Here is a 144179-nt window from a genome sequence, read left to right on the forward strand (position 1 = left end):
AACGTGCCAGGCTGGGGGGAGCTGTTGGTATGCGGAAGGCAAGGCTATGCATGTATGGGGGCAGGGGCAGGTAGGAAATGTCTACACTTTTCTCTTAATTTTGCTGTGGACCTAACACTACTCTTAAAAAGTAAAGGTTGCCCAGGCGAGGTGGCTCATGCCTGTAATCCTAGCACCCTGGGAGGCCAAGGTAGGCGGATTGCCTGAGCTCACAGGTTCGAGACCAGCCTGAGCCAGAGCGAGACCTCATTTCTTAAAAAAAATAGCCAGGTGTTGTGGGCGCCTGTAGTCCCAGCTACTCAGGAGGCTGAGGCAAGAGAATTGCTTAAGCCTAAGAGTTTGAGGTTTCTGTGAGCTGTGACGCCAGGACACTCTACCAAGGGTGATAAAATAAGACTTTGTCTCAAATAAATAAATAAAAAGTAAAGGTCTTTAAAAAAAGTTACAATAAATAAATGTGCTTAAAGTTCTGAGAAAGTGGAAAAAATGATCAAAGCAATAAATAAATTATTGCAATAAAAGTTAAGATTGCAATAAATAATTAAGATAACTAAGGATGTTTAAACTTATAGAAGAAAACACTAAGAAATTATTTGCTCCCTCTTTTCAAATAAATGAAAGTGTTTCAATAAGTAGGACAGTTCTTATGTCCACAAGAAGAAATAAAGTAAATTTAAACAGATGGGTTCTCGGTTTTAGAAGTTATAGTTGTTAACACTATAGAAAATTGCAAGCAATACAATAAAAACCTATAGTCTTACCACCCAGAATTAGCAACCACTACCACTTTGTTTTGTTTCTAACCTTCCTTATAGGGGGGAAAAAAGCAATCATACAGGGAATGATAGAAATATAGAATTCAGAATCATATGGAAGGGTTTATAGTGAAAAATACCACCTCTCTTCCTGGGCCTGTGATCTTTCACCCCAGAGGCAAGCTCTGTCACGGTTTCCTTTCATTTCCTTACAAAGGCAGTCTATGCACATATAAGCACATGTGTAAAGCGAGTTTTCCATTTTCTTTTTCACAAATGCGATGTACAACATCCTGTGCTTGCTTTTTTCATATTTAGGCCTTGGAGACTATTGAGACAGGACAGTTTTGACTCTAACATGAAGAAGTCTTTTTAATTGTCATGACAATAAAATTCTGGAATTAGTCACTGAAACTGACATTATTAGTTCAGCTTTCTCAAGCCACTTCTGGCACTAAAGCACAGGTTGGGGTTCCTGAGAAACAGGCTCCGAGATGGGGTTTATCATGCAGGAATTTTGTTAGGACATTTTCTTGAGATCCACATCTGTGAAAGAAAACTGAGAGTAATTGGGCAGAGGGAAAGTCTGGGCTGCAACACAGTCTCCTGGGGGGTGAGGTGGGGACCCTGCCTGAAAAAGCACTCCAGGCCCTCACACCTGCACAGCATCTGTCCTTGGGTACAGGCAGCTCTTTTAATATTACAATAGAGTATTATCTAGCAAGCCTGCCTTCAAGTCATCTGATTTTCTAGGACAGTGGACCTAACCTTCCTAAAGCCACGAACCTTTAAATATAGTCATGATCTATGTGTATATGATTTAATAAAAGGGGACAAAAATACAGTCCAAAGGGGTCGCGACCCACAGGTTGAGAACTGCTGCTCTAGGAAGTGTAGTTTTGTTAGATTTACCATTTACCGTTGATTAGCGCCTAGACTCTGTGAAGTTAAATATTACCTTGTAGAAAATTAATGATTTTTGTCCAGTTAATAAAATAGCCTCAAGGGTTGTGTTTTTATTGCCCTGTAGGACATTTATCAGTTTTATACTCAATTTTGCCATCTTATCCCAGTTTTAATTTTTTCACCAGTCCTCCATGTAAGCTCTCCAGATCCTCTTTGGATGGACTTCACCATCCTGCTGTTTACTCATTAAGAAGTTAGTTTGACATGGCTCACTGTATATATGTATGAAAATCAGGATTTTAAAATTAGACTTTCACCCCCTCCAGACTGCTATCTTCTTTGTAAAAATGTGTTCCTTTTGCTTATCACCATAAAGTCTAGCCCTGACAAGAATTTACAGACGAGAATGCTTTTGGTGCCAAATCTTCCACCTTGTCATCCACGGGACAGCAGGATTTTCCATGCCTTGCCACTGACAGCCTTCTTCTGGAGACACTTGTATACCTGTATAGAGATTAGAGGATTTACAATTGCAGTAGATCTGCAAAAAATCAGTGAGTCAATAAATTCAGCTGCACAATTAATACATGAAAAGAAAATATCTAAAAATGGCACAAAGCAAATAGCAACATTAGGATGAGTTGTGTGACAGATAAATGATTTCCATGTAGCCGTGAGCAGCAGGCTGGCTGGGCTGGGCTTCATTGCAACCAGTCAGTGCCTGCTGTTAAACATTTTGAGTATCACACTTGAATTAATATGGCTATGATAAGGTTATTATTATTTCTGCCATTTCAAATCTGTATGTTAGAGTTCAGAGATATTATTTCTTTCAAAAAAAAAAAATGAACCTGAGACAAGATGGCTGAAGCCAGCTTTCCACAGAGGCTCCCATCCAGAAAGAGAGTTAAAGGACAGAAATTTAGCAAGTAACCTGGTGGATAGAGCTGCACCAAGAGAGAAGATTGAAGAACGCACATCAACCCCGCTGAGGCAAGCTGCAACCCCAAGGATACAAAATCCATCACAAAGTGGACAGGAGTCCCCTCCCCCATGAGAATGGCTCAAAGTGCCCCACAAACAAATGAGCAGAGTTCAAAGGTTCTCCCACTACACTCCATGGGAGAGACCCTCTAAAAACTGGACCTACTGCCCCTACTAGGGTGCCATGGCATTCTCCTGCCAGGCATAAAACTGTATAAAACTATATATATTCTCTACCTACAATTCTGAGCTCCCAGCACTCCCCTCCACTCTCACTCTGAAGTTTGAAGGCCTGTCCCAAAGGAGTCCAGATTCTTGGGTGATTTCTCAAGGGCTGTGGACAGGGCCTGGACTGCAGCTGGTCTAGTGCTAATTCTTACACACGGGAGTGAGGACAGGACGGTCAGCTGAGAAGCAACCACGCTGGAGCGGGCGGCGCCCTGAGGTGCAGAGCAGCAGCTGTTTTTGGCAACAATAGGGCTCACCCCCGGATATTCCGAAGCCACACCCCCTGTCTCTCTGGGCAACCAGAGGAGGCCAGGCATCTTCTCAGGTGGCAACCACCGCGGAACAGATCTAGGACGGAAATGCAGGCCCTGTGAGTAAAGGGTTTGCCTGAGGCGGTACCAGCCTAGGTGGAGCACAGGGACTAGAAAACGCACCCACAGTGCCGGCTGACTCCCAGGATGGGGTTGACCCAGAGGACTGCTTTACTTAGCCTAAGATACACCCGGCCCTCAGGGGATCATCAGCCTAGACAAAGGAGTGCAGGAGGCTAAAACTGACAGCTAACCGAGCTGCGAACACAAACCTTTGCAGCAGCAAAGACAGGGCCTGAGGCACAGGTTCTGTGAACTCAAAACACCTTCTCTTCTGCAGGGGAATTTAGCCGGGACAGAAACAAATTCTGCAAACTTGTTGTGTTTGGTCAGTAACATCAATCAGGGGCAGGGCTGGAACTGAGTGAACACCCCCAAGCCTCCATCAAGTGCCTGAAGTTGTCAGGCCTCACCTCCCCCTGCTGGATAGAGGCAGAGACCAGTGGCCTGGCTGAGCAGATATAGATTTCCTTGTGATTCAGGCAGGTGCAAACCCCTGGAGTATCTGCTCATTGGAGTCAACTGGGTAGCAACCCTGCGGGGCTATCAGTGACTGGGTGAGACAGAGGTGCAAGGTGGGGAAAGAGCCATCAACCTTCCCAGACTAATCTATTTGCTGGGTGGGTCCTCCTGACTTCACGGAACACCGGAGAAAGTATACTTGAGTTGTCAGCAGATCCCTGCAATCTAGTTGCCAGAGACATTTTAAACTCTCCCACCTAAGACTGGTGCTGACTGAGACAATTGATTTGGACCTTTTGAACTGAGCCAATTGCCCAAGGACTATCCAAATGGTGCCCTGAGTGTGTGGTTGTAGGAAGTCTGATTTGCCTTTTCCAATTGTTACCTGTGGGGGGCGGTGTGACTTAATTGCTGGTATTTCTCCACAGCTGAGACTTCAACCCAGAGTAACTGTTTCACTAGGGTCAGACAGAGACCACCTGAAAACAAGACAGAACCACTTAGCCCCACCACACCAAACAGGTCCCCAGTTTCTCAAGCCATAGCACTGTATGGGTCAACAAAGCTCCAGGGGAAAAGTCAAATGGTATAAAATAATCATGGAGCGTAATCAGCGTAAAAACTCTGGTAACATGAATAACCAGAATAGATCAAACCCCACGCCCCCAAGGAAAGATATGGCACATGTAACTGAAGACCCCATTCATAAACAGCTGGCCAAGATGTCAGAAATCGAATTCAGAATTTGGATTGCAAACAAGATTAATAGAATGGAGAATATTTTGGAATTAGAAATTTGAGGAGCAATTCAAAAGTCGGAATTAGAAATTTGAGGAGAAATTCAAAAGTTGTCTCAAGAATTTAAAGACAAAACCACCGAAGATTTTGACGCACTGAAGCAAGAACTTGCAGCCCTCAAAGATCTGAAAAACACAGTAGAATCCCTCAGTAACAGAGTGGAGCAAGCAGAAGAATGGATTTCTGACATTGAAGACAAAGCTTTCCAATGCTCCAAACTCTCAAAGAGGATGAGAAATGGAAAGCAAAAACAGATCATTCTCTCTGAGAGCTCTGGGATAATTTGAAGAAGGCTAATATCCGCCTCATTGGAATCCCTGAAAGTGATGAAGTGTCCATGAAATTATGAAAGACAATTTTCCAGACATGCCAAGAGATTCTGAAATTCAGATAGCAGACAGTTTCAGAACCCCAGTACGACTCAATCTGAATAAGACATACCCCAGGCATATCATAATTAACTTCACTAAAGTTAATATGAAGGAGAAAATTCTGAAAGCAGCCAGATGTAAGAAATCCATTACCTACACAGGGAAGAATATTAGAATGACTGCAGATCTCTCTGCTGAACTTTTCAAGCCAGAAGAGGGTGGTCAATGACTTTTAATCTCCTAAAGCAAAACCCCGGATCCTGTATCCAGCTAAACTGAGTTTCATTTATGATGGAGAAATTAAATACTTTAATGACATTCACGTGTTGAAGAAACTGCCATAACCAAACCAGCTTTGGGATATTCTCAGACCTATCCTACATAATGACCAGCCCAATCCTCTACCACAAAAGTAAACTCACTCAGAAACTTCTGATCAAACTCCAACTTCCACACTGGCAAAAGGATTAAAAATGTCCACAGGACTTTCGAAAAACTTGACACCCAAAATTTTACCAGACTTATCAATATTCTCCATTAATGTGAATGGCTTAAACTGTCCTCTAAAGAGGCACAGGTTAGCTGACTTGATACAAAAACTCAGGCCAGATATTTGCTGCATACAAGAGTCACATCTTACCTTAAAAGATAAATATAGACTCAAGGTGAAAGGATGGTTGTCCATATTTCAGGCAAATGGTAATCAGAAAAAAGCAGGTGTTGCAATTCTATTTGCAGACACAATAGGCTTTAAATGAACAAAAGTAAGGAAGGATAAGAATGGTCACTTCATAATTGTTAAGGGTAATACTCAGTATGATGAGATTTCAATTATTAATATCGATGCACCCAACCAGAATGCAGCTCAATTTATAAGAGAAACTCTAACAGACATGAGCAACTTGATTTCCTCCAAATCCATAATAGTCAAAGATTTCAACACTCCTTTGGCAATCTTGGATAGATACTCCAATAAGAAGCTGAGCAAAGAAATTTTAGATTTGGGCGGTGCCTGTGGCTCAGTCGGTAGGGCGCTGGCCCCATATACCAAGGGTGGCGAGTTCAAGCCCGGCCCCAGCTGAACTGCAACCAAAAAATAGCTGGGCGTTGTGGCGGGCGCCTGTAGTTCCAGCTACTCGGGAGGCTGAGACAAGAGAATCGCTTCAGCCCAGGAGTTGGAGGTTGCTGTGAGCTGTGTGATGCCACAGCACTCTACCGAGGGCCATAGGGTGAGACTCTGTCTCTACAAAAAAAAAAAAAAAAAGAAATTTCAGATTTAAACCTAACCATCCAACATTTGGATTTAGCAGACATCTACAGAACATTTCATCCCAACAAAACTGAATACACATACTTCTCATCAGCACACGGAACATACTCCAAAATCAATCACATCTTAGGTCACAAGTCTAACCTCAGTAAATTTAAAGGAATAGAAATTATTCCTTGCATCTTCTCGGACCACCATGGAATAAAAGTTGAACTCAGTAACAACAGGAATCTGCATAACTCATACAAAAACATGGAAGTTAACCTTATGCTGAATGATAGCTGGGTCAGAGATGAGATTAAGAAGGAAACTGTCATATTTTTGGAACAAAACGACAATGAAGACATGAATTATCAGAACCTCTGGGATACCGCAAAGGCAGTTCTAAGAGGGAAATTTATAGCACTGCAAGCCTTCCTCAAGAGAACGGAAAGAGAGAAAGTTAACAACTTAATGGGACATCTCAAGCAACTGGAAAAGGAAGAACATTCCAACCCCAAACCCAGTAGAAGAAAAGAACTAATCAAAATTAGAGCAGAATTAAATGAAATTGAAAACAAAAGAATTATACAACAGATCAATAAATCAAAAAGTTGGTTTTTTGAAAAGGTGAATAAAATAGATAAACCTTTGGCCAACCTAATCAGGAAAAAAAGAGTAAAATCTCTAATCTCATCAATCAGAAACGACAAAAACTAAATAACAACAGACTCCTCAGAAATTTAAAAAATTCTTAATGAATATTACAAGAAACTTTATTCTCAGAAATATGAAAATCTGAAGGAAATTGACCAATAGTTGGAAGCATGTCATCTTCCAAGACTTAGCCAGAATCAAGTGGAAATGTTGAACAGGCCCATATCAAGTTCTGAAATAGCATCAACCATACAATTAAGGACTCTATTCCATTCACAGTAGTGCCAAAGAAGATGAAATATTTGGACGTATACCTAACAAAGGATGTGAAAGATCTCTATAAAGAGAAGTATGAAACTCTAAGAAAAGAAGTAGTTGAAAATGTTAACAAATGGAAAAACATACCATGCTCATGGCTGGGAAGAATCAACATTGTTAAATGTCCATACTACCCAAAGCAATATACAATTTTAATGCAATACCTATTAAAGCTCCACTGTCATACTTTAAAAATCTTGAAAAAATAATACTTTGTTTTACAAGGAATCAGAAAAACCTCAAATAGCTAAGACATTACTCAGAAATAAAAACAAAGCAGGGAAGATTGAAACTGGATCCACACCTTTCACCATTAACTAAGATAGACTCTCACTGGATAAAAGATTTAAACTTAAGACACAAAGCTATAAAAATACTTGAAGAATGTACAGGGAAAACTCTTGAAGGAATCGGCCTGGGTGAATATTTTATGAGGAGGACTCCCCAGGCAACTGAAGCAGTATCAAAAATATACTACTGGGACCTGATCAAACTAAAAAGCTTCTGCACAGCCAAGAACATAGTAAGTAAAGCAAGCAGACAGCCCTCAGAATGGGAGAAAATATTTGTAGGTTATACCTCCAGTAAAGGTCTAATAACCAGAATCCACAGAGAACTCAAACTATTAGCAAGAAAAGAACATGTGATCCCATCTCAGGGTGGGCAAGGGACTTGAAGAGAAACTTCTCTAAAGAAGACAGACTCACGATCTACAAACACATGAAAAAAAGCTCATAATCCTTAATCATCAGAGAAATGCAAACCAAAACTACTTTGAGATATCACCTAACCCCAGTAAGAGTAGCCCACATAACAAAATCCCCAAACCAGAGATGTTGGCATGGATGTGGAGATAAGGGCACACTTCTACACTGCTGGTGGGAATGCACAGTAATACGTTCCTTCTGGAAGGATGTTTGGAGAATACTTAAGAGACCTAAAAATAGACCTGCCATTCGATCCTATAATTCCTTTACTAGGCATATACCCAGAAGATCAAAAATCACAACATAACAAAGACATCTGTACCAGAATGTTTATTTCAGCCCAATTCATAATTGCTAAGTCATGCAAGAAGCCCAAGTGCCCATGGACCCACGAATGGACTAGCAAATTGTGGTACATGTATACCATGGAATATTATGCAGCCTTAAAGAAAGATGGAGACTTTACCTCTTTCGTGTTTACACGGATGGAGCTGGAACATATTCTTCTTAGCAAAGTATCTCAGGGTTGGAAGAAAAAGTATCCAATGTACTCAGCCCTACTATGAAGCTAAATTATAGCTTTCATATGAAGGCTATAAGCCAAATGTAGCACAAGACTATGGGGAAAGGGCCAAGGAAGCAGAATGGAGGGTGGAGGAAGGGTAATGGGTGGGGCCACATCTACAGTGCATCTTAGAATGGGTACAGGTGAAACTTACTAAATGCAGAATACAAATGTCTACATACAATAACTAAGAAAATGCCATAAAGGCTACGTTGAACAGTTTGATGAGAATATTTCAGATTGTATATGAAACCAGCACATTGTACACCTTGATTGCACTAATGTACACAGCTATGATTTAACAATAAAAACATAAAAATTAAAAAAATAAACTATTTTAATATTAAAAAAATAAATGAAAGATACTGAAACACTAAAAAAAAAAAAAAAAAAGCAGGAAGACTCACACTACCAGACCTCAGACTACACTATAAATCAATAGTGATCAAAACAGCATGGTACTGGCACAAAAACAGAGACGTAGATATCTGGAACAGAATAGAGAACCAAGAGATGAATCCAGCTACTTACTGTTATTTGATCTTTGACAAGCCAATTAAAAAAAATTGTATAAGTTTGGTGGCGCCTGTGGCTCAGTGAGTAGGGCACCGGCCCCTTATACCAAAGGTGGTGGGTTCAAACCCAGCCCCGGCTGAATAGCAACCAAAAAATAGCCAGGCATTGTGGCAGGCGCCTGTACTCCCAGCTGCTTGGGAGGCTGAGGCAGGAGAATCACGGAAGCCCAAGAGCTAGAAGTTGCTGTGAGTCCTGTGACATCATGGCACTCTACCAAAGGCGGTAAAGTGAGACTCTGTCTCTACAAAATAATAATAATAATAATAAAAATTAAAAAAAAAAACATTCAGTGGGTAAAAGATTCCCTATTTAACAAATGGTGCTGGGTGAACTGGCTGGCAACCTGTAGAAGACTGAAACTGGACCCACACCTTTCACCATTAACTAAGATAGACTCTCACTGGATTAAAGATAATTAAAGATTATCCTCAACAACAACAAAAAAAAAGATAATTAAAGATTTAAACTTAAGACATGAAACTATAAAAATACTAGAAGAGAGTGCAGGGAAAACCCTTGAAGGAATAGGTCTGGGCGAGTATTTTATGAGGAGGACCCTCCCGGCAATTGAAGCAGCTTCAAAAATACACTACTGGGACCTGATCAAACTAAAAAGCTTCGCACAGCCAAGAACACAGTAAGTAAAGCAAGCAGACAGCCCTCTGAATGGGAGAAGATATTTGCAGGTTATGTTTCTGACAAAGGTTTAATAACCAGAATCCACAGAGAACTCAAATGTATAAGCAAGAAAAGAACAAGTGATCCCATTGCAGGCTGGGCAAGGGACTTGAAGAGAAACTTCTCTGAAGAAGACAGGCGCACGGCCTACAGACATATGAAAAAATGTTCAGCATCCTTAATCATCAGAGAAATGCAAATCAAAACTACTTTGAGATATCATCTAATTCCAGTAAGATTAGCCCATATCACAAAATCCCAAGACCAGAAATGTTGGTGTGGATGTGGAGAAAAGGGAACACCTCTACACTTTTGGAAAGATGTTTGGAGAACAATTAGAGATCTAAAAATAGATCTGCCATTCAATCCTATAATTCCTCTACTACCCTGGTTCACCAAAAATAAGACATCCTCCGAAAATAAGACCTACCTACGGGAAAGATAAGACGTCCCGTGAAAATAAGACCTAGCACATCTTTGGGAGCACACCTTAAAATAAGACACTGTCTTATTTTCGGGAAAACAGGGTAGGTATATACCCAGAAGACCAAAAATCACATTATAACAAAGATATTTGTACCAGAATGTTTATTGCAGCCCAATTCATAATTGTTAAGTCATGGAAAAAGCCCAAGTGCCCATCAATCCACGAATGGATAAATAAATTGTGGTATATGTACACCATAGAATATTATGCAGCCTTAAAGAAAGATGGAGACTTTACCTCTTTCATGTTTACATGGATGGAGCTGGAACATATTCTTCTTAGTAAAGTATCTCAAGAATGGAAGAAAAGGTATCCAGTGTACTCAGCCCTACTATGAAAATAATTTATGGCTTTTATATGAAAGCTATAACCCAGTTGTAACCTAAGAATATGGGGAAGGGAGAGAGGGCGGGGAGGGAGGGGAGAGGATGGGCGGAGGGAGAGTGATTGGTGGGATTACACCTGCGGTGCATTTCACAAGGGTACATGTGAAACTTAGTAAATGTAGAATATATATGTCTTAACACAATAACTAAGAAAATGCCAGGAAGACCATGTTAACCAGTGTCATGAAAATGTGTCAGACGGTCTATAAAACCAGTGTATGTTGCCCCATGATCGCATTAATGTACACAGCTATGATTTAATTAAAAAAAAAAATGAACCTATGTGAAATACCTAGAAAAGTCAGTTTCATAGATACAGAAAGTAGAATAGTGGTTGACTAGGGCTGGGGAGACAGGGACTTTCTAGTTAATGGAACAGAGTGTCAGTGGGAGATGCTGAGTCTGCAGAAGAGCAGGGTGATGGTTGCACAGCAATGGGGACATACCTAAAGCCCCTGAACTGTACACTTAAAAATGGTTAAAACAATGAAAGAAGACAGGCTATATATACAGTAATAACAGTGAAAGCTGGATTACGGGTACATTATACTAATTTTTAGTTTTTGGTTGTTTAAAAATTTCTATCATAAAAATTATAACAATAAAAAAATGGTTAAAATGGTAAATTTTATGTTATGTGTGTTTTTCCACAAAAAACAGCCAATTAAAAAAAATAGAATGAGGGAGGCGGAGCAAGATGGCAGCCGAGTAACAGCTTCCTTGCATCTGGGCACCGTGAGTCTGGGGAGATAGGACTCCAGGCATCTCTGGCTGGTGGGATCTGCCTATCATCACCCCTGAGAGGATACAGGGAGTCAGCGAGAGACTTCTGGACCCCAAGAGGAGGACTAAAACAGTGGAAAACCAGAAAGTGGTCGCATGTGTTCAATCCGTCTAAACCCGCCCGCAACTGTAAGTTCAGTAGCAGCGAGACTGCAAACAGAAAGGCCTTACCTGTGAACTGTTTTGGTGTCTTTGGACTTGGCACTCAGCTGAACTGCCTTGGGGAGAGCCTGAGCGGGAGTGCGGAGAACTTTGGCCTTTGTCTAGGGACCCAGTCTGAGCCGCTGAGCCAGACGGAGCTAATAGTGTTTGGCTCTGGGTCACAGGCAGCCATTGTGAGCGATCTGCCCCGGCAAGCTCCGCCCTCAGGGTCGCAGAGCTAGAATTGGGTGGGAGCTGGTAACCCAGTGACCAAGTAGCCTAAGGGTGGGGTCTGAGCCGCTTTGCAGCCCTAACCCTCGGGGGCAGAGGGAGACCAGTTTTGACACACAGGGTAAGTGGATAGCCACTTCAACAGTGATTCCAGCGACAAGCACTTCCCTGGGAAAGCTTCTGCTCAGCAAGTGAACAAGCTCAAAGTGCCTTTTAAGTGGGCTACTTAAAAGAGAGATTTATGGTGTCTACCTGCTGGGGTTTGAGAAACTAGCAGCCTCCAGTTGTATCAGAACTGTGATTAACATCTCATACCCCAGAAGACCGCGTGTTGCCCAGACAATATTCAATAACATATACATACTGCTTTGTTTTTGGTTGTGGTTTTTTTTTTTTTTTTTTGGTTTGGTTGGTTTTTTTTTTTGTTAATTTTGATGTTGTTGATGTTGTTTTGTTTTTTAAGTTCAACCTTTTCCATACAGATCCTTTTTCTTTCTCAATTTTTCTAGTTTAATTATAATTTCCCATTGCTGCCTATTTCAATAATTAGAACTTCATTTTTGTTAGTATTTCTACCGCTATTATTTGGTTTTCAACCCAATTTTATCCCGTAAAGTTTTCTGTTTGCTTCTTTTGGTTTGATTTATAGCATTTTTGTCTTTCCTCTCTACTTGGTGGAGGTGGGGTACTGTGTCTGATCAGGTTAGCAAAGAGCTGCTGACCTCAAGGGAACCACCCAACTGGGCACCCCCAGAAGGTGGGTTTTTTTTTTTAAGGTTTTATCAAAGTACCCTACTGTAAACCTACATTGCTCTGTCTCCCTCTTTCTGTGCCTCTCTTCTTTTTGTCAATATTCCTTTTACCCACCCCCTCTCCTTTCTCTATTTTTCTTTTTTTTTTTTCTTAACACTCGGTCCTCCTTTCTTTCATCCCTTTTTTGCTCTTCAACCTTCTCATCCTTCTGGTCCTGTAACCCTTAGTCCACAGGCACGAGAACTTAAAGGGCAAGAGGAAGTGAAAGGAAAATTAGGGCAAGGAAACAGATAAAAGAAATCACTCATGAGGAAGAATCAGCAGAAAACTCCAGGCAACATGAAGAACCAGTCCAGAACAACGCCACCAAGGGACCATGAGGTAGCTACTGCAGAGGATTCCACCTATACAGAAATGTTAGGAATGACAGAAAGGGAATTTAGAATACACATGTTGAAAACAATGAAAGAAATTATGGAAACAATGAAGGAAACTGCTAATAAAGTGGAAAATAACCAAAAGGAAATCCAAAAACAGAATCAAATAAGAGATGAACGATATGAAGAATATAAAAAGGATATAGCAGAGCTGAAGGAAATGAAACAGTCAATTAGGGAACTTAAAGATGCAATGGAAAGTATCAGCAACAGGTTAGACCATGCAGAAGAAAGAATTTCAGAGGTAGAACACAAATTTCTTGAGATAACTCAGATAGTAAAAGAGGCAGAAAAGAAGAGAGAGAAAGCAGAACGTTCACTATCAGAATTATGGGACTTTATGAAGCGTTCCAACATACGAGTTATAGGAATTCCAGAAGGGGAAGAAGAATGCCCCAGAGGAATGGAAGCCATACTAGAGAATATTATAAAAGAAAATTTCCCCAATATCACCAAAGATTCTGACACACTGCTTTCAGAGGGATATCGGACCCCAGGTCGCCTCAACTCTAACCGTACTTCTCCAAGACACATTGTGATGAACCTGTCCAAAGTCAAGACAAAAGAAAACATTCTGCAAGCTGCCAGGAGTAAGCGCCAGTTGACCTACAGGGGCAAATCTATCAGAGTGACCGCACACTTCTCTAATGAAATTTTCCAAGCAAGAAGACAATGGTCATCTACCTTTAATCTACTTAAACAGAACAATTTCCAGCCCAGAATTCTGTACCCTGTTAAGCTAAGCTTCAAAATTGGCGGAGAAATCAAATCATTTACGGATATACAAACATTAAGGAAATTCGCCACAACAAGACCAGCTCTACAGGACATACTTCAACCTGTTCTGCACACTGACCACCACAATGGATCAGCAGGAAAGTAAGAACTCAGAAATTAAAGGACAGAACCTAACCTCCACACCGATGCAAAAGATAAAACTAAGTAATGGACTCTCACGAAATAAGACGAATAGAATACTACCACACTTATCAATTATCTCAATAAATGTTAATGCCTTGAATTCCCCACTGAAGAGACATAGATTGGTTGACTGGATTAAAAAACACAAGCCATCCATTTGCTGTCTGCAAGAAACACACCCAGCTTCAAAAGACAAATTAAAGCTCCGAGTCAAGGGTTGGAAGACAATTTTTCAGGCAAATGGAATTCAGAAGAAAAGAGGAGTTGCAATCTTATTTTCAGATACATGTGGATTTAAAGCAACTAAAGTCAAAAAAGACAAAGATGGTCACTTTATATTGGTCAAGGGAAAAATACAACAAGAAGACATTTCAATTCTAAATATCTATGCACCCAATTTAAATGCTCCCAGATTCTTGAAGCAGACCTTACTCAGTCTGAGCAATATGATATCTGATAATACCATAATAACAGGGGACCTTAACACTCCTCTTACAGAGCTGGACAGATGCTCTAAACAGAAATTAAACAAGGATATAAGAGATTTAAATGAGACCCTAGAACAATTGTGCTTGATAGACGCATATAGAACACTCCATCCCAAAGATAAAGAATATACATTCTTCTCATCACCCCATGGAATTCTCCAAAATTCATCATATCCTGGGACACAAAAAAAATATCAACAGAATCAAAAGAATTGAAATTTTACCTTGTATCTTCTCAGACCATAAGGCACTAAAGGTGGAACTCAACTCTAACAAAAATGCTCGACCCCACCCAAAGGCATGGAAATTAAACAATCTTCTGTTGAATAACAGATGGGTGCAGGAAGAAATAAAACAGGAAATCATTAACTACCTTGAGCATAACAACAATGAAGACACTAGCTACCAAAACCTGTGGGATACTGCAAAAGCAGTTTTGAGAGGAAAATTCATCGCTTTAGATGCCTACATTCGAAAAACAGAAAGAGAGGGCATCAACAATCTCACAAGAGATCTTATGGAATTGGAAAAAGAAGAACAATCTAAGCCTAAACCCAGTAGAAGAAAAGAAATATCCAAAATCAAATCAGAGATCAATGAAATTGAAAACAAAAGAATCATTCAGAAAATTAATGAAACAAGGAGTTGGTTTTTTGAAAAACTAAATAAAATAGATAACCATTGGCCAGACTAACGAGGAATAGAAAAGTAAAATCTCTAGTAACCTCAATCAGAAATGATAAAGGGGAAATAACAACTGATCCCACAGAGATACAAGAGATCATCTCTGAATACTACCAGAAACTCTATGCCCAGAAATTCGACAATGTGAAAGAAATGGATCAATATTTGGAATCACACCTTCTCCCTAGACTCAGCCAGGAAGAAATAGAGCTCCTGAACAGACCAATTTCAAGCACTGAGATCAAAGAAACAATAAAAAATCTTCCAACCAAAAAATGCCCTGGCCCAGATGGCTTCACTCCAGAATTCTATCAAACCTTCAAGGAAGAGCTTATTCCTGTACTGCAGAAATTATTTGAAAAAATTGAGGAAGAAGGAATCTTCCCCAACACATTCTATGAAGCAAACATCACCCTGATACCAAAACCAAGAAAAGACCCAAACAAAAAGGAGAATTTCAGACCAATCTCACTCATGAATATAGATGGAAAGATTCTCAACAAAATCCTAGCCAATAGATTACAGCTTATCATCAAAAAAGTCATTCATCATGATCAAGTAGGCTTCATCCCAGGGATGCAAGGCTGGTTTAACATACGCAAGTCTATAAACGTTATCCACCATATTAACAGAGGCAAAAATAAAGATCACATGATCCTGTCAATAGATGCAGAAAAAGCATTTGATAAAATCCAGCATCCTTTTCTAATTAGAACACTGAAGAGTATAGGCATAGGTGGCACATTTCTAAAACTGATTGAAGCTATCTATGACAAACCCACAGCCAATATTTTACTGAATGGAGAAAAACTCAAAGCTTTTCCTCTTAGAACTGGAACCAGACAAGGTTGTCCTCTGTCACCTTTACTATTCAACATAGTGCTGGAAGTTCTAGCCAATACAATTAGGCAAGACAAGGAAATAAAGGGAATCCAAATGGGAGCAGAGGAGGTCAAACTCTCCCTCTTTGCTGACGACATGATCTTATACTTAGAGAACCCCAAAGACTCAACCACAAGACTCCTAGAAGTCATCAAAAAATACAGTAATGTTTCAGGATATAAAATCAATGTCCACAAGTCAGTAGCCTTTGTGTACACCAATAACAGTCAAGATGAGAAGCTAATTAAGGACACAACTCCCTTCACCATAGTTTCAAAGAAAATGAAATACCTAGGAATATACCTAACGAAGGAGGTGAAGGACCTCTATAAAAAAAACTATGAAATCCTCAGAAAGGAAATAGCAGAGGATATTAACAAATGGAAGAACATACCATGCTCATGGATGGGAAGAATCAACATAGTTAAAATGTCTATACTTCCCAAAGCAATCTACCTATTCAATGCCATTCCTATCAAAATACCAACATCGTACTTTCAAGATTTGGAAAAAATGATTCTGCGTTTTGTATGGAACCGGAAAAAACCCTGTATAGATAAGGCAGTTCTCTGTAACAAAAATAAAGCTGGGGGCATCAGCATACCAGATTTTAGTCTGTACTACAAAGCCATAGTGCTCAAGACAGCATGGTACTGGCACAAAAACAGAGACATAGACACTTGGAATCAAATTGAAAACCAAGAAATGAAACTAACATTTTACAATCACCTAATCTTTGATAAACCAAACAAGAACATACCTTGGGGGAAAGACTCCCTATTCAATAAATGGTGTTGGGAGAACTGGATGTCTACATGTAAAAGACTGAAACTGGACCCACACCTTTCCCCACTCACAAAAATTGATTCAAGATGGATAAAGGACTTGAATTTAAGGCATGAAACAATAAAAATCCTCCAAGAAAGCATAGGGAAAACACTGGAAGATATTGGCCTGGGGAAAGATTTCATGAAGAAGACTGCCATGGCAATTGCAACAACAACAAAAATAAACAAATGGGACTTCATTAAACTGAAAAGCTTCTGTACAGCTAAGGAGACAATAACCAAAGCAAAGAGACAACCTACGCAATGGGAAAGGATATTTGCATATTTTCAATCAGACAAAAGCTTGATAACTAGGATCTATAGAGAACTCAAATTAATCCACATGAAAAAAGCCAACAATCCCATATATCAATGGGCAAGAGACATGAATAGAACTTTCTCTAAAGACGACAGACGAATGGCTAACAAACACATGAAAAAATGTTCATCATCTCTATATATTAGAGAAATGCAAATCAAAACAACCCTGAGATATCATCTAACCCCAGTGAGAATGGCCCACATCACAAAATCTCAAAACTGCAGATGCTGGCACGCATGTGGAGAGAAGGGAACACTTTTACACTGCTGGTGGGACTGCAAACTAGTACAACCTTTCTGGAAGGAAGTATGGAGAAACCTCAAAGCACTCAAGCTAGATCCTGCAATCCCATTACTGGGCATCTACCCAGAAGGAAAAAAATCCTTTTATCATAAGGACACTTGTACTAGACTGTTTATTGCAGCTCAATTTACAATCGCCAAAATGTGGAAACAGCCTAAATGCCCACCAACCCAGGAATGGATTAACAAGCTGTGGTATATGTATACCATGGAATACTATTCAGCCATTAAAAAAAATGGAGACTTTACATCCTTCATATTAACCTGGATGGATGTGGAAGACATTATTCTTAGTAAAGCATCACAAGAATGGAGAAGCATGAATCCTAGGTACTCAATTTTGATATGAGGACAATTAATGACAATTATGGTTATGGGGGGGAAGCAGAAAGAGGGAAGGAGGGAGGGGGGTGGGGCCTTGGTGTGTGTCACACTTTATGGGGGCAAGACATGATTGCAAGAGTGTAATCATTTGTTTACCTAACAATTGCAATCAGTGTAACCTGGCTTATTGTACCCTCAATGAATGCCCAACAATACAAAAAAAACATAAAAATAAAAAAATTATTATGTGTGCAAATACCAAGCATTGTATGTGGGAGGTGAAAAACTGACTTGAGTGATTATCTTGAGTATTTGTACTTAACTGTATTCACGGTGCAGTTAAATTCACCAAAGAGATTATAATACGTTCTTCTATATTTAATTACTATTTCATCATTATACTCTAAAATTCATGACTATAAGCATTAACCAATTAAATCAGAAGTTACTGGTTTCTTCACTCTCAAAAAAAAAAAAAATAGAATGAGACCTCAAGTAGAAAATGAGTTCATATAGAAAATAAAAGGATAGAAGAAAATGACATGTGTTCAGAAAAGCAAAGAAACAAATGGTTTGGAGTATTAATTTCTTTGAAGAGGCTAAAGGAATAGACAGCCTATTGGGGAATTGTTGGTATTCTAATACCCTATTTGAAAATTTTAACTTTTCACAGAGCGGGAATATTCAATCTCCAGGAGAACAAGATGAAATTTAAAAATTTGAGTTGATTACTGGAAACACTCTCAGGTCTGGGAGATAAATATTAAATTATGAAATGGCCTCCTTGGGGAAATTGTGAAAGTCGTCATCCAAAATATTAAAAATTAAATCAGATAAAACATTTGATGGGCCTAATGTAGGAAATGATCTTGCTCTGGTTTGGGGGAGACAGACTGGAAGACTTATTGGGGCTTTTCTATTATTTATTTTAAACATTCTGCCAAGAAGCAAAACTAATACAGCACAAATTCTGAAATGACTATTCAGAGTTATGAAAACAACAAGGTAAATTTCTGGTCCTGTTCTGAGTGTGTTAAACCAGAGGCCCAGAAATGGCCTGATGCTGCACTGCCAAGCAGTCCTCAAACTTAGTGGCTCTGAGCACAAGAAAAGAAAGAGCAGACCCACAGTAAAGTAAGTTCTCCATCAACACCTGAGCAAGGCTTGATGCTCCCACAAAGAGGCAAGGGCCCTCTACTGGACTGAAATCTCTTAGGTGAGATTTCATTTCTTTTCCCAGAGAGGAGGGGCCTGAGTGTCTAGAAGCTGCATGGAACAACAGAAAGGTGTCAAGCCTGCCATAAGTATAGAACACTTACCACAAAAAAACATGCTGTATAAAGGCACTAACTTTAAGTACAGCTGCCCATTAGTAAAACCATCCCAGCTAATAATCTGGGCTCTAAACAAGAACATCATCAACCCCTCTGTTGAATGCAGGCAACACAAACGGACAAGGATTAAAGGTGTGGGGAGAAGGGAGAGTGCCTTCTCTCCCTTTCTCTCCCTCTCACACACACACACAAAAAGCATATTTATGAGGGCTGACTAAATCTCAGAAATGCTAAATTATTTAATATGTATTCACGTGTTCACCTCCCTCACAAACGATAAGGCCAATGGAAGCCTACAATTAAAAGCTTTGATAGGCTTTGAGAATAGACGTCAAAAGAATATTGTGGCTTGAAATGCAAAGTCCTATTACAAAAGGAGACTTTTCTATAGTTAGGATATGAAGATGACGGTTTGGTTGGAAAGTAGATACTTTAAAGATAAACTCAGACAAAATTAAGAGACAATTGTATGTGGTATTATGTGGAGAATGCCATTGTCCTAAATACAAAATGAAAAAAAAAAAAAGAACTTTATAAAAGAAAAGGGGTAAAAGCTGGAAAAAAATGCAGAAGAAGATATACACAAGTTGAAATGTGGAGGGCAGGAAGATGATGAAAACTTGAGCATTTCTCAAATAACCTTGGAGCACCATCCATTTATTCAGTCATTCAACAAGCATTTATTGGGCGCCTATTTTTGTACCATACACAGATAAGTGTTGAGGATAAAACAAGTGTGTGCAGTGGGGGAGTGGGTGGGAGACACTGTTCCTTCAAGGTGGGGGTGACATACATTCACTTGAGCATCATGCAAGCATCTAATTCCCAACTGTAAACATGCTTCAAGGCAAAGTATGAGGGTGTCGCTGAGTGAATCCATCTAGTCTGGGGGAGGAAAGGCTCCCACTACATGGGGTATTATTTGCACTGTGAGTCTTAATTTGGGTTTCTCCAAAAGCAGACCCTAGATAAAACAAGCATGTGGGCACAGTGACTTATTTAAGAGGCAACCCAGAAAGCTTCACAAGGAGTCGGGAAGGGAGACAAGGAAGGCAGGAAAACCAGAAAGGGGTCCTTTTATGAGCAAATTACCCCGAGTAAGTGGAGACCCATTCCTATGAGAAACGGTGAGTGGCTCTGGAACAGCCCTGAGAATACCTCACTAAGTAGCATGAGGCTGGTACGTTTTTTAATCCACAAACTCCCATCCCTTATTCGGCAAGGGTCACCCCAAAGGCATGGAACCCGCGGCACTTGCAGCCCCCTGTCAGGCAGAGACCAGCCAGCTCATGGGACACTACAGGCCAGGAGCAGAAAGCCAAGCAGAGTCGCTCAAACGCAGATTCCAGGAGTTTCTGATCCAGTGGGTCTGGTGCTGTTGGGGAATCTGCGCTGCTAACAAGTTTCCAGGTGATGTTGATGCCGCTGGCTCAGCAGCTACACTTTGGGGACTGTTCTTTAGGCCAGGGATGGGCAGAGCATCGGCAGAACCTGCCATGTACGTGTTTCTAAGACACAACAGTCATCAAGTAGAGAGAGGATCAGAGGGAAGCTTGAGCTGTGTAGGTGGAGGAAACTTCCTACAAAGAACCCGAGGCCGGAGGGTATCTGAGGATACAGCACCCGAGGGAAGATGCCCGAGAGCGCGGGCAGAACCAGGCCAGGTTGGCCAAGTGTGAGCGCTCAGAGCTGTGGGGCCGTGGGGCCGTGTTGAGTGACGATGGGGCTCCCTGAGAGAGAGGCGAAGGCACTGAATGGTCATGACCAGGGGGTGACCTGATCACAGCTGCAGAGGACAGAGGACCAATACCTGCTTGTAAGCACCTCAGAGACAGAGGAACCGCACGGCCGGGTACACGTGTGAGCCTGAGAAGCACGTCAGTACGCCTGCGTGACGCTCAGACTGCCGACTACGTGCGTGAACCTGAGACACACGTCAGTACGCCTGCGTGACGCTCAGACTGCCCACTAGGCGTGTGAGCCTGAGAAGCACGTCAGTACGCCTGCGTGACGCTCAGACTGCCCACTACGCGTATGAGCCTGAGAAGCACGTCAGTACGCCTGCGTGACGCTCAGACTGCCCACTACGCGTGTGAGCCTGAGAAGCACGTCAGTACGCCTGCGTGATGCTCAGACTGCCGACTACGTGCGTGAACCTGAGGCCTACGTCAGTATGCCCGCGTGTCGCTCAGACTGCCCACTAGGCGCGTGAGCCTGAGAGACACGTCAGTACGCCTGCGTGACGCTCAGACTGCCGACTACGTGCGTGAACCTGAGGCTCACGTCAGTACGCCCGCGTGTCGCTCAGACTGCCCACTAGGCGCATGAGCCTGAGAAGCACGTCAGTATGCCTGCGTGACGCTCAGACTGCCGACTATGTGCGTGAGCCTGAGACACACGTCAGTACGCCTGCGTGTCGCTCAGACTGCCGACTACGTGCGTGAGCCTGAGACATACGTCAGTACGGCTGCGTGATGCTCAGACTGCCCACTAGGCGCGTGAGCCTGAGAAGCACGTCAGTACGCCTGCGTGATGCTCAGACTCCGGCTCTAACAGGGCCCTACAGCTGGCTCCATCCGAGGCGTAGATCCCACGTGTGTCCTCCCATTCCTTCCTTCTTTCCACAAGCCCGGTGTTTCTCAACCGCTGCTCACTGTGCTGGGTGTTTGGGGAAAGTCGCTATGAGCAAAGCAGGGAGCCACAGGGACCTTCATTCGCGACCTTGACGCTGGTGTGCCCGCGGAGCCGGAATGGTGGGTGGCACTGGGAGGTCTCGCCCTTCCAAAGAGCTCCCAGAATGGTGGAAGGAAGGCTGAGTGGGATGCAGACAAATATGTGACGATTGCAAATTTTTGATAAGGTGTAGGAGAAAAAAAAAAGCAGGTGAAGAAATAGAAAGTAGCTGGGGGCAGGGGGTAGGAGAGCAAGGGTTACTGTGTAAATGGCGTGGCAAGGAAAAGCCTTTCTGAGGGAGCCACCGGGAAGCCAGGGAAGAGGCTGCAGGCAGAGGGAGAGGAGCGCTAGGATGGAAGAATCAGGAGACCGGGTGCTGGATTCGGTGAGCGGGAGCGCAGGGAGCTAGGTCGGGCCTTCTGCCCCACGTAAGGTGTCTGGATCCTACTCTAAGTGTAATGGACAGCTACTGATATGTCTAAGGAAAGAGCCAATGCTGTGATTTACAGATGGAGAGGATTGCTCTGGCTACGGTGTAGAAAATGGCCTGGGTGGGTTGGGGGGGGGGATCAGAGCGCCCACTCAGAAGGCTGCTAAATAAACAATCCCGGGGGAAGACAGGCGCTAAGCTCCGCTAGGTTAGGCCTGACGGTGGACGTGGGGAGAGGTGCATCTACCAAGGATCTATTTTAGAAACAAAGGATCAGGGCTTAGTGTTAAATAAGCCTTTGAAGGAGGTTCGATCAAGGACAGGGAAAAATCTGATACCTAGTTTTTAGGCTGAGCAATTGGGTGAATAGTGATATTATATGCAAGATGAAAAATGCTGGATCAGGAACAGATACTGGAGGGAAGGTTCAGAGTCTGGCATTGAGCATGTGATTTTGAAACATCTACTGTAAATGGATTTGTAAGGCTGGAGCCCCAAGCATAGGTCTTTACTAGAGACTTAGGACTCATCAGCATAGAGACAGGATTTTAGACCTCCAGGTAAGAGGACATCAGCTAGAGAGAGAATGTACATAGAGAAGAAAAGACAGAGTTCTGAAGTATGCTCCCCTAGAGAAGGAGCTAGCAAGGAAGACGCAACAAGAGCACAGATAGGTGAAAGTAAAACAATAAGCAATTTCCAGAGTCTAGACAATTGTTTAAGAGAAGTTGAAGAAGAGAGTGGAAAAGGTAGCATTTGTTCTGCAACATGGGGTCATTGGTGATATTAGAAAATAGGGAGGAGAAACCTCATAGTTCTGAGGTGGGACACCTGTGATAAAAGACAGATTAACAAGAGAAAAACAAGTTTATTAACATGTACGGCATAGAACCTGGCTTAGAACTCTAGCTCTTGTAACATCTTCAGCGAAGAACCATAAAGCTGTCGAGAAAGGACAAAGGAAAGCATTTTTTGGCTCCGAAGGGCAAAAAGTGTGGAATGTTTAAGGGAAAAAACAATGGAGGAAGGTTTGTATGCAGACTCCTCTGGTACCCTATCTGGGCTGATAACAGTCTAGAGTGGTCTCCAGTAATGCAGAATTTGTATCCTGTCCGTAGGAAGGAAAGGGATTAGATAGAGCTTTTCCTCCATTTGCTGCTGCTTAACTACCTGCAGCTCAAAAATAATTCTTACATCCAAAAGGCATAATTTGGTTGAGCTGCTGTGCAAGTCTGAAAAAAAAAAAGAAGAGGCATAATTTGGAGCAACATATTCTTGTTTTCTGCAGATGCCAATTTGGAGGTGAGTTTAAAAGTAATTGAGATTTTTTTCAGGATTTCTTTTTCACTATGGTATCTTATTATGTATTTGTTTAAAAAATTGTTTTCAATTTCATATGTATTTGGGAGTACATACATTAGGTCACATAGTTTGCTTTTTTTTTTTTTATTAAATCATAGCTGTGTACATTAATGCGATTATGGGGCACCAGACACTGGTTTTATATACAATTTGACATATTTTCATCACACTGGTTAACATAGCCTTCCTGGTATTTTCTTAGTTATTGTGTTAAGACATTTATATTCTACATTTAGTAAGTTTCACATGTACCCTTGTAAGATGCACTGTAAGAGTGGTCCCACCGATCACCCTCCCTCCACCTGTTCTCCCCCCTCCCTTCCCCTTTCCCCATACTCTTAGGTTATAATTGGGTTATAGCTTTCATATGAAAGCTATATAGTTTCATAGTAGGGCTGAGTACATTGGATACTTTATCTTCCATTCCAACTTTGCTAAACATAGTTTGCTTTTGTAAGGTTAAAGTCAAGGTTGTAGTTGTGCCTTTCACTCAGGAAGTGTGCAATGTACCTGTTGTGTGGGAATTTACTCACCCCTTCCCCCCACCTTGAATTTAATTGACTTCTTCTCTCATGTGGCCATATAGTTGTTAAATACTGTTTCTAATTTAGTACTGAGTACATGCAATGCTTGATTTTCCATTCTTGGGATACTTAGGAGAATGTTATCCAAATCCATCCAGGTTGTTACAAAAGATACAAAAATCTCCATTTTTATGGCTGAATAGTATTCCATGATACACATATACCATAGCTTATTAATCTATTCATGTGTAGAAGTGCACTGGGGCTGTTTACACATCTTTGCAATTGTAAATTGTGCTGTTATAAACATTAAGTGCAAATGTTCATGTGACAAAATATCATTATTTTCTTTTGGGTAGAAACCTAATGGAGGACAGGATCAAAGGGTAGCTTTACTTTTAGTTCTTAGAGGAAATCTCCATACTTCTGTCCGTAGAGGCTATACAAGTTTGCAGTCCCACTCACAGCACATGAGTGTTCCTTTCTCTCCACACCCTCACCATTGTCTGTTGTTTTGGAACCTTATGAATTTGGCCTTTCTTACAGGGGTTAGGTGATATCTCAGATCAGTTTTGATTTGCATTTCTCTGATAATTAGGGACAACAAGCATTTTTTCATGTGTTTGTTGGCCATTCATCTGTTCTCATGAGAAAAGTTTCTATTCATGTCTCTTGCTTGTTTTTTTTTTTTTTTGTGGTTTTTGGCTGGGGCTGGGTTTGAACCCAGCACCTCCGGCATATGGGGCCGGCGCCCTACTCCTTTGAGCCACAGGCGCCGCCCCCTTGCTTGGTTTTTAATGGAGTTATTTGACCTTTTCTTACTGATTTGCTTGAGTTCTTTGTAGATTATGGTAATTAGCACTTTGTTGGATTCATAGCATGCAGATATCTTCTCCCATTCTGCAGGCTGTCTCTTTGCTTTGTTGATTGTGTCCTTAACTGGGCAGAAGCTTCTTTACTCACTCAAGTCCTATTTATTTCTTTTTGTTGTGGTTGTGATTGCCAGCAGGGTCTTCTTCATAAACTCTTTCCCTGGGCTGGTAAGATTAAGAGTTTTTCCCACACTTTCTTGTAGGGTTTTTATACTTTCATGTCTTAAATTTAAATATTTTATCCATTGTGAGTTAATTTTTGTAAGTGGTGAGAGGTGCAGATCCAGTTTCAGTCTTTTATATGAGGCTAACCGGTTCTCCCAGCACAATTTATTGAATAGGGATTCTTTTCGCCAGCATATGATTTTATTTGCTTTGTCAAAGATCAGATGGCAAAATGAGGCTAGGTTCATCTCTAGATTCTCTGTTCTGCTCCATGTATCTATGTCTCTATTTCTATGGCAATGCCATGCTGTTTTGATCCTTGTAGACTTACAGTATAACCTGAAGTCTGGTAAAGTAATGTCTCCAGATTTGTTCCTATTTCATTGAAATGTGATGGCTATTTGAGGTTTTTTTTCTGGTTCCATACAAAATGTAGAATTATTTTTTTCAAGATATTCAAAGTATGATGTTGGTGTTCTAATGGGAATTACATTAAATCTGTGGATTACTTTGGGTAGTACAAACATTTTAATGTTGATTCTTTCAAGCCATGAGCATACGTTCTTTTTTTTTTTTTTTTTGAGACAGAGTCTCACTTTGTTGCCCTTGGTAGAGTGCTGTGGTGTCACAGCTCACAGCAACCTCCAGCTCTTGGGCTTAGGTGATTCTCTTGCCTCAGCCTCCCAAATAGGACTATAGGGTCCTGCCACAATGCCTGGCTATTTTTGTTGTTGTTGCAGTTTGGCTGGGGCTGGGCTCAAACCCACCACCCTTAGTATATGGGGCCAGCGCCCTACCCACTAAGCCACAGGTGCCGCCCCAAGCATGATATGTTCTTACATCTGTTAACATCCTCTATAATTTCTTTTCTCAGTGTTTCATAGTTCCCTCTATAGAGATCCTTCATATACTCTGTTAAATATATACTGAGGGAGCTTCATTTTTTTTGATGCTACTACAAAGGGTATTGTGTCTCTGATTTGATTCTCTAACTGACTTTTTGGTATATAAGAAGGCAACTGATTTGTGTATATTGCTTTTTTTGGAGACAGAATCCCACTATGTCGCCCTCAGTAGAGTGCTATGGAGTCACAGCTCACAGCAACCTCAAACTCTTGGGCTTAAGCTATTCTTTTCCCTCAGCCTCCCAAGTAGCTGGGATAGGTGCCCACCACAATGCCTGGCTATTTTTTGTTACAATTGTTGTCATTTTTTTAGCTGGCCCAGGCTGGGTTCAAACCCGCCAACTTCATTGTATGTGGCTGGCGCTGTAACCACTGTGCTACGGGTGCCCAGCCTGTATATTGATTTTTTAACCTGAGACATTGCTGTATTTCTTTATCAATTCCAGGAGTCTTATGGTTGAGTCCTTGGGGTTTTCTTTGTATAAAATCATATAATCCACAAAGAGCAATAGTTTGACTTCCTCTGTCCCCCATTTGGAAACCCTTGCTGTCCTTCTCTTGTGTGACTGCATTGGCTAGGACTTACAGCACTATGTTGAATATTCCACTTTCAGTGGGAGTGTTTTCAGATTTTCTCTGTTCTACATGATGTTGGCTGTGGGTTTGTCATAGATGCCTTCTGTCAGTTTAAGGAATGTCCTATCTATACCACTTTCTGAAGTGTTCTCATCACAAAAGAATGCTAAGTTTTGTCCAATGCTTTTTCTGCATCTACTGAGAGGCTCAGCTGGTCTTTGTTTTTTACTTCTGTTTATGTGGTGAATTATGTTTATAGATTTGCGTATGTTGAACCAGCCTTGCATCCCTGGGAAGAAGCTCATTTGGTCATGATGAATTATTTTTATGATGTGTAGCTGAATCCTGTTTGATAAGATTTTATTGAATATTTTGCATCAACATTCATTCATGAAATTGGTCTATAGTTTTCTTTTTTGTTGTGTTCTTTTCTGGTTTTGTTATCAGGGTGATATTTGCTTGGTAGAAGGAGTTAGGGGAGGGTTCCTTCCTTGCCAGTGTTTTGGAATAGATTCTGCAATGTGGGTATAAGCTCTTCTTTGAAGGTTTCATAGGATTCCAGTATGAAACCATCTTATCTGAGACGTTTTTTTGTTATTATTTCAGTTTTGGTGCTTGATAATTGATTTCTTCAAGAGTTCTGTTTCTTTCTGTTTGAGTGTAGAAAGTAAGTGTGATTCCAGGAATTTGTTCATTTCTTCCACATTTTCAAATTTTGGAGCATAGAAGTTTTTGAAGTATTCAGTGATGAGTGATGATATTTTGTATTTCTATGGAATCTATTGTCATCCCCCCTTTTTTGTTTCTGATTGAGCTTATTAGAGATCTTACTTTTCTGTTTCTAGTTAATCTGGCCAAGGTTTTATACATAAGTAACCAACTTGCTGTTTCATTAATCCTCTGAATCGTTCTTTTGTTGTTGATTTCTTTTCGTTCTGATCTAGGTTTTCAGGTTAGTTATTTAGTTATTCTGCTGGGTTTGGGATTGGATTGCTCTTCCTTTGCAGTTCCTCGAGATGATTCATTAGAGTGTTGATTTGTGCTCTTTTTGATTTCTGGATGTAGACATTTAATGTGATGAATTTCCCTCTTAGAACTGCTTTTAGTATCCCACAGGATTTGATGGCTTGTGGCCCCATGATCATTTTTTTCAAGTAATCTAATGATTTTCTCCTTTATCTCCTCCTTGACCCAGCTATTGTTGAGCAATAACTTAGTTTCCATGATTTCGTTTGAGTGATTCTGTTGGAATTGAGTTCTATTTTAATTCCATTGTGATCTATAAAGATACAAGTTATAATTTCTATTTTTAAAAATTTATTGAGGCTTGATTTGTGACCTAGGATATAATAGATCTTGGAGAATTATCAATGAGCTGATAAAAAGAGTATATATTCAGTAGTAGTGGGGTAAAATGTTCTTTATATGTCTGTTAAACCCAGCTGTTCTAGAGTTGTATTTAAATCCATCATTTCTTTGTTTAGTTTCTGCCTGTAGGATCTGTCCAGTTCTGTCAGTGGGGTATTGAAGTCCTTGGTCATGGTGTTATTTATCATATTGTTTAGATCAGTTAGCGTTTCTTTACAAACCTGGGTGCTTTTAAGTTAGGTGTATACATACTTAGGATTGAAATGTCTTCTTGTTGGAGTGTTCCCTCGACAAGTATATGGTGTCCATCTTTGTCTTTCTTCACTTTTATTGCTTTAAAGCCAGTTGTATCTGCAATAAGAATCGCAACTCCCATATTCTTTAGTTTCCATTTGCATGTGATAATGTTTTCCAACCCTTTACTCTGAGTTTTGATTTGTCCTTGGGATTTAGATGTGTGTCCTGATAACAACATATATTTGGCTTATTTTTTTATTTTTTATTTTTATCTAGTCAGCCAGCCAGCATCTATCTCTTCAGTGGGGAATTCAAGCTATTCCCCATTTATTGAGAGATTGAGAAGTAGGGTGGAGCTCTTTTTGTCTTGTTGTGTAGAGCTCTGTTGCCTTGTATTATCACATGCACTACTGTGATAACTAGGCTTTGTCCTTTAGTTTCCAGGTGTCTTTATTTAGCTGGGGGCCCATTGTGTTGGTCTGTGTATAGCACGGAACTTCCTGTAGAGCAGGTGTTGTAGTGGCAAATTTCCTCAAGGTTTGCTTGTTAGTAAAAGATTCGATTTCTCTGTCAAATATGAAACTTTGTTTTGCAGGATACAGAATCCTAGCCTGGAAGTTTTGTGTGAGAAGGTTAAAGGTGACAGCAGACTCTCTTCTGGCTTGTAAAGTTCCCACAGAAAAGTTAGGTGTTAACTTGATGGTTTTGCCCTTAGAGGTAAGCTGCTGCTTATACCTGGCTGTTTGCAGATTGTCTTTCATTTTGACTTTGGCCAGGTTAATTACAGTGTGTCTAGGAGACGCTCTATTTGAACTGAGTTGACCCAGGGTTTGACATCTTTGGCAATGCTTAGGAAATTTTGAGGTATAATATCATCCATGCTTCCATGCTTTGGGGACTTTCTTCCTCTCCTTCAAGGATACCTATGATTTGTATGTTAGTCCCATAACTGTTTAAGACAGTGGTTCTCAACCTTCCTAATGCCAATGTATTTTCATTGTTAAAAAGGGGTCGCCACTGGGTGGTGCCTGTAGCTCAGCCGGCCCCATGTACCGAGGGTGGCGGGTTCAAACCTGGCGCTGGCTAAACTGCAACAAAAAAATAGCTGGGCGTTGTGGCAGGCAGTTGTAGTCCCAGCCACTCAGAAGGCGGAGACAAGAGAATCACCTAAGCCCAGGAGTTGGAGGTTGCAGTGAGCTGTGATGCTACAGCACTCTACCGAGGGCCATAAAGTGAGACTCTGTCTCTACAAAAAAACAAGGGGGGGGGAGGGTCGCAACCCACAGGTTGAGAGCCACTGGTCTAAGAGATTGCTCTGCTTTTACTAACTTTTCTGCCTTAAGTTACCTTTAAATGACCAGGTTAACTTGAGAGCCTGAGATTCATTCTTCTCCCTGGTTAAATCTGTTGTTGAAACTTTCTACTATATTTTGAAATTATATGAATTCTCCTTCAGTTCTTTAAGCTCAGCTATAGCCTTTCTAATTTTGTCCAGATCCTTGGAGACTTTACCTTTAATTTTGTTAATTTCTTGGGACTTTTTTGGAAGTCTTTCTTTTTGCTGGCTTTCCACTTTCCCTTCATTTCCCTGCATTGTATTTGCCATTCCTAATCTGAAGTCCATTTCTGCCATTTCCACAATTGCTTTATGGTTGGAATCTCTGGTAGTAGCTCCGCTGTGATCTCTTGGGTGGGGGTATAGATCTGCTCTGGTTCTTCATGTTGCCAGAGGTTTTTGCTCGTTTCTCCTCATGTGTTTTTTTTTTTTTCTTTTTTCTTTTCTTCCCCTACTTTCTTTTCTCTTTTCCTCCTTCTCTTTGTTCTTCTTTAAGTCTAGGCTTTGGGAGGTGTGAGATTCAGGGGTATGAGGCTGGGCTGCTTGGTCTTTTGGCAGAGTCAGTTTGCTGCCATCTCCCCAAGTTCCAGGGCTCCAGTGGTGGCAGGCTGGGCAATTCTCATACATATAGACATTTCATTTGAGTTAGGGAAGCATAACCACAAATGGGTAGTGGAGGGGTATATGTGATCAGGACAGAATTTTTTCTTTCTTTCTTTAAATGGGAGATAGTAGAGTCTATTTATATGGTGATGAGAATATCTGGAAGGAAGGAGAGAATTAAATAAAGCAGGAAACACTGATGATGTGGGTTTAGTTACTTCTAAGAGATGTACCTCTTAATGAGAAGATAGGATCCAAAAATGAAGAGTTTAATCCCTTTTCTGATTTTTATTATGGTAAAATACATAAAACTTGCTGCTGTGTTAAACATTTTTAAGTGACCAGTTCAGTGGTATTTAAATACATTCATAATATTGTGCAACCATCACCACCATCTATCTCCACAACTCTTGTAAAACTGAAACTCTATACCCATTAAACAATAACTCCACATTGCTCTTTCCCCTCAGTCCCTGGCAACCATCATTCTATTTTCTGTCTCTATGATTTTGACTACTCTAAGTACCTAATACAAGTGAAATCATACAGCGTGTATTTTTTTGGTACTGCCTTATTTCACTTAGCATAATACCCTTAAGGGTCACCCATATTGTAGAATATTACTCAATTTCCATAAGGAGTATATCTTTTAATAGGTGCAGGGATACTTTTTCCACTTGCTTATAAAATTAATGAATTATTTGCTGAATTTAGATGAAGGAAAGGAAAAGGTTACACCTCCCAAGCACCAGATGGCAATGTTCAGCTGCTGGTCTGTCTCTGTCACCTGAGAGCACCTTCCCCAAAGCTAGTACATAAAAAAACTTTTGTCCTTCCAAGTTGGACTGAGTTGGCCAGAGGGCATTTGGGATTCTAGATGACTTTCTGGCTTGGCTCTTCGAGTGGAACTGCAACTCTTGGTTTGGGAAGAATAGAGGGTTTATTCATTTAAAGAGGACATTCTGAAGCAAAGGACAAAGGATAGAGAACATTTCTCAGAATGGGCTTTGGGAGTCAGCTGTTTACCTGCCATTCAAAACTGGGAGGAACCTGCCAGACAAAACAACATTGAAAGCAGGGTGGAGCAGAGTGATGAGGTCGGCGTCTCTGTTGTGTTGCAGGATGAAGGCAGTTACAGGGACTGGCCACTCAGCCTGTGTCCTTCCAGTGTAACTCACATGCAGTGGCAGCACCTCCAGGCCAGGCAAATTAGCATCTGTGTCATTGCCACTGGTGTTTCCTTCTGGGCCTCTGAAGCTCTGCCCTGGTTGTACTGAAATAATCTCTCAAATCACATCCTTCCTTCCTTACATCCTGGCCCAGATCTGACCTGGGAAGGTGTCCATCTGAGCGGCACAGTAACTCAATCAGCCCTACCCTCTCACTAAGTAACACTGACAGTGTTCACTGGAATATGTTTGTGACTGATTACTCTATCTTGGTGTGCCTTTCCACTTCTATACAATGGTCAGAGCTTTCCAATAACCCAATCCTATCCTTGCAAATTGATGAATATTTCTTCTGGCTTGGCAAGGGCTTCTCCTATTTCTTCCTGAATCTTTGGAATTATCTTGGTAAGGGATCTTGGTTTTGATGTTAAGCCAATATTTCTCCCTTACATTTTCCATAGTCTCTACTCATGCTTAGGTGTCCCGTGTTTTGAAAAAGTATCTTTGCTTCCACTGCACCCCCAAACTACCATCTTATTCCTGATTTTCTTTCTCTGACAAACTTCCCTTTCTCCTCTTTTACTCTCTGAAATCTGTTTTTAGTCAGCTCTAGAACTGTCCTCTGCAAGGTTAACAGTAACTTCCGCCAGTCACTATTCTCCTGAACTTTTCTGTCACTTGATAGTGCTGACTGCCCTTTCTCTTGCTTGACATAATTTCTTTCTTCCTCTCCTCTCTTCTTCTCTTGCTTAATACTGGACTAACCTGATTTCTTAACTCTGATCCTTACTTCTCTGTCACCTTGGTTGACTCTCTTCCTGCTTCTTCCTCTGGGGAGCAGTTCCCCAAGGGTAAGCTGCATTTCGGGGAGCCGAGCAATTCCTTAAGGCAGGATTTCTCAGTGGGATCTGATCGGTTTCACAAGACTGCCAGACTCATTCATCTACGTGCCGCTAAACCTGTCCAATGGATATGATGCTTGCATCCCGAGTTCGATATTTCTTTTTATAAACTCTTCATCTTCCCTTGCTCCTTGAAATCAGCTACTCTCAATTTCGGTTTCCTAGTTCAACAGCTCAACTGTTGCTCCAGTCACCTAAATGTAAAAACTTTAAAGCACATGAGACCACCCTTTTTTCAAACCTAAGTTTTAATCAAAGTTCTACATACCAGCAGTGCAGCGTAAGACAAGTTCTGTGACCAGATAACCAATGTAGCTGTCAGTTAACTCACACGAAATAAGGGTAGTAATAAAAACTTGGGATAATTGTGAGGAACATTTAAAGCACCCCACATTGCATCTGGAACATCAAAAATACTCTGAAGCTTTTGAGTACTAAGTTTTTTTAAATGCCCTGCACCTTCTGCCCTTAATTGATTACCTTATCTGCCAAATAGATGTTGTTTTCTACTTTAGAGGTACACTTCAAGCCCAAATCAACCTTCCGGATTACAGACTCTTTCAATCCATCCTGCACATTTTTAACCACATCAATCTAGTTGCACACTGCTGTCGTGAAAATACTACCATACCAACAACTTTATTTATTTATTTGAGACAGTCTCACTCTCTTACCCTGGGTAGAGTGCAGTGGCATCATAGCTTACAGCAAACTCAAACACCTGGGTTCATCCGATCCTCTCATCTCAGCCTCCTGAGTAGCTGGGTCTACAGGCACCTGCAATGACACCCAGCTAGTTTTCTTTTGTCTTTTTTTGAGTAGAAACAAGGTCTTTCATTCTTGCTCAGGCTGGTCTCAGAACTCCTGAGCTCATGTGATCCATGCTCCTTGGCCTCCCAGAGTGCTGGGATTGCAGGTGTGAGCTACGGCGCCTGCCCTCAGCATCTCCCTGGCATTTCTTCTTCTCTTCTCCTGGCTGGTGAACATGCCATACTTACTGTCTTGTGACTTTTCCAAACTACTTCTCTTGATGGGCCTGACTCTGTCTGCTCCTTGAGGTCTGTTTAGCTTTATCTTCTTCATAAAATGTTCCATGACTTTGTCAATCACCTTTCTGAGCCTAGACTGTCACTGTCCTCAAAATGGATCTGTACTTCACAATTTAGCTTTGTGCTTTCCTTCCTCCCTTCTGATCTTTTTATGAATCATTTTCTTAAAATCACAGCTTTATTGAGATATAATTCAGATGCCATGAAGGTGAGATATAATTCAGATGCCATGCCATTTATTCTCTTCAAGGGCACAATTCATTGGTTTATAGCATATTGAAAGACTTGCACAACCATCACCTCTAATTTCAGAGCACGTTTTTTTTTTTTTTTGGCCGGGGCTGGGTGTGAACCATGAACCTGCCACCTCTGGCATATGAGGCCGGTGCTCTACCCACTTGACCACAGGAGCCACCCTCAGAGCACTTTTAACACCCCCAAAATAAACATCGCACCCATTAGTCACACTTCCCACTCTCTTTTCCCCCCTCCCCAGCTCCTAACAATCACTAATTTACTTTCTGTCTCTGTCGTTTTGCCTATTCTGGATGTTTCACAGAAATGGAACCAGGTAATACTTGATTTTTTATGTCTGGCTTCATTCACTTGATTTCAGGATTTCAGCATCATTTCAAAGTATATCCGTTTTGTAGCATATATCAATACTTCATTCTTTTCTTAGTCTAACTAATATTTCATTGTGTGGATACACTACATTTTGTTCATTCATTACCTGAAAGCCAATTGGGTTATTTCCATTTTTATTAGACATTATGAACACTTACATATGTTTCAAGTTTCTGTACAGACATATGTTTTCAATTCTCTTGGGGATATAACTAGGAGTAGAATTGCTGGGTTATGTAGTATCATAATTACTTTGTGCTGCTATAACAAAATATTATAAATTGTGTATCTTATAAACAACAGAAATTTGTTTCTCACAGTTCTGAAAACTAGGCAGTCCAAGATCAAGACACTAACAGATTTGCGCCTGGTGAGGGCTGCTTTCTAGTTCATAGATGGTGCCTTCTACTGTATCCTGCAGTGAGAGGGGAAAATGAGCTCCCTTTAGTCTCTTTTCCAAGGGCACTAATCCCCTCAGAAAAGGATTCATGATCTAATCAAAGAGAGCCTCACAATCTATAATCAAAGGTCCTACCACTTAATACCTTCCTGGGGGGTCAGGATTTCAACATAGGAATTTGGGTGGGGGATGGATACAGATATTCACATAATATATGGTTAACTCTATGTTGAATTTTTTCAGGAACTGCCAAACTGTTTTTCGAGACAACTGACCACTTGTATTCCCACCAGCAATGTATGACGGTTGTAGTTTCTTCACATCCCAACCAACACTTGTTATTGTTATCTTTTTTATTATGTGTATAATGAGTGCTATGGGCAAGAAATGTTACCTCATTGTGGTTTTGATTTGTATTTGCCTAATGATGAATGATGTTGAACATCTTTTTTTTTTTTTTTGTAGAGACAGAGTCTCACTTTACCATCCTCGGTAGAGTGCCATGACGTCACAGGACTCACAGCAACCTCCAGCTCTTTCGCGATTCTCCTGCCTCAGCGAACATCTTTTTTCTGTGCTTATTTGCTGTATAATCTTTGGAGAACTATCTTTTCATAGCCTTTGCCCATTTTATACTTTCTTTGACACAGAGTCTGACTGTTGCCCAGGCTAGAATGCTGTAGCATCCGCCTAGCTCACAGCAACTTCAATCTCCTGCCTCAATCTGAGTAGCCTGGACTACAGATGCCCACCACAACACCCAACTAAGTTTTTATTATTTTTAGTAGAAACAAAGAGTCTCACTCTTGCACAGGCTGGTTTCTAACTCCTGGGCTCAAGCAATCCTCCTGCTTCGGTCTCCTAGAGTGCTGGGATTACAGGCCTGAGCCACCGTGCCTGCCCTCTTTGCCCATTTTTAATTGGGTTATTTTGGGGTTATAATAACTCTTTATATATTTTAGACACAAGTCCCTTAAAAGATATAATTTGCAAATATTTTTCCCAATCCATAGGTGCTTTTTTCACATTTTGTTGCTGTCCTTCGAAAAATGACTACTTTAAATTTTGATAAAATTCTTTTTTTTTTTTTTGGAGAGTTTCACTTTGTCACCCTGGTAGAGTGCTGTGACATCATAGCTCACAGCAACCTCAAACTCCTGGGCTCAAGTGATCCTCTTGCCTTACCCTCCTAAGTAGTTGGGACTACAGGTGCCCACTACCACACCCAGCTAGTTTTTCTATTTTTAGTAGAGATAGGGTTTTGCTCTTGTTCAGGCTGGTCTGGAGCTCTTGAGCTCAGTTAATCCACCTGCTTCAGCCTCCCAGAGTGCTAGGATTATAGGCGTGAGCCACCACGCCCAGGCTAAATTTTGATAAAATTCAATTTAACTATCCTTTTGTGTTTATGCTTTAAGGTCTGCAAGCCATTGTCTCACGTCAAGTTGCAAAGTTTTAGGCCCATGTTGTCTTCTAAGAATTCTATAATTTTAGACCCTATGTTTAAGTCTATAATCCATCTTTAGTTAATATTTGTGTACAGTGTGAGGTACGGGTTTGATTTCATTCTTTTGTATGTGGTTATCCTTTCTGACCTGTTATATATTCTGTCTTGATGCCTTACCCTATGCTAAGCATACAATGAACTAATGCGTTTGTGTGTGTGTGTGAGTGTGCATGTATGTGTGAACGTTTCAGAGTTTTGTTCAGATTCAAACATTTCACAAGATCTCCTGGTATTCAAACTTACATCAAAGACAAAAAAAAGAATTTCCCAGCATGGTTTTCTGCAAAAAACCAGAGCAGTAAATACGAGCAGTGCATTTCTTTCCCCTTGAATTAAAGATTTCTTTATTTTATTTTTTATTTTTTTTTTGAGGTAGAGTCTTACTTTTGTCGTCCTCGGTAGAGTGCCATGGCATCTTAGCTCAGAGCAACCTCAAATTCTTGGGCTCAAGCAGTTCTCCTGCCTCAGCCTCCAAGAAGCTAGGACTATGGGTGCCCACCACAACTGGTTATTTTTAGAGACAGGGTCTCCCTCTTGCTCAGGCTGTTCTTAAACTCCTAAACTCAGGCAATCCATCCACCTCGACCTCCCAGAGTGCTAGGATTACAGGCATGAGCCACCGTGCCTGGCCCAGAATTAGAAATTTCATTGTTATCTTAGGGCCCTTCTTTCAGTACATGTGAAAATAGCCCAATTCCTACCAAATCTTCCCTCTTTCTTGGTTTGTCAGTGCTTTCCTTACTGTTTACAGTGACTGCCCAGTTCTATCCAAAAGTGGCTTCTGTACCTTCCTTGCCCTTCTTAGAGCACATCCCAGCCCCTGATCTCTACCTCCTTAGTAGCTTTACTGGCACGTTCCATTTTTGGCAATCTCTGAGACAAGGAGAGAATTTGGCTCACCTGGTATCTGACAGGACTAATACATTATATTTCACCTTGCCAGCCTCATGTTGCATTTCTTAAGGCACTTTCCCCCACATACTCAACACTCATACAAGCCCTCTCTCATGTTCTCCTACCCCCAGCCTCTCTCATTTCAACCCGTGGTTCTATTTTATTAACCTGTTAGAAATACAAAGTGCAGTGTAAATAAGCTCAGAGAAAAAGCTCAAGTCAACCTGAGGATTACTAAGCCCAGGGCTGTATTTGACTTCAGATCTGTGAGGTGTCCTTCAGTCTGAATCTAAGTTCAGTGCTTGGTACCTTATTTGGATATCGCTGCTTCAAGGCTTGAGCTGTTCTTCCAAACACTGGAGTTCTCGGCTACTTTTCAGTATGATGTAAGTACCACAAGTATTGCACTGTCTAGTGGTTCTAGTGGGGGATTTCAGATAAGATTCCTCATTTGAATCCACTAGAAAACCTTATGTGGAAGTAAACATTTAAGAAACACACTTGAAGGCCTCATTTGATAAACTAGAAAATTTTTTCTAGTTTCAGAGATTCGAGTTTGACTCCTCTTTAATCTTCAGAGTAAGCCACAGCTTGAAATATTCGAAGAGGGTCTGAAGATTCCAGCTGCACTCATTTAATCTAATTTTTCCTCCAGTGGTATTTAACCAAGGGTGGCTGAATTTCCTGGGCACTATGTTGTGTAAATGTAACAGCTTTCTAAAACTAGTGAAGTCTCTTACAAAGCTATAGTTAAGCTATTTCAAATGTTAAGAAATGGGGCAGTTATTAACAATATTAACCCCCCCCTTACTAAATACAAGGACCATTCATAGATGTGGATTAAGGATAGCACAGTAGTCAGAGTAAGCGGCACTGTGGTTGTCAGAAGGTTACTCTTGAGTAACTGAGGGTTCTGGAGAGTGGGAAAAGAGCTCAGTACAGATGCTCCTCAACTTACCACAGGGTTATGTTCCAGTAAACCCATCACAAATTGAGAATATCATGAGTTGAAAATGCATTTAATACACTTAACCTCCCAAACAGTATGCACTTGGCTTAGCCTAGCATACCTGGAACATGCTCAGAACACCTACTTTAGCTGGGCAAACTCATCTAATGCAAAGCCCATGTTATAATATGCAATTAATCTCACATAGAATTTATTGAATACTGCACTAAAAGTAGAAAACAGAATGGTTGCATGGGTACAGTTTCTACTGAAAACATGGTTTTCACACCATCATAGTCAAAAAATCGTGCAGTCGGGGACCATCTATATTAAAAGGGTTTCTGAGTCACGACAGCTCCAACAATCTTTTTCCGAATAAAGAGAATATTCTGGAGGGACAAGTATATTTTTGGTTCTATAAACGCATGTTTGAGAAGCTGTAGTTACTCAGAGCTCAGTGGAGCATGAGCAGAGGTCACTAAGGTACAATCCTTAGCTCTGTCCCAGCTGTATTTTAAATCTGCCCCTGCCCACCCAGACGCTTTGAACTCCCCATCCCCCACCTTCCTTTTTTTCCTGTACCACTTATTACGTCTGCTATCTCAAGTTTATGCATCATCATACAGTCCCATAAATCTTGGAATAAGGTGATGAAATAAAATTTTATTTTATTTATTTTTCTGAGACAGCGTCTCACTATGTCACCCTGGGTAGAGTGCTGTTGCATCACAGCTCACGGCAACCTCCAACTCTTGGGCGATTCTCTTGCCTCTGCCTTCCAGGTAGCTGGACCACAAGGCGCCCGCCACAGCGCCCGGCTGTTTTTTTATTGCAGTTGTCTTTGTTGCTCAGCAGGCCCGGCCGGGTTTGGACCCTCCAGCCTCGGTGTCTGTGGCTGGTGCCCTACTCACTGAGCTACGGGCGCCGCCCCAAAAAGTAAATTTTAAAAGGGGGAATTTTCTCAACAATGAGATTTCTTCATGGAACATGCGTTGATTTGATACCAGCCTGGTTTACATTTTCTTTGTGCCAAGCTCTCGAGGAACCCAAGTTTCATTTGGGAATATTAAAAACCACCACAGAAAACCTCTGCAAGTTCTGCCCAAGAGTTCAGTTGGTAGCTGCCCTATCCAGTGTGTCTATCAGCGTGCGAGTGAAGGCAGGCACAGGAAAACTGATAGGCTGAATGCGATTCTGGGTGGGGATAGAAAAGTCGTTTGCAGTTTCTGAGTTTGTAGAAAATAAAGAGTAAAAATAAAACACCTCCCATGTTCTCAACACCCAGACAACTTAACATTTTGCATTTCCTTCCAGTCTTTTTTCTCTAAATATTTAAAAATAAGTTTGTGATTTTACAGCTGCCATGTCCACTTTTGCAGTTTTGTACCCTAGCAAGCAATTTCCCATTTTATTAAAAACATTTTCCTTTATCCCTTCAACACCATAATTTACATGAACATTCCCTCTTTTTTGGACATTCATACTGCAAGTGAGTAAAAATAATTTGAGTAGAGAGACTGAGGGCATCAATTTCTCCATGATGACTAGATAAAAGCACTGTAGTGGTTTTCCCTATTTTTTTTTGGTGCCAAACTTCTGGCGTCTGACTAAATATTGCTTCTCTCCTGTAAGGATCCCATCGCTTTCTCGAGGCTTCTAATCTTGTTTCCCGGTTGTGGGTGGCCTCCCTTTCGAGTGTTAAGGACAATTTGAGAGACGAAGAGACTTTTAAAACGGGGCTGTTAGAATTAAGAGGTAGTTTATCTGAGTAGCCGTGCGTTTGCCAGCGGGGCAGTTACCCCTGGCTCGTGTGTCCCCTACAGCAGCACACGGGGGTGGGGGGTGGCAGAAGAGCAGGCAGCAGCAGGGCCGTCCTCCAGCACCCTCCGGTGCTCCCTGTACCTGCGGGCGCCGTCCAGAGGGACCGAAATTCTTCAAGGTGTGGCCGAGGGCGCGTGGAGGATGTTACCCCGGGTATATCGTCCCTCTCCTAACAGGGCGCGATTGGTTCTACACTGCCTGTGAAAACACGCAAATGCGGAGAGGCTGGGAAGCAGTTTCTAGCAAAATTCGTGGCATGGAATTGGGGACCCCGTAAAGCACATCTCACCCCGGCGGGAGCACTCCGGCCAAGCCCGAGAGCGCCGACGTTGCCGGCAAAGCCGTGTTTTTTGCCCTTCTCCTTCCTCTGGGTTTTCTCATTCTTCTGGGGGATGTTCATGGAGCCGGCTTGGGCATTTACTTCCCAAAGTTCCCACATCCCAAATTCTTCCCTCCAGCTCCCGGGGTGCGGTCCGTCTCCGAGCCCTGAGACTTCTGGACCCGCTCCAGGCGTGGGGAGTGGGCGGGAGGACTTTGTTCTCCGAAGACGACCTCGCTCTGGGAACGTCCCGCGGTCGTTTCTCCCGCGCCAGGCCCCCTCCGGCCGGGCGCACGGGCACCCCCGCCGCCAGCCCCCCGCGACGCCGCAGGCCCGCGCGGGAAGGCGCCCCCCGCGCCCGCGCGCCCGGCTCCCCCCGCTCCCCTCCTCCGGGCCCGCGGCCTAGAGCCCGGATGTTGGATTCAATCCCTGCGCCGGGTCCTTCATTTCCATAAAAGGGCAGCGCTCCGCAGGGCTGAGATTGCCGCGGCCCCCCGGGACCCCCCTCCCCGCCGCCCCGCCCCGAGTCCGCGCAGCCCCCTCACCGGAGCGCGGCGCGGGCGGGGCGGGGCGGGGGGACCCGCGCGGGCCGCGGTGCGGGGCGGGGGAGGAGGGAGCCGGCGCGCAAAGCCCCGGCCGGACTCGGGCCGAGGGGGCGGGGAGAGAGGGGTGGAGCGCGGCTGCCATTAGTTTCTGCGGCCGGAGCAGCGCTGCGCCGGTCCAGGAGCGGGACGCGGACGCCGTCGCCGCCCCACGCCCGCCGCCGCGCGGGCCCAAGGCCGGGAGTGCGAGGAGCGCGCGGTAGGGGCCGGGCCCCGGCGAGGGGCTCGGGGGGCGCGGGCGGCCAGGAGGGACGCGGAGCCCGGGCGCGGCCGGCCGGCAGGTGAAGCCCGCCGCGGTCCGCTAGGCGGGGACGGAGCGGTCGGGCGGCGCCGGGCGGCCGGGGCTCCGAGGACCGGCGCGGGCTGAGCGGGGCGCACAGCGCTGCCCGCGGCCCGGCCCCCGCCCCCACCGCCCGCGCTGTTTGCGCGGAAACCCCCGGGTCCCCGGCTTTCTCCCACCCCGCGGCCGACGCGGCGCCTTCGGTGGGATTTGCCTTCCTCTGGAGGAGTGACGCTGACGAGAGCCATTTCCTCCGCTCTCGCAGGAAGGAGCCATGGCTCTGGACGGGATAAGGATGCCAGATGGCTGCTACGCGGACGGGACGTGGGAACTGAGCGTCCATGTGACGGACCTGAACCGCGATGTCACGCTGCGAGTGACCGGGGAGGTGCACATCGGAGGAGTGATGCTGAAGTTGGTGGAGAAACTCGGTGAGTAGCATCCCGGCCGCGTCGAGGCGCGACTTCCCAGAACGAGGGGGGGAGAGGAAAGACAGGCGGGGGGAGGGGCGGGTTTTGGAAATCTGGGCATCCCGTAAATGGTCTTTTTTTTTTTTAATGTGAAATTTTGTAATATTGAAGGAAATAGACCTGACCCGCTTTGCATCTTGTTTTGTTACTCTTCGAATCACGGTGATTCGAACCACCCAATTACAAACTTAATTGCGTAGCTGCGGGGCGGGGAGGCCCTGAACTGTTAACGTCGACCTACTTCTGGTGTAAGAAACCGGGGAGTGTGCCCGTGCGTGTTGGGAGGGTGATACGGAGGGGCTGTGGCCATCTCTTACCTTCAGTGTAGCTGAATATTGGTGACATTTGGTGTTGAGGATGATGCAAAATCAGAAATAACCTCAAAAGAACCCGTACTGGTCAGCGTGAACTGCTGGCCTCTATGTGCAGTTTTTGTAGCTGTTTGTTGCGCGGTGAGTGTCCCCTCCCGAGGGGTGCGGCAGTGTTCGGCAAACTCGGTGTCTGCCTAGCCCGTGCTTGAAGTAAACTATTTCGAGCGTTCAATTTTATATTAATAACATGCTAGTGAAATGATTTTGTGTTAAAGGCAGCCTTTATTAGTAATAAGTTGAGTGTGAATGTATGCAGCCTTGATTCTGATTCAGTTTTAAATAATAGGGTATCTTACCAGGTGAAGTATAACAACATTTTTCATTACACGCTTTGTCATGAATGAAACCATTTTTAGCTGGAACAGTTAACTGAATTAGATGATTTCATCATAAAAGAAAGGCTCAGAGGACTTCTTGATCTTCAGAAAGTGTCTTTTGTATGTAATGCAGCTGTGATAAGGTGGTATGTGTGGCGTTGTCTCTTTAAGGCTGGAGGTTTTTGTTTGGGGGTTTTTTGAGGGCTTTTCCTTCTTTGGTCTTTTTTTTAATTTATTTTTATTTTTTTTGTAGAGACAGAGTTTCACTTTATCAGCAACCTCCAACTCCTGGGCTTAGGCGATTCTCTTGCCTCAGCCTCCCAAGTAGCTGGGACTACAGGCGCCCGCCACAACGCCCGGCTATTTCTTTGTTGCAGTTTGGCCGGGGCCGGGTTTGAACCCGCCACCCTCGGTATATGGGGCCGGCGCCCTGCTCACTGAGCCACAGGCGCCGCCCCTCTTTGGTCTTTCTTTAAAACCCAACATTTTTCAAGCCACACTGGAAGAGTTCAGAAGTGGTTATTTTATCAGGAAATCTATTTCTTATCAGTGGAGTGTTGTATGTCTGTCATATAAACGTACAGAAATAGCACTCTGATACAGTATGCAAAATAAGGCAGAATTCTTTTAGGTGGGCCTGCCTTCTACCCCTGCAGGAGGATCAAAGAGAAGCTCCTTACAAGGTAGCCTCCTCCTAAGATTGCATTTTTTGGCTCCCTGAGACAGCCTAGGAAAGAGCCTGGGTAGGTAGCCTTATTGAAATTAAGTTGTGCTTAACCAATTAATTGACAGCTAACTGTTTTTATCTGATTTGAATAAGTAAATCACTGCAAAAGTTTTGTAAACCTTTTTTGTCTAGTACTGGTGTGGAGTTATTTAGAGATGGAAATACCAAATATAATGTTTATATTTCCTTTGCTTTTAAAGGAAACAAGCATTTGTATTAGAGATTATCTAATATATGATAAATGGTTATTCACATTTTGGTCTCAATGATATTTATATTGGAAAAAAGGGGCTGATGAAGGTGATGAGACAACTTATAGTGTTTGAAAGCCAGACTCTAGCTAATGAATAAATAATGATTTCCATATTTAGTTTGCATTGATTAGACTGTTTATTACAAAATCACAATCATAGACAGAAATATGGAGAATAAACTGTATGCGGACTGAATCGATGTTAATTTTAAGTGACTTTTTAATGCTGATACATTTTTAATTTTTTATGCAGAGAAAATAAGCCTAACAAGGTAGGAAATGCTGCGCATATGAGAACTTTTGTGTTTTTCTTGAATTAAGCAAATAAGATTCCTCTTGTGCTTGAGTTCCAAATAGAAAGTACTTTTCAGCATAATCTGAGTTTCCTATGTGGTAAAAGTAGAGTTAGACGATTTGCTCCTGGCTTTTAAGTGTAGACACTTTGAAAGGTAAACCTATTTTGTTACCTGTTGCCAACTAAATAGAAGAGAAATTCAGTAGGGCAGCGTTTAAAACATCCACACAGCAGAGTGGCGCCTGTGGCTCAGTGAGTAGGGCGCTGGCCCCATATACCAAGGGTGGCGGGTTCAAACCCAGCCCTGGCCAAACTGCAACAAAAAATAGCCCGCGTTGTAGCGGGCACCTGTAGTCCCAGCTGCTTGGGAGGCTGAGGCAAGAGAATCGCGTAAGCCCAAGAGTTAGGGGTTGCTGTGAGTGAGCCGTGTGACGCCACGGCACTCTACCGAGGGCGGTACAGTGAGACTCTGTCTCTATGAAAAAAACAACATCCACACAGCAGGCTGGTCAAATGAGAACTTTGCAGTTTTTTGGAGTTTCTTGAAACTGGAACACTGTGCTGTTTGAAGCTAAAGGTTTACTGCTTGCCTGCAGTGGCAAAGGCAGATCAAAGCTGCTTGCACTCTAAATAAGAGGTGCAGATCGTGATAGGGCTGGGATAGCACTGGGTCTGGTGTCTCAGAGCAGTGACGGCAGTTAGCAGAATCAGGCTACGGAGGCCTTGACACAACTGTGACAGAAGTTGAGCAGCATCTACCTACTGCTGAAGATAGACACCCTTCCTAATCTCATAGGAGGGTGGTGTATGAATACCAGCTGCGTTCAGGTTGGCTCCCTGTACGATGTGCTGTGGCAGCGATTATTACCCTGGAGTTAATAGATCCCAGGATGATCCCTCTCCTCAACATTGTATTAAGGGGTGTATGTGTGTGTTTGTGTGGGCGCGCCCGTGCAAGAGGCTTCTTTGCTTTCATTGGTTTCTCAAGGAGACCTGTGATCAAACACTTCTATGGTTTCCCTTGCATCAGTCTTGTTGGGAAATCACACTGTTCATGTCAGACTGAGGCATTTTAATTAAGACAAAAACGTAAATCATGCTTCCTTCGTATGTGTCAGCAGTATCTTTGTATTTAGAGAAATTTTTTTTTCTCCTCGTGTGTCAACTTGAATTAATTGGAATTTTATGAAGAACTTTTACACTTCAGTTATGGTTATAAAAACATGGTTCTTAGATTTATTATGACTTCAGAGATCCACAAGGTCTCTTTAAAAATCTTACTATAAAACCCATTTGTCATTCTGCATTAATCTTTATTTTTTTTTAGGTTAATGTGCAGGTACAAACAACTAGGTTACAATATTTGCATTTGTTAGGTAGGTCCCTGTTGTAGTTGTGTCCTGCACCCAAGTGGTGCGCCTTATACCCTTGCATTGTGCCCTTTTATAAAAACAAGACCTCAGGGAATAAAACTGTAAAATAATTATATTTACAAATGAGTTTTGTAAAGAAAAAAAACAATTTTATGGGATTCCTCAGGAGGTCACTGGGAAATATTAAAGAAAAACTTTGTACTCAGTGGGCTTCAAAGTTTAGTCCACATTGAGGATTCTGAATACCAAAGAGGTGGTTAGCTTTAGTGCTTGATGGATGTGTCCAGAGAGTTTTACTATCATTTTATAACACAAATTAAATTTCTACTTTCCTATAAAAATTCATTTTAGTTGGAGAGTAAGGAACTTATAATATGTAGCTCAGTGAATGGAAGTGTCCAACCACCAACTGTATAGTTGCTAAATTTTTTCTAGTTCTGATTCTGTGAGTATGAGGAATATAGAAGTTGGGTTAGATCAGATCAAATAATAGTCTAGAGGAGAAAAATGCAAGTGGGGAAACTTGGGAGTAAATTAAAAGAAATGTATAGAGCCTCAGGAAATTTAAGGATTATGTTTCTGAATGGGCCTTTAGAAAGAAGTAGTCCCTGCTTTCAAGGGTGTCATGTTCTTGACATATAATAATAGATGCAGGTTAGACTGTAAAGTCTGCACACATCACCAAAAGAAGAAATAGATCTTAGTAAAATTATGCTAAACATCTTTCAAGGTGATCATTAAGTATGGCATTCAAAGTCCCGCAGAAGTAGAAGATAGTTTTTCCTCTAGGAACTCCAAAAATAAGTCTGTTTAGTTGAATGCCATAACTTGGCTTGCATGAGGGGCTTTGTTACACAGAAAAAAATACTTTGAACACTAGGATGGGAGCTTGGCAAGATGCACTCAGAGGGATGGGTGTCTAACTGGACAGCTCCCTTCCCAAGCTCATGCTTAGTGCCCCCTGGGGAAGGCAGATGCTTTTATAGTGAAACGGTGTCAATACTGTTGAAATCCTCAGTTTTTCACTCCGAGGGCTTGTGGTTGAATTCATGGAAATTAAGTGACTATCCGGCGTCCTCAAACTTTTTAAACAGGGGGCCAGTTCACTGTCCCTCAGACTGTTGGAGAGCTGGACTATAGTTTAAAAAAAAAAAAAACTGAACAAATTCCTATGCACACTGCACATATCTTATTTTGAAGTAAAAAAACAAAACGGGAACAAATACAATCATACCGCCTCATGTCGCCCAGGGGCCGCAGTTTGAGGACCCCTAGATACAAACTCATCACATTTATAGTGAAATATATTAAGATTTTAAGAAATTTTTTAAAATCTTTGGAGTTCAGGTGGGTGAATCACTTAATGGTGAATAAAATGTTAAAGTGAATTGAGTCTTAGTTAAATCTGATAGCAAATTTACTCATTATTTAGAAAACTGTTAATGATTCATAGGAATTGCATGTTGAATTTTATCTGTTTCTTAGCAAATTAGAAAAACAAAGGACAATATGTAAATTTCACTGCAATTCTATGGCACTGAAAAGTTTGAGCTATTCCTTGCATATGTTTATGTTGTATTATCTGTCATGTGTTTTTTTCCTTCTTTTTGTTGGGTTTTTTTTTTTTGTTTGTTTGTTTTTGGCTGCTATGTATTAATACCCAGTTTTTAAAGATAAAAGCTGCTTCTAACTAGAGTTACTTAGAGAGATACTAAAAAAGAATATATTTGTTTATTCATTTACGCTTACAAGAGATCTTGTTGGAAATGTTTAGCTATTGAAGAAAGTCAAAAGAAAATATTTAAAGTTTTACTTTTTATCTTTGAGTCCAAATTTTAAAAAATTTTAAACTTCTTAGCAGTGATTCAGTGAACACTCTATACTCCTTATCTAGATCATTCGATAACATTTTGCCATTTGAATTTTACATATGCACAAACACATTTTCTGGAGCCATTTGAGTTCAATACTGTCATATAACAAGAGTTTGGAAAGAATAAGGGAGTTAAAATGTAATCTAGAATACTTAACGTTAGTCAGTTCCAGCTTTACTGGTGGGGAATTTGCTCCTCAGGAGGAGCTTAGTTTGGGATTGCTTTGTGTTCTCTTGCCCTAAAGAATAAAAAACACACACAGAAAAAAAACTATTCTCGCCCACTTCCAGATACACACCTTTGTGTAAAATTTGTATAATGTCTCAGAGAGCTATTTAAGTACTGTTTTCATGAGATTTCTGAAGTGCACTGGACTAGTAAGTGGATGATGGTATTCCAGGGATTTGAAAAATTTATATCCATGAAAGCATCAGTAGTAAATTAATTCTCTTCTTAATACATTATATAAGAGCACTGATTTTTATTCATTTATAACAAAGGAATGATATAAAATTATTTCTTGGCACATGAAAACTATTTAGAAACTAATGAAAGTGGTTTCAGAAAATAGCTACTGTATGCTGTTTAAGTTTAAAATAATCAAATAGTTTATCCATTTAATAATTGAAGGACATTTGGGTTGTTTGCAGTTTTTGGAGATTATGAATAAGATTACTGTGAACATTTATGTATCTATTTTCAGTTTGGTGAATAATGACCCAGGAGTGGAATTGCTGAGTGGTATCCTAAGTATGTGCTTAATGTTATTAAGAAATCAGCAGACTTTTGCCAGAGTGGCCACATCATTTTGCCTTCAGCATTATAGGAAAGTTCCAGTTACCCTGAGTCCTCCTCAACACTTGGTTTTGTCAGGGCTCGTGTTAATTTTAGCCGTTAATAAATAGTAGTGGTATCTGTAATTTTAGTTTGCATTTTCCTAATCACTAACCTACTGGCTAGGTAAATTTTTTAATTTTCAGAATCTCAGCATAGATAACTATACAGTTAGCCTTCATTTAAGTTTGTTCTCCTCCCTTTGTAATGTGTAATATATTGGGATTTTCTGGAGATGGTTCTTCAAATAATGGTAACTCTAGACTATGCATAAACAGTATCTAAAGATACCTAAGGCTCTTTAAATAAAGATGCATACAACAACACTCCTGTGGATAAAGAGGTCACTATCCAACTCCAGTCTGTTTTCCTTCTTTGAGAATATTATTTATCCATAGTGGCTCACCTAGAGTTACCTAGTAAAGTGTTTTGGAGATTAATTGAAAAAAATTAATTGAAAATGTCTTCTGATATTTTTTTCTCAACTTTAGTAATTCTTCTAAGTGAATTAGTTTATCTGAGAGAAAAAAGGAGACAAGCAGTAAGTGATTAAAATGTGAGATTTACACTGGATTTTTTTCATGATTTGGGTTTCAGACTTGATTACTACCTAGATAGACAAGGATGAGTCAGCACGGGTGGATCCTTGGGATAACCTTTACATTTACCTTTCAAGGTTATCAAGCTGATAACCTCCAACCCACGGGAAGTGATATCTATTTTAGAATCTGTAGTCTTTTCTCAAGTACTTACCAGTCTTATTTTTATGTCATGCTGTAACTAAGAAAATACATGATGTATTTTAAAGATAAGTTGTAATTTCACAGCATTAGTGTAATGATGTTTTTGATCTTTTTCTTAATGGAACACTTAGGGTTATGAATAAAACACCAATAAAGTGCTAGCATTATTGATTATAGATGAAGTTTGTGGGGTAAGTGCCTCCCAGCTTAATGTTCCTTAATGTGGTTCCTGGGTTCAGATTTAAGAATTTTAAAACCTTTGAAATTAAAAATAACTTGAAAAAGCATATGTTTGTTGTATCAGCTTTTAAAAAGCTTTATGGAAGGTAGTTATGAATTCTGCAATGAACTGCTGAGGTAGAATGCCCTGGTTGTAGGTGTGGACTGTGAGACCCAGCACGCCTGTGTCAGAAGCCTGACTCCCCCACGTGCTCACTCTATGACCTTGGGCCGTGGGACCTGCTTCCTTATCTGTGCCTCTGGTTTATCATCTGGAAAATGGGGATAGTTAATATTCTTATCATGGGATTATTGTATGGATGAATTTATTTAATACCGTGAAGTGTTAGAATAGCCTTTGTAAATGTAGCTATGATGTTAATGATTATAGCCCAGACTATTTTACTAAACCATATGCTGAGATAGAGAAATAATAGTATTTCATAGGGGATTGAGAATGTGTCATTTATAAAGGAAGCCAAAAAGTGCTTTTTCTCTACCATATTAGGAACATATTTTGAATTTATTGTGCTATTTTGTGTTACTATCTATAATATTATGAAGAATTAAAAATATGAAGATGTTTTAGAAGCAACAGATTTTATGCTTTCTTCTGGTAAAGCAAAAGCATTCTTTAAAAGGTGAACTTTGTTAGTGGTTAGAACTTAGTCTAGAGGTGACTAAGTTGGTAGTTACATATGACCTTGGGCAAGTTATTTTAGCTTTTTCCAACTATTTAATCTCAATTAACCTTAGTTTACTTACTTATTTTTAGGAGTTAATATATTAACTAAATATGGTGTTAAAAGGATTACCAGAATCCCTGGTGGTTAGTGGAATGACTATATAAGAGCTTAGTAAAATGTCATCCACAGTTATCCTTCACTATGTAAATGTAAAACATAAATTTGAACTGTGGTTTTAAATATTCTATCTTGTTTTCATTTTATTTCTACAGAAACCCCTCCCAAATTTCTTCTTGAAAATGTTTTAGATTTTCTTGCTTTTGTAGATTCTGTTGAAGGATTGTGAAGTCTCTGAATATACTCCTGGGTTTGAACACTGCCTTCACTATGTATATGTAAGCTCTGTGATCTGTGCCATAGTCACTTAACATCTCTGTGACTTAGTTGCCTTACAGTAAAATGGGGGTAACAGTCTACTTACCCCCTAAGGTTATGGTGAGGATTAAATACATACATGTGTGTAAAGCACTTAGAATGGTTCTCGGCACATAGTATTAGTTATAATAATTACAGTAGAACCTCTATAGTCAGCCATCGCCCTACACCAGCCTCGGCCCCAAGTATAGTCAGTCATCTCCCTACACCAACCTCTGCCCCAAGTATAGTCAGCCATTTCCCTACACCAACCTCTGCCCCAAGTATAGTCAAGCCATCTCCCTACATCAACCTCTGCCCCAAGTATAGTCAGCCATCTCCCTGCACCAACCTCTGTCCCAAGTATAGTCAGCCATCTCCCTACACCAACCTCTGTCCCAAGTATAGTAAGCCATCTCCCTACACCAACCTCTGCCCCAAGTATAGTCAGCCATCTCCCTACACCAGCCTCGGCCCCAAGTATAGTCAACCATCTCCCTACATCAACCTCGGCCCCAAGTATAGTAAGCCATCTCCCTACATCAACCTCGGCCCCAAGTATAGTCAGCCATCTCCCTACACCATCCTCAGCCCCAAGTATAGTCAGCCATCTCCCTACACCAACCTCCGCCCCAAGTATAGTCAGCCATCTCCCTACACCAACCTCTGCCCCAAGTATAGTCAGCCATCTCCCTACATCAACCTCTGCCCCAAGTATAGTCAGCCATCTCCCTACACCAACCTCTGCCCCAAGTATAGTCAGCCATCTCCCTACACCAACCTTGGCCCCAAGTATAGTCAGCCATCTCCCTACATCAACCTCTGCCCCAAGTATAGTCAGCCATGTCCCTACACCAACCTCGGCCCCAAGTTGACCTAATTTTCATAGACTGGACATGTGTGAGCAGTTTGCTACTAACAAAGTGAAAATAGAAGATTGCTTTGGGTTGATGGCCTGGTTGAGAAGTGCCAAATAAATGGCATTTGGGTGCAGGTAGATGATAGAGATTTAGAAGCATGGGTAATGACTGTCTTTATTAGACGAGGGGCAGGATCAAAAGTTAAAAAGAACGTCATCCAGGCTGGGGTCGCAGTGTCCGTGCTGTATTGTAGACCAGCTTGGAGAAGTTAAAGATAAGCTCATGAAGCAGAAAGATACAGTTACATAAATATGAAATGTTCTTTTATTTCATTTATTTCTTCACTCAACCACTCAAGATTTTAAAATAAGAACCTATTAAATGCCTATACTGCAAACTGGAGTGAACAAGGTTAACTCATTTCTTACCTTCACTCAACTTACAGTCTTAGGATAAAGACAGTCTTTATTTATTTATTTATTTATTATTATTATTATTTTTTTTTTTTTTTGAGACAGAGTCTCACTTTGTCGCCCTCGGTAGTGTACCGTGGCATCATAGCTCATAGCACCTCAAACTCTTGGGCTCAAGCAATTCCCTTGCCTCAGACATCCCAGTAGCTGGGACTATAGGTGTCCACCACAATGCCCAGCTATTTTTAGAGACAAGTCTTGCTCTTGCTCAGGTCTCAAACCTGTGAGCTCAGGCAGTCCACCCACCTCAGCCTCCCAGAGTGCTAGGATTACAGGTGTGAGCCACTGTGCCCGACCAAGACAGCCTTTAAACAGAAATTAATGCAGTGTGACGAATGTTATGGGAATTGAAATAGTTATAGGGGTGTGTATAGGGGAACCTGGCCTCTAGTATACAAGTTCTGACAGTTAAGTATGTGAACTTGCCACCTTGCGCTTAGGTTGGCAGCACTGTGCGCCAGCTGGGTAAGGTTTCAGTGTCTCTCCGCTGTGTTTCTGTGGACATGTGGTGTCTTGCTGAGTGGTGTTCATTATTGCTGCATGCCATGGTGAGACTTGGAGCTTGAGGTAGAACAACAAATAAACATTAAATTTCTTGTTAAACTTGGCAAGAGCAGACGTGAAATCAGGGACGTGTTAGTCTAAGTTGATGGTGATAATGCCATGAAGAAAACAACAGTGTACGAATAAATTGATTAAATATTTTTCAGAGAAAACATCCCTGATGAGGAGACGTCAGGGTGGCCAGTAATGAGCAGAACTGACTAAACATTGCCAAAATTCACCAAATTGTGCATCAAAATCATGGCTGACTCTGAGAACCACAGCAGACCAAGTAAACATCTAACAGAGAAACAGGAAGATCTTGGCATGAGAAAGGTGTGTGGGCCAGGCACTGTGGGAGGCCAAGGTGGGCGGGAATTGCTGAGCTCAGGAGTTCAAGACCAGCCTCAACAAGAGTGAGACCTGTCTCAAAAACTAGCCAGGTGTTGTGGCAGGCGCCTGTAGTCTCAGCTACTCCAGAGGCTGAGGCAAGAGAATCACTTGAGCCTAAGAGTTTGAGGGCTATGACACCATGGCACTTCAACCAAGGTGACAGAGTGAGACTTTGTCTCAAAAAAAAAAAAAAACAGAGAAAGAGAGAAAAATGATCCCAAAAGAGTTTACCAATGAACAAAAACAAAGGAGAGTGGAAGTTTGCAAAGACCTTTTGGAGAGGCCAGATGATGTTTAGGCTGTATTATCACTGATGAAACGTGGTGTACCATTACAGCCCTGAAACAAAGCCTCAGAGTGCACAGCGGAAGTCAGCCCATTCTCCACAACCAAAGAAGTTCTGTCGGTCCAAATCCAGAGTCAAAATGATGTTGCTAACCTTTTTTCAATTTGTACCAAGTGGATAGTTAAGTTTACTGTTTGGAAGTTCTGAAAAGGCTGCATGAAAAAGACAAAAGCAACTAATTTCTCACCAACAACTCATGGCTCCTGCATCACGACAATGCACCAGTGCGCACGGCACTGTCTGTAAGGGGTTTCTCTAGCCAGTAAACTACTGTTGGACACCCTCCCTACTCACCTGATCTGGCCCCCAGTGACTTTTTTCTTTACCCGAAGATAAAGGAAATATTGAAAGGAAGACATTTTGATGACCTTCAGAACATCAAGGGTAATATGATGACAGCTGTGATGGCTATTCCAGAAAAAGAGTTCCAAAACTGCTTTCAAGTGTAGACTAGGCTGGTGTCGGTACATAGCTTCCCAAGGGGGGAATATCTCAGGTGACCAGAGTGATATTCAGTGTACATGTGGCATGTAGCACTTTTTCTAGGAAAAGTTTGTGAACTTAATTGTCAGACCTCGTATATGTAAGGATTTCTGAGGGAAATGGCTGTTAGTTGACACCTGAAGATAAGTAAGAATTAGCCATAGCGAAATGACAGATGTGTGGAGGGACGGGATGGCAAAACAACAGGTGTGGAGAGGATGAGGATTCCTAGGGGGCAGGTGGAGCCAGTGAGGAGCTGAGAGAAGTCTAGTCATGGAGTGACAGTCCTGGGGAACTTGTGGCTTGAGCCAAGGCGCAAGAAGGAAACAAGAGCTTAGGGCGGTGCCCATAGCTCAGTGGGTAGGGCGTCGGCCACATACACTGAGGCTGGTGGGTTCGAATCCAGGCTGGGCCAGCTAAAATCAACATTGACAACTGCAGCAAAAAATAGCCAGGCATTGTGGCAGGTGCCTGTAGTCCCAGCTACTTGGGAGGCTGAGACAAGGGAATCTCTTAAGCCCAAGAGTTGGAGGATGCTGTGAGCTGTGATGCCACAGTACTCTACCAAGGGCAATATAGTGAGACTCTGTCTCAATAAAAAAGAGGGTGGCGCCTGTGGCTCAAAGGGGTAGGGCGCTGGCCCCATATGCTAGAGGTGGTGGGTTCAAACCCAGCCCCGGCCAAAACTGCAAAAAAAGAAAAGAAAGCAAGAGTTCAAAATGCATTGTGAATCAGAATTAAAAGATTTGGCATTATCCTAGGGCCGTGAGATGCCAATAAAGATTTGAAGCAGGATTTGAAACAGGAAGAGACTTCAGATCTTTATAAATTTGAAGTTTATCAGGTTCATGTAAGTCATTAATATTAGCCTCTTGGATTTCACAAAATATTTTACCCTGTGGTCTCCATTTCAGTTCTGTATTAGAATTCCTTACTGTTTTCTGAGGTAAATTTAAAATGTCAAAACCAACTAAATATTCTTACTAAATTCTCTTTTTAACTGTAGAATAGCTAGTGCCTTTGGTCACCTTTAAAGACAAATCCAGTTAGTAATTCATGAGTCACATACTAACTGGTAAATTTACCCCTGATGTTACTCTCTCAGAATTTGTCAGACATTTATAGTGTGTGGACTCAAAGCCCTGTCTTCTAGGAATTAAGCCAAGTTTGAGTCCAATTAGCAAATAAGCCTTCAGGATTGGGTAGAAAGTTATCCACCCTCTGGAAATAAATAATTGGCCCACTTTCTGTTTGTGCACTCTTGAATTGCATGTGCGCTGGTATGATCTGATAAAGCCTTTTAACTACTTTGAGTTACTGTATCTTGTAGTATCAAATAGTAAGTTTGAATTGGTAGACATTATTATTTTGGATTTTTTTAACTTCAAAAGGCTACTCATAAAGTTAGTTGGTCTGTTTATTTTATTTTGAAGATAGAATTTCTACTCATTTAGCTATTTTTATTAGAAATTTAGTTTCTCTCATAGTGAGAGAAATAGTCCAAAATAGTGGCTGCCATGAAAAATATCAGAGCCTGGGTGTCTTAAATGATAAACATTTATTGCTCACAGTTCTGGTGGCTGCAAAATCCAAGATCAGGGTGCCAGCCTTGTTGGTTTGGGGTGAGGATCCTATTCCTGGTTTCTTTATACGGGATGGGAGAGACAGAGAGAAGACTGCTATCTCCTTTATCTTCTTGTTATGGGCGTTAATACCATCAGAGGGTTCTACCCTCCGTGACCTAATTACTCTCAAGGGCCCCGTCTTTCTGTGCCATCACCCTAGGGATTAGGGTTTTAACATATGAATTTGAGAAGGGATGTAGACATTTAGTCCATAGCGGTTTCTGGGTGCGTTCCAGAATAGAACACTTGTCTGCCTCAGCAGTTGAAGCTCTAATGTAAAACAGTAATTCTATTAAGCTAAAATTGAATGGGGTACTTTAATTGAAATATGGCAATTTGAATAATACTGAACTTTAATGTAGTTTATAACTTTTATGGATTAAAACTTCGCCAGGTGAGAGGGTTCATGCCTATGATCCCAGTGCTTTTGGGGGTTGGGGAGCTGAGGTGGGAGGATTGCCCTGAGGCCAGGAGTTTGAGACCAGCCTGGGGAACATAGCCAGGCTCTGCCTCTACAAAATTAAAAAAAAATTAGCTGAGCATGGTGTTTTGCACCTGCAGTCATAGCTACTCAAGAGGCTGAAGCGAGAGCATCTCTGAGCCCAGGGTTTTGAGTTGTGAGCGTGCCACTGCACTACAGTGTATGGGCATCAGATCTAGACCCTGTCTCTTAAAAATAAAACAAACCAAACCTTTTTTTTGAAGTATGACATGTCAGCCACATTTTTGGAAACAGCACTCCGCACAGTTTCCAGGTGCACGTGTTTCATTTGCCACAGTTTACGTAATAGCCGTTGTTTAAGAGACTCACAGTTGCATAAAGTACAGATTTGGTTCCCTGTCTCTTCAGTCCACAAAGCACTGTAAGTAACAGGTGTTTATTATGATCAGGGAGCAGTCGTCACTTGTTTCACATTCTGTCCGTGATGGATCACTGCCTCTGTTAAAACGCTCTTCACGCACAGACAGGGAGTGTGTAGCCATATTGCCTCCCTGTCCTCTAGTAACAAACTCAAGTGATACTTCACAGAAATGGGTCATCGAAGAAGAAAATTGACCAAAAAAGATAAAGTCCAGCAAAGAAACAAAGCGGATAATTAAATGTGGAAGGGAAATTCAGATCGGATATAAATGGAGTCATAGAAGTCGCCCACTGTGGGAATGGGAATGCCTCTTGCATTTGAGAGACCGTAGACGCGCAGCCAGAGGACTTCAGCCAAGGTGGACTTACTGACATGAATGAGGCGAGTGACGTGACAAAAAAGGATGGAGAGGTTTCAGAGGAAGTGACACCAGGAACAAAACAAACCTGCATACTGATACTGAAAGTGCAAGGGGAAAAAAATGTTGGAAGTTGATCCAAACTTAGAAAAGAGTATGACAGTTTGCCAAGACATAAAAGATGCTCCCTCCACGTGGTAGGTTATATGAGAAGGCAAGCACTCTTTAAGCTACTCTCGATACATTTTTACAAAAAGAAAAAAGGTTAACATTCTCAATTTCAATGTTTTTAGTTTTTTAAACTACAGTACACTAAACAAACACTGTAAATACTGGTTTCACTATTTTTTCCCATTTTCATATATAATTTTTTCCCAATCAGAGTTTTTAAATGTTTGACAAGAAATGTTATTATGGAATAATTCTAATTTTTCAGTTGCCAGTTAAGATTGCCTATATACTGTGTATATGTTATAAATATTTATTGGTGTAAGTTTTTTTTTTTTTTTTTGAGACAGAATTTCACTCTGTTGCCCTGGTTATAGTGCTATGGCATCATAACTCACAACATCCTTAAACCCCTGGATTCAAGAGTCCTCATGCCTCAGCCTCCTGAGTAGCTGGGATTATAGGCATGTGCCACCATGCCTGGGTAGTTTTTTCTATTTTTAGTAGAGACAGGGTCTCACTCCTGCTCAGGCTGGTCTTGAACTTTTGAACTGAAGCAGTCCACCCACCTCGGCCTTCTCGAGTGCTGAGATTTACAGACATGAGCACCTGGCTTTATTGGTTTAATTCCACTTGCCAGGCCCTGGATGAATGAAATCAAAGACTCTTTTATTCTAGTGAGTAAGTTAGTGACATAAAATAAATTATAATGAAATGTTATTCTAAGTGCTAAAGTCTACCTTGGTGCTTTGACAAGAGAGTCAGTGAAGACTCAGAGATAAGTTGGTTCTTATATGATTTTGTCATTTTGATAATGGGAAGGCAAAAGGCATCCAATCAAGGAAACCTGAAACACCAGCTTGTTCTACAAATTATGCCAGAGCATGTCCCGCTCCTGGGGATGGCAAGAGCCCCCCTGGGCGAAGGCACTGTGGGGCCCAGAGGCTTAGGACTTGCATAACCCACTAAGGTAGTGGTTCTCAACCTTCCTAATGCCGCGGCCCTTTTTTACAGTTTCTGTGGGTTCGATCCACAGGTTGAGAACTGCTGCTCTAGAATAAGCTTAGTTTAGGAATTTACTTCTGGTCTTTCTAGAAAAATTTGACTGCCAGTGAACATTCTTACACAAGGAGGTTAGGAATGACTTGCAAGTTACTCCAATTATTTTTAAACAGAGTATTCAATTCCTATTAATATAAGTCTGATTCATAATATAAAACCAAAAGTGAGCACATGAGATTTCTTTTTTCTAAATTGCTTCTTTGCATTAATAGCTATTTGTGTTCTTTGGTTGTTTTAAAATCAGCTTTATTGTGCGTATTAACATATATGTTCTTTAAATAATCATATAGCTGCTAACCATCACCTTTTTGAGTTTTACTGTCTGTGGTTATCATTATTAAATCAGTGAAAGACATACTCAACACATAAAGTGTGTTCTGGGAGTGAACTGAAGCAAGGCCTGTGTAGTGCTGGCTGATTGTAGGCAGGACCTACGATCACCCATTCCTCACGTGAATTATAATTCCCGTGATCCAGTCTTTAATTTTCGGTGTGCCTTATGTTCTTTAGAATTTATCTCAAACTGACTAGCTTCTAGCTCCATGTGTGGTGTGGGATGGGATCTGTTATACAAAGTGGCCATGAAGTTCATGTGCAGATTGCCACCCTTTATTTTAACAAATTGACATTCCAGTGTATGGACAGTATCAGAACAGGGAAATGAAATGATGGAGTGACTATTTCACTGTAGCTCTGGGAGACCCCAATGAAATGGCTCCACCCTGGGGAACATAAATTTAGTCTGTGAACCCATTTTTTTTTTTTCCATGCTGACCGTCTCTATTCAGTTGACATATCAGATGTTTATGAAAACTAGATTCTGGTGTCAACTCTGCCGCGGAGAAACCAGGGGATTTTATGCAAGTCACCTGACTTCACGGGGCCTGGTTCCCTTATCCATAGGAAGAATTTGGATTGACTACTAAGGACCTTTTTAGTTCCTAGTTTACATGAGTCCCATCGCTTCCCCATGATACCCATAGGGGAAGGGCACAACTTCAGCAAGTTGTAGTCAGATCAGGTGATGCCAGGCTTTTGGTAGTTTCTTGGAATTCTCGTTTTACTCTCATTTACAGCCTTTTGCCTTCAGGATTGCTTGACATCTGCCCCATAGAAGTTTTCTCACCTGTCAAGTTGCGTAGCTTTGAAGTAGAAAGGGCAGGTGCCAAGTAATGAGAAGAAGGCGGTACAGTCCGGATGTGAAGCACGGCTCGCTTTTTCTTCTCTTTTCTCATTGGTCCTCTAGGCTTTGTTTAAACGTACTCATTTCTCTGTAGGTGTTTAGTCTGTCTTCTTTCTCATTCCTAAATACCTGTCTGTTCCCTATAAGAAACGTGTGAGATAATCTTCAGAATTTTACTGAGAAATATAAGCGAATTTTGTACATTAGTTTTTTGTCTTCAGATTCAGCACATCCAGAGTTGGCGTCTCTTCGGAATATCTTGTTTAATAGAGTATTGTTTAAGAGTGCCCCCTCTGAAGTGGCAGTGATCTGAACTCAAATCGTAACTCCTGTATATATTACCTTTATAAACTTTGGCCAAGTTATATAACTTCCCTGTTTTCGTATCTCATGAGGATATGTTAAGTGTTTGTGCACACTGAATTGTCTAAACAAATCTTAGTGCTGTGATTATCCTCCAGTTAATTATCAAGCTAGGAACTTTCTAGCTTTGATAGTTATATAAATAATATATCTATATATAGATACATTATCAAGCTAGGAACTGTCTAGCTTTGATAGCTTTGGCCAAGTTATATAACTTCCCTGTTTTCGTATCTCATGAGGATATGTTAAATGTTTGGTGCACACTGAATTGTCTAAACAAATGTTAGTGCTGTGATTATCCTCCAGTTAATTATCAAGCTAGGAACTTTCTAGCTTTCCTCTCGCCTTCTAGTAATCAGCGTCGTTGAAACCGTGATTCTAACTCGGACGTGCCCTTCATGTTTGCTTCCTGCTGCTCAGCTTCTCTCTGAGGCCAGTCCCTGCTCCCTAGAACATTGCGGGGACTCCCCTGCTGCCAGGCTCTCCTCCGTAACGTGACGTTCATCGAGCTGATTGAGAGCCTCCACTCTCCATAGGACAGTTCCTCTTAGTAAGACCCAGGTAAAAATGCCACCCTAGCTTAGTCTTTCGACTTCAAAGTTGGTAGCCTCTGTGACATTTTGTTCTTTAATCTTTTTAGCTTGCTTTTCTTGTTGTGGACTATGTGGGCCTCTAGAATGGGATTCTTACTGGTTTTTATATTCCACGGCCTGACTTAGCATCTAGCAGACGACGGGCACTTGGAGATGTTTAATGTTTATTAATTCGTTCATTGATTATGTACCTGAACAGCAACACTCCATATTTATTTTCCTCCTCTTTTCCCTTTTTTTATTATGATGATTATTTATTATTTTTTTTTTATTAAATCGTAGCTGTGTACATTAGTATGATCATGAGGCACCATACACTTGGTTCATAGACCGTTTGACACATTTTCATCACACTAGTTAACATAGCTTTCGTGGCATTTTCTTAGTTATTTTGCTAAGACCTTTACATTCCCCTTTTACTAGGATTCACATATTCCCCTCTTTTCCCTTTTTGACGGTCTCAGTAGTGACTAAAGAGATCAGAAGCCCAGGCTCCCCAACTCTGGAATTAAGAGTTTGGGAAGAGAGAAACCTGAAGCCAGGGGGGTAAAGAGTTCTTAAGAACAGAAGATTGTGTGATTGAATATCAAGACGTCCTGTACACCATGGAATATTATGCAGCCTTAAAAAAAGATGGAGACTTTACCTCTTTCATGTTTACATGGATGGAGCTGGAACATATTCTTCTTAGTAAAGTGTCTCAAGAATGGAAGAAAAAGTACCCAATGTACTCACCCTTATTATGAAACTAATGTAGGACCTTCACATGAATGCTATAACCCAGTTACAACCTAAGAATAGGGAGAAGGGGGAAAGGGAGGAGAGGGAGGGGGGAGGCAGGTGGAGGGAGGGGGATTAATGGGATTACACCTGCGGTGCATTTTACAAGGGTATATGTGAATCCTAGTAAATGTGGAATGTAAAGGTTTCAGCAAAATAACTAAGAAAATGCTATGAAAGCTATGTTAACTAGTGTGATGAAAATGTGTCAAACGATCTGTGAACCAAGTGTATGGTGCCCCATGATCATATTAATGTACACAGCTATGATTTAATAAAAATAAAAAAAAGGGGGGGCAGCGCCTGTGGCTCAAGGAGTAGGGCGCTGGTCCCATATGCCGGAGGTGGTGGGTTCAAACCCAGCCCCAGCCAAAAAAAAAAAAAAAGACGTCCTTTATATTTTAATGAGTTTTAGAGGTAATATTATAGAGGTCACTAAACTTGTTTAAGCACTGTTTCTACTTGTACGTCCTGTCTTTGCGCATTGTATTGTCTTTTACTAGAGGTGGTGAAGGGTTGTATATTTGTTTCAGGGACTGGAAAGGAGAGAAAACTAAAAGTCTTTGTTGTCATTAGCTTAGTACAGAGAAAAGAAACAAAACCTTGGCCTAGAGAAAAAAGAAGTAGGTTAATTCTTGGCATGTGGGACCCATGGCCAGGGAGTAGCCAAGTGCCCTGCAGATTAATGTTCAGGAGGAGCCCTTGTCTCCCTCACAGCCCATCAGCACACTCCCTTCCCCCCCTCCAGCCCACACTCTGCAGGTGCCTCTGTCTGCAGTTTCCCTTCACGTCTCAAGTTAAAACACAAAGCCTTATATATGATATGGTCAGTATAGCCTTGCTAGTAATATACTTTGGGTTATTTTGGTTGGTTAACTTCCTGTCTCGTTTGGAACATAACTATTATTTATGAGGTTTTTCTGTGGTGACTCTGAATTCTGAGATTTGCACATGAACTTTTGGAATGTAATCATTTTGCAGAATAGGGATGGTCTTAAGCAAAGGAATTCATCCTTTTTCAAGAGAGGTGAGAACAAAGAGGAAGTCAGTTCAGTTTGATTTCCTTTGTCTAGGGGACTCTCTGCTACCCTTCTAATTGGTATTGAAGTGTATTTTCATTCTGAAGTTAAAAATAAAAGAATTTTTCCAAGCATATACCTAAATTAATCTTACGTGTTATTTATATTGATGGTTTAAAAGTAAGCTTATTGGAGTTCTCTTGGAATAATGAGAGATCTTAAAACTTTTGAAATTGGCCTGGGAGAATACTTTATGGAGGAAGACCCCCCCGGGCAATTGAAGCAACACCAAAAATACATTACTGGGATCTGATCAAACTAAAAAGCTTCTGCACAGCCAAGAACACAGTAAGTAAAGCAAGCAGGCAGCCCTCAGAATGGGAGAGGCTATTTGCAGGTTATGCTTCTGACAAAGGTTTGATAACCAGAATCCACAGAGAACACAAACTTATTAATAAGAAAAGGACAAGCAGTGCATTTTACATGTTCTCATGATGGCTCAGTCAAGAGATTGGACTTAATTAATTTTTTTTCTGAGACAGAATCTCGCTTTGTTGACCTCGGTAGAGTGCTCTGGCATCATAGCTCACAGCAACCTCAAACTTCTGGGCTCAAGCAATCCTCTTGCCTTAGCCTCCCAAGTAGCTGGGAGTACAGGTGCCCACCACAGCACCCAGCTATTTTTAGAGATGGGGTCTCGCTCTTGCTCAGGGTCCTGAGCTCAGGCAATCCACCCACCTCTGCTTCCTGGAGTGCTAGGATTACGGGCGTGAGCCATCATGCCCAGCCAAGAAGTTCGATTTTTGAGGTTATGTTTGGAGGCAGAAATTTCAGTGTCACATTTGTGAGATGATTCACTTGCAGGTGGCCAAGACTCTTGTCCACTACCAGTAGAATAAACCACTTCTTTGTCATCTTTTCTTGGTTGGTACCCCTTACACACTCCTCAGATAGTCATCCACGTGCATTTGTGTGATCTCTAAGTGATGGGGGGGATCTTCAGGCTTCAGGTTCTTGAATGCTCATGGCTTTGATAATTAATTTACTCATCACCAACGGCTTTAGTTTCCCTCCAGTTGAGCTAGCGCAAAGCAGAACTGTGAACTCTTGTTTAGAAAGTTTTCCCCTCTTAACATTTGTCGCCCTTCATGATGAGGCTCTTGTTTGAAAAAGATTCTGCACTTGTCAACATTGAAGATGTCATCTTTGACGCCTCTGGCAAAGCCCAGGAACTTTTTGATGAAATTTTCCACAACTTCTACTGGAACTTCATTGGATCCACCACAGAAGACTTTCTGGGCAGTCTCATATGGCAGTTCAAATTTCTTGAGCCAAACATGATACTGGGAAATCTTTCATCTTGAATTCCTGTGCGATTTATTTTATTTTTTTTTTTTTGATAGGGTCTCATTCTGTGCCTTAGGTAGCAAAGCAACCTCAAACTCCTGGGCTTGAGCGATCTTCTTGCCTTAGTCTCCTGAGTAGCTGGGACTACAGATGCCTGCCACAACGCCCAGCTAGCTCTTCTGTTTTTAGTAGAGATGGGGTCTTGCTCTTGATCAGGCTGGTCTTGAACTCTTCAGCTCAGGCATTCCACTTTCATTGGACTCCTAGAGTGCTAGGATCAGAGGCGTGAGTCACCACGCCCAGATCTGTGTGAATTTTTTAGCAGCTTTCTTAGATCATTGGCCAGATTCGGGTATTGACTGCCCTTGTTCGTTTAAAATCCTTTTATCATAAGAACAGTTGTACTAGACTGTTTATTGCAGCTCAATTTACAATCGCCAAAATGTGGAAACAGCCTAAATGCCCACCAACCCAGGAATGGATTAACAAGCTGTGGTATATGTATCCCATGGAATACTATTCAGCCATTAAAAAAAATGGAGACTTTACATCCTTTGTATTAACCTGGATGGAAGTGGAAGACATTATTCTTAGTAAAGCATCACAAGAATGGAGAAGCATGAATCCTATGTACTCAATCTTGATATGAGGACAATTAATGACAATTAAGGTTATTGGGGGGGGGAAGCAGAAAGAGGGACGGGGGAGGGGGGTGGGGCCTTGGTGTGTGTCACACTTTATGGGGGCAAGACATGATTGCAAGAGGGACTTTACCTAACAATTGCAATCAGGGTAACCTGGCTTATTGTACCCTCAATGAATCCCCAACAATAACAAAAAAAAAAAAAAAAGAAAACAGCTTAATGTGGTTTCATTGGTTTCACTGAGGGACGTTTTCCCTCTTTTCTGGTGGAGGTCTCTGCTTTCTTTACCGTATCTCTCCAAGTATTGACGTTGATGTTTTTAGATGTTGCTAATAACTATGTGTTCCACTCTCTTTGGCTGTTGCTTTCCAGAAAATGTAGATCTACCTTTTACTTCAGGGTCAGCTCTTTGACATTGAGTTCTTCTCTTTGGGCCATCATGTCCCAAAGATGGCCCAATTAACTGTAACATTTTTCAATGTAGGATGTACTTAGAATTCAGACCAGCCTTCACATTGAAAAAATGTGGTAAACAATAGGACATTAGCCCTCATCCAACACATGGTAATGATAAAACACGAAGAAAGAACGCTTTACTGAAGAAAAAATAATACAACAAATAGACAGAGCCCACGCCTTTACCGGTAAACTTGGTGTAGAGTGGACTCAGGTGGCCAAGTTATGTAGGGTGAATTAATATTGGGTGTCAAGTGCAAGGGGTCAAGGTATGGCTCCCAGAGGTGGGCAGTATGTAGAGGTTGGTGGTCTGCTGAGTACGTGTCGTGCGTGTCCAGTCTGCAAATTTGGGTCAACTTATGGATGTGGTCAATGTGGGGAAGGGGTCAGCTGTGAAGGCTCTACTGCAGTGGATCTCAACCTGTGAGTCATGACCCAGGAACTGTATTAAAGGGCTATGGCATTAGGAGGGTTGAGAACCCCTGCTCTACTGTGTTAAGTGTGAGATGTCTGTGAGTCATCCAGGAGGAGATGTCAGATAGGCAGCAGGGTTTGTAAACTGGCACTCTGAGCAAGAACCCTGAGCTGGAGATAGAAATTAGGAAAGGGAAGGGAGGTGGGTGTCTTTTACAGTGGTGAGAATCTGATGGTTCTGTACTTACTTTCTATGGTAGAATCCGTGGTTGTCCACTGAGAAAGAAGTTGAAGAAGGATTGAGAAGTTTGAAATACAGTGGTAACCAGAGTAGGATCCCCCTCCCAGTAGTGTCTTGGGCCCTTTTGACCTTAAACAATTAGTAATTGTTGCAGTGAAACGAAGCATATTGTGAAATAAGAGGGAGATTTCTCTGAAGTTTGATAGCTGACTGACTAGGTGGTATAAATAAATGAATAGCGTGAGCAAGTGGACTGCAATCTTTATTTGAAAGGCAGGAAGACAGTGGCCTGTGATGTTATCTGGCCTGGTCAGTCCACACAGCTCACGAGAAGCAGCTGCTTCCCAGCTTTGTTACTAGCATGCTAGGACTTTAGTGTTCTTTCATCATTAAAGACAGGCTGAATTCTTAATTATGAGAATAGTTATCTCATTTGAGGCTCAAGAGGATCCTAAAACAAAGGAAACAGCAGAGAGCTTAACAGTAGCAGCAGACTACAAAAACACGTATTTACCAGAATCTGGTAAATACGTGTCCAGAAAGTTTTTCTCTGTGCTTATAAGTTGGCAATGAAATGTCGCCTTATCAGAGATTATTTTCTGTAATATCTTCTGGTTTATGGATATGTGAAAATGCTAAACAAAATTTTCACTTCTTTTCTGAATGAATACTTTCAAAATATGCAACTAGATAGCCAGGAATTATGCAGGCGCCTGTTTGGGAGGCTGAGGTGAGAGAATCTCTTGAGCCCAGGAGTTTGAGGTTGCTGTGAGCTGTGATGCTACAGCACTTTACCAAGGGCACAGAGTGAGACTCTGTCTTAAAAAGAAAAAAAACACAAAACTAGAAATTTATGCCATCTACAAGTAACATCTTACCTCTTACTAATAAGATTGACTTAATTACTTTTAAACGTGGTTACTTAAAGGTAAGAAAAAATAAATTATTTGATCTTCTATTTAGCATTTTTCTTTCTTTTTTTTTTTTTTTTGAGATAGAGTCTCACTGTGTCACCATGAGTAGAGTGCTGGAGTGTCGCAGCTCACAGCACCCTCAAACTTTTGGGCTTAAGTGATTCTCTTGCCTTAGCCTCCCAAGTAGCTGGGACTACAGGTGCCCGACACAATGCCTGGCTATTTTTGTTGTTGTTGCAGTTGTCTTTGTTGTTTTAGCTGGCCCAGGCCAGGTTCAAACCCGCCAGCCTTGGTGTATGTGGCCTGGCGCCCTTACCCACTGAGCTACGGGCACTGCCCTATTTAGCATTTTTCTTGACATTTTAAACAATTAAAATTTTTTAATAATGAAAGCAAATTATTGCATTTTAGATGCCCATATGAAAACAATCAAGTAGACATTGGTGAACCTCTTAGGAAAAGATTAAAGTGTTTTTGATACTGTATCCCTTTGTCTGTGCTCATATTTTCCAGAAAGTGTAAGCTAGCTGTAATTGCATAAAGGGACATAATGTTTTGTCTATACTATTTTATTGCTTTGCTTTTTCTATGTGACTCATGGAGGGGGTGAATGCAGTGATACCAAAAGCTGTCTGGTAGAATACTTATTTACTCAGCCCCAAGTGATAAAACTGGAAGTCTTCTGTTCCTCTGTATATACAGATGGCATCTTTGTAAAATAAATATGCGACCACTTCTGAATTTGAAGAGCATTCTGTTATAGTTGGGGGAGATGATTGCAGTTTTAATGATAATACTTTGCCTGTCAGATACTGTTAATGCAGAATAAAGTAAGGTGTGATTGGGGAGGGACCCAGGAATAATTTTTCCCCGAATCCTGGCAACATGCTTTAAAGGATTAACATATTTTACTGAATGTGTTATAGAAGACCTTTTTAGGTTATTAAACTGTAATCCAAGTAGCTTTTCTAAAGAATTAATAAAGAAGCTAAATTTATAAATCAATCGTGAAATTCCTTCTTTCTCCCCCAAATAAAGAAAATAAACAATCATTTGGTAACTTTTTATCCCTTAGTCCGTCTTTCTGAGAAAGCTTGAATTTGTGATAGGTTGCTTCTGGAAATCTAATATCAAAATTTGAAAACATTATAACAAAAGAAAGTTGCACTGTACGTGGAGGATTACCTGGAAATCGTGAATTGACTTGCAGAGCTCATTTTCCAGCATGGTTGACCTCTTCAGTGGTTTCACAAAGCAGAGTGCATCTGCCCTGGGGAGGCTGGAGGGCACTTCTGCCGTGGCAGATGCCGGGTTGATGATGTCCTTGGCACACATGTGTTCAGTTTCTAATGTGTTTGAAATACCAGGCCTCCATTCTGAAACACCGAAATGTTTACTTAGAACATTGTCCAAAACCAGATTAGAACATGGCGGGGAGTTACATGTATGGAAAATTATTCTAAAGTGTTAGCTTATCCAGATGCAGGGAATTTCGGTAGTAACTCCCTTATGCATCCTCATACCACGAGAAGAACCATTATTTTAGTGATCCAGTGGCATTTTCTTTTTCTTTCCATTATTTATGGATAATCCATTTTTCTTCTAGAGTGATGTTTTTCTGTGTCTGCTCAGTCTTTAACTAGAGGAATGCTTAAACGTATGTTGATATCTGAAATCTGTTCTGCGTATAGCAGGTCATACAAGTTAACAGTTGTATGGATTGATAGGGTTTAACTTGCCACGGTAGAGATAAGCAGTGCTGATAATAGATAACGTTAAGTGCTTTTGAGAGTTACTGCATTGAGATGTACCACTTTACACGTCACACCCCACACGCAGTCTGTGCAGTTAGAGTGCTTTGTGATGTGCAGTTGGCTCTTAGGCTTGCTTGGGTAAGTGCTTCTCAATTGGTAGATGGTCATTTTTCTCAGGATTTGACCAATGCATAAAATTTGTTTTGCAATGAGTAGTATGAGGTATTTATTAGGCATTCCTTGAGTAATATGAGGTATTTATTAGGAATTCCTTAGTCAGTAGTATTCACTAGTATACTAATGAATAGTACAACTATGTTCCTGTGATACTTTTGAGTAGAGCCATCTGTGGGACTTGATGTGGTGATACTATTAGTTTCAAAATGCCACTTAAGATAGCATAATACAGGAGTGGGGAGGGGAACCTGTGGCCTTCTAGGGTCTTAATTGTGGCCTTTTGACTGAATGCAAATTTTACAGAACAAATTCTTTTTTTTTTTTATTGATACTTTTTTTAAGTCATACACATAGATCATGAATATATTTATGACTTTTTTTTTTTTTTTTTTTGAGGCAGAGTCTTACTACATTGCCCTCGGTAGAGTGCTATGGCATCATAGCTCACAGCAACCTCTAACTCTTGGGCTTACGCGATTCTCTTGCCTCAGCCTCCCGAGCAGCCGGGACTACAGGCGCCCGCCACAACGCCCGGCTATTTTTTTGTTGCAGTGTGGCCGGGGCTGGGTTTGAACCCGCTACCCTCGGCATATGGGGCCGGCGCCCTACTCACTGAACCACAGGCGCCGCCATCATCAATGATTTTATAACATGTTAAAACGTTCAAGGATGAGGTATTCAGCGTGGACTTGCTGTATGATTGCAGGGACAGGTGTTAGCCAAAATTTTATCTTTGTAAGAACAGACAGTTAAATTTTATGAAGAACAGAATAAGCAATGTGAATTATTAAAAGTAGATTTCTATAGGAAGGCAGCATTTCTGTGTGATACCATGTCAAAACAACTTGACTATTTCTTTGCAAGGTAAAACTAAGTTGGCGCCTGTGGCTCAGTGAGTAGGGCGCCAGCCCCATATGCCGAGGGTGGCGGGTTCAAACCCAGCCCCGGCCAAACTGCAACCAAAAAAAAAAAAAAAACAATAGCCGGGCGTTGTGGCGGGCGCCTGTAGTCCCAGCTGCTCGGGAGGCTGAGGCAAGAGAATCGCGTAAGCCCAAGGGTTAAGAGGTTGCTGTGAGCCGTGTGATGCCACGGCACTCTACCTGAGGGCGGTACAGTGAGACTCTGTCTCTACAAAAAAAAAAAAAAACAAAAAAACTAAGTCTGTATATGATAACGTGGCAAAACATCCAACCATTTCAAAAAAAGCTATCTTTTTTCAAAACACTTTCTTCTTCAAAAGGAAATTCCAGATGAACATTTCATCCAGTTAGCAAAGCTTATTGATGAACAGGGTGATACATGTGAAATGTTTGAGGCATATGCAGCTGTACGGACCTATTATTTGGAGAATACAATGAAACCTTCATTTCATTGTCTTTGAGAATCATGACATTGCACTCAAATTAATATTTCAGCCCCTCCTGGTTGATAGCATCAAGGCATCTAAAGAACTAGGTGGAATTGATAAATTGATAAAGCTCCTCGTAGATGCCACTGTCAAGTTGTTGTTTGATGCTAAGAAAGATCACTTGAAATACAGAAAAATGCGGCAGAACACACATGCCTTCGGCAACATGCTGGAGAAATGGTTTCTTGTTTTTCAACCACTTACTTCTGTGAATCTGCATTCTCCTACCTAACCCAAATCCAGACACCCTTAAGATCATAAAAGACTGATACCCATCTGGAAGATCATCTGAAACTGCAGACCTCCAGGCTGCAACCGAATATCCGAATGCTTTCCAACAAGAAGCAAACACAACCAAGTCACTAAAATGGTTAACTTTAAAATTAGCAAATACTTTTCATTACACGGTACTTCATAATGTAAAAAAAGTACATATTAAGTGCCTATTAAAAGTAACATATACACATTAAGTACATATTTTACAAAATAATGTACATTTTTAGGTATATCTAGTTGACGTGTCTTGAAGCTGACTTAATGCTGTGTTCCCCACACTTGGTAAAATACAAAAACCAGCACCAAAGAAAGATCTAATCTAGAAATCGGGAAAACATTGCTTTGCCCACTTAAGAGGGTGCCGTTGGGTCTCTACAGAATTTTGAAGTGACACTCTGCTGAGGAGCAATCAAATTAAAAAACGACAATTATAATTAAAAATGTGTTTTAAGCTTTATTATTTAAATAATGCTGTAGTAGCTCTCTCTTAAAAAAAAAAAAAAAAAAAAAAACCTAAACTAAAAATACTCCATGGGCCTGGCATCTCCTTTCTGCCTCTGTACTATCCATTATTCTGCTCCCTATTACAGCGAATTATTCAAGAGAAATCGTCAATAATCCTTCTTTCTGTGTTCTCACCACCCAAGCGTTGTAATTGAAATGCATTCACCGTGTGCGCTGTCGTGTTGACTTCCCGCAAGGTTTCTTGGCTTCGTTCTTGCACACCTCTGTCACTGCAGTTCTTCAAAATTATCAGTGATGATTTTGAAACATAAATCATCCCTATTTAAAAACCAACTGCAAGATGGTGGAATAGGAAATACCAACCCTCAACTTCTCGTAAAGAAATACAGATAGCTGTCCACAAACCATAAGCCCTCGTTTAGTGTGGACCCAGGCATCAGTGTTTGGAGAACACTACTCAGTTAATTCTTTTTTTTTTTTTTTTTTTCTTGAGACAGAGCCTTAAGCTGTGGCCTTGGGTAGAGTGCCGTGGCATCACAGCTGACAACAACCTCCAACTCCTGGGCTCAAGCGATTCTCTTGCCTCTACCTCCCAAGTAGCTGGGACTACAGGTGCCTGCCACAACGCCTGGCTATTTTTTGGTTGCTGCTGATCATTGTTGTTTGGCGGGCCTGGGCTGGATTTGAACCCGCCAGCTCAGATGCATGTGGCTGGCGCCTGAGCCGCCTGAGCCACAGGCGCTGAGCCTACTCAGTTAATTCTAATGCCATTCGGGCCGAAACTTGCGAGGCTGATGCAGGCTGAGTGTGGTCTTTCCTGCTCAGGATAAAGCACGAGCAGCTGGCTGTGACGCCTTCTTCTCCTCCCCTCTTGTCTTGTTGGTCTCCTTCAGAGTGCTGGGACTTTGTTTTGTTCATTGCCTTGTACATAGTACACGTTCAACAGGTATTTGTTGAATTGATGAATATTGGTAATCGACTCTGTTTGACGTTCTCATTCCATAGTGGTGATGACTCTGTCACTGGTGCCAGCTCGGCTGAGTCCTCAGACTGCGTGCTTTGCCCATTTAAGAGGGCTCAGTCGGGTCTCTACAGAATTTTGTTTTTGTTGCTTGGCATGGCACTATTAATACTTCTCATTTTTTCTGGTGTCCTGTTTCTGCTTTGATTTTGTGTGATCTTTCTTTCCCATATTGTTACTTATGCTGTTTTCTCTGAGTAACAAAGACCAGGTCCTAACAGCGTTGACAGTTAAGAGAGTTCTTTTCTTTGTTAGTAAACAAACGACTCACAGAATATTTGGTAAATAATCTTTGGATCATATGCCCTTCCTGTGTTTATTCTTGCTGGGTACAGGTGGGCTGCTCCTTAGATTAAACCACAGTAGAATAGATGAGGAGGATCAGGTTTTAAAGGGAAAGGTGGGCATCAGGGCAGTGTGTGTTTCTGAGGTCAAAGTTTGAAGGGGAGTTGACATTTTATTACATCATTATCTGTGTAAGTCCAAGATCACATTGCCTGCAGCCTATCAGGTTTTTATAGGAGAGTCCTGATTATAGGTATTTAAGGTTTTGAGGCCATAAGGCCTCTGTCACGCTTCCTGTACACCAGGGGTTCTCAACCTTCCTAATGCCATGGCCCTTTCATACAGTTCCTGTGGGTCGTGACCCACGGGTTGAGAACCGCTATTCTACACTGATGTTGTAGTGCAGGATTGGTCTTAAACAGTATGTGAACAGACAAGTTGTGGCCATGTTCCATTAAATTCTATTTAAAAAATAGTCATAAGCTGCGTAACAAGATTTTGGTCCATGACAAGATCACATGTATAACAGCGGTCCCACAGATTGTAATACCGTAGTTTTCACTCTACTTTTTCTGTTTCTAGGTGTGTTTACATACACAAACACTCACCACTGTGTTATAGCTGCCTGCAGTGCTCGATGCAGTGTGTGCCCTGGAGCAGAAGGCCGAGTGGGTAGCAGGCCGGACCGTCTGGCTTGTGTCCCTGCACTCTGTGATTTTTGCACATCGGTGATGTCACCTGATGATGCATTTCTCAGAACATCTCCCCATTGTTAAGTGAGAAGTGACTGTTTAAAAGCTGTTCATAGCTTGTGAGCCATATAAGACAGGCGAAAACAGGATGTGTTCACTGGGCCATTCTTGGTCCCCAGCCCCCAGCTTGACAGGAATGGCGTCCATCCATCTATGAAGTTCTGACTTGAGAAGTCTGTGTCTTTTTTTTTTTTTTTTTTTTTTTTGTAGAGACAGAGTCTCACTGTACCACCCTCAGGTAGAGTGCCGTGGCGTCACACGGCTCACAGCAACCTCTACCTCTTGGGCTTACGCGATTCTCTTGCCTCAGCCTCCCGAGCAGCTGGGACTACAGGCGCCCGCCACAACGCCCGGCTATTTTTTTTTTGTTGTTGCCGTTTGGCCGGGGCTGGGTTTGAACCCGTCACCCTCAGCATATGGGGCCGGCGCCCTACTCACTGAGCCACAGGCGCCGCCCAAGAAGTCTGTGTCTTGACCAACAGTTCTTTTCATACGTTACATTATAGGAACTATCTTTAAATTTTGTGGTTGGTGGCATATTGCTTCTTTTTTATTTTCGAGACACAGTCTCACTCTGTTACCCAGGCTAGAGTGCGATGGTGTCAGCCGAGCTCATAGCAACCTCAAACTCTTGGGCTCAAGAGATCTTCCTGCCTCAGAAGGCAGAAGTGTTTCCAATTTTAGACTTTGGGCAATTCTGGAATGTTTGCGTGATACTTACTAGCATCCCAAATCTGAAATCTTAGGATTTTGGAGCACTTCAGATTTTAGATTTTGGGATTAGAGAGCCTCAACCTGTGTACAGCTACCTGCCAGTGACTGTTCGGCTCAGCCTGACTTCACTTCGTTTCCAGCACTTTGCAGGTTATCTTCTTCTGCCCTTGTTTCTCTATTTCTGAAAAGTTAACATGTGACTATTTACCTATATTACATGTGAAAAGGTCCCAACCGTGGTTGTCTTCTGCGAGCCAGATCAGAATTTGCTATTTCCAAAAGTCATTTAGTAAATTCTGTGCTGAAAAATAATTTAAGGTAGAGAGTACTATACACAATAAGTATCACAATTAGGTGAGTAGATGTAACATAACAGTTACATGTTTTTCTTTTCTTTTTTTTTTTCCCCCGAGACCTTCACTGTGTCACCCTCAGTAGAGTGCCGTGGCATCACAGTTCACAGTTCACAAACTCTTGGGCTCAAGTGATTCTCTTGCCTCAGCCTCCCAAGTAGCTGGGACTACAGCACCCGCCACAACACCTGGCTATTTTTTTTTTTTTTTTGGTTGTAGTTGTCCTTGTTGTTTGACAGGCCTGGGCTAGATTCGAACCTGCCAGCGCTGGTGTATGTGGCTGGTGCCCTGGCTGCTGAGCGATAGGTACTTAGCCAACAGTTATATGTATTTCTAGAGCCAAACTTCAAATGCCATAATTGGCTGATTTTCCCAAAACAGAAGAAAATATTAAAATTTCTAAATGGAAATGTAAATATAGATATCTATAACTGTGTTAAAATACTTGCTAATTTTTTTTCCCCTAATGTTTGGGGAATTGAAAGTTTTTTCTACTTATAATGTGTTTCTCTCATAATGAAAGTTAAGTTCAATTATGTCAAGTAAATTTCACCATTACAGAAGGTGTTTCTAGGCATAGAATCAATGTAGAAATTTAATTTTTTACTTAAAGATTCACCAGTTGTGTGTGAGTATATGTTTTGTATAAAGTTCAGGTAAATGTCTTAAAGTTGATAAATTTTCAAGGGTTTTTCCTTCCCTTGTAAGGTTTTATCTGAATCCTATTCTTTTTTTGGAAACATCACTTTTCTATGTTGAGCACTTAATAAGTTTAACATATAATCCAAAAAGTCTTTACTTTTATTGCTTTAAGTTTATGGTTATGATCTGCCATGTCTGCAGGTAGCCAGATCTTATGTAAATTACATTATTTTATTTATTTGGTTTGATTTAATTGCATACAGTTGTTAAATAGTTTAATAGATACTAATATTTTCTATAGTATTTGTATAAAAATACGTTCAGGGGAAAAAGTTGGACTCTGTATCTTTATAAGTTACTTTTGGGGGGTTATATTTGGGAAAATGTGTGGTTGGGATGCAGTTTGGTTTTAGAGCTTTCTCTTAGAATATAGGGTATTAATTATAAGCAGTGTTTTCTATCCCGTGCTCCTCCTGTCCCCCTAGCTTAGTGTTTGTTGTTCACCTTGGTTCCCCAGCTTCTTTATCACCACCACCTTAGCACATCTCTGCAACTTCAGAAGCCACAGCCTTTCCCTGCTTTGTCATTGAATGTTACTCTTGTCCACTCTTCAAGCCTGAGCCCCAAACCTTCCAACTTCACTCTTGTACGAACCTTTCCTCTCCCTGCTCCCAGGGTTCTAGCCTCATATTCTCTCTCTCTCCTCCTTCCCTCTCTTTCTCTTTCTCTCTTCATCCCAGTTTTGCTCCAAGTAAGCGTTGTCAGTTACCCTGTGTGTGTTTTCTGCCTCAGCAACCTTTTATAGCGACTTTTTAGCCCAACAAGTAATGTCTTCTCCGCTGTTAGTATTTCTTTTATACCTGTCGCATAACAAGAACTTAATACTTAATTATATGTGTTAAATACCCAGTTATTTAGTTTTCTACTTTAAATTTCTGTCAAAGTTATCTTGTTGATTTTTAAGTATTTTGTTACTTGTCTTTTATAGATGTAAAAAAAGATTGGTCTGACCATGCTCTCTGGTGGGAAAAGAAGAGAACTTGGCTTCTTAAGACACATTGGACCTTGGATAAGTATGGTATTCAAGCAGACGCCAAGCTTCAGTTCACACCCCAGCACAAACTGCTCCGCCTGCAACTTCCCAACATGAAGTATGTGAAGGTGAAAGTGAATTTCTCTGATCGAGTCTTCAAAGCTGTTTCTGACATCTGTAAGACTTTCAGTAAGTATTAGATACATTCTTCCTTGAAGTATGCATTATGTACTTAGAACTGACTGGCATGTAGCTTATCTCAAGGGGGTTGGGATTAGGATGAACTGCTTGTTAAGAAGGTGTGTGAAATTTCTACTTTATTGTCTAAAGTTTTTATATTAATTTAAGGTAAAGAAGCAGTGGGACAGAAAAAATCTAGTAAAGAGTCTTTCCCTACTAGGATTATATTAGATATTTACTATTACATCACAATTTATTCTAATGGCTTTAGTTTTATGGGAATGAGAAGAGAACAGACACACTTGTCAGACAAACATGCCTTTTGCAGAGTGTGCTTCACATAAGTCACTGTTTGATTTTAGTGATTCAGGCAGGTTGTGTCACTTCCTTCACTGAAAGCGTGACGCAGCTCTTAAGGAAATGCCTGTGAGTGTTGTCTTCCTTACCAGTCTGTAGTTTGAATGCTGTTGGAATAATTCCGTTTATGCTTTCCGAAGTGAGATGTGGAATAACTTTTGGCTGACCCAGTTATGTCCTGTGACAGGAAGTATTCAACCATCAGAGAAAATGAACTATCGTCAAACTGGTGCACAACTATTCTGTTTGTTCCTTAAAAAAAAATTCTTCATTAAAGTTACATTTAATGACTGTTCATACTTTAATTCCAAATAAAAAAAGTACATCCTTTTATGGTTTTTATTTATTTATTTTTGAGGCATGTTTCATGTCTGTTGCCCAGGCTAGAGTGCAGTGGCATCATCATAGCTCCCTGCAGCCTCCAACTCCTGGGCTCAGGTGATCCTCCTGCCTCAGCCTGCCAAGTTGCTGGGACTTACAGGTATATGCCATCGTACCCAGCTAATTAAAAAAAAAATTTTTTTTTATAAATGGGGTCTTGCTATTAGTCTCAAACTCCTGGCCTCAAATTATCTTCCTGCCTTGTCCTTCTTAAGTGTTAGGATTACGTTGATGAGCTATTATACCTGCCCATATGGTGTGTTTCTAACTTACACTAGTAATTTATAAATTTAGTCTGTTACGAAAGAATCAAGCAATATGGACATACTTTGTTCCCCCCCCTTCCCGTATGTGGCCATTGTTGACAGTTTGATGATTTTCTATGCATTAATTTATCTATGTGAGTTGGATTTTTTTTATAAATGGGAGTATTTTATATATATATATATATATATATTTTTTTTTTTTTTTTTACTCCACAGTGTCTTAACAGTGTTTCCATGTATTATTATATACACTTTATTCTTTTAAACAATTACACAGTAATTCAGTTCTAACTTCCATGAGGCCTCACTGAAGTGCCTAGCAGTCACTGGCTGTTCGTTTATACAGTCCATGATGGAGCACCATAAACACCTAACAGGAAGCTGTGTATTGTAAGATACTCAGACTCTGAGCAAGCTTTTTCAGATACCAGCATCTGAAAGATGTTTTCCCCAGGGCTGTACTGGTTCAGTGGTTCTCAGCCTTCTAAATGCCTCCTGATGCCGCGACCCTTTAATATAGTTCTTCATGTTATGGTGACCCCCAACCATGAAATTATTTTCATTGCTACTTTGTAACTGTAATTTTGCTACATGAATCGTAATGTAAATATCTGATACACGGGATGTATTTAGGCGACCCCTGTGAAGGGTCATTCGACCCCCAAAGGGGTTATGACCCACAGGTTGGGAACCGCTGCTCTAACGAATCCTAGAGGGTGTGTATCTGAGGGGTATCAGTGCAGCAGTAGAGGAGAAGAGGGATGCCGGGAAGACTGCATGTTTTCGTGTGGCCTTTGCTTGGTTCCACATCACGCTGGATGTCTGGCGTTTGGTGAGTCAGGGCGTCAGTGTGTCCCCCGTCGGAACCTCCTTCTGCAGACACCTCAGCTTTATACTTCTTCACTTTGCTGAATCATTTCCTATCTTCTGTCTGACCTCTGTCTCCCAAACTTCTGAGATTTCTTATCTGGTATTTTTATCCTCCCCTGCTTTTTTTCTTATAGGCTTGTTTTATTTCTTTTTTGTATGATTTTGGAAAGGAGTGAAAGTAAATACATATACTCAGCAGTACTTGTTGACCCAGAAATGATCAAGAAAGATCATTTTTTAAGCTAAAATCTGCGTATCTTCCTGAGAACCCTTCTTTGTGCCTCAGTTTCTCGCTCCCACAGTTTTTGTGATGTGTGTGGCATTTACATAGTCTCTCCAGCCTAGACCAGATTCGTCTTCTGTTTGGTTACAGAAGATGTTTTAATGCAGCTTATAATGACCATTAGATTTCATTGCTACATAAAGTATCTTTCTGTTCTGGAACATTTCTTTGTGTAGTGCCTCATAAATGTTCACTCACCTTTATTATTGAACTGTAGAATTTAGAATAAATTAAATAGTATTTGGATGTGACCATTTTACAGTTCTCAAGCCTCATAGTCTTCCAGGTGTGTTTTGTTGTAGTAGAAATCTTATTTAATCACTTCTGTTCTTCTCTAGCCCCATTCCTATGATTCTTTTTAATTCCTTCTCGATATAAGGCACTGAGTAAATCAGTAAGTTCTGAATTCCTGTATCAGTACAGTGATGCACACCCCATGCGGATGATCAGTTCACGGTACTTTTTTGTTACTGCTGTAGTGAAAGGTAAAACACCTGTCACACTGCAGGTGCAGCCCTGGCTGCCTGGCTTCCATATGGGACACTTACACTAGGAAAGTGGGGTGTTATTCCCCCTTCCCTAAGCTACTAGTTACCAAGGAGAATCAGAATTACCTCTAGAACGTGTATAAAGCAAGCTGCTGGCTCCCATATGGGACACTTACACTAGGAAAGTGGGGTGTTATTCCCCCTTCCCTAAGCTACTAGTTACCAAGGAGAATCAGAATTACCTCTAGAACGTGTATAAAGCAAGCTGCTGGCTCCCATATGGGACACTTACACTAGGAAAGTGGGGCGTTATTCCCCCTTCCCTAAGCTACTAGTTACCAAGGAGAATCAGAATTACCTCTAGAACGTGTATAAAGCAAGCTGCTGGCAGCCCCGAGCTCCTGAGAATATTAGGGTGTGGCCCAAGCATGTGTTTTAATGTTGTTGTTATTGACTTGACAAGCAATTCTCAGTGGCTGATCTAGCAAAGAACTGCTTTATCCACTTACAACCGACTCAGAAGCTCCTTAACAATATTCATTCTTCCAGTTTCATTAATATTAGCTGGTTTGCAGGCTGAACAGGAAATGACCCAGGAACAAAAACCTCCGCATTTGAATCACATAGTGCAGTGATTCTCAAGCCCAGGGACGTGCCAGAAATATTGGAGAGGACTTTTCCAATTGTACATGCTTGTTTTACTCCCCCACCCCCACCCCATTAAACAGTGGCTGTGGTGAGCCGTGACAGAAGCGGGTCATGTCTCGGGTGTGATTCATTTTATATCCCCAGTACTTGTCAGGTTTCTCAGCACATTCTAGCATATGATTGACGTGGATGGAGAGAGACTGCCTCCAACACCCTGCCCCCTTAGTCCTGAAGTTGTGCAGACAGCTGATGACTTAGAGACTTGGAGTTTTTAATGTCCTTCTTCTCTCCCAGCGTGGCATTTAAGGCTGAGGGTGCAGTGAGAGCTGACAGTGTGGCTCATAGACCGTTAGCTCTCTCTGCAGGTTATATCTCATTCTTATAAAAGTAGTCCTCAGTTGTGTAAATTAGATAAATATGGCTCAAAAAATATGACTGAAATAGTTTGAGTTTCTGAATCTGCCTTCTCATAGCAGTTACTGCTGATGCAGAAAACTCCTAAAATTACATTTGAGGATAACTAGGTTGACCTTATACCTTGAATAATTGAGAATGAAGAACATCTTTGATTTTTAATTGTGTAGCTGTAACAGAAGAACAATACTGTACCATTTTTTAACTTTGAAAACAGAAATTAGATATCCCTAGATGATTTTAAGAAAGTGGCAAAAGTTAAGGAGCAAGCATTTACTTTTTAATTTTTTTACATGATTTCTGCTCTTTAATACTTAAGAAGTACCCCAAGATCAGTTCTCGTCACATACTTTCTGTTCACTCATCTGTTCAGGATAGTTTTTCTGTTAATTCCATTGTCAGGTTTCAGAAGAACATCCCTTAGTAGCCTATAAAACATATAAGAAGAAAAACCTAATTATGTGCCAGGGTGTTCCTAATAGTAACATTCAAGTAACTAGTAGAAAACAACCAAAAACCAATGTAGTTTTTAAAATAATTTATTTGGGCCTTGGTACCCGTAGCACAGTGGGTATGGCGCTGGCCACATACACCGAGACTGGAGGGGTCAAGCCAAGCCCAGGCCAGCTGAAAAACAACAGTGGCAACTGCAACAAAAAATAGTCAGGCATTGTGGCAGACGCAACAAAAAAAAATAGCCAGGCGTTGTGGCGGGCACCTGTAGTCCCAGCTACTTGGGAGGCTGAGGCAAGAGAATCGCTTAAGCCCAAGAGTTTGAGGTTGCTATGAGCTGTGACTGTGACGCCCCAGAACTGTACCAAGGGAGACTGTCTCAAAAACTAAAAATAATTCATTTGAGGCTGGGCAGGGTGGCTCACACCTGTAATCCTAGTACTCTGGGAGGCTGAGGTAGTTGGATTGTCTGAGCTCAGGAGTTCAAGAGCAGCCTGAGACCCCCATCTCTAAAAAAATAGATAGGTCTTGTGGCAGGCGCCTGTAGTCCCAGTTACTTGGGAGGCTGAGGCAAGAGGATTGCTTGAGCCTGAGAGTTTGAGTTTGCTGAGAGCTATGACACCATAGCACTCTACCAAGGATGACAGAATAAGACTGTCTCACAATGACAACTGCAACAAAAAAATAGCCAGGCGTTGTGGCGGGCACCTGTAGTCTCAGCTACTTGGGATGCTGAGGCAAGAGAATCGCTTAAGCCCAAGAGTTCAAGGTTGCCGTGAGCTGTGATGTTACAGCACTCTACCAAGGGCAACATAGTGAGACTCTGTCTCAAAAAAAAATATTATTTGATCTCTTATTTAAACATGGAACAATATATAATCAAAAAATTTTAAAAAGAATAAAATCAGTTGTGGTGTACAGTGGTGTACAGTAATTGCTACCATGTTAATTTTTACATGTAAATTAACTTCGATATGAAAAAATCTGATGGAAAAATGAGCAAAGGAAGGAAAAATATAAATGACTAAAAACACATGCGATGTATATCACAAAGAAATATAAATTGATAAAAAACATAATTTTTCAAATAAGCAGCTTTAAAAAATAATACTGTGCCCATCTTGCTGAATTGTTGCCTTAAAATTATTAGGATCAGTTATTCCATTCCATTGAATTCTGAAGACATACAGTGGAAAAAGATATGTATAGATGTTTGTAGAATCGTAAGTTCACTATTAGAAGAATGGTTAAATTATGATCTGTTCACAGTAGACTGTTTTGCAGCTATTTAAATAATTTATTTACATAGTTCATTTTTAAGAACAGATTTTAAATGACTCATTTATACATTTTTTGTAATTTCTATAGGGTTATGATGGAGCTGAAAAAATCCTGTTGCCCAGCGATGTCATAACCATACTAACATCATAGCACAGTTTTTAAAAAAATAAATTTAGTGGCTCAGCACCTGTGGCTCAGGTGGCTAAGGCGCCAGCCACATACACCTGAGCTGACAGGTTCGAATCCAGCCTGGGCCCACCAAACAACAATGACGGCTGCAACCAAAAAATAGCCGGACGTTGTGGTGGGCGCCTATAGTCCCAGCTACTTGGGAGGCTGAGGCAGAAGAATCGCTTGAGCCCAGGAGCTGGAGGTTGCTGTGAGCTGTGATGCCATGGCACTCTACCCAGGGTGACAGCTTGAGGCTCTGTCTCAAAAAATAAATAAGTAGCCTAAGTTACAGTAGTGTGTAGTGTGCAGGAGTATCCTAGGCCTTCACATTCATTGATCACTCACTCACTCACTCAGCCAGAGCAATTTCCAATCAGGTGTAAGTGCCCTGGCCGGGTGTACCAGTTGTTATCTTTTATACCATATTTTTACTATACCTTTTCTTTATACACAAATACTTACCGTTGTGTTATAGTTACCTGTGGTATACGGTAACATGCTGTGCAGGTTTGTAGCCTGGGAGCAGTAAGCTACACGCACAGCCTGCGTGTGTGGCAGCTGTAGCCTCTGGTGTGTGGCTGGCCAGGGTCAGAGTCGTCTAAGCGTTTCTCAGGACATGTCCCTGGCCGTAAGCAGCACAGGACTGTATACCTAGAGCTTTTCCTTTCTGCTCCTTTTATTTTCTTTTTATTAATTTTGGGCTCTCCATCTTTTCGCATTATTTTTTAATTAACTTTATTGTAATATTAATACACAATAAACTGTACTCATTTCAAGCGTACAGTTTGTTTTAACAAATGTGTACACCTATGAAACCATAACCAAAGTAAAGAGCATTCTGTCACCTCTCAGACTTCAGCTACTGACAGCCATTGATCTGTTCTCTGTCACCGTAGATTGATTGGCATTTTCCTGAATTTTATGATTGGAATCATATAATATATACTCTTTACTAATTCTTCCACGTAATTAGTAACTTGAGATTCATTGATTTTTTTTTTTTTTTGCACATGTCAATATTTTTCTTTTTACGAATGAGTTGTGTTCCTTTGTACGGGTATGAACAGTAGTCCATGGCTATGCAGAAGTCATGTTTCTGTCCATTTGGGATGTTTCCATTTTGGGCATTCATTATTAAAGCTGTTATGAATGTGCTTTTCATTGTCTGGGGTAAGTACCGAGCGTAAAATGTTAAGAGTTGTGTGGTAGTCGTTTTCAGAAAACTCTAGCTTTACCAAAAGCTGGGTGTGAGAGCCCATTTCCTCTTCCGCGTAACCACTGACACTGGGTCTCCTTAATGCTGACCTCCCTGGGGGTGGACGTATGCTGTCTCGTTGTGATTTTGATCTGTATTTCCCTGATGACGGTAATACCAGGCATCTTCTCATACGCTGCTTGGCCATTTTCCCTGGAAGTGCTTGTCCACATCTTCAGCCTGTGATCCTCTTCCTGCGTTGTGTGATTTTTTGTACATTCTGAGTCTTATGTCAGATATATATGTATGGGTCGCAAATATTTTGTCCCAATATATGCTTGCTTTTTTTTTTCTCAACAGTATCTTTCAGAGAGCAAGTTGGTTTTTTTTTTTTTCTTTTAAATAAAAGGCAATTTTTCGTGGTTCCCTTTTTGTGTCTGTCTTAAGAAATCTTAATGTTTTCTTCTAATTTTATTATTTTGGCTGTTACATTTACATCTATGATCAATTTAGAATTAATTTTTGCATATTGAATTATATAAAGGTTAATTTAATTTTTTTAAAGTACGAATCTCTCAGTGTTCCGCACTTTTGAAAAGACGTTAAAAAATTATTGACCACCTATGTCTAGGTCTTCTAATTGTTGATCTGTATATTCCACCATGTGGCCAGTAGCTGCACGGCTCCACTGCTGTACTTCATGGCTTGAGCTCAGTTAGTGTGGGTTCTCCAGATGTGTTCTTTTTAAAACTTCCTTTGACTTTTCTAGGGTTGATGTCATTTCCATACAAATCTTACAGTCTGCTCATCAATTTCTATAGAAAAGCAAACTGGAATTTTGACTGGAATTCCATTAAATCTTTAGCTTGATTTGGGGAGAATTGACTACTTGATCATATTGAGTGTTATCGTTTGTGAACATGGTATATTATATATGTCTAAATATATAATGTAGAATATATCTGTTTTGGTCATCTTTAATTTCTTTTGTTATTTTCATTTAACTATTTGCTTCTAGTCACTGTCCTCAAATGAAAACAAGTAGATACAGAAACTTGTAGCCCTTCCATACAAGGCAGGGAAATTTGTTTTTGTTTTGTTGGTTTTTGTTTTGTTGGTTTTTGTAGAGACAGAGTCTCACTTTATGGCCCTCGGTAGAGTGCCATGACATCACACAACTCACAGTACCCTCCAAGTCCTGGCCTTAAGCAATTCTCTTGCCTCAGCCTCCCGAGTAGCTGGGACTACAGGCGCCCGCCACAACGCCCAGCTATTTTTTGGTTGCAGTTCAGCCGGGGCCGTGTTTGAACCCCCCACCCTTGGTATATAGGGCCGGCGCCTTACGGACTGAGCCACAGGCGCCGCCCGGTTTTGCTTTGTTTTTAGAGCTGGGATCTTGTTCTGTCACCAGGGCTGGAGTGCAGTTGCAGGGTCACGGCTCACTTCAGCCTCAACTCCAGGGCACAAGCCGTCCTCCCACCTGAGCCTGAGGCAGAAAAGTTTGAATTGAGTAAAATTGGAGATTTGGTAATGATATGAAAGTATCCTGACCTTTACTTCATAAATTATGTGTACCTTATAACAGAGAATAAGGGGCAGCTACAGTACCAGGAGGCTTAATATTTTTCTTCCAGTTTCGGATAAAAAATAAATATGAGTTCTAATATTTTCTGACGTTTTATGTACCCCAGTAGATCATTCTCTCTCCACTTTGAGATCATTACTTTTATTAAATGTAATAGTTACTACAATTTAAGAGTGCTTCTGGGAGATCTTTTTTCCCAGTGTCATACATCAGTCTTTTGCATGGCCCTAGTATCTGGTAAAACTCCAACACAATGCATATGCAGAAGCAAATTACAAATTCTTATCTTGAAGCAATTAACAAATTTACTTATTGTAAACTGTTAAATTTTCTTTTGTTACAGTAAATTGATAATCTATTTTCTTAACAGATATCAGACACCCTGAAGAACTTTCTCTTTTAAAAAAGCCCAGAGATCCAACAAAGAAAAAAAAGAAGAAGCTGGATGACCAGTCTGAAGATGAGGCTCTGGAGCTAGAGGGGCCTCTGATCACTCCGGGCTCAGGTGAGACCCACTAAGCCCGGCGCGCAGGGGGGACTGAGGGCTGTGTGCCTGTGCTTTTGGATACCGGAAAATGGCTGGTGCAGGTCAGGAGAGCGGAAGGTAAAAAAAAGAAAAGGAAAAGTGCCATGATTGAACTCAAGCAAAAATTAGAAATGTTTCAGTATTGAGATCATGAAAACCACCACTATTTAGTTAATGAGCTGTTACTTAAGTCTTCAACCATAATTAAATTTTTTAACTTTTAACAACCTCTGTGCTTTGCACTTACTGGTCCTCTGGCCTGGTCTCCCTTTCTTCTTGTAAGTTTTTACTCCTTTGAGAAGCTTCCTCAGATTCCCTCTCATTGCTTCCCAACCTGGATCAGGCAATCCTTCTGTTACCAGCCGGCTGTTTTTCTGTATCTGGTGTTACACTGCTGTTCTCCCTGGTGTGGGAAAACAGCTGTGCGTCTGGTGTCGCACGGCTGTTCCCCCTGGTGGCTCTGTGTCTGGTGTTGCACGGCTGTTCCCCCTGGTGGCTCTGTGTCTGGTGTCGCACGGCTGTTCTCCCTGGTGGCTCTGTGTCTGGTGTCGCACGGCTGTTCCCCCTGGTGGCTGTGTGTCTGGTGTTGCACGGCTGTTCCCCCTGGTGGCTCTTGTGTCTGGTGTTGCACGGCTGTTCCCCCTGGTGGCTGTGTGTCTGGTGTTGCATGGCTGTTCCCCCTGGTGGCTCTGTGTCTGGTGTTGCACGGCTGTTCTCCCTGGTGGCTCTGTGTCTGGTGTTGCACGGCTGTTCTCCCTGGTGGCTGTACGTCTGGTGTTACACGGCTCTTCTCCCTGGTGGCTCTGTGTCTGGTGTCGCACGGCTGTTCCCCCTGGTGGCTGTGTGTCTGGTGTTGCACGGCTGTTCCCCCTGGTGGCTCTGTGTCTGGTGTTACACGGCTGTTCTCCCTGGTGGCTCTGTGTCTGGTGTTGCACGACTGTTCTCCCTGGTGGCTGTACGTCTGGTGTTACACGGCTGTTCCCCCTGGTGGCTCTGTGTCTGGTGTTGCACGGCTGTTCTCCCTGGTGGCTCTGTGTCTGGTGTTAAACTGCTGTTCTCCCTGGTGGCTGTGCATCTGGTGTCACATGGCTGTTCTCCCTGGTGGCTGTGCGTCCGGTGTCACACTGCTATTCTCCCTGGTGGCTGTGCATCCAGTGTTACACGGCTGTTCTTCCTGGTGGCTCTGTGTCTGGTGTTGCATGGCTGTTCTCCCTGGTGGCTCTGTGTCTGGTGTTACACTGCTGTTCTCCCTGGTGGCTGTAAGTCTGGTGTTACACGGCTGTTCTCCCTGGTGGCTGTGTGTCTGGTGTCGCACGGCTGTTCTCCCTGGTGGCTCTGTGTCTGGTGTTACATGGCTATTCTTCCTGGTGGCTATGCGTCTGGTGTCGCACGGCTGTTCTCCCTGGTGGCTGTGCGTCCATGTCTGGTGTTGCATGGCTGTTCTCCCTGGTGGCTGTGCGTCTGGTGTCGCACGGCTGTTCTCCCTGGTGGCTGTGCGTCCGGTGTTACACGGCTGTTCTTCCTGGTGGCTCTGTGTCTGGTGTTGCACGGCTGTTCTCCCTGGTGGCTGTGCGTCTCTGTTACACGTCTGTTCTCCCTGGTGGCTCTGTGTCTGGTGTTGCACGGCTGTTCTCCCTGGTGGCTGTGCGTCTGGTGTCGCACGGCTGTTCTCCCTGGTGGCTGTGCGTCCGGTGTTACACGGCTTTCTTCCTGGTGGCTCTGTGTCTGGTATTGCACGGCTGTTCTCCCTGGTGGCTGTGCGTCTCTGTTACATGGCTGTTCTCCCTGGTGACTGTGAGCTCCTTGCACTGAGCAGGCACGTGGATAGTGTCTGTCGGGAAGCTGAATGAATGATTGATGAGGTTATGTGTGATAGTTCCCCACTCTTGGGCATTTACACGATTGAACGTGACAGTTTCCATTGGCCACACATGCATAAATCTGTTACTTAGGATGTGTCCCGTTGGCAAATACCTAAACTAATCTTACTAATTTAGTTCCTTCTGATTTTTAAAATTCTAAAGTGATGTATAAAGCAAACACTTAGGAGTACTTATTGTGTGCAGTGCCTGTAAGTATTACCTACCTGGGTATGTACTTCACTCAGGAAATCACATTTAATTCTCACTGCAGGCCTTTGAAGTAGATTCTGCTATTACTCACATTTTAAGGATTACGCACAGAAATGCTAGGAAAGACTAAGGTCGCAGACCTTGTAACTTTTCTGTAACTGGATAGATAGGGTTTGAGACCTACAGAGAAACAGGACAGTCTCTACTGTTAGTTTATAGGTCAGTTGAAGAACACAGTGACCATATTTAAGGAGGTAATATGTGAGGCTAAATGACTATGGTAGGAAACGATGTTTTAGGAATTCAAAAAACAAATTAATCCCAAATAAAGTATATTCAGTTTTGTGGGAATCAAATTTGTGAATTAAGCTTTTGAATTCCAATGGCTAGAATTTTGATGGAAAGAAAAGGCAATCCACGCAGAAGGAATGGTACTTACAAAACATCTTGGCCAATACAGATCAGCTGAGCCAGTTTATGCGGGACAGACCTCCAAGATGCTTCAGGATCCCCTTGGAGGGTGTTCAGTGGCGGGCTGCAGAACTTAGACTAGTGAGTTGTAGAGCCATTGGTTTCTGAACATGTTATAAAACTAACAAAGCGTCATTTTAGAAAGAGCATTTACTTCCAGTCAGTAATTATAAAGGAAGGAGTGAACGTGGGAGGGAAAGGGTTGCTAGGAGGAGCCCACTGTTGGAGGAGGTAAGGGAGAACATAGAAATATTTACAGTCATACACTGCATCACGATATTTGGGTCACCAACAGACCGCATGTGTGACGGTGGTCCCATAAGATGATAGGACTGTATTTTTACTGTCCTTTTTCTGTTTAACTATGTTTAGATACACAGATGCCTGCCATTGGGTTTCAGTTGCCTGCCCTGTTCAGCATGGTAACAGTGCTGTCCAGGTTGGTTGCTAAGAGCAGCGGCTGTGACGTCTAGGGCTGTGTGACACACTCAGTGACTTTGGCACAACAGCTGCTGAATGACATATCTCAGAAAGTGTCCTCTCATCCCTGCCGTTAATTGACAAATGACTATACTCACTTGAACCTTTGTCATTCCATCCTTAGGCTTGAATTATACACCCAGTTTCGGCTAGCTCGTGCCGAAGAACAGCATCCTTACCCTCCGTACCCTCCCCAGCCTTGGGCTCTCTGCTGTTACTGTCACCAGGTCCCTTTGCACCCAGGCTGAGCTGCTGTTTATTTCTGGTCTGTGTACGAAGTTCTTTGCTCTCAGAGGCTTGAACTTTGGACGGTTTTGTGTGCCCTAGGGACATTTGTGGACTATTTCTTTGGAAAAACAAACAATGTTTTTAATAAAAGGTTGCTGTTACTACAACCTCATTTATTGAGCAACTTCTTGTCTAAAACAGTACATGTACTATATTTAATCTTCACAATTAAATATATTAATTGAACAACTCGGAAAAATAGGTAGCATGAGAAGAGAAACTCAGAGTGGCTAACTCACTTACATGGGAGCAAATACCAAGTAAATGGTAGTGCTGAGCTGTGAGTGCAGGTCCGTCCTGCTCCAAGGCTGGAGCTTTGCAGGTAGACAGCTTTGTGGTCCCTCCTCCTCCAGCCGTGTTCCCTGTCAGAACAAAGAGACCCTCAACGTTAACAGACGGGTCAGTGGTCAGACATGCCACAGCCTAGCTTTTATGTAATTTTTGTAGCCTTGTTTACCATTAAGAAAAATGAAAAAATTAATCAGTTTAAATTCTCTTGAGAAATCTTGACACTGTTCTGTGGGTGTATAGTGGCAGTCAGGATAGTGTCACTTCCAGATTAGAAGCTTGTAGCACTGAGTAGTGTAGTCAGCCTTAGAGAGATGGAATTTGGGAAGCTGAGGCAGTTTTGTTGCCCAGAAATCATGGGTAATATTGATTATTCTCATACTAAGTGCACATGTGCATAGAATCATCATAAAATACCTGAGCTTTTAAACTTACCTTGCACTACATGGCTGTGCTCCAGTGCGTGCCCTCGAGTGCTTTGTGGCTCCTGATCTTGAACTACTCATGAGGCAGGAGTCAATGGGGCTGTTGTAGACCGATCCTAGTTCTGGGGAAAACTTTTTTCAAGGTAAGAATAATTTTTTTTTTTTTTTTTTAAGAATAAATTTTACAGTATAGGTACAGACTTAACAATGAAATTTAATGTCAGGATTTATTGTGTAAGTAGAAAATTATCTCATTAGAAACTTCTCTAAAAAATGTAAAGGTGGCTAGATAAAGGAAATACCCGAGTTCTTTAAGTAAATAGTGTATGATGGAGCATGCCATTTTTCCTACCTGGAACGCAGCAGCTATTCACAAACATGGCCAGGGCACATCACGTACCCATTTTGAGCTTCTAAACATTTTTTTAAAACTATTCTTTAAGTACAAAAGTAATGCTTGCTTGGAATAAATATTTAGTATTACAGAATTATGCATTTTTGTATTTTGTTTTTTTCCTAACAAAAATGTGACAGCGTTACACTATACACATCCTGTCTTCTCACTCAGTTATACATGCTAGTGGACCTCAGGTGTATGAATTACAGAAGTCATACATTAAGACAATCTGAGTCTCATAAACTCAGTGAATACGTAAAATGTACTGTGCTGGAGGGGAGCCACTTCTTGATCCCCCTTGTACGCTGTGCAATTTGGAGGTCAATGTGACAGCACCCTTTTGTGTGTTCATGTACATGCGTGAGTGTACATGAACAATATTTGCATGTCTTGTTTTTTTAAATAACATAAATGAGACCCTAATACATATATAGTATGTTCTGCAATTTGATTTTTTTCACTGAACCGTGTTTTGATGATCTTTGTCTAAGAGGTCTCCCTCGATCTTATTAAAATGACTTTACAGTTTTCTACTTAGAAAATCTGTATTTACCTGTTTGTCTACCTAACTGGTATCTAATTTTTCTATCAGGTATACTCACAGAGGCCAGATGCAATGTCATGCACCTATAATCCCAGCTTCTGAGCAGGCTTAGACGGGATCCCATGAGCCCAGGCAGTCCAGGCTGTGATGTGCCTGGCCGTGCTTGTGAATAGCTGCTGCGTTCCAGCCAGGGCAGCGCAGTGAGGCCCCATCTCCAGAAAACACTAGTCTGGTTGAATGATCGTCATTCCTGTTCTTTTAATTTTCAAATAATAGACTTTGTTTTCTTTTTACATTTTTGTTTTTAATAATATTAACATTTTAATATGTTAGTTTTCTCTATAGACTGGCATTTTGTTGTGGCCTTTTTGTACCATATTAAAGTAAAATTTAATACCTATTAGTCATCAATTTTATAGTTCTAGGTTTTTATTCTTAAGAAAATTTTCTCCACAAATATTATAAAAATAATAATATAAAAATCCTTCTAATAAAGTATGGTATAAGATATTAATGGAAAACTTTTTTTTTTTTTTTTATGACAGAGTCTCACTTTATCACCCTCGGTAGAGTGCTGTGGCGTCACAGCTCACAGCAACCTCCCACTCCTAGGCTTAGGGGCTTCTCTTGCCTCAGCCTCCCGAGTAGCTGGGACTACAGGCACCCACCACAACGCCCAGCTATTTTTTTTTGTTTGTTTCAATTTGACCAGGGCTGGGTTTGAACCAGCCACCCTCGGTACATGGGGCCAGCACCCTATCCACTGAGCCACAGGCGCCGCCCTTGATAGAAGACTTTTAAATGTATTAAATAGGGCGGCACCTGTGGCTCATTGAGTAGGGTGCCGGTCCCATACCCCAAGGATGGCGGGTTGGAACCCTGCCCTGGCCAAACTGCAACAAAAAATAGCCGGGCGTTGTGGCGGGCCCCTGTAGTCCCAGCTACTCGGAAGGCTGAGGCAAGAGAATCACCTGAGCCCAAGAGCTGGAGGTAACTGTGAGCTGTGACACTACGGCACTCTACGAGGGTAGAGTTTTATTTTAAAAAAATAAAATAAAATAAATGTATTAAATATAAGTACTTTAGTATTCTTTTTTAAAAAATACATAAGCATTTGTGGTGACTGAATGATGAGGCAGATTTCAGTGTGTTAAGATGCAGCAGCACCAAGGCGTGCTCATTTACATGGAGGTGACATCTACAGCAGGTCGGCGGGCGTGCTCTTAGAACTCGCCATTTCTCCTCCACGGTGTTCAGCTGACTACATCTGCTACTTCATCTCACCCTTTTCTGGTTTTCTGCTTCAAATATGATTAAACCAGGCAAACAGGAGAACAAGCTGGTTGAGATTGCCTCTGCACTGAGCTGAGGAATTTAAAATGCCAGTACCCTCTGACCCAGAATGCTTCCAGAATTGGGAAATAAGCGCAAAGATGTTCACTGAAATACTGTTTGAAATAGTGACATTAGTAACAAAATGCTGAGCAGGTCACTTGGGAATGGCGTAGATAAGTCATAGTATCTGGAGGCAGTGTATACAGCTGCCAGGCTGGCTGGTTCCTCGTGTGGCTCTGCAGCTTAACGGCTCTTGACCTTGGACAAGTTATTTAACCTTGTTTTGCTTCAGAGTCCTCTTCTAACATGTGAATAATGGAGGGTTGGGAAGATTAAATGAGCTACGGCCGTTCTGTGCCCGTACAGCAGCTAGGGGCAGTGTGAAGCGAGGAATATACAAATAATAGGAAGTTGGAAGGGAAGACTTTGGGTCAGTGACTGATTCTGTTAAATCTGAGTTTTAAGGCCAACATATTTCTGTATTAGAAACTTCATAAATCCTATGTACTCAAACCCAGCCCCTGCCAAAAACTACAAAAAAAAAAGGAAAAGAAACTTCATAAAGAAAATTACTAGTTCTGACTTGATTGTTTTGAATAATGATTATAGATTCATACTTGAAACAAACTTTCACTATTCGGTCAGTCTCAGTCAAAGATTTATTTAACAGGTCTTTGAAATAAACAACAATATTTTGCCTAGACGTTGATTTTTTTATATCTTATTTACATGTATACTCTCTGTAGCAGAATTATTCCTTATCCAGCTGAGCTGGAGTAATGTTTTCTGCCCTTTTAATAGTATGGGGAGCTCAATTAAAAGGTGAAAGGTTTATGTGATTTGAAGAAAAACTAGAGTATAGGGTGCCCAGTTAACCCTTCTGCAAAGGTGTCGTGTAACTTTAAGTTTGAAAAATGGCCATCTAGTTTTAGCTTCCAGTTTTTAAACAAAGCCCCAGGACTGACTATCCCAGTGTTCTTTCTTAAACTGAAAAAAGAATTCTCAAGTAAGAATTCTTAGTTTTTTAGTACTAGGATTGGAAGAACACAAATCAGAAACATCAGATCAGATGTCCTGTGGCTAGCAAGAAATCACCTAATTTCTTTTCTTTCTTTCTTTTTTTTTTTTTTATTGTTGGGGATTCATTGAGGGTACAATAAGCCAGGTTACACTGATTGCGTTTGTTAGATAAAGTCCCTCTTGCAATCATGTCTTGCCCCCAGAAGGTGTGACACACACCAAGGCTCCACCCCCTTCCTCCTTCCCTCTCTCTGCTCTTCCTTTTCCCCCCCATGACCTTAATTGTCCTTAATTGTCCTCATATCAAAACTGAGTACATAGGATTCATGCTTCTCCATTCTTGTGATGCTTTACTAAGAATAATGTCTTCCACTTCCATCCAGGTTAATACGAAGGATGTAAAGTCTCCATTTTTTTTAATGGCTGAATAGTATTCCATGGTATACATATACCACAGCTTGTTAATCCATTCCTGGGTTGGTGGGCATTTAGGTTGTTTCCACATTTTGGCGATTGTGAATTGAGCTGCAGTAAACAGTCTAGTACAAGTGTTAACATAAAATTCTCTTAATTTATGCGAATTTACTCAATTACATTCGAGTTATCTTAAAAACAGAGTATGGATTTGAAATGGTGGTGAACGTTCTAGACATGTCTGTCATTATTTGCTTGAACTGGACAAGAAGTTTATTTTTCTTCGGTTGTAGTTTCCAAGGTTCTTTACTCTGAAATCTACTTGAAATGTGCACTTCAGTTTATGCTGCACAATTAGGAAAGATCCACCTTTTCCTTTCCTGTTTCTTTTTCCGTTTCATCCTTTTGTTTCTGTCCTCTCCTTGTGGCCTTCCCTTGACCTTCTGAACTCCTTCTCTCCTTCCCTGCAGGCACTGATGTTCTTTTCATTGGCCCTCTGAAAGGTGAGCCTTGCCACAGTTCACGCACAAACGCATTTGTCTGCTTCAGCTGTGTACTCACTTTCTAATTCTCTAGAACTCATTTCTTCCTCAGAATTTCTGCCAGATTAATTGTAGTCTTAAAGCTTTGTCATGTGTTTTAATCTTATGTAAGCGGAGTTAATTTCACATTTTCAAAGCAGGTAAAATAATACACTAAGCTTCCTTTCAGGAGGAAACTGTGTTTCACAATGCTTTATATCAGCGCACGCTATTGCTGGAAACTGAGCTTCTGTACTTCAGACTCACTATCTGTTTTTCACGTTACTTATTAGGAAGTATATATTCAAGCCCAGGACTTTATAGTAAAACAATGACTCCCACTTACGATGCTCATGATGGAAGCCCCTTGTCCCCGACATCTGCCTGGTTTGGCGACAGTGCATTGTCAGAAGGAAATCCCGGTGTGCTCGCTGTCAGTCAACCAGTCACATCACCAGAAATCTTGGCCAAAATGTTCAAGCCTCAAGCTCTTCTTGATAAAGCAAAAATCAACCAAGGGTAGGTTTTTAAGATACAGAAGCAACTGGATTTCTTTATGTAATTAGAGATAGACATATTATCGATTCTATCTTGCCTTTTTTCTCTTTAATTTGTCCAGATGGCTTGATTCTTCAAGATCTCTCATGGAACAGGAGGTAAAGGAGAATGAGGCCTTGCTGCTCCGGTTCAAGTACTACAGCTTTTTTGATTTGAATCCAAAGGTACCGAGGGTTTAAAGGGCTCTCTTTATGTTTGTTTCATTCATGTGGATGTCAGCTTTTCTGGAAATTGGTGGGGTAAGGAATTGTTCGTATATGGCAAGTCTTGACTAATATTAAAAACTCAGGTGTAGTGGCTCACGCTTGTGATCTCAGCACTTTGGGAAAGCGAGGTGGGACTGGATCATTTGAGGCCAGGAGTTTGAGACCAGCCTGAGGAACAAAATATCTCTACCAAAAAGAAAAAAAAATTATAATAATTTAAAAAAAAAATAGTTGGACCTGGAGGCACATGCCTATAGACCCAGCAGCTCAGGGGCTGATATGGGAGGATCACCGGAGCCCAGGAGATCAAGGCTGCAGTGAGCTGTGATCACACCACTGCCTTTCAGCTTGGACAACAGAGTGAGACTCTGTCTCTAAAAAAAGTTACAAAATTAAAACCCAGAGCACTAGGCAGAGACATCTGTATTTTAAGTAAGCCTATGGTTTTAGTAGATTGAAAGCATAACTAAACCTTTCTCTTTGTTGCCAAGATAATTGTATTTTTGGTTGATTTGTATTTTAAACGTTCTATTTTGATACTACAGAATTGGTAATGATAGGGTTTTTTTTTTAATTTAATACCTCTTTTCAATTATATTTTAAGTAAAAGTTTCAGAAAGATTACCTTTTCAGTTATTTTATATTACTGATTATGAGCCAAAAGACCTTGCTTCAAAAAAATTTTTTCAAAAATCTACCTTTTTACCTGTATAACAGACAAATATCTGTTTTTATTATAATTGGCATCATCTGACCCCTGTGGCACTTTGCTTTTCCGGTAAGATTTAACTTTGCGATCAAGATCTGGGTATTCTTTCCTCAGAAAAGGTTGGTGCTGAGGTCTGGATCTTGTACTTCTCTGGCAACCTGAGAACAGCCTCTCTCGATTACACTCTCATCCTTTTCATGTCCAGATTTTAAATTTTATCTTTATCATCTTATATCACGTGCTTAAATAATTCTTTATACAACAGTAAAATGTATGTAAATACCGTTTCCCCGAAAATAAGACAGTGTCTTATTTTAAGGTGTACTGCCAAAGATGCGCTAGGACTTATTTTCAGGGGACGTCTTATCTTTCCTGTAAGTAGGTCTTATTTTCAGAGGAGGTCTTATTTTCAAGGAAACGGGGTAGAACTATAAAAAGTAACTTTAATTCATTTTCAGGCCATATTGTATCTTTTAGTAAAACTTAAAGCTATTTTGGAATAATTAGATTTGGAGGGGAAGGGAGACGCATTTTGTTAGCACTCTAAGGTACAGAGTGACCATCCCAGCTGTGAAATTACAGAATGCTCCTGAAACTGAAACTTCTCAGTATCAGCATGAGTTCAGAGGAGATGGTCATTTTGGATTTTCGGATTAGGGATGCTCAAATGGTATATTGCAGATATTCCAAAATCTATAAATATTCTAAATCCAAAGTAGGTTCAGGAAAGGGATACTCAACCTGTATTATTAAGACAGTACCATTGCTTTTTATTAATATAATTAAATGGATAATTCAATAGCATACAAGTAAATGTATTTTCCGTAAATATAGATGTACCCTCTATTTTGGGTACTGTTTCCAAGGACCTGCAGCTTCATCTTGAGTATTCCTCTCAGAGAACAAGATGTTCCTGCAAATAATTAATTTACTTTCCAATTACACTTTAATGGGAAAATTGCAATAACACTACTGAGAAGGAGTCAGTAATTCTACCATCAAGTTAGATTTCTTAAAAGCTATAATATCTAGTGCTTGATTAACCTGGAAAATAACATACAAGGTCTGTTTTTAGTGTTGAAAAATCAGTTATCCTCTCTCCTATTTTAATGTCATTTTCAATGGAAATTAGATGAGGCCGTATATCCAATCCTATAGGTATCTTTCTTGTAATTGAATATTTGATGGTAAATAAAAATCCCCCCAAAAGTAAATATTTAGCTTTGCATTTTTCCATATTAAAGGTGACATATTACAAAAGCACTGTTTGTTTCCCTGCAGTATGATGCAATCAGAATCAACCAGCTTTATGAGCAGGCCAAATGGGCTATTCTTCTAGAAGAGATTGAGTGCACAGAAGAAGAAATGATGATGTTCGCAGCCCTGCAGGTAGTTGAAAGATTTGGTAAATGGGGCTTGGGGGAAAAGGTAGGAGGTTATTCTTACAGTAGTTGAGTAGGATAATAATTTCAGTAGCATTTGATAGACTATTTTTTGCTATGTAGAAAGTGAATAGACACTTAGGAAAGCAAAATGAATATGTGAATTTAGCTTAATTTTTTTTATCTTAGAGTTTAGTGGTATCCTTAAATTACTTTTCTGTATTTTGTAGGAAGAAAATTATCCTCTCATCCCCAAATGTATATTAGCTTAAAGGAACTCACCTTTCTCTAGGAAAGGAAATATATATTAAAAATCAAATACGATCCAGAGCTCTCCTGCATGGTTGCATAAACAGCTGGGGACGATAAGACACGCAATATAGGCTGTGGCAGAAATGATACCTTTTTAGGTGGTAAAATTTTCAGAGACTTGTGAAACTAAACAAATCTGCTTGTAGAATGATAATCCTTAAGAAGTAGATAGCTAACATTTTCCTTAAACTACTATTTTTCTCACCTTTCCTAAATTTCGGGTACCCCAGTAAGGCGTTAGTGAGTCTTCTCAGATTCTGATGGGATCCTGAGTGCACTTAAAGTCCTCATAAAGTTGATCTTTAAATAAAACAAATCCAGGAAGCAAAACTGACATTTAGTTGTGAGACGCTTTCATGTAAAAATGATTTCACTTTTTCCTTAGAACATAAACAGAACTGCTCCTGGTCTTCAAATGCTTTATTTTATGTGCCCAGAAAAGTTTTCAGTTGGACCTCCAAGGATTGCAGATGAAACAAGAACAGCTTAGTATATAGGGTGACAGACAGTCCAGGAGGACAGGGGAGGAAATCCTTGGTGACAGATGGGTTAATCAGTCATTTTCCGGACACTTGATTAATCAGCTAGTAACAAACGGGCCCTAATTGTGTTTCTGGCTGATCCACACTCTCTGAGGGAGCTAGTGCATTAAATCCTGGAGCAGGTGTTGGGAGCACCCTCACTCGGCTAGGCATTCTACCTACTTCTTTTTCGCTTTGAATACAAACTCACAGTTTCCTAGTGGAATCTTTGCCAGTGACAGAATGATAATATGTGTGTGAAAGACCACAGATTATATTGTATAATATTGCTTTTTCATCTTTTTTTATTATAGAAATAATACATGTTGGTGGTGTTTTTTCAAAGCCAACAGATACCTATATAAGTGCCTGGCACATAGCAGGTGCTCAGAAAGTATTTGTTGAGTGGAAGGAAACACAGTTGTATTCTCACAGAAGGGCATTATTCTGCAGCCCACTCCCACCTAATGTACACTCCCACCTAATGTTTCTCCCTCTCAGTACAGGAGAAACACCATAGAGACCGTGCGTTTTAAATCATGGAAACCATTGGTCTAGGAGCACACATAGCCCTCCTAGGCCATTTCAAACTCCAGCTTTAATTAGAGAATTTTGGAATATAAATCCCCTGAGTTCTGGGGAAGCTTTCACAGGTACTGATCCTAAGAGCCATTCAGTACCAGAATGCGGAAATTTTGGAAGTACGGTAAAGAGCTGCCTCGTACGTTTTCTTTTAGAGGTATTCTCCTATACACTCTAAAGTACTCTCTGAGTGTCCAAATCCTTGTGTAAAATTATAGTAGTAAAAAGAAACAGAATAATTCAGAATAACAAGCTGTGGGTAAAAAATAAAGTGGGTCAGTTAGTAACATTGTGTAAGCATTTTACTCCAAGTGTCTATTATAAAATTTAACAGGTAACCCAGGTACTGTTGAAAGCAAAGCTGGATTTGATGATAACTCCTATTCACAGCCAGGATTTTTCCAGTATGTTTCATGAAGACTTTTTTGCCTTAGAATCACCCAAAGCACTTAGTAAAAATGCGGTTTCTAGGCTGACACAGATTTGCTAAATCAGGTCTCTGGGTGTGAACCTAGGGATCTGTGTTTGAAACTGCCTCTCTGGTGTTTCTTAATACACTCGGGGCCACTGCCTGAGGGGCTCTCTGTATCTTCTTCTTTATAATTTATGGACGTGGATGTTTCTGCCGTTGTAAAGATCTCATTTCAGCAGAGACTATTCATTACTAACTCACTAAATCTTACAACACAGATGAATGCTGGTAATTGGCCTTAGATTAGTAAGTGTTCTCATTAATTGTATTAAGTAAATGATGCAGCTGGAGTGCTGCTTATTGTTTTGAAAGGTAACTGATTAAGTTAGATGTAAAGTTTCTGCTGACCTTTGCGTGAAACATCAGCATCTGATGGGATTATTAATATTTGTTCTAAGTCACTTACCTAAATATATTTAAAAATCCGTGACAGACTACTCTGTACCCAGTGATTTTCCAGTCTACATGTAGAAGTAGTTACCACTGCCCACTGCATGTGCCTCCCTGCTCAGGCGCCAGCACCCACATGCACGTCTACCTGGGGCTTCTGTGCACACCCACAAGGAACCGTGACCTTGCATGAGCTAGGAATTAGAGCACTGAATAGAGGATGGGCGAAAAGTGGAGCTTTTGGTTTCAACACAATAATGATCACTTTCCTTCTGGGTGATAGTAGTGGGTATTCAGTGTTAATCCATTTCTACAAAAGGCTTTATGCCTAATCTGCCTTCACTGAAATCCAGAGTTCCAAACATGGGGAAGACCACACTGAAAAAAGTCAAAAATTGACCTTTACAATGGGAGCTTAGTTGAGAACCAGTTAACTCTCTCGGTCCCAGGACCCACAAACTTTGAGTTCACTTGTGTGTATCTAAAGACAGTACCTCCTTCAGATACTTAGAGCGGGTTTAGGATAGGGGTTCCAGGTGCCCTGCCCTTTATTTTGCTCTGGTTCTAGTTCCTGGACACTTTTAGCTTTTCAGATTCGGTGATGAAAAGCATTCAATGTACATGCAGATAGTAATTTAATTTTAGAGTTTCATTGTCAAAATAGTCATTTTAATGAGGTATTTCTGGTTCCAGTATCATATCAACAAGCTGTCGATCATGACATCAGAGAACCACTTGAACAACAGCGACAAAGAAGTCGATGAAGTGGACGCCGCCCTGTCAGACCTGGAGATTACCCTGGAAGGGGGTAAAACATCAACAGTTTTGGTAGGGTCAGTCTTTGTACTTTCTAATTCAGTTTGAATCAATGCTTAGCTTTTTATGTACTCTGGTTCTCGCAAAATCTCTCAGTACTTGGAAGGTGGAGAGAATTGTTTAATGCTTTAGAGAAGTCAGGTAGTGATTTTTTTCAGAAACTTTCATGGAAGTTTTTTAAAAGGTACACAACAAAGACAGATACTTGACATACTGCGTGTTCTTTTACAGGAGGTAGGAAACCGTTTCTGCAGAGGAAAACACAGTGATGTGAAATATTAACAAGAGAAAAATTTATCAGAAAAAATTTTTAATGCAGAGTTTGGTTTTAACGTTAGGAATGAGCCTGGGCATGGTGGCTCACCTGTAACCTTCTGCACTCTGGGAGGAGACTAGGCATTCAAGACCAGCCTGAGCAAGAGCAAGACCCCCTCTCTACTGAACACAGAAAAATGAGCCACATGTCCTGGCAGGTGCCTGTAGCCTCAGCTATTCAGGAAGCTGAAGCAGGAGGATCCTTGAACCCAGGAATTAGAGGTTGCTGTGAGCTATAATGATGCCACGGCATTCCTGCCTAAGTGATAAAGTAAGACTCTGTCTCTAAATAAATAAAGTTAGGAATTAGTTATTGCTGAAGAAACCCTTATACCAGGGCTCTAATGATTTACAAATTTTCCATATGCCACTGCATACGTTTTCAGCTGTATTAGAAGTAGCATAGGCTCAGCGCCTGTGGCTCAAGTGGCTAAGGCACCAGCTACATACACCTGAGCTGGCGTGTTAGAATCCAGCCCAGGCCCTCCAAACAACAATGACGGCTGCAACCAAAAAATAGCTGGGCGTTGTGGCGGGTACCTGTAGTCCCAGCTACTTGGGAGGCAGAGGCAGGACACTCTCTTGAGCCCAGGAGTTGGAGGTTGCTGTGAGCTGTGATGCGACAGCACTCTACACAGAGTAACAGCTTGAGGGTCTGTCTCAAAAAAAAAAAAAAAGAAGTAACATAATCTGGTGGATTGTATAAATTGTCATTTTCATCAAATTTTTGTTAACTTTTCAAGCTATTTGGAAATGCCTTTGTATGGAGAAGAATATGTATGCATAATACCATGTAATGTGGTTGTGTTTTTAAAATCTCTGTTATCTATATTATTATTTAATTCTGTTTTATTAGATAAGCTGGTTCTTGATAACCGAATATTAGACAAGATTTTTTTTTTTAAATCTGAAAATTATTGAACTCTCTCCCTAGGGTGACATTACTTCCATTCCTGAACTTGCTGACTATATTAAAGTTTTCAAGTAAGTATGAAAGGGGGAAGGATTCCAAATATTAATGAGTAATGATATATCCATTTTATAGTCATGTTCACATTATCGAAACTCACTATTTGGCAGATGCATCTGTAAAAGGACTTAACAATTAACACTAACTTATAATGAAAGAAAATTGTTACCTTTATCAAATTAAAATCATAGTGCTCAAAGATAAAAACTTCTCTTATAAAAAGGTCATGAGGCCCACCTTGCATCATGTAGATGCTGAAAATTAGTAAAAACGTTGACAGGACCCCGCTGGCCTCATGGAAAGCAGCACCGAAAAAACTGTTGCTACCAGGGCTTTTTTTTCATTCAGAGCCCCAGATTCTGCTAAATTCTATTCATTTGATCCTGGAACATTTTATCTAAGGTTCCAGTATATCTTGCCTAAATGTTTAAGCAGTCAATTCAGCTACGTTCTATAGAATCAAGAGAGCTGGACATTACAACGGGGGGCGGGGGGGGTGGTGGAGAAAGGAGGTAATGTAGAATGTACATTTTTCCTTTTGTGTAAGATATAAAGCTATTGGGTGGCACCTAGGGTTCAAGCGGCTAGGGTGCCAGCCACATACACCAGAGCTGGCAGGTTTGAATCAGTGCCTGCCAAACAATGACATCTATAACCAAAACATAGCCAGGTGTTGTGGCGAGCGCCTGTTGTCCCAGCTACTCAGGAGGCTGAGGCAAGAGAATCGCTAAAGCCCAGGAGTTAGAGGTTACTGTGAGCTGTGACGCCACAGCACTGTACCCAGGACAACAGCTCGAGGCTCTGTCTCAAAAAACAAAAGCTATAAAGCTATTATGGAATAAATACAGTGAACACGTAAGTTTGAAATAGCTGACATTTCTGAAATAAGGCAAGATTTCTGCTGCTGCTGCCCTGCTCCGGTCTCCCGCACACAGCCTTTTTTTATCATACGGTCTCCCTTGTGGTCGCTCTGTCCTCTTTCTGCTGTTGGCATTGGAGTGGCAAGTTAATCTCCTCATTGGAACATACCCTTGGGGATGGGGCCCTTCCCACTCCCGGTCCCACCAGTTACGCTCGCTTCCCCTGCAGACTCCCACACGTACGTCCGTCCAGAGGCAGAGCCGTGAGACCCAGGCTCTGACCGGTTGGTCGCAGACATTCCTGCCACTTCTTTGCTGCCCTCCCCGTGTGACCTGCTGGCGGTGCGTGGGTGGTGACAGCTGAGAAGGGCTGGGGTGCATGCCCTATTGTCCCTCCCCTGTCCCCCTCACTCTGTGATTTTCCTGAAGGAAAGGAGGGGCAAATTCAGTGGCAGCACTGACTGTAGGACACTGGCCAAAGGGATCTGAGTTTAACATGTAAAACCGGGCCTCAGACTGATAATACTGTGTGACTTTTCTACTAAAAGTAGCATTGGTAAATTACATCAGAGTGGTTTTCCTCTTTCTTTTATTTGAAACATAGGCCAAAGAAGCTGACCCTGAAAGGTTACAAGCAGTATTGGTGCACCTTCAAAGACACGTCTATTTCATGCTACAAGAGCAAAGAGGAATCCAGTGGTACCCCAGCTCACCAGATGAACCTCAGAGGTGAGGACGGCTCCACCGACTGGCATGATATCTGTTAGCCCTCATAGTCAGCAAACTTAGCATCCTGGGAGGAGAAAGTGTAGCTATCTCTTTACTCCTTTGAGTACTTTCTTTCTTTTTTTTTTTGAGACAGAGTCCCACTTTGTTGCCCTCAGTAGAATGCTGTGGCGTCACAGCTCACAGGAACCTCAAACTCATGGGCTTAAACGATTCTCTTGCCTCAGCCTCCCAAGTGGCTGGGACTGTAGGCACCCGCCACAACACCTGGCTGTTTTTTGTTGCAGTTGTTGTTGTTTAGCTGGCCTGGGCTGGGTTCAAACCCGCCAGCCTCGGTGTATGTGGCTGGCACTATAACCACTGTGCTATGGACGCCGAGCCTCCTTTGGATAATTTTTAAATGTTTAGACTGTTTTAAGAATACTTAGTTCTTCTTACAGTGTTCCCTTCCATGTGAACATTCTGTTGCAGTCTGTGCAGAGCTCAGAGGGGCGTGAGTCTGTCCATCTCCTTCGGCAGATGGCAGATGGATGGGTGCTGTCTCTTTCCTGGCCCGCAGCACCGAGGACACACGGGTTTCCTTCCTCCACAGGGGCTGCCTCGCCTCAGCCATGTTGTAGTTCTCCCCTCCCAGGCTGTACCTTCCTCACCAGCGTCCCCATCCACCTCCTCGCCTCCACGTCCCACTCAGGGGCCTTAGCCTCTTGATTGTCCTGGTGGGCCAGGGTGTGCCCATGTTTCCCCTCCCAAATACTTGTTCCTTGTAGTTTCATCTTTTTTTACTCTGCCTCTGCCTGGCTCTTGAGTGACCCTGGGACACCCCTCTGAGGCTCCTAGCTAACAACTTGAGTGTCACTGGTTTCCTCTTGTCTCCAACTTTGAGGCTGTCTCAGAGCCAGAGCTGCTGTTTGGGCCACACGCCCCCTGGCCCTGTGTCAGCTGTGGCAGGCCTGCTTCTGCAGCCTGGGCCGAGCTGGCCTTGGATGTTGGCTCTGGTCTTTCTCTCCCCCGTGTCTGTGAAGCTATAGAACTTCATATCCTGTTCCGTCTCCTTCTTCTGTTGGCTCTTCACTGCATCTCTTCTGTTTTCTGATCCACGTGCTGGTTCAGGTGGTAGGAAGGTCCCTCTCTGGGTGGCTCTTCCACAGGCCGTCGGCCTACTACGGCTTGCACTGATCTGGCAGGGTGTTACCAAGCCTCTCACTTGGGCTCTGTCACTGAAATTGCCTGGTTTACATCCAGTTTAGACACCACTCCCTCAGAGGGCTGTCCAGTCTTTTTTCTGCTGCACATTGGAAGAATAAGAGTTTTCTTGAGCCACAAATAAAATACACAAAACACTAATGCTGATGAGAAGAAAAGGTCCGTGCATACTTTTCACGATATCCAACACCACAGGTAAGCAAAACAGTCCTCACGTAACCTGCCTGCCAGCCGTGGCTGCAGGTTGGACACCCCAGTAATAAGTGAGGACCCCCCAACCCCCCAAGGCACTTGGCGCGCCTGATGCAGGGTGGAGCTTGGCTCCTCATTTGCCTTTCCAGGGTCTTCTTACTGCCTCTTCCCTTAGAGAAAAAGCTAGAAAACTAGAATACATTGTCCAGACTCATTTCCACTAAGACTCAGAGTCTGCTCAGATGGATCCATGTGCAGCTTGAATTAGCAACTGCAGTACGGGTTGGAGACAGGACAGAGAAGGAGTGAGGTGGGGTGCAGTTGGCACTAACTGCAACTTCCTGGTTTCCCTGGAGCTTCATTATAGCAAAGGTTCTGCCTCCTTGGTACACTCGTTCATCTCGCCTGTGGGGATGTTTTCCATGTATGTGTATCATTATCTGTCAACCAATATGCCTTTTCTAATTTTCTAACATTTTGCAAAAATATTCATGTTTGAACAAAAACATCAAAGAAAAGGGTTCTTAACTCATTTTGCAAAAATGATTCCCAAAATAATTTCACTTGACATTTAAAACACAGAGATGCTTTTCCTGATCTATATTCTAAATTTCACTTAGTACAGTTTAGTACAGTTATGTAGCATTTAAGAACAGGGATGTGGGGCAGCACCTGTGGCTCAAAGGAGTAGGGTGCTGGCCCCATATGCCGGAGGTGGCGGGTTGAAACCCAGCCCTGGCCAAAAAAAAAAAGAACAAGGATGTGTTCTGAGAAGCGCATCATTAGACACCCTCCTTGTGTGAAGGTCACAGAAGGTGCTTGCAGACCTGCGTGGTGCTGCCCACTGTGTGGCTAGGCTGAGATGCCAGCGTCAGGTTACTGTGCTGAGAACTGTAGGCAACTGTAACATAATGGTTAATGTTTGTGTATCTAAACATTAAAAAGGTTATAGTAAAAATATGGTGTAAGAGGTAAAAAATGACACACCTGTATAGGGCGCTTACCATGAATGGAGCATGCAGGGCTGAAAGCTGCTCTGGTGTCAGGGAGGGAGTGGTGAGTGCACCTGAGGCCAGGGCCGAGGACATCGCTGTGCGCTGCTGGGGACTGTGAACACCGACACCTAGAGAGCAGTAAATGTACTATTAAAATTGTCTTCAATAATAAATTAATTTTAGCTTACTATAACTATAAACATTTAAATTTTTTAAGACTTTGACTCTTCTGTGATAACACTTAGCTTAAAACACAAACACATTTGTACAACTGTATGGGAAACATTTTCTTTTGTCATATCCTTATTCTAGAAGCTTTTTGCTATTTCAGATTTTTTTTTACTTTTGAAACTTTTTTGTTAAAAACTAAGACAGACACACGTTAGCCTAGGCCTGCACGGGGTCAGGATCGTCCCTGCCACTGTCGCCACTTGTACACCGTGTCCCACGGGAAGGTCTTCGGGGCAGTGATGCGTATGGAGCTGTCGTCTCCTGTGATAATAATGACTTCTGGATGCCTCCAAAGGACCTGCCTGAGGCTCTTTCACAGTTAATTTTTTTAGATATATATAATTAGGAGAAATACACTTCAAGCAGTAAAAAGTGTAATATAGTAAATGCATAAAGCAGTAACATAGTCATTTATTACCATTATCAAGTGTGATGTACTTCATATAACTGCACTGCCAGATGTTTGTGGCACCAGCAGTGCAGTAGGGGGTTAAAACTGCACCACCTCAGACCCACGGTAAACCTGTGGGACAGTGACGTTGCCATGACTCAAGGGGACGGGCAGTTTGCAGTTCCATTATGCTCTCACGGGACCACAGTTGTATGTGGGGTCTGTCATTGACCATAACGTGTGGTGTGTGACTGTGGGTTATATTTGGATATTTTTAGTATATTTTAACAAAATGTTCAAATCTCTAACCTAATACATGAATTCTGCCTAGTAGTTATCTAAACTGTCACTTTACAGTTAAACCCATTAAAAAAATAGAAAATGCTTGGTGTGTGTCACACTTTATGGGGGCAAGACATGATTGCAAGAGGGACTTTACCTAACAATTGCAATCAGTGTAACTGGCTTATTGTACCCTCAATGAATCCCCAACAATAAAAAAAAAATAGAAAATGTCTGTCCTGGGTAGAAGATCACTGTTCCCGTGCGTTGGAATTCCCTAGTTTCGGGTAGGCTCCCTGCCTTCCTCTCTGTCACTTGAGTTACCCTTTTGGGGTCTATACCATTATCCGTCGCTCCCAGAATCCTCTACAGCTTCCTTCTTGTTCCCCTCTCTGTCTGCTCAGGACCATCTCAGGAGCTCCACTCTTGACTTAGAGAGTAGGGCTGTCTCTGCTCCTGACCTCACTGTCCTTTTTACATCCTTACCCCTCTTCCAGAATGACTGAGAGGTCTCATTCTGACATGATGGGAATGTACTTGTAAGCTGTTCTCAGTTCTCAGCTGTCCCTCCTGAGTCCTCTCAAAGGAGCACTTTCCCCATGTATATGTCACACGATGACACTAGCTGGGGTCAGATGGTCTGGGTGCTGCTCTGCTGCTGAACAAGCCCTGTGACTGGGTAGAGATGGTCCGCGTGGACCTCAGTGTCTTCCTCTTGAGAAGTGGAGAACTGGATGCCCTCTAAAGCCCCACAGAACGCTGAACTACAGAGTTTGTAACTGTTCATTTCCGCCAATACAATTAAACTCTCATGCTGAAAACTACACTAGGTACTGGAGACATGAGGAAGAGTTACACACAGTCTCAGCCTTCAAGGTGTTTCGGGCATGTTGGGAGGTACAGAATTACACTCTGAGTAAGATTTAAATAGTACTTTTAAAGTAAAGAGTCAAAGGAGCAGGGGTGTAGGGTGCTGTTTAAGTGAGCTCGCAGACACCACTGCTCAGTCTTTAGGCCAACGTCAAGTGTAGTTGGTCTGCAGGGAGGAGTGAGGGTCTCCAGGGGGAAGTGATGTCTGAGTTACAGTCCAGAGAAATCGTGATCCATGACAGGAAGGAGAGTCAATAAAAGAGCATTTCAGGGAAAGACTATTGTGCAAAAATGCCCAGAGGGCTGGGCATGGTGGTGGCATGTGTGGTCCCACCTACACAGGAGGCTCAGGCGGGAGGATCACTTGCGTCCAGAAGTTCCAGAGTAATCTAGGCTACATAGTCAAACCCCATCTCAAAAAAAAAAAAAAAGCCTGGAAAACATCAGCAGTTGCAGGGTTTGGGATGACAGGCGTGAGCCCCCGCACCCAGTCTGACTACCCCACCAGAAGGTGCACTAGAGAGAGGAGGAAAAAGACTTACTAGCTGTGAATCTGAATCCTTCCAACCCCGAGAGATGGGCAGAACGGACTGGTAGAAGTTAGATGATAGAAATAATAGGGAGATTGTTTTTTGAACTGGTGTAACAGTGATGTGTTACTGAAAAATTATTAACACCAAAATACGTAGTCTGTATTTTTTCCAGCTGTGGTATAGAGAGTGACTTTAGAGAGATGACAGTAATCTAAATCCAGGGACTTAGTGTAGGAGGGGAAAGGTGTGAGTCAGCAGATGCCGAGGCCATGACGTGGAGGAGCTGGAGCAGGCAAGTCTGTCCTGTGTGGTCGGATGGGTGATGTCAAGATCAGAGTGTAAAAGGCCTGGGTATGGAGTTTAATTGGGGGAATTTAGTATTCGAGGGGCTGTGGGGGTATACTTGGAAGATAACCTATAGACCCCTGGGTCAGAGGAGGGGTTCATGCTCTGGTCCTGACAGGGCAGCGGCCTCAGAAACAGTAGTTTGTGATAGGAGAAGGGACAGGACTGGGAAGTGGAGCGTGGGAAGGAAACAACAAAATGCACAGGACAGACCATGAGAACAAGGTGCCGGGGAGCCCCAGGGATGTTGTTTCCAAGAGGGTAGTCAGGCCGGGCGCGGTGGCTCCCGCTGTAATCCCAGCATCCCGTGAGGCTGAGGCGGGTGGAGTGCTTGAGCTCACAAGTTCGAGACCAGCCTGAGCAAGAGTGAGGCCCCGTCCCTAAAACCAGCCAGGTGTTGTGGTGGGCACCTGTAGTCCCAGAGACATGGGAGGCTGAGACAAGAGGATCACTCGAGCCCAAGAGTTTGAGATTGTTGCTAGCTATGACGCCATGGCCCTCTGCAGGGGCCAAGAAAGTGAGGCTTTGTCTCAAAAAAGAGTAGTCTATAGTCACATGCTACAGAAAAGAGAGAGTGAAGCCATGTGGCGATGGTGGATGGCCTTGACTAGAGCAAGGAGCCAGAGTGCAGTCACTGAAAAGTCAGCCCAAGACAGGACAGTGCTTAGAGGACTGCACCTGGGGGGGGGGGGCAGTGATGGCAGCAGGTGGGGCAGGAGACATTCGGGAAATTAGGTGCTGATGGAAGTGACGGGAGAAAAGAGGTGGTCTCAGTATCTGGGAGCGGATCTGGTAATGGAGCGAGGTTCCTGGGATGGTAAACAGTCCATGCAGATGGAAAGCTGGAGGGGGGGCACGGCTCGCCCTGAGCGGCGCAGGGCAACTAGGTCTATCTTGGATGGCGCAGGCAGCAGCCAGACTTTACTGCTGCTAACCTTCGTTTCCTTGGAGACAAAAGAGGTGACGTTGTCTCCTGAGAGTGGCATCGTGGGTGTTTGAGAAGATGGGAAATAGACGACTTTGAAGAAGGATTGCATGCGTGAGGGCCCAGCTCAGCCTGGGGAAACCGGCTGCTCTTTGTGGGCTTTGGTTCCTGCCCCGTCCCCTCACAGTACTAGGCAGTGTTATGCAGGCAGGTGAAAGATAGATGGATTGGGCTTGGGTTGAGTTTCACTCAGTAGACGCAGAACGTAAAGACAGTGAGTCTAGAGAAAGGGAGGTGACGATTGGTGTGGGGCGGGGAGGGAAGCACAGTGCTGCTGGGGAGGAGTCAGGGGCCGCAGGTGCGTCTCCTGGAGAGTCTGATGAGAGTTAGGATGGAGATTGCAGTTAGAAGGAGCTGTTTGTATTTAACCTCTCACAGGCATACTAATTGGATAGCTGCCGAAATCCAGCTGTTGCCATGGAGGTAGGTGGCCGGGTGGTCACAGCATGAATGTGGCCCCATATGTGCCTCTGTTCCTACGCTAGCATCTGAGTCACCACTCACTTTGTCTGTTTTTAGTTACCCTGGTAAAAGAGGCCTTATGATTTTTTTCTCTAAATCCTCTTGAATTATTATACCTTTGCAAAACTTTGTGTGTCTTCAAACATCTGTTTTAACTTTGCAGGTTAAACAGATCGCCACATAACTTTGTCATCATTTCTATAGCTTGTATAGGGAGATTTGCAAAAGGAGCTGTTTGATATGTAGTATTTTAAGCAGAAAACAAAAGAGGGGTGGAATCCACCAAATTCATGGTAGGAGTTGCTTCAGGAGAGAACAAAAAGAACTTCTTTCTCTGAATGTCCATTTGTCTTACTTAATACTGTGGAGAGGGGAAATGACAATTTTAACATTTATTCTTCTGGATATAGGGATGTTTATTTTGTCATTCATTGGACTGTCTGTGCCAAAAGGAATTGCAGCAGCGATTTAAAGTTTAACTCCTAGAACCCTCCTAGATTTTTAAACCCTAAATTTAAAGTTTAACTCCTAGACACTGAGGAGCCCTGGGCTGAGCACAGACAGTGGAACACTGTGTAGGGGCTTGGGCAGGTGCTTCACCCTGCTTATCCTACAGTTTCCCTGCACTAGAGTTCAAGGTCAGGAAAATTGGGCTTCCCTGTTAAATAAATTGCCCATAACTAAAACTTCATACCACTTGGTAAAGAAAGGTCTGGAACCCAAGTCTCTGACACCTCTTCTGTATTATACAAGTATAGCTGACTTAGGCCGACCCTTGTCCATTATCTCACACCTGCTAAATTACTGGTATCTGTCTTCTGTGAAGCGCCCCGCTAATGCTTCCCGGTGTCGATGACGTGGATTCTCACAGCCCACAAACGTACGTCTTCCTGAAAACTTACGTATAAAATGAAATTCTCAATACCCATTATTTTCACACCAGCTTTCCAAATATGTGTGTGGTAACTTCTGTAGCAGATGAGTTCCTAAAATACTGTGGCAAAACTCAGCCTGTTAAGATGTCACAGAATGAAGGCTGCTTGTATTGGCTTGGGCCTTTCTTAAAACTAAATTTAACTATTGTAATAATTACATTTTTTTAATTATAGGCTGTGAAGTTACCCCAGATGTAAACATTTCAGGCCAAAAATTTAACATTAAACTCCTGATTCCAGTTGCAGACGGCATGAATGAGATCTGGCTTCGCTGTGACAATGTGAGTTTTACAGTTAAATGTACAGTCAGCTTTCTTTGATTTTTAAGTGAATTGAGAGGTCATCCTTATATTTTTATACTTAGAAGACCCACCACGTGAGTCCTTCATATGTCACTGTTTCTTTCAACAGGAAAAGCAGTATGCACACTGGATGGCGGCCTGCAGGTTGGCCTCCAAAGGCAAGACCATGGCGGACAGTTCTTACAACCTAGAAGTTCAGAATATTCTTTCCTTTCTGAAGATGCAGCATTTAAACCCAGATCCTCAGTTAATACCAGAGCAGATCACAACTGATATTAACCCTGAATGTTTGGTGTCCCCTCGTTATCTGAAAAAGTATAAGAACAAGCAGGTACTTGATCTATTTTGTTTCATCTACTGTGTTCTGCTAGTTTGTTTTATAATTTTGCATATATACTTTAGTTTTCTCCTCTTAAAATTTTTTAGTCTTACTTGAGATAGTCTTTGTTCTATATCAAATGGTTAGAATATAAAATATAAGTTGAGTTTTTCTAATGGGAAAATCTCCAAAAAATGCAGCTTTTTGAGCACTGAAATAACTCTCAAAAGAGATGCTCATTAGAACACCTGAATTTCAGATTTTCAGATTAGGGATGCTCAACCAGAAAGTATAATGCAAAGAATAAAGCTCCCGGGGTGACCACCTCCCTAAGTCAGACTCATTTTCATAGACTGGCCATACACCACATGTACGTATCAGTACAGCAGGCCTCGTTCCTTATGCTGACCACTCCATGTGCTGACCAGTGTGTCACAGTTCTCAGGTGGTTCTGAAATCCAAAACACATTTCAGAGAAGGAAGGGTACTCAGCCTGAAGGAACTCAGTAGACTTTAGTTGATTTAAATTGGTCATTTGAAAAATCTTTTGTCATTTCATTTAATAAAATGAATAAGGTAGAATAGTTGAGAATATATTTATTCTAAACAACTTGTAATCATTCATTAACAGGATGTTCTCTCAAACATTTCCAGGAATTGAACATGTTCTTAACGCTTTATGTTCCTTAATTCATTCCGTTTAATCCTTACATAGTTAAACAAATGTGGTACAAAGTAAAGCCAGCATTTCCCAACGAAATCTATAACACCTATCCTTGCTTTTCAAATGGACTTTTCCAGCTTTGGAAAGAAACTTTATAGGGATAGGAACAGTCTACATTTTAACAGTATCTTTTCTTACCAGAACCTAACCAAAAATTTTCCCAAGATTACAGAGTTTAATAAATTTTCTTTGAAATTCACTGCTTTTATCCACTCTGTTTAGAATTCCTTTCCTGGAAATTAAGGCCATAAAAGGATTGCTATTTAGGAAAATGGTTCTCTGGTACAACATAAAAGGTCCTTTGCAGGGGAACATCACTTGGGCTAGCCCCCACAGTCTCTGCACCAGACATCACGCCATAAAAGGAAAAGGCTCCCGTGTAGGGGTGGGGTGGATGGGGGGACAGACCTTTAAAATAAATATTTCATTTTTATCTAGTTTTGCTTTTATCCTTCGGGAATATTTTTTAAATATGCTGAAAAGGCTCAATAAAATGCTCGGAACAGTTATTAATTCCTTAACTTCAAATATTAGTCTGAAATTATTAGTTAGAAGCGTTCAGAAGTTTTACTCATAGATACTTGACTTTAAGTTTCCGAGGTTGTGTACGCCTGGAAAGTGTGTGTCCGGCAGTCACACAGTGTGGGAGTGCTAAGGAATGGAGGAAATGCTGCCCCGGGGAGCTTTGTGGAATGTAGATTGTAAGTGAAAAAGGGAAAGTGAAGCCAGTACTGATTTTATTTCAGTTTTTATTCTTAGTTATTTCATTTTAAAATTATTTGTAAAGAAAGTTGTTTCTAAAGTTTGCCTTCAAAGGCAGTGAATAATTTCAAATCTTAGCAATTTTACCATTTCTCTATCAAGTTTCAAGAAAAAAGGGCTTAGAGTGTAGTTGTGAGGACTGCCAAACCCTGGCTTCCCTGTCAAGTCTGTGCTGTTTTCTCGAAGCCTGTGAAATGATGGTTTTTACTCCCTGGTTCTTGACTAGAAATTGTCAACTGGAAGTTCCCATGAGGATGGAGGTGACGTTTACTCATCTTTAAGGGGAAGACGGTGTGTGTGGTCTGTGGTTAAGAATCCTGAGCTGGTCTTCCATGCTGGCATCCTGCCGAGTACACACTCCCCATTTAACCCTCCTTTCTCTAATTAGACTTTCAGATTATTCCCGGAGGTAGGGAGGGACCATGTGTTACTGCCCTGACACCTAGTAAATGGTGACACCAAAGAGTTTTCCTTGGTCCTGTGTGTGGGTCCTGAGCTGTTCAGGGGAGATAGTGCTCAGAATGGTTGGGCCGGACCTGGGCGTTCTCAGGCCCTGGACACCATGGGGGCGGCGGCGACATCATTCCCAGCCAGAGCATGAGCATGTGGTTTCCTTGGGTTCCATCACTGTAACTTTTGTTTATCTTTCATCTATTTTAATTCCCTTTAATTATACATATGTTAACTAAACTTGCTATTGGTATTTTAAAGTAAATATAACTTTCAAACTGGAATTTTTTTTTTTTAATTTAAACAATTTTCTTGCTGTGCTGTCTAGACTGGTCTTAAACTCCGGCACTTCTCCTGCCTTGGCTTCCCAGAGCGCTGGGATTGTAGATGTGAGCCACAGCGCCTGGCCATGGGTTTTTGAATTTTAAAGAAAAGAGTTCTTTTATCCGAATCAAAATGTCTAATGAGTCGATAGCCACAGTCTCTAGTGTAGTGTATGGCATCTCTTTATTTTTCCTTCCAGGAAAAAGGATGCAAAAAGCAGATGGTAATTCAGGGGTTTGCTTTTCTTATGTAAAAAAAAAAAAAAAACCAATTTGGGCACTGCACTTGTTTTATGCCTTCAACTCCTTATTTCTGAAAAGCAGTGCATGTGTATTACCTGACTAAATCTGAGGAAACTCTAAAGGCTTTTGGAATATTAATTTTTGTTTTGCTACTAAAATAATTAGCTTTATCCTAACCAGTAAGAACTGGAATATGAGGGGGGAAAGAGGTATTCCCTCTTAACTGTTTTCTCCCTACAAATTTCTACCCTTAATTTTTTAGTAACATTTAACATTCTAAAATAATATGGAGTGTTTTTTGGTATTCTAAATGGAAAGTAATTACTGCTTCCTCATTTTCATTTTCATTCTTGCATTTACTGTGCTTGGTTTCCACCTGACATAATTTTTTTGCATGGTTTTTGGCTGGAATTTTGGTTTGCAGGTTACCGCAACTTTTTCTTTGCTTCATTGCCATTTTTTCTGATTGCCTCTTTTTTTTTTTTTCTTTCCGCTTCCTTTTCCTTTCTTCGCCTTGCCATCTACAGCCAGGCTATATAAGAGATTTGGTAAGTTCTCTGTATGTACCAAAAAAGAAAGTTAAATTAAAAATTTAAAACTCCATAGTTGCAACCTTCCCTCATGGATTTCATCCCTGGTGAGCAGTTGTCCCAAAGTGATCAAATGTAAATAAATAACTTTTCTAATGATGACTTTAGAAATTTTAAATTGTTATTATGGGGATTGCAAGTATTCTAAAGCTAGTAAGAAGTATTCCTTCTAGATACTTATATTCCAGGTATTGATTCAGACCGTAGATACTGGTGCTGACTTTGCTCATGGTCTGGTCCTGTATGTGGTTTAGAGTGCACTGTGGTATAGCAGTGCCTAGGGAACGCTGAGTGGGGCTCACTGTGATTATGTACTCCTGTGAGTACTTTTGTTTCTTGATATATGAAAAGTGAAATAAATTCTGTTTTGAAAGTCATTATTAAAACTCTCAAATGTAGCTGCAGATATGTTCTAATTTCACCTTTTGCAGTATATGATTTGGAGGGGGATGCATAATTCAGTGTTTTGATCCTTTTCGTCTTGATTCTACAATGAAAGAAATGCCTAATGGTAAAGGTGATGTTTAATTATATTTAGATAACAGCAAGAATCTTGGAGGCTCATCAGAATGTAGCTCAGATGAGTTTAATTGAGGCCAAGATGCGGTTCATCCAGGCGTGGCAGTCCTTACCTGAATTCGGCATCACACACTTCATTGCAAGGTCAGTGTGAACCTTCATCTGTACATTCTTGCTCAATCTACTTCACATAATTAAAAATTACATAATTAAAGCATACCTACCTAGACCTATTAGCCTGTTTTACAGTAAAATTTACAGAATATTAGAATTTTCTAAACAGTTTTACATTAGAAGTCCAAAATAATTGCATGTTTATTCCTAAAAGAATAGCTTTTTTTTTTGTTTTTTCAGGGTTAGAGAACATTCATCTTAAAGAGAACCAGATCAGTATGTTCCCCGCCAACATGTTTTTTTAAGTATTTTTTTTAATGTTGTAGGTTCCAGGGGGGCAAAAAAGAAGAACTTATTGGAATTGCATACAACAGACTAATTAGGATGGATGCCAGCACAGGAGATGCGATTAAAACATGGCGTTTCAGCAACATGAAACAGTGGAATGTAAACTGGGAAATCAAAATGGTAAGCAACCGTGCCTCACGCTTATACAGCCTTCTGGTAAAAGTCAGTCGTTAACGTGGGCAGGCCCACATGTTGTGGAATGATTCGTACAAATTAGGGTCGGCTATTTGTTTCTCACTTAAATTTGCCTGTTTTATAACTAGCCCAGTTATTTAAATTCTAAGGACATAATAATTTGCTAAGAAGAAATATTGCCTGATATTTTCAAAAGTTGTATCATACAGACTTCTCCTCCACTCATAATAACAGCTGCTATTTACTGAATGGCTGCTCCGAGCCAGGCCTGATGCCGATGCCTGTGTTTGTCTTCAAGCCTCTTCACAGCTCCTATGGCAAATGGATTACCAGTACTTTGCAAAAGAGGACACTGAGAGTTAGGGGCCTGGGGGGATGCGGGGGAGGATTGCTGGAGACCAAGAGTTTGAGACCAGCTGGGCAGCATAGCAAGACTTCATCTCTACAGAAAATTTTAATAAGTATCTGGGTGTGGTGGCAGGCACCTGTAGTAGTCCCAGGTACTCAAGAGGCTGAGACAGGAGGATCACTTGAACCCAGAAGTTTGAGGTTGCTGTGAGCTCTGATCACACCACTGGGCAAGAGAGCAAGACCTCATCTCTATTTAAGGAAAAAAAAAGTAGAGACCTAAGGGCCATCATCTGTAACAGAAGCAGGAATCAAAGTTCAGATGCTTTAGGCTCTAAAACCTGGCACATTGCCCACCATATACTGTGCTGCCCCTAGCCTTGGAATGCACACAGATCATTTAAAGTAAATAGAACCTTCTACTAATAAGTCATTTGGTTTAGGATCATGTTGAATTTTTTATTAATATTTCTGAAATACTGAAAATGATACCAAAAGGTTAAATAATCCAAACCAAATATTAAATAAAACACAGGAAGTTGGTTTTCCTCCAGGACCTGCAGAGGCATTCTCATTAATGGAGTCACCAGAGACCATCTGAGAACTTCCTGACCTTCAGCCCTGACGTTCAGTCTTCCTCTTCAGGACATAAAGACTGAATGGGGCGTGGGAGGGGCTGGTAAACTGTTACTGCTTCTTGAACGTAAAGGTGTTGCTGGTTTGGGATTCTAAAGAGTGGTAAATCTTCAGTGATGATGAGGGAGTAGGTGGTGACTAGGAAGACCTTGGCTGCACGATGTCGCCTGGACCCACCCCCTCCAGTCCCCTGACGGTTGTCTGTCCTTGTCAGGTCACCGTGGAGTTTGCAGATGAGGTGCGGCTGTCCTTCATCTGCACAGAGGTGGACTGCAAGGTGGTGCACGAGTTCATCGGCGGCTACATCTTCCTCTCCACACGTGCTAAAGACCAGAACGAAAGCTTAGATGAGGAGATGTTCTACAAACTTACCAGTGGGTGGGTGTGAATACAAGTGTTGTGTGAGGAAACTCCATGGCCATAACAATATTTAACTTTAAAAGCTGTTTGTTACATGCTGCTTAATAAAGTAAGCTTGAAATTTATCATTTTATCATGAAAACTTTTTTGCCTTATGAAACAGTTAACATGTGCACTAAACAAGCACGACTATTAATCTGCTATGGTGATACAGTAAAAGGCCTGCTGGGCTCGACACCCGACCCTCAGGGCCAGGAGTTGGGAACTGAGGTCGTGGGCAGATCAGCAATGGCATCACTGGTGGAAACCAAGCTGTAAGAACAGCCTTCTGCCTTACAGCTCCCGGGCTTACCCGGGTGGAGTCTGTTCATCATGTCTAATGCATGTGCTTCAATGTATGCTTAATTTGATGTCATGTTTTAAAATACCCTACTTTTGGTAGCCATTTGATGTCCCCCAACCCACCCAATAAGTCAGGCCTACAAAAAAAAATGCCTGATTATTTAATAGTGTCATCGTTTGACCTTGAAGGAAAGTGCTGTTAGTTCGTTATGCTTGGTTTGTTTTTGTCCTTGAATAAGCATGTGTGTACATTGTCTTGTGTTTTTATTTTTACACCATATTGTATTACAACACTTTTAGTATTCACCAGCATACTCACTGTCTGCCTAAAATATGCAACTTTTGCATTACAATATGAAGTAAAGGTCTATGAAGTATTCATTCGTGTAACTAATGTACAAACACAAATTTTATAAAATTGTACAGTTTTTTAAAACTACTCACAGCTAGCAAATGGCTTAAATGTAGCATCTTTGCATTAATTAAATACCTTTAAAGATATAATTAATATGCAATTTTAATATCTGCTAAATTAAGAATGACTTAATTATGGTCATGATTTGCCACAAGGTCCTTAACTGTGACACCTGGCCTGGCCTTGCCCTAGTCTGCTGTGCTGTTACAGTCCATGTTGGTGCTCGTCAGAAAGTGCCCAGCCCACAAAGCCCAAAAGAGTACCAGGGAGGGTGGGTTACCAGTATTGTCCAATACAATTCATGGTTTAAAGACTGTGTAAATGCATTTTATTTTAAATAAAAGCAAAACTTTTATTTAATGTTCTTGTTTTAATGTCTTATATAGCACTAATGTTGTACAAGTGAACTTTTACCTTCAGGAAACCCTTGTGTACCTGTGTTGTGAGAACTGGTGAGCACATACAGCATCATCGTGTGGACACGCATGGTCTTTAGATTCCTCTAAGTTGAGAACCCCTCATTTTTCTTAATATCTAAATGTTAGAAATGTCATTATAAGCTAATTGACTGGGGCAGAATTTGTTTTAAACAGCAAAATGATCTTGGTTTAAAAAAAACAACACATATTTATGAATTTACTCCCAGCTGTGAAGTGCCGCCATCCCTCAGACTCATGGTTTCAGTCCTTCCCACATTGGGTTTAATCGGCTAGTTCCTGCTTTCCCTCCTCGTCAGAACCGTCACCGTCACTGTGCAGTTCTCTGTCACATGCCTGCCCTGGTGCGGACTCCAGTAAAGCAAGGCTCTGACCATTGTACTCTAAAGCCATGTCATAACAGGCCTTGCTCCAAAATTTAAGAATTCCTTCCCATCAAGGTGTTTTTTTTTTTTTAAACAATATATTCCCTTCCCTCATCTTAAGTACAGGCGACTGTCTTGCCCAGTCACTTGCTAAAAGCTCTAAAGCATGTTTGAGACCACAGCATGGTCAGGTCCTTCCAGCTCCCACCGCCGAGTACCAGTGACGGCAGCATCGATGCTGACTTCTCTGCCTGTGGTATGCCCCAACTCTGAGATTAGTCCAGCCCTGGCTGCATCTCTCATTAATGACTCTTTGTTGCCTGCAGGAGTGAAAGCCAAGTGCTCAGAGGTCTTCTGTCGCCTCCCAGCTCACATTTTCACCATCACCTGCTGACACTTGTGTGCTTCAGGTCAGACTAGGCAGAGCTCACCCGCTCCAGTCACTTCGCGCTCACCCATCCCATGTCATTGCCCACACCCGGGATGTCTTCTACCTGTACAAACCTCCGCCTAGCATTTTAGAAAGAGCTAAAGTGATCTTTCTTCCATAAGCTCTTTCAAGTTTCCTTGAAGCCAAAGATTTCCTCTTCCTCCTCTAAACTGCCATTGAATTTGGTCCTTTTGTGACATCCTTATTATGGCTGAGTACCTAGTACCCTAATAAGTTAATACAATCCTGGGGACTGGGTCTGAGTGCCATAATTTGTAGAGGAGATCAGTTAACACTGTTTATTGAATATAATATTTTAGAAATCAAAGATAATTAGAACTTTGAATTTTTATAGCTTCAGCATAGTTTAATACAGAAGAAACTTTTTTTTGCACACCAACTACACATTAAGAAACATGTTAAGTGCTTTTATATTCTCTTAAGGATTCATGCAATCCAGCCCCCTCATTTTATAGATGAGGCCAGGTGACCTGATTAAGGTCACACAACTATAATTATTGGCAAGGGAGAGCTACAAGTGGAAACCATGCAACCCCTCAACCTGTACTGTTGAACCCTTCATGAATCCTGAGGAACCCTGAAACTGAAAAATTAGTGCAGTGGCCTCTCTACAAAGGCAAGATTGGCTGGGGCCTCCAGATATCTGTATTCAGGTTTCTGCTCTGAGTCAAGTTCACAGGTTATGAAGGTGCTGGTGATAGGATGTAAGCTTCCTTCCAACTCTTTCTCTTAAATCAGCAGATTAGAGACCTACTGACGCAGTTAATTAGGAATCTTAGTACATGTTTTTTACACAACCTTGAACTTCAAAAGTCACAGAGCTAGATACGTAAACTTTGTAAAAGAAAAGCCACTTGCAGTTCTGGAACCTCCACTCTTAACACAGGCCAAAAAGCAAAGATGTGGCAGACTGTACTTTTTTCATTCTGTATACTGTAGTTTTTGTTTTTCAATGTTAAAAGTCTTATTAGGATGCTTTTTACTAGTTACCAGTGATTAGTGAGATCAAGCCAACCGGGTTTCCTGACCCAATTTATTGAGATAAATAAGAACAAAACAGGGTTAAGTAAAATGTTTATAGTTCTCAATGCTACATTGAGTATAGCATCTTCTCAGTAAAAGGTTCGGATTTTTATTTTTTTAACTCAAAACCTTTTTCTTATCCTGTGTACATCTGTGCCTTTAATAACAATTCCAAGGCCTGTAATTAAGTTTGACAAGGGATGCAGTTTTTGTTTGTTTGAGACAGAGTCTATGTCGCCCTCGGTAGAGTGCTGTAGCGTCACAGCTCACAGCAACCTCCAACTCTTGGGCTTAAGCAATTCTCTCGCCTCACCCTCCCGAACAGCTGGGACTACAGGCGCCCTCCAGAACGCCCGGCTATTTTTTGTTGTTGTTGCAGTTGTCATTGTTCTTCTAGCTGGCCCGGAGCAGGGTTCAAACCCTCCACCCTCGGTGCACGGGGCGGGCGCCCTGGCTGTTTCTAATCACATGAAACATGGTCACATCCACTCTCTACTTCGGTAATTCCGAAAGTGTAAGCACAGGGCACTGTGGAATCCACCCTTATGTGACATGCTCTTGTGAACCTCAAAGAGCCAGTCTTTCGAGACGGATCCTGAGTGCCATCTGGTCCAAAATGTAAAACACTGCCCATGGCGGTCATTGCGAGGAGGGTCACTCACCTGGGCCGGTCCCTACAACCCTCCCCTTTTACCTTTGGCCTTGGAAACCAACCAGAGCGCGCCTGCGCTGGTCGGCCAACCAGCGCTCAGCCGTGTCAACCAATCACCAATCGGGGCTCAAGCTCCAGTGACCAATCAGAACCAAGCAAGTTTCACGCCCTCATTTCCGGAAGCAGAGCTGGTTGGGAACGCGCAGGAACTTCTGCTCTCCCACCTCAGCCGGTTCCTTGGTCTCTGGAACCTGCACTTTTTACACCAGAGGCTGAGATTCCCTGATTCGCAAACTGTTCACTGGAATACAAGCTCTTTCCTCCAAATGCCTTTTCACAGAAATTTTGTTCACACTGTCCTCAAGGATAGGACGTGCTTAACCATGCACAGACGCTGTCTATGTTCTTTATTCCAAAAACGTAGGTGCTGATTTAAAAAAAAATCGTGTCCCTCCTTCTCCCCCGAAACGTTTTTGTAGCTACTACAGTCCTCCTCTCTTATGTAGTTTACACAGTTGCTCGCGAAAGCAAAGAACGAGAGGACTGTGCGGGCGGAGACAAAGCGACTCCGGGCTGTCTACGCAGAGCTCGGTGCTGCTCAGCGACTTGGCTGTGACTTTGTTTGAACTGCTTTGGTCTGGCAGCTCAACAAGGGGGGAGGTGGCAGAGACCACTGGCAGGAAACGGGAGATTTGCCATCTGGGTTAGGGGAATCAAATTCTCGGAGAGGCCTGGAGCCGCCCAGAACAGGAAACAGAGTAGCCAAAAGCCTTATCTGCTGACCTGATTTCCCACTGCTGATCCCGCTCTTGTTTTCTCTGCTTTATTTAATAAACAATACAAAGTTTCCCAGGCTGAGTGTATACATTAAAAGTCCCTCTTCCCTTAGTGAACAGTTTCAGCACACGCACGCACACACTCTCCCAGCTGAGTTTCGGTATTTGTTCATGGGCCTGTGTATTACTAAAAACCATAAGCACTTAAAATAATTTGAGACCATTATTTTATGGTATCTAATTATAGTCTCCTGTGGCTTCGCTGGCCAGGCATTATCTGTATCAGGGAAGTGGCCCAAGTTCAATGTTAATTAAATTTATGATTAAAAACAGCACAACCAAACAGGCTTAAATTCCTATCTGTATTAATATGGTTTGTAGATACTGCAAAATAAAGAGAATACTTTTTATGAGCATAAATTCAAATCTCAAATGTAAATCACATGAGCTTTATTTTTACGACCAAGTAAAAGTCAAGTGAATACATTTACTCTCGGATTTGTGGGTCAGACTATCTAAACGGGTATCTAAACAGAGTATCTGTTTCCATCTCTCTTGTGTAATCTTGAGTTTAGTAAGCTCTTAGAAGAAACATTTGGAAAACCAGAAAGCAGATGACTAGGAATAGCCAAAGCACTTGGTAAAAAACAACAGGTAAGCCAGGCTTAGTGGCTCACGCCTGTAATCCCAGCACTACGGGAGGCCAATGCGGGTGGACTGCCTAAGCACAGGAGTTCCAGATCAGCCTGAGCAAGAGCCAGACTCTAAAAATAGCTCAGCATGGTGGCAGGCACCTGTAGTCCCAGCTACTTGGGAGGCTGAGACAGGAAGATCACTTGAGCCCAGGAGTTTGGGGTAGTTGGCACCTGTGATGCCACAGCACTCTACCAAGGGTGACAAAGTGAGACTTTGTCTCCAAAAAAAAAAAAAAAAGATGACAGAGTACTTATACCTCATTAGGAAAAGATTTTGTGGTTAGCATGGTGGTTCACACCTGTAAATCCTAACACTTTGGGAGGCTGAGGCAGGTAGATTGCTTGAGCTCAGGATTTCAAGACCAGTCTACTAAAAATACAAAAGACTACCTAGGTGTTGTGGTGGGCACCTGTAGTCCCAGCTACTCAAGAGACTGAGGCAAGAGGATTGCTCAAGCCCAAGAGTTCGAGGTTGCTATGAGCCATGATGCAACGGCACTCTAGCCAGGGTGACAGAGTGAGACTGTCTCAAAAAAAAAAAAAAAAAAAAATTTGTGTGTGTTAAGATACAAAAAAAAAGAAGTGCAAGCTGATTACATTAAAATAAGAACTAAAAAAAGAGCAAAAGGCAAATCAAATTGGAAGATATTTGCAACACATCATTGGTTAGTATTCAGAGGATTTCGTAAACCTATGAAAAACTGTTTAACTTCACTAGTATTCTGGAAAATGGGAAGGAAGATTTAAATGCAATTAAAGTACAGTTTTACACACACATTAGTAAAATATTTAAAGTCGACAATGTCACATATGGCCATAATGTGCAATCTCTGGAATACATGTTGTTGGTGGGAGTATAAATTGGAAGAGACCACTTTGGAAACACTTTGATGTGAAATTACAGATGTATGCTATGACCCCAGAATTCCCCTGCCAAGGTGTACGTACCCTGGAGAAACCTGCCCACGTGCACCCTTAGACAAGCTCAAGAGTTTGCAGACGTACTCCTTCTAACAGCAAGAAAGTGGAAACAAGCAGATGTCTATAAAGGTAGGATGGATGCTGCAATCCAGTCCCATGGCGGAATTAAGATAGCAATGGATGAATTTCATTACACAAAACAACACAGATGAATCTCAATGTAATGTCAGCCTAAAAAAAAAATCTAGTTACCGAAGATGCATAGCATGATTAAGTTTTGAATGTGCAAGATTTTCAAGCAAACAAGTAGAGTAAAGCTGTGTTTTTAAAAGACCAACTACTGGTGATCCTGAAGCCGGGTGTGAAAGAAGCACTGCGGCCCTGGGAGTGCTTCTGGGCCTGGACAGCTGCCACTCTGCCCTTTGATGAGCTTTGGGTCTGGACTAGCTTGACACCTGATACTAGCTCCTGGGATATCCTGAGCCTGGGAAAGAAGTCCAAACCCTTGTGGCCCAGCTGGCTTTGCTGTTTCATACTCAGGCAGTGCCACCGTCCTGTAAATCCCACAAGAGGGACTGAGCAAGACAAGGACAGACCTATCAGATCTACTAGAAAACCAAACTAAGCTAAAGATGTGGCGGTGGGCAGAGCACGGCATTGCTACCCGTAAGCAATCCTGAAAACGCAACACAAGTCTTAGCAAACCGCAGGAGTCCTAGCTGAGGAGGGGAGGAGCTCGCTGGACCCCTTCTCTTGCAGCCTGGTTGGCGTGGGGCGCTCCTGTACTTCAGACCCAGACTGCCCTGAACGCTGAGTTCTGAAAACGATGCTGACCGTCGGAAAATCTCCCTACATTCACATGATTTGAAAGCGCTTCATAAATGTATGAACATGAAGTCGATGGGATAGGAAAAGAGATAAAAACCTATTGCTATGTAGCACGACCATCTTGAAAATACCTAGAATCTCTTTTTTGTTTATTTTAAAAATGTCCCTGGTTCATACAGCAAGAACCGGCAAAAGCTGTGATTATAGGTGGGTTAAAACATTCAGAGGCACTACAAAAAATTATTTAGTAAAACTGGTACAGGCAGCTTCAGTGAGAATGGAAAAGACAAACAGGATCCCAGACTGCAGGAGACAGGTAGGTTGGCTCCGGGGTGTATTTTGAATGAAAAGTGTTTATTTCTACAAGGAGGTGGCAACCCCATGCGATCTGCAGCAAAAGGGGTGGGAGGAATAAGCTCCTCAAAAACGTACCTGCCAAGGAAAGAAGAGGTTGCAAACGGGAGACCACTGTTGACTTCGTCTTTGTCACTCGTGTCCCAACTGCTACCTCTAAACTTCACACCCAAGAAAGAGCTTTCTGTAAATCAGCCTAAATGTTTTCGTGGGATGTTTCTGACGCTTCTGTTTCGGCTGTTCTCCCGAGAGGCCTGCCTTGTCCTAAGTGCCATGTTGCTCTCTGACTGGGCGTCCGTCTGTGGGGTCAGGGTTCTAAGCACTGGCCATATGGCAGTAGTTCAGACACTTGGTTTTACGTTCTCAGAGATTATGTCCAAAGCACCCACATAATGAGGGGCGAATAACCCCGACCATTATCTTAGCAGGAAGCCAGAACCAAGCCTCTGTGCTGCACTGTGGATGGAGGCCTAATGCTGTGACCTTGACCTTTTCTCATGCTCAGAATACCTCCTGTGAAGATATTTAAAGAGGGAACTGAACAGATGTCTTCTTTAATCTTCAATGGTTAAGGCAGATCTGTGGAATGTAGAAGTTCTGGAAGTGTTTCCTTGTTGTTTTTAGCCAAACAACATAAATTAAAAATGTTTCCTCTAGTCCCAAGAAGTATTTGAGATCCAATTATGTTGGTCTTGAGATAAAAATAACTTCTAAATCTGTAAGATTTCATGCTAACCCTTATTCTCAGTTTATATTCTGAAAATTGAGCTAAAAAACTGTTCCACTAAAGCCTGGGGCATAGTCTTTTGCAATCTGTGAGGCAGCTATTTTTTTAAAGGGGGTGGGGATGTACAATAATGAATGCTTTGGTACTTAACTAATTGAGTTGTGTCTCTTTAAGCAGAAGGTCACAAATCTCCGGAGGCCAGTCGGTTCGTTTTGTTCCAAGAGGCCTATCAGTTTGGAGCCACTCCTCAGCCCGCGGTGACACACTGTGTGTCGAGGCCGTCACACTGCTCGGCTGGCCACTGTCATAAGCAATGTGAGAAACTTTTCTCAGCAAGCTAAAGACCAAAGTCTTGGTGAGCTAAAGACCAAAGCACATTACCAAAGCTGCAAGTGGAGAACTAGAAAGCAAGGGGCGGGGCGGTAACCTTTTTTGTTTTTTGAGACAGAGTCTCACTCTGTCCCCCTGGGTAGAGCACTGTGGAGTCACAGCTCACAGCATCCTCAGTCTCTTGGGCTCAAGTGATCCTCTTGCCGCAGCCTCCCAAGTAGCTGGGACGACAGGTCCCCTCACAACACCTGGCTGTTTTTTTCTATTTTTAGTAGAAACAGGGTCTCACTCTTGCTCAGCCTTGTCTGGAACTCCTGAGCTCAGGGGATCCACTGGCTTCCGCCTCCCAGAGTGTAGGATTCCAGGCGGAAGCCACTGTCCCCAGCTGGGGCTATTATCTTTTTAACAAAGCCAATACTTTGAGCTCCCAAAAGGAACAGAATACTATGTTAAGCCAAAGACGGACACCAGAATTCTGATTTCATGTCACACGGCCTTTGTGACTGACAGCCAAGTGAGTGATGAGCTGGTTAGTGTCATGAGGCCGCCCCAGCCGCCAGGGAAGTGGCTGCCTGGAGGGCCACCAACAGGGCCGTGAAGCTGGGAGAGGGCTGACGGCAGAGGGAAGAGAACAAGGTTGCAGCTGAGGGAGAAAATCCAAACCTTGACTTGAGGAAATGGTAGATGCTCAATCATTTGTGAAAACCTCAAAGAGGGACTTTTTAAAAAATGAAATAAAATAAAATATACAAACAGATGTCCTAGGAGTAATATGGTACATATTTGAGTTCTTCAAATAAAGCCAGATCTAGCCCCCTGCTTCTGAAGTGTGGACGGGAGCAGGATGTGAGGGAGACAGCGATGCAGTCACCCCAAAGAGGCGGGACATAGTCACAAGAGGGACTTCACCTAACAAATGCGAACATTGTAAACTAATTCTTTGTACCCTCAATTCACCTGAAATAAGAAAAAAAGTCACCCCAAAGAAACTGCAACCTCACTTAGTATAAGTGAGAATAGTTTTTAAAAAGCGGGCGGGAACAGGAAGAAAGGCGCAGGAAAGTCTCATGGAAACCTGAGACAGCAGAGGGGTGCACACTGCGGCCTCCTGAAACAAGGCGGCTGGAGAGGCCCAGGGGACAGGAGAGATGGGCCAGAAAGACCCTTGGGGACCAGCACATGCTGGGGGAGGGCAGAGGGGAAGGAGAGAAGTCACAGATGGCTCTGGCAAGGGCTGAAGCGTGGGAATCGGAGTGCTGAGACCTCAGACCCCAAGCAGATGTGCCTGAATCTGTTCTAGAACAAAATGCGCAGTGCCGCCCACAGAAACTCCTATGAAGGGATATGGAGAGATGTGCACCATAAATAGGTCGTTAAAGACAATCTTCTAGCGAATTCCATTTAGGTTCTGTAAAGAAAAGTGACACCAGTAACACTACGTAAAGCAAAAAAAAAAGAGACCACCACAGCCCTGCTCATCCAACAGGGAGCCCATCCCTGACAGCCCCTCCAGAAGTGTCCCCACAAGGTCTTCATCATCCTCTGTCTCCTGGCCTGGGGAAGAGGGGGCCGTGCGCCCCACGTGCCCAGAAGGTTCTTTGACGTGCTCCTGGAAGGCCGGAAGGAGAGAGTTCCAAGTGCAGGAAAAGACGAGCCTCCGACAAAGGGAAGACATGGATGTGAAAGTTGCCATCAGAGAAACGCAGAGGCAACTGCAGTCCCAGCCTGGGATGGGATATGTTTATATACTTGGTTTCTTATGAGCCAGCTGGAGATTTTTTATTTTCCCTATTTACGGCTATTTTTAGGTCTAAAAATCTTAGCCTTCTCTACTACTAGTTGTTTTGAAATCAGGAAATGGAGCCAATTTAAATATTGGCCCAATCAAAACAACCCAGAGATAGGTGCTCTCAAAAGAAAAAACACGTTCAAATTCGTAGAGCAAACAAACAAGAAAAAAAAGTTCAGGACTGTCCTTTGACAAGTTTTATGTTGGGAATGGCAGGACAGGAGCACAGAGCAGAGGCCTCCAGGGCAGGGGCTGGGCCCCTTTCTCAGCCAAACCTCCCCCGTGTGACCCAAGTACCTGAGACAGGCACTATTCAAATTAAACAAAGGAGGATTTTTCCAAAGCTGCATTAAGAATACATTTTCTTAATGGTGATCTCCGCATGCTTTCTGTCCACTGGGGGCTTTGCAATGCACTTTATTTATTTACTTATTTTTCCTGTTACCTCAACTTTTTTTTTTTTTTTTTGTAGAGACAGAGTCTCACTGTACCGCCCTCGGGTAGAGTGCCGTGGCGTCACACGGCTCACAGCAACCTCTTAACTCTTGGGCTTACGCGATTCTCTTGCCTCAGCCTCCCGAGCAGCTGGGACTACAGGCGCCCGCCACAACGCCCGGCTATTTTTTGGTTGCAGTTTGGCCGGGGCTGGGTTTGAACCCGCCACCCTCGGCATATGGGGCTGGCGCCCTACTCACTGAGCCACAGGCGCCTCCCCTGTTACCTCAACTTTTAAATTTATTATTATTATTTCAGATTAATAGGAGGGTACACATGTTTAGGTTATCTTTCCAAGGTAAAGTTCAAGTTGTAGGCTTGACACCTGTAGCTCAAGCTGCTGGGGCGCCAGCCACATACACGGGAGCTGGCGGGTTTGAATCCAGCGGAGGCCTGCCAAACAGTGATGACAACTACAACCAAAACATAGCCAGGCGTTGTGGCGGGCACCTGTAGTCCCAGCTACTTGGGAGGCTGAGGCAAGAAAATCACTTAAGCCCAAGAGTTGGAGGTTGCTGTGAGCTGTGATGCTACAGCACTCTACCCAGGGCGACAGCTTGAGACTGTCTCAAAAAAATACAAAAATAAAGTTCAAGTTGTAGCTGAGCCCTTCACTCGGGGGGTGTGCTGAACACCCTCACTTATGCCTGTTAGGTGAGATCTGCCAATCACCCTTCTTCCTCCTTCCCCGTCCCCCTCACTAGATTATACTTGTGTTTTTCTTTACTGTGGGCATGTATTGTTTATATATTGGTTTCACATTAGTACATTGGACACTTGTATTTCCACTCTTTTTTTTTGGCCAGGGCTGGGTTTGAACCCGCCACCTCTGGCATATAGGGCCGGTGCCCCACTCCCTTGAGCCACAGGCGCCACCCTTGTTTTTCCATTCTTGAGATACTTTACTAAGACGAATGTGTTTCAACTCCATCCAGGTAAACAAAAAAAAGTAATCTCTCCGTCTTTTCCTATGGCTGACCAGTACTCCATGGTGTACATGTGCCACAGTTTGTTAATCCATTCCTGGGTCGATGGACACGTAGGTTGCTTTCATGTCTTGGCGATTATGAACTGAGCTGCAATACACATTCTGGTGTAAATGTCCTTAAGGTAAAATGACTTTTGTTCTTCTGGGTAGATACCTAGCCATGGGATTGAGGGATCAAAAAGAAGGTCCCAGACTTGAGAATTAGTTTGTGGTTCTGAAGTGTTCCCTTCTCTCCATATCCACACCAGCATCTGCAGATCCAGGACTCTGTGATGTGGGCTAATCTCACTAATCTCACTGGAGTTAGGTGGTATCTCAGGGTAATACTGACTTGCATTCCTCTGATGATTAGGGACGATGAGCACCTTTCCATGTGTTTGTTGGCTATTCATCGGTCTTCAGAGAAGTTTCTGTTCAAGTCTCTTGCCTACTTATAAATGGGGTTGTTTGCTCTTGAGACTCAGCATGAGGAAGGAGAAATAACCTGAGGGGCATGAAGGACGCAAAACACACAAAAGAGGAGAGACAGGATGGGTGCGGGAGAGCTGATGCAGCGGATGGCTGCAGCCAGCACCTGAACCGTGGAAACAGCTTTATTTATACAGTAGCTTACAAGGTTGCGTAAATCTTACCATGTGGGGTAGAGATCAACCTTCAAGAGGAAAAGCTGTGTGCTTGCTGATAACAAGGAAAATATGCGTGGGCTACATGAATTCTGACAGGTGGAAAGAATGTTGTTAAAGGCAGGGAAGTGGTTGGGGGTCGCTCCCTCAGTGTTTGCTGCCACCTTACAGCCCATTCCCTACAGTGTGCTCTTTTCTTATTGATTACATTGAGTTCTCTGTAGATTCTAGTTATCAGCCTTTCGTCAGATTCATAGAATGCAAATATTTTCTCCCATTCTGAAGGCTGTTTGCTTTAGTTGAGGTGCCTTTAGCTGTGAAGAAGCTTTTCAGCTTGATTATGTCCTATTTATTTATTCTTGGTGTTTCAAAGCACTTTAAAGATGTGTGATCTCAGTTAGACCTCACGACACCCCATGAACAATGGAAAGTCAAAGAATTGTCTCAAAGAGCTCATAAATGGTGCCAAAGCTTGTAACCTTACTATAGATTAAAAGCATTTTTAAAATGCTTTTAAAAACTGCATTATGGAAGTATTCAAATATACAAAAATCAAAGAGAACAGTATAAGGAGCCCCCAAGGGCCCATTATTCGATTTTAACTCTCAGTCTCCCGCCGTTCTGTGTCATCTCTAGCCCTGCCTGCTCCTCACAATGCTGTTGTTTTTCAGGAGGTTTTTGAGGTAAAAGACACTGAAATGTACTAATTTTAGCTGTACAATTTGACAAATGAATGAATTACACGTATGTAACTGACAGTCCTCTCATGATACAGAACAGTTCCATCACCCCAGATTGCCCCCAAATTAGTTTTAGATATAAAGTTTTTCCAAAGTGGATATTTTATTTTATTTTATTTTATTATTTATTTATTTATTCTTTTCTGTTTTTTGAGACAGAGTCTCACTATGTCACCCTGGGTAGAGTGCCATGGTGTCACAGCTCACAGCAACCTCCAACTCTTGGGCTCTTGCCTCAGCCTCCCGAGTAGCTGGGACTACAGGTCCCTACAGTGCTCAGCTATTTTTTTGTTGCAGTTTGTCTGGGGCTGGGTTTGAACCCACCACCCTCGGTATATGGGGCCAGCGCCCTACTCACTGAGCCACAGGCACCGCCCATAAATATACTATATTTTCATTGAATTTTTGGAGCTACAGACCTAGCTCATTGTATTAGCTTTCTGTTGCTAAATAACAAATTATCACATACTGGCTTAATATAAAATCCCCTTATCTCATAGTTTCTATAGGTCAGAAGTCTAGGCACAGTTGTAGCTGTGTTCTTTGCTTAGGGTCTCCTTATGCTGAAGTCAAGGTTTTGACTAGGGCTCTGGTCTCATTTGAGGTTTGGGCTCTTCCAAGTTCATGTGATTATTGGCAGAATTTATTTCCCTTGTACTTAAGGACTGAGGCTCTCAGCTCTCAGCTCCTAAAGGCTACCTGCCGTTTCTTGCCATGTGACTCTCATCGTTGCTTCTTCATGGTCAACAGGAATGCATCTGCTACTACCTCTTTTTTTTTGAGACAAAGTCTCAGTATGTCACCCTCGGTAGAGTACCGTGGCATCACAGCTCACAGAAACCTCAAACTCTTGGGCTCAAGTGATTCTCTTGCCTCAGCCTTCCAAGTAGCTGGGTCTCTAGGCGCCCGCCACAACACCCGGCTTTCTTTTGGTTGTAGTTGTCATTGTTTGGCAGGCCCGGGCTGGATTGGAACCTGCCAGCTCTGGTGTATGTGGCTGGTGCCCTAGCCACTGAGCTATAGGCACCAAGCCTATTTTATTTTTTGAGACAACTTATCATTCTGTTGCCTGGATTAAAGTGCTGTGGTGTCATCATAGTGAACTTCAGCCTTAAATTCCTGGACTGAAGCGGTCCTCCTGCCTCAGCTAAGACTAGAAGCTAATGTTTCTACTTTTTTTTTTTGTAGAGACAGAGTCTCACTTTATAACCCTCGGTAGAGTGCCGTGGCCTCACACAGCTCACAGCAACCTCAAACTCCTGGGTTTAGGTGATTCTTAATGTTTCTACTTTTTGTAGAGATGAGGTTTCACTATGTTGCTCAGGCTAGTTTCAAACTCCTGGCCTCAAGCATTCTCCTGCCTCAACCTCTCAAAATGTCAGGATTACAGGCATAAGTTCTCACAGCCAGCCTATTGTATATATTTCTGTTAAGCAGTGCATGAAAGTTCCAGTTGCTTACAGCCTTATCAATGTTTGAACATTTGATGTCAGTTTTTTTTTTAATTTTGGTCAGTTTAATGGTTGTGTCACTGTATTTCATTGTGCTTCTAATTTGCATGTCCCTGACAACTAATAATGTTGGCATCTTTTCATTTTCTTGCCAACCACTTATATAATCTTCCTTTGTGAACTATCTGTTTTTAAGATTTTTCTTTTTGGGGAGAGGAGGCAGGACCTCACTCTGTTGCCCTAGGCTGGAGTGCGGTGGCGTCAGCCTAGCTCTCAGGAACCTCAGACTCCTGGGCTCAAGTGACCCACTTGCCTTGGCCTCCCAAAATGTGAGGATTACAGGCGTGAGCCACCCGGCTTAGCTGTCCCCCATTTTTAAAAGAATGGGGTGTCATTTTCAGAGTCTTTCATGTATTTGGATGCAAGCACTTTGCTGGATGTGGACTTTGCCACTGTTGTCTTCTAGCTATGTGCTGCTTATTTTTCTTAATGATGTTTTTGATAACTAGAAATACTTAGTTTTGAAGAAACTAAGGTGTTGGTCAAGGTTCATTTTTTCACGTGGTTATCTGGTTATTCCTGCACCGCTTATTGAAAACATTGCTGTTTCCCCAGTGATTTACTTTGCCTTTCTAATAAAAAGGGGAAAATGCTCCCCAAAATGTAAATAAAGGAAATATGCAGTAGAACCTCTATAGCTGACCACCTGCCTACCCTGACCACGCCCCCACACTGACCACTTCCCTATCCTGACCACCCCCGCACACTGACCACCTCCTTAACTTGACCACCCCCCACACTGACCACCTCCCCACACCAACCACCTCCTTAACTTGACCTAATGTGCATAGATCAGACATGCACGTGTGTAATATGAATGTCAGGGCAGCAGGCCCAGTGCTTTATATCGACCACCCTGTATCTGACCAGTTTGTCATGGTCCCTTGGTTGGTCAATTTATAGAAGTTCTCCTGTATATGAGCTAATTTAGCAAGAAGTCCACTACTGTGTTAAACGTTGTTGTTTGTTTGGTGTATCGGTTTGTTTCCTGTAAACAGCATGTTAAGAAGACGCCACACGGTCTACCTTAGGGAGTTAGTCACAGATTTGAGGCTCTGAAGCCCTGGCCAACATAAGAAAAAAGAAAAGGAAATGTTGGATGAAAGACAATGGAAAGCAGAAACCTCACCATCCCAGCTTCTCTCATTAACTTCTTAAAAGTAGTTATCTGTCAGAGAAAAAGCCCTGGGTTAGAGTGATTTGTGATATGGTATTATATAATGTCACACGTCAACTCCTACATAGTACAAAATGTTGATAAAACCATCAACATTTTCACAGAGAATGAACAAGAATTTCTCAGCAAAGTTCAATAGATTTGCCCTGAACTGGTGCAGCTTATAAAACCCTGAGCCTAATTGCTTTGTACAATAGTACAAAGACCAAGAAGAGAGGAAAGGAGTTCTGTAATGGAAAGGGCAAATGTTTAGCAAGGACAAACTAAGTATGGCTTGGGCTTCTTCATCGAGAGAGAGAGTCTTGCTACGTTGTTCAGGCTGGGCTCAGATCATCTTCCTGGCCTCAGCCTCCAGAGTACTAGGACTGTCAGCACACAGTCACACATGGCTTTTTGGTGGTTTTTATGAGACCAATATTCAGCAATGGTTAAGTCCCACATGGCAAAATCAATGAGATTAAGGAGGATTGAGGTATATATTTTGAATGTGATCCAGGTACATCTTTCCCTTTGTGAATAAAAGGTGCTTAGTGATAACTGAACCAAATTTTAAAGCAACTTTATTATACGGTAGCAACAATGTTAGCTAGAAACAAGAACTTACAGGACAAAAAGTCAGCCTTTATTCATTTAAAAAACATACTAATTCTTGAAATATATGAATGGAACTGTTAAAATAGCTCATACTCAGCAGAGGTATCCTGGCATCAGTGATGTTTATACTCTACATTTTAAAATATCTACTCTTTAAGTGAATGCAGTCAACTCAAACTGCAGTCATTACAAAATCACGCCAAATCCCAAAAGGAGATGTCGTGTGCGGACATGTGTCGGAGGTAGAGGTGAGAGAGGAAGCAAATCTCTAGTGAGAAGTTTTTTAGCACTTTAAAGACAATCAGACAGACAATCTCTCAAGGCAGTGTTGCCAGACGGGGACCAGCGTGTGCAGTGACCAGGGCAGCAGTGCCGTGAACACGGCCCGCCCCGGCAGAGGCGCCTGGATCACTGACGTCCGCTTCCAGGCCTGTTCCTCACACAGCTGTGAAGTCATCCTCAGGCCCTCCTGCTTCCCATTCTGGGTCTTGGTCCTCTCTCCCGGGCCCATCCGAGCTGTTCAGTGCCTCCTGCTGGCCAGAGGAGCACCACACCCCGTCCTGCCCTCCTTGGAACTTGGACTTGTCCCAGCCCTGCAATAAAGTTCAGGTTAAAATTCCTTCTTCTCAGCTAAGTAACTGGGAGTTAAAGTGACATTGTAAATGAATTCATACTGGCATGTGACTAGTATTTTTTATTCTTTCCATGTGTAATGGAATTTAAAAAATGTAAACTAAAGGAATGTGTTCCTTAAGAAAAAGCTCAGGTTGAGTGTGGTGACTCATGCCTGTAATCTTAGCACTCTGGGAGGCTGAGGTGGGTGGATCCCTTGAGCTCAGGAGTTTGAGACCAGCCTGAGCAAAAGCAAGACCCTGCGTTGTGAAGGGCGCCTGTAGTCCCAGCTATTTGGGAGGCTGAGGCAAGATGATCACTTGAGCCCAAAAGTCAGAGGTTGCTGTGAGCTACGACACCACGGTACTCTACCGGGGTGACAGAATGAGACTGTCTCAAAAAAGGAAGGTGAGGTGAGGTAAGGGAGAGAGGGAAGGAAAGGGCGGAAAGAGTTCAATCTGGGGAGGTCTGAGTTTCCTTGAACCATCCGAGTGCCATCAGGCTGTAGAGTCCTTCACCAGACCTGGTCTCCTCACCCACATACCCCCATTGGCTCTTGAGAGAAGGGTTGGTAAAAAACCATGGCAAATGATTAGATTTTGGAAACTTTTTGAAAAGTGAACTAGCACTCTAAAAAGGGGCTGTTACTCTAACAGCTTCCTTTTCTCAATGTAAAATGACACTAATCACCAGGCAGGGGGATCACTTGAGACCAGGACTTAGAGAACCCTGAGACCCCAACTTTGCATACATACAGAAGTGACATAAATAAGCTGAGTGTGGTGGTGGGCGCCTGTAGTCCCAGCTACCCTGGGAGCTGAGGCGGGAGGATCGCTTGAGCCCAGGGGTGCGAGGTTTTAGTGAGCTGTGATGGGGCCATGCACTGCTGCCTGGGGATAGACTGAGACCTTATCTGTATAAACAGACATTTTTTAAAAAGAAAACTAAATGATGGACAAAGGTGCCAAGAGCATTTAATGGTAGAAAGGACGATTTTTTTTTAATAAGTCATTCTGGGGAAACTGGATCATCCACACACAGAAAACTGAAGCTGGACCCCACCTGACAAGCTCAGAATGGGTTGGAGATGTAAGTGTAAGAGTTGAAACTACAGAGCTCCCAGAAGGGAACACAGGAATGAAGCTTCGTGATAACTGGATTTGGCTATGATTTCTTGGATAGGACCCCAGAAGCACAGGGAAGAAAAAAATAGATAAAATGGACTTCATCAAAATCTAAAACTATCAGTAGAGTGAAAAGGCAACCCACAGAATGGAAGAAAATATTTGCAAATCATCTATGTCATAAAAGATCAATATCCAGAATGTATAAAGAACTCCTACAACTCAACAACCAAACAACAAACAACCCCATTCCAAAATGGGTAAAGAACTTGAATAGGCCTTTCTGCAAAGAAGGTACACGAACTCAATGTTCAGCATCACTACACATCAGGGAACTGCACAGGAAACCTCGGTGGGAAACCACCTCACACCCCAGAGGGCTGCGATCAAAAACCCAGGAAACAACACTCGCGAGCAAGGATGCAAGGAAACCAACTCCTGTGCACCGCTGGAGGGACAGTAAAATGGTAGAGCTGCTCTGGAAGACTGTCTAGCCATTCTTCAAACAATTAAACACAGATCAAATGCTCTAGAAATTCCACTTCCAGATATATGTCCAGAAGAATTGAGAGCAGGTAGTGAACAGATATCTGTACACTCACGTCCATAGCATTATTCACAACGGCCAGAAGGTAGGGGAGGACAAGTGTCAAACATCCAACAAACGATGGAATGTTGTTCAGCCTTAGAAAGGGAGGAAATTCTGATGGACATGATAAAATGTGGCCGAGCCCTGAAGACCTTGCACTAAGGGAAGGGAGCCAGTCACAGAAGGAGGAATATCACATGGTTCCACTCAGATGAAGGCCCTCAAATAGTCGAATTCATAGACACAGAAAGTAGAAGGGTGGTTTCCGGGGCTGGCGAGAGGGAAGGATGAGGAGTTAATGTTTAACAAGTACAGAGTTTTAGTTCGGGATGACGGGAAAGTTCTGGCAATAGTGGCAAACGTGATTGTGCTTAATGCACTGAAGTGTACACTCGGGAAGGGTGGAAATGGTGTCGTGTCTTACCACACACACAGCCCAGCGGGAGCCTTTGTGACAGTTACTTACCCACAAATCAGGCTTCCAATCTAAAGTGCACTCTTCAGCCCGGTGTGGAAGCTCACACCTGTCATCTTGGCACTTTGGAAGGCCGAGCAAAAGCTGGGCGTTTGACAACAGCCTGAGCAGCACAGTGAGACTCTGTCTCTACAAAACTTTCTAAAAGATTAGCGTGGCATGGCAGTGGACGTTGAGGCAGGAGGGTTGCTTGAAGTTGCAGGGACTGTGATGATGCCACTGCACCTAGCCAGGGTGACAGAGCAAGACCCTACTCAAAAAAAAAAAAAAAAAAAGCTTAAAAAATAAAATGCGTTTTCAATATTTAATAACTAAAACTAATAAATGGTGATCTGATTCTTCCATTTTGGCTCTAGAACATGAATGGTCAACAATACATCCAAGTCTCCCTGGATCCAATTTAACAGAAAATTATTAGTCTGAACGGGGTGTGGGTGGGAGGCAGTGGGGAGAAGGCCTCGGACTGGGGGGGTGGACCTTGCAGCATGTGGTCACCCTTCCAAAGGGAAGTCCCAGCCCCAAGGCAGCCGCCCTGAGTACAAGTCTGAGAAGGGCTTTGCCCCCACAGGCCAGCTGTGCCAGAACCTTCTGTGCTGTCTGAGGTGGGCAGCCCCATGTACACCCACGACAATGACCCTCACCTTGACCAAACATTAGGCGGTTTCCTACGAGGCCTCTTCTCCCCCAGGCCTCAGTCCTTCTGGAGCCTGCAAAACCTCAGTTTGGGCAAGAATCCTGCTCAGTCAGTTTAAGAGAATCCCCATGGCACTTTTCTTGGGGGCAGGTCACAAATATAAGAGGGACTCTACCTAACAAATGCAAACATTGTAACCTAATTCTTTGTACCCTTAAATTAACCTGAAACAATAATAAAAATAAAATAAAGAGAATCCCATCCTCTATTTTTTTCCCCGGTGTAACAAACAGAAATTTTATTTGAGAACAAAGGGAAAGTTTAGAGCCCTTCCAAAGAGAGTTGGAAGTGGGTCTCTCTCATGATGGAGAAGAGGGGAGAGACCAGGCCAGTGTGGGGTATAAAGGCCTCTTCCTCTCAGTGGGACATGGGGTGTAGTTCTCAGTGGTCTCCCTGCAACGCCCGACGTTACCTCCCTTTTCCCTCGGTCATTGATTACCTAGGTTATCTCACGCCCGAGTTCTTTTCCCTTTTGGGGGAGAACTATTGAGTGGACCCTTCACCTTCCTGCTTCTGCCGGCCAGGCTTCCCTCCCACCCCCTGGGAGCTGCTTTCTTGGCGTCCCTTCTTATTCTGCCTCAGGCACATGGCCCTGAAACTTCGAAGGAAAAAACGGACCACTGGTCTTAGCTACTTCCTGCTGCCAAAAGTGGGGCACTGGCCTACCTAGGGGGCCTCCTCAGGTCCCCTGTTCTAAAGGGCCTCTGGGGGTCTGGCCACTTGGTCAACAGGCTCCATGGGTGTGTGCTAGAATCCCTGCATCGCTATTATTTTTTATTTTTTGAGACAGAGCCTCACTTTCTTGTCCCAGGCTAGAGTGCCATGGCCTCAGCCTAGCTTACAGCAACCTCAGTCTCTTGGGCTCAAGTGATCCTCCTGCCTCAGCCTCCCGAGTAGCTGGGACTATAGGTGCCCACCACAACGCCCGGCTGTTTTTTTGTTGTAGTTTTCATTGTTGTTTAGCAGGTCCAGGTCAAAGATGCCAGGCCGGCACCCTGACCACTGAGCTGTATGTGCCCAGACAGGTGTCTCTCTTCTAAGTTAAAGAATTTCCATATTCCAGGGGGAGCTGGGGTGGATGCAGTCATCCGTGGCACTGCAGTGTTTATGTAAGGGAGACCGTGAAGCCTCCGGGAAGGTGTGCCGTGCCGCACAGGCGGTGCTGCCGCCCCGCTCCCCTCCCCTCCGGGATGTAAAGGTTCAGTTGCAGTCAGGAGGGCACAGAATGCATGCCAATTCCTTCCCTTGGGTCCACACATGTTCCCGGGATCTGTCCTTCGCTGCAGACCCAGGTTTTGCGCTGGGCCCCGCACAGCCTGCGCAGAGCACCATTCTCTGTCAGACCAAATGCGCCCCATATCAGGAGTCAGAAAAGCAAGCGGGTCTACGTGGAGCCTTGGTCCGGTCAGATAGGAAATATGTTAGCTTCCGTGTGGGGAATGAATCCCGTAAATAAGTCACTGTCCAAGAGCAGTTACAGAAGGGGGGCTGCGGCCAGAGGCGTCCAGGATCAGACCCACCTTAGAGGGCCGGTATGCAGGGCTGCTCAGAAGGACAGCAGGAATTTTACCTGCATCATGGATGAAATTTAGGGGAGGCTTTGATTCTTCCTGGGCTTTGATAATGAATTATGTGGCACCACTGAAAACTGTCCTCAAAAACACACCCACCACTCTGAATTCCTGGTTGAGCAGCCTCCTGGGAGAGCTCAAATAAAGCACCATGTTCCCCTGGAAGCGGGGTCAAAAGTGGGATAGTTGGAAGAAAGCGACAGAGAGGGTCACCCACATTCTGTACCGGCGCTCCCACAGAGGACAGGGCTCCCGGCTCCCTCCCCTGTGTACCCCCCAAGGAGGCTCCATCAAGGGGAGAAGAGGGGCCAGCCCCCGGGTCCACCTTAGTCTCTAGGCTGCTTCCTTTCTTTCTGAGGAGTTTCAGATTTCCCACAGGCTTCCTCAGCGTCTGTAGCAGGCTTGGCACCAGTATCACCTTGGGATCTGATGTGCGGATGTGGGGAATGCAGGGGTCCTCTGGGAGTCTTTTCCTGGGGCTTCTGTACCAGGAAAAAGGTTGAAGTTTTTCTTCCTGAGTTTCACAACACCAGAGAAAATGTTGGGGGAAAGGCGGTCCGGTTCCCTGGACCCAGTTGACCCAGTTCAATTACTCGGCTGAGCTAGAAAGTTCAAGCAAGGCATTGTGAGAATCAACAACAAAAATGAAGGGAAACTGGAAATAAAACTGGAGTGCCCTGGGCAGTGTGGCCAAAGAGCAAAGTGACCAGCACAAGTCTCAGTGAAACAAAGAGAACTTTTGTTCAGGAACAAAGGGCAAGTTTAGAGCACTTCCAAAGAGAGTGGGGAGAGGGTCCCTCTCATGATGGACCTGCTTTCTGACCAAGTTCTTCATCTCCAGCTGCTGACATCTGAGTCCTTGGCCTGCTTGCAGCAAGAATCCCCCGACCCTTGATGACTCCTAGAAATTTCCTACCCACCAACCACCTGCTCTGCTCATTGGCTATGAACCCTGGGGTCTTGGCTATGTTGGGAGTTGAGCCTCTCTCTCCCCGCACCCTTTTGCACCACTCACAGTGCACTAGTCCTGAACAAAGTCTTTCTTACATCTTAACAAATGTCAGATTGGTTTTTTTTCTCTAACACACATCACCAGGAAACTTGGAAGTTTCTAAAATGTTAGCATTTCAAGAGCAAGAGTCCCGTAAGGGTCCTAGTTCCTGGCAGAAGCTGTGTGCAGTGGAGGGCACTTGGGAGGCTGAGGCGGGTGGACCCCTTGAGCATGGGTGGTTCTAAGGAAATTAGCAGGGAAAATGTTTTAGAACATTTGTGTCTGGAAACCTTTGTTTCAGCAGAGCTGCCTCTCTCACTGCTATGAGCAGGTCGCCCTTGGGCCCAGGGCAAAACACAGGATTTCCAGAGGGAGGAGGAGCGTTGGTTGGGTGACTGAGGCTTGTCCTCATGAGCTTTGTTGCCAGCTTCCTGACTCTGGTTATGGGCCACTAATTAGTTTGCTTCTAAGTGAGAATGGTATTGAGGGGTTTTAATGGCAGTTATTTTATTCGCCAAGTTTTCTAAGTAACACTAGAAAGTTTTTCACAAAAGTAACATCTGCTACCTGGGGACCATCTGGCAGTCAGCTGGCTGTTGTATTAGATTGCTCCCAGGAGGCATTCCCCACCCAAATTATAACTTAATATTTTACCTATTTAAAAAACCCACTAAGTTATTTTCTTCGGTCATAAGAAAATGCCTTTAAACAACTTGTTCTTTTAAAATGCCTAATAATTCAGAAGTCTCCTCTCTGCCGTGACGAAACCTTTTTTCTGAAGTATGGCAGGAAGCGCCTCTGTGCTCATCTGTGGCCAGGACCAGGCAGCCGAAATGCAGACGGCCCGCGACAGGCTGCATGGCTTCCACTCCTGCACCAGCAAGTTCCAGGCCAGTGAGTCCATCAGACTATGTGATGGTGCATAAAAATGTTTTTCAAAATAAGAACTCTTTTCCTCAGGCATCAGTGTTACATCAGGTGATTCTTTGTTTCCAATTAGCAATTCAATGTTCTCTGTCTTTATGCATCTAATGGGTTTTTCCCCACTGAACATTTTCAGATGAATAGTAATTTAATCAAACGTTCCCCTGCTTAAAAACAAAAAATCCAGAGCTTGATATGAGCTAAGTCTAGCTTAATTATATTACTTTTTTATAAAATACATTAAAGCTTATGAGACATACTTCAGGAAAGCCTGTTCACCCAACAACTTCAATGTCTTCTCATTAATTTCAAAAAATACTCAAATTCTTAGTTTTTTCTCTTATGTTATAAATTAATTAGCTGAAAAAAAGATCTGGTTCTAATTCCTAAGTCCAGCTAACATTCTCTTAGTCACAGAACTTCAGACGAAAAATCTGTCTCACCCACTGGCTGTGCCCAAAGAAAGGGCAGCAGGTGAGGGAACTATGGGGCCAAACTCAGTCAGGCGTCATCAGGATGTATGTTTCATATCTAGAATTTTGTGTGAACCTCATGAAATCCTAATAGGAAAATCACATCTGACGCTGACTTATCTCTGTGTTTTACGAAAATTGGCTTTAGTTCATCAGTTTCCCTAGAAAATTTTGCATCAAAATTGATGGCACCTACATCATACTCATACAAGACAAAGAAAGACTGTAGAAATATTCCAGATGAGAAAGACGCAATCACTGGATCCTATGCTAAAGGGAAAAAAAGCTTTAAAGGAGAATATTAGACCAGAAGATATGATTGGATTACAGACTGTCAATGTCAAATTTGCTTTCGTTGTTAACTGGACTGGGTCAGCAAGAACATATCTTTTCTAAGAAATACATACTGAAGTATTCAGAGGTCAGAACTTATGGTATATGCAACTGACTTAAGAATGAGTGAAAAAAATATTGTGTGTGTGTACAGGAGAGCAAGAAAGTGTCCTCAATGACAAAGTAAAGGGATTAACTGGGTGAGGTTGGGTAGTGTGTATACAGGTTTTCTTTGCATTATTCCTATTCTTGCAACTTTTCTATAAACTTGAAATTATTTCCAAATTATAAAGTTAAAAATAAAAAACAGACAGAGGCCACAGTGGCTCACGCCTGTAATCCCAGCACTTTGGAGACCAAGTGAGAGGACGGTCGCTTGAGGCCAAGAGTTTGAGACCACCCTGGACAACATAGATAGACTCTATCTCTACCAAAAAAAATAAAAAATAAACAAATTAGCTGTATGTTGTAGTGGGGACCTGTAGTCCCAGCTACTTGGGAGGCTAAGGCAGGAGGATCGCTTGAACCCAGGAGTTTGAGGCTGCTGTGAGGTCTGATTGTGCCACTGCCCTCAAGCCTGGGTGATAGAATAAGACCCTGTGAAGGTGACTGGCTAAATCCTTCATGCTCCTTCAAGATCTATGATGTTTGCAAATTGATAACTAAATAATGGTTTCCTCAGGGGTTACTACAAAAGTGAGAGAGCCCAGTGGAAGCTTACAAACTCACGTACCCTTTAATGTAGATTTTTCATACTTCTATTAGCCAATACTCTCAGAGAAAAAGAACCAGTAGGATGCGTGGGCGTGCACACTCACACATACACATGCTTATTTTAAGGAACAGACTCATGTGACTGGCAAGCAAGTCTCCAATCTGAAGGGCAGACAGGCAGGCTGGAAATGCTGGAAGGAGTGTGGGCTGCAGGCAGAGGCTGAGTTGTGGAGGCAGCAGGCTAGAAGCTCGGGCAGGCCTTCTGTGCTGCAAATGGGAGAATCCCTTCTACTCCAGGGAGCCTCAGTCTTTGCTCATAAGACCTTTAACTAATTGAATAAGCCCCTCCCAATCTGTTTCACTCCATGTCTGTTAATCTAAAAGTTAATCACGTCTGAAAAATCCCAGCACTCTGGGAGGCCAAGGAGGGTGGATTGCTTGAGCTCAGGAGTTTGAGACCATCCTGAGCAAGAGCAAGCCCCGTCTTTACTAAAATTGGAAAAATTAGCTGGGCATTGTGGCAGGTGCCTATAGTCCCAGTTACTTGGGGGTCTGAGGCAGGAAGAGCACTTGAGCCCCGGAGTTTGAGGTTGCTGTGAGCTACGATGCCACAGCAGTCTACCCAGGGTGACAGAGTGAGGATCTGTCTCAAAATAAATAATAAAAAACACCTTCAAAGCAGCATCTGAACTGGTGGTTGTTTGTTTTGTCTTTTTTGAGATAGAGTCTCACTCTCTGCCACCTGGGCTAGAGTGCTATGGCATCGTAGCTCACAGCAACCTCAAACGCCTAGGCTCCAGTGATCCTCCTGCCTCAGCCTTGTGAGTAGGTGGGACTACAAGTTCCCACCACAATGCCTGGTTAGTTTTTCTATGTTGAGTAGAGACCCATTCTTGCTCTTGCTCAGGATGGTCTCAAACTCCTGAGCTCAAAAGATTCTCCTGGCCTGGCCTCCCACAGTGTTGAGATGGCAGGTGGGAGACTCTGTGCCCAGCCTTGACTGGGGTTTGACCAAACAGCTAGGTACCGTAGCTCAGCCAGGCTGACACACAGAATTAACCACCGCACTCCCGGGAACGGCACTCAGGTTCCAGCATCACTTCCCTGCTGTGGGAGCACATAGAGAAGCCCAGCGTGCTCCTGTCTTCTCAATAAGCAAACTCTAGAGGCCTGCTCTTGATACCCCTGAAACAACCACAGAACAACTTGCAAAGAACGTGAAAGCCCCAATGCCAAGGGCACAGGGATGCGGGGCAGGCAGGAGGGTCCAGAGAGGGCCGGGGCTCAGAGAGGAAGCGGGAAGTGAGATTTACGGGGGAAACTCTGGGGGATGGGCGGGGATTCTTCCAGGTGAACTCAATTAGCCCTTTCACTATTCTTTTAACTTTCTGGAAAGATTTCACAAAGAAACAACCCCTCAGTAAGTGGCATTATGTTATAGGGCTTAATGCCCCACTAAATGAATGTCCCTGGTTAATAAATCCAGCAGATTTATAAGGGAGCTTTCATACTATAAAGAGCTACAGAATTGGAAGCCTGGCTTAGAGTTTTTAATTGTCTTAATTACTTAAATATGTGGAAAACTTGCTTGCCTTTAAGATGAATTCCACATGATTCAATTCTCATGTTTTTTACTCAATAGAAGTTTTTGGACCTTTGAAACTTCATGATGGACTTACTATTTTATGCCTTTGCCGTGGTTTTCTTAGTTGCAAACTCAAGAATAATTTTAAAAGAGTCTAATCACTGTATCTAATTACAAAAAAGTCAAGTAAGTGACATTATTTCATTTAACTTAAATACAACTTGTAAAAATAATGACTCACAGATGGGCAGGAAGCTGCCCTTCGGACAGCTGGAGCCGAAAGAAGCTGTGTCCTTGAAGAAGCCCTTTTTAAAACTGTGGCTTCATCTGTGTTAACTTTCCAAACTGCATTTGTAAATTCAATTTTAAAATATCAAGAAAATTTTTGAATCCTAGGTCTTTGGCTGCCTTTTTCTGTTTGTTTTCTTGGTCAACACTGATAACACTTCCACAAGAGAAATTAAAATTTGTGTCCCATTTAAAGAACAATCTGGAGTAATTTCATGAGCCAGGGGGACTCACTGAGAAGTCTTCTGGTAATACCTTTTCATTTACAAACAGAGCAAATCCTTTCTCTACCCAGCGCCTTGCCCATGTTATTTATTTGCTCAACAATCATTTATCGTGCTCCTAGGAGGAACTAAACTTTAAATAAATGTGTGTTGGACTGAAATGAGTTAAACAGGTGAATATATTACGTTTCTTAGGGAGGCTTTGGAGCTGCTTGACAGGTCTCTATGGGCTGTTCTCCAAGTGACAGGCCTGGAAGTCACAGTCAGGTTTCACTGACTCAGAAAGTGGCTTTTTTTTTTTTTTTTTTGGAGACAGAATCTTGCTCTGTCACCCAGGGTAGAGTGTGGTAGCATCATGGCTCACAGCAACCTGCAAAGTCCTTGGCTCAAGCGGAGGAGCCTCAACCTCCTGAGTAGCTGGGACTACAGGCCCCACAACACCCGGCTTATTTTTCTAGTTTTAGTAGAGATGGAGTCTCGCTTCTCAGGCTGGTCTCGAACTCCTGAGCTCAAGCAATCCACCCGCTTCAGGCTTCTAGAGTGCTGGGATTGCAGGTGTGACCGCCGCACTCAGCCTCCCTTCTGTTTCTCTAACACCGTTTTCCCCTGGTTCTCGTATTCCTAGCTGCTCTCTTGGTCCACCCTGTGTCAAGGTTAGGGTTCTCCAGGCCTTTTTCAAGGGGCCCTTTCTCCTCTCAATGTCCCCAGGCAACCGCAAACACCCCATGTCCAGAGCAGAACTCATTACAACCTCCCTCTCACAGCTGCCAACACTTCCTCCCCAGCCCCAAAGTGAGACCACAATCTACCCAGTTCTGGAAGTTTCTCCACGGACTCCTCCCCCTCTCTCCAGCCCAGCACCAGCAATACGTGGGCAGCCACCAAGAAGTCTTTCCAGTCTCCCTGCGATACATTCCTTCTGCCTATCTCGCCCTCCCCAGCCCACGCTTTCGTTCAGGACCTTGCTGTCTGGATCACTGTCTTCCCTGCCACAGCCCCTAACTCCAGGCGCAGCCTCTGACAATCAGGACTCGGGACCAAGGGCACCAGCTCAAATGCAATCCTGCCCAGTGGTCCCCATCACTGCCAGGATTAGGTCTCCACACGCACACACAGAGGAGATGATGGGTGCACGCGGGGTGGGGAGGGGCCGCAGGGGCACCCAGTCTGGGGTCTGAATGCCTGGACTCAAATTTCACGTTCATAATTTATGATTCACGTGGCTTTGGAAAAGCTGCTCAGTATGTCGTCCACTGTGTCCAGATGCGTCATCTAGTGCTACGTAACTAATCGCCTCAATTTAGCAGCTCAGAATAACTATCACCTGTCTCTGGGGTCCTTCGCATCAGGAATTTGGGAGCAGCTCAGTGACAAGGCTGTGGCTCCGGGTCTCTCTGAGGTTGCAGTCGAGGCTGGGGCTGCTGCCGCTTGAAGGCCTGACTACAAGAGCTTCTTTCCACAATGACCCCTCATAGGACAGGTGGTAGGAGGGCTTAATCTTTTTTTAGAAACAGTCTCACTCTGTCACCCTTGGTAGAGAGCCATGGCTCTCAGCTCTCAGCTCTCAGCTCTTCACAGCTCACAGCAACCTCCAACTCCTGGGCTTAGATGATTCTCTTGCCTCAGCCTCCCCCGTAGCTGGGACTATAGGTGCCTGCCAGAACACCCGGCTATTTTTTGTTGCAGTTTGGCCGGGGCCAGGTTTGAACCCGCCACCCTCGGTAGATGGGGCCGGCGCCCTACGCACTGAGCCACAGGCGCCGCCCTAATCCTAGCACTCTTAGAGGCAGAGGTGGAAGGATCCCTTGAGCTTTACAATTTGAGATCAGCCTGAGTATGAGCAAAACCCCATCTCTATAAAAAATAGAAAAATTAGCCAGGCATTGTGGTGGGCACCTGTAGTCCCAGCTACTTGGGAGGCTGAGGCAGGAGGATGGCTTGAGCCCAGGAGTTTTAGGTTGCTGTGGGCTAGGCTGAACCCATGGCACTCTAGTCTGGGGTAAGAAAGTGAGACTCTGTCTCAAAAAAAAAAAAAAAAACACAATAACAACAGCAAATACTTCTTACTGTTCTGGAGGCTGGAAAGTGCGAGATCCAGGTGCCAGCATGCTCAGGGAGCGGCTGGTTTCTGGTCCACAGAAGGTGCCTTCTAGTTTTGTCCTCACACAACTAGTGAGGGGGCAGATGGGCTCCCTGGGTCTCTTTTATAGGAGCACTAATCCCATTACAAGGACAGAATCCTCATGACCCAGTCCCCTCCCAAAAGTCCCACCTCCTAACACTAGCATCTTGGGGATCAAGATTTCAACACATGAATTTGGGGAGAGACAAAACATGTAGACCACGGCGCTAAGAAAACGGAAGCAAACATTGGCTTTTACACTATAGGGTCTGAGAACAAGCTTGGAAGACAAGGGCCCCAGAGGTTCCTGCTGTAGACACTGTTATGAACGGACAATGAGCAGAAAAGCATTTCAGAAAAAGACATGCACAGGAGCCCTGTGACCCGGACTTTCTGATGCAAGTGTGATTTCAAATACTCTGCTTCTCTGTCGGGTCATGAGTCACAGGTCATCTGGGCTACCACCTTAATTTTATAAGGCAGAGGAACTGAGGATCAATGCTTTGCCAGCTATTACACAAGTAATTAGTGCCGGACCCAAATGCCAGACCGTTATTACCTAACTGTCCATCTAACCAATCTCCAGGACAAAAATCAAGGTCTTCCTCAGTTTACTTCTAGACTTGCTTTATCTGCATACACTGAATATGCTTTTTATGATCTTCATTATTAAGAAGACTATCTGAATTTAAAAACAAAGTTCCAGATGAGTCAACATTTTCTTCTGCAAGAACGAAAGGTTGTAAGTTGAGTATTGAGAGTCAGCAAGAGTCCATTTCAAATAAACTGAGAAGGTTTGGGGGACCAACTTCAGGATAAACTAAGGAGCAGCTAACAGGACAAGTGAATGTGTGATTTCCTGATAGACAGCATGACATGAATGATAATACATAAAATTAAATTTAAAAAAATTAGTCAATAAAAACCACAGAGTCAAACAGGGGGAGGGAGGGAGATCTTGAAGAAATGGACAATGTACAGGCAGAGGCGTGTTCATCCCTGATCACCCACTGCTGCCTAAAATAAACCTTAGGGTTATTATAATCCTTGATTAATAATCAAGGAGGCACAGGGGAACTAAGTAGATGTCATCATTCAGAATCTGGGATATAATGCTATATGTACCTTAAAACGAAATTTCAATGAGTCTTTGTTTATATGTGTAAGCTTAAGAGTTCTTCCCATTTAAAAACTAGGCAACTTGTGCTTATAAAAAAACAATATATAGCACCATCTACAGGTAAATTGAAACATACGTTTTTCATTTAGTTCAAAATGATTCTTAAGCCTTAGCCAAATTATCAAATCATTCATTTTATATTTGCAGAAAGTACCTGGGTTAATGTATCAGAATTTTAAAAACTCTTTCATAGAGGATAAAACTTTTTAAAAGAATCTGTCATAGTAGCTGCAAGAATTGTTGGCTCCTATATGAACCTAGGTCATTTTTTTTTTTTCCTACCATGACGTAAAGGACCAAATGTCTTAGGGCCGGGTGCAGTGGCTCATACCTGTAATCCCAGCACTCTGGGAGGCCGAGGCAGGTGTATTGCTTGAGCTCACGAGTTTGAGACCAGCCTAAGCTACAGCCAGACCCCTATCTCTAAAAATAGCCAGGTGTTGTGGTGGGCACTTGTAGTCCCAGCTGCTCAGGAGGCTGAGGTAAGAGGATCTATGGCTTGAGCCCAAGAGTTTGAGGTTGCTGTGAGGTGTGACACTGTGGCACTGTACTGGGGGCAAGAAAGTGAGACTCTGTCTCAAATATCTTGTTAGGTTTTCCTTAAGAAAATTAGTAGCACTGCCTTAAGTTTGAGATTAAGGACCACAGATACCATGCTACCTGCTACTGTGACACTTTCACTTTGTGTTTACAGTATCTTTACCCTGGGGTCTTTGTGGTGAAACTATGGTCACAAAACAATTTATCCATCCTTAAATACACAATGTCATTCTTAGACTTCAACTTCAAGGAAAGAATGCCTGAAGTGGAAATGTGAACAGCAACAGAAAATTCCAGTGGTAGCACCCTGAATGTACTTGAACTTGAAGAAAAATTTAATCTATGCGAGGTGTGAGGTCCATGGATATCCAGTTGCTGTTAGGTTCTGGATCTACAACAGATTTGTTTCCATGCCCATGTTGGGGATAGCTCGCTCCTTATAATAAGCACTGCAGTTTCTAAACTGTTTTGAGTATGTTCTTCAGTTTCATCATGTTTTGCCTTCCAAATACATTTTAAGCTGGCCACGTGAAACTGCATTTACTAATTGTCTTGGGTCCACTCCCCACCCCACTCCGCAGGCTTCTCATTATGTGAACATTTATGTGGACCGCGTAGTGCCTTGCTGGTTAACCATGAAATATAATCCCTCTGACA

At 42.4% G+C, this 144179-nt stretch overlaps 2 protein-coding genes across 7 annotated transcripts; one reads left to right on the forward strand and one right to left on the reverse strand.

Moving 5' to 3' along the window:
• Nucleotides 1-38078: 38078 nt before the first annotated feature.
• LOC128587831 (myosin IC heavy chain) lies at nt 38079-40299 on the reverse strand. Its single transcript, XM_053594240.1, has 3 exons — nt 40114-40299; nt 39583-40014; nt 38079-39491 (listed from the first exon to the last, which is right to left on the reverse strand). Exons 1-3 carry the CDS (start codon nt 40297-40299, stop codon nt 39483-39485), a joined length of 627 nt encoding a protein of 208 aa, XP_053450215.1. The 3' UTR covers nt 38079-39482.
• A 50-nt stretch (nt 40300-40349) lies between these two features.
• On the forward strand, nt 40350-113967 carry FERMT2 (FERM domain containing kindlin 2). Of its 6 annotated transcripts, XM_053594177.1 has the most exons (18): nt 40350-40413; nt 40760-40925; nt 73037-73270; nt 82024-82158; nt 90384-90416; nt 90728-90953; nt 91054-91156; nt 93189-93296; nt 96260-96394; nt 97632-97681; nt 99132-99256; nt 106852-106958; nt 107089-107310; nt 109758-109781; nt 110328-110348; nt 110929-111053; nt 111350-111491; nt 112705-113967. In XM_053594177.1, exons 2-18 carry the CDS (start codon nt 40769-40771, stop codon nt 112876-112878), a joined length of 2121 nt encoding a protein of 706 aa, XP_053450152.1. In that variant the 5' UTR covers nt 40350-40413; nt 40760-40768; the 3' UTR covers nt 112879-113967. The 6 variants fall into 6 exon arrangements, with proteins under 6 accessions (XP_053450152.1, XP_053450153.1, XP_053450154.1 ...); XM_053594178.1 differs by lacking the exon at nt 109758-109781; XM_053594179.1 differs by lacking the exon at nt 90384-90416 and having other exon boundaries at nt 40351-40413.
• The last annotated feature ends 30212 nt before the right edge of the window (nt 113968-144179 follow it).

The sequence above is a fragment of the Nycticebus coucang genome, chromosome 6 (genome assembly GCF_027406575.1).
Source record: "Nycticebus coucang isolate mNycCou1 chromosome 6, mNycCou1.pri, whole genome shotgun sequence".
NCBI classification, from domain to species: Eukaryota; Metazoa; Chordata; class Mammalia; order Primates; family Lorisidae; genus Nycticebus; species Nycticebus coucang.

Excerpts from the sequence above, each read along its gene's own strand:
- LOC128587831 (XM_053594240.1), bottom strand. The coding sequence starts at position 40,299 with ATGGCAGCCGCGCTCCACCCCTCTCTCCCCGCCCCCTCGGCCCGAGTC. Across the intron at positions 40,015-40,113 it reads GCGGGGCGGCGGGGAGGGGG|GCCGCGGGCCCGGAGGAGGG; the intron begins GTCCCGGGGGGC and ends TCCGGGCTCTAG.
- FERMT2 (XM_053594177.1), top strand. The coding sequence starts at position 40,769 with ATGGCTCTGGACGGGATAAGGATGCCAGATGGCTGCTACGCGGACGGG. Across the intron at positions 40,926-73,036 it reads GAAGTTGGTGGAGAAACTCG|ATGTAAAAAAAGATTGGTCT; the intron begins GTGAGTAGCATC and ends TGTCTTTTATAG. Across the intron at positions 109,782-110,327 it reads AAGGATGCAAAAAGCAGATG|CCAGGCTATATAAGAGATTT; the intron begins GTAATTCAGGGG and ends TGCCATCTACAG.